Source organism: Ranitomeya imitator, chromosome 5 (assembly GCF_032444005.1).
Source record: "Ranitomeya imitator isolate aRanImi1 chromosome 5, aRanImi1.pri, whole genome shotgun sequence".
Taxonomy (NCBI): domain Eukaryota; kingdom Metazoa; phylum Chordata; class Amphibia; order Anura; family Dendrobatidae; genus Ranitomeya; species Ranitomeya imitator.
In genome coordinates this window covers 550,125,175-550,269,353 of record NC_091286.1, presented here as the reverse complement: position 1 = coordinate 550,269,353, position 144,179 = coordinate 550,125,175, and positions in this window count along the sequence as shown.

Here is a 144,179-nt window from a genome sequence, read left to right as displayed (position 1 = left end):
TCTTAGAGCCTGGAAGGTACGAAACCACAAAATCAAAACGGGAGAAAAATAACGACCATCGAGCCTGTCTCGGATTCAACCATTTGGCAGACTCAAGATAAGTCAAATTCTTGTGATCTGTCAAGACCCCCACGCGATGCTTGGCTCCTTCAAGCCAATGACGCCACTCCTCGAATGCCCACTTCATGGCCAACAACTCTCGATTACCAACATCATAATTGCGCTCAGCAGGCGAAAACTTTCTAGAAAAGAAAGCACATGGCTTCATCACCGAGCCATCAGAACTTCTTTGCGACAAAACAGCCCCTGCTCCAATCTCAGAAGCATCAACCTCTACCTGAAACGGGAGCGAAACATCTGGCTGGCACAACACAGGGGCAGAAGACAAACGACGCTTCAACTCCTGAAAAGCCTCTACAGCTGCAGAAGACCAATTGACCACATCAGCACCCTTCTTGGTCAAATCAGTCAACGGTTTAGCAACACTAGAAAAATTAGCGATGAAGCACAGATAAAAATTAGCAAAGCCCAGGAACTTTTGAAGGCTCTTCACAGATGTTGGCTGAGTCCAATCGTAAATGGCCTGGACTTTAACAGGGTCCATCTCGATAGTAGAAGGGGAAAAAATGAACCCCAAAAATGAAACCTTCTGAACTCCAAAGAGACACTTTGACCCCTTCACAAACAAGGAATTCGCACGAAGGACCTGGAACACCATTCTGACCTGCTTCACATGAGACTCCCAATCATCCGAAAAGACCAAAATATCATCCAAATACACAATCAGGAATTTATCCAGGTACTCTCGGAAGATGTCATGCATAAAGGACTGAAATACTGATGGAGCATTAGAAAGCCCGAATGGCATAACCAGGTACTCAAAATGGCCCTCGGGCGTATTAAATGCTGTTTTCCATTCATCGCCTTGTTTAATACGCACAAGATTATACGCCCCCTCGAAGATCTATCTTGGTGAACCAACTAGCCCCTTTAATACGAGCAAACAAATCAGACAGCAACGGCAAAGGATACTGAAATTTGACTGTAATTTTATTAAGAAGGCAGTAATCAATACAAGGTCTCAAAGAACCATCCTTCTTGGCCACTAAAAAGAACCCTGCTCCTAACGGTGATGACGACGGGCGAATATGGCCTTCCTCCAAGGATTCCTTTATATAACTCTGCATAGCGGCTTGTTCTGGCACAGATAAATTGAACAATCGGCCCTTAGGAAACTTACTACCAGGAATCAAATTAATTGCACAATCGCAATCCCTATGAGGAGGTAGGGCACTGGCTTTGGGCTCATCAAATACGTCCCGATAATCCGCCAAAAACTCTGGAACTTCAGAAGGAGTGGAAGACGAAATAGACAAAAATGGAACATCACCATGTACCCCCTGGCAACCCCAGCTGGACACAGACATAGATTTCCAGTCCAATACTGGATTATGAACCTGTAGCCATGGAAACCCCAAAACGACCACATCATGCAGATTATGCTACACCAGAAAGCGGAAAGCAGGAGCCATGCACATGGTCAATTGGGTCCAGTACTGAGGCTTATTCTTGGCCAAAGGTGTAGCATCAATTCCTCTCAATGGAATAGGATACTGCAAGGGCTCCAAGAAAAAACCACAGCGCCTAGCGTACTCCAAGTCCATCAAATTCAGGGCAGCACCTGAATCCACAAATGCCATAACAGAATAGGATGACAAAGAGCAAATCAGAGTAACGGACAATAGAAATTTAGACTGTACAGTACCAATGGTGGCAGACCTAGCGAACCGCTTAGTGCGCTTAGGACAATCGGAGATAGCATGAGTGGAATCACCACAGTAAAAACATAGCCCATTCCGACGTCTGTGTTCTTGCCGTTCAGCTCTGGTCAAAGTCCTATCACATTGCATAGGCTCAGGCCCATGCTCAGATAGTACCGCCAAATGGTGCACAAGATTTTCTCTGCCTGATCCACTGAATTAGGTTCTTCATAAAGCAATCCAAGCGCCAGGAAAAACGCATCAACATCACGCAATGCCGGATCTCCTGGCGCAAGGGAAAATGCCCAGTCTTGAGGGTCACCACGTAACAAAGAAATAATGATCTTTACTTGTTGAACAGGGTCACCTGAGGAGCGAGGTTTCAAGGCAAGAAACAATTTACAATTATTTTTGAAATTCAAGAACTTAGATCTATCACCAAAAAACAAATCAGGAATTTAAATCCTAGGCTCTGACATCGGATTCTGAACCACAAAATCTTGAATGTTTTGTACCCTTGTAGTGAGATTATCCATCCAAAAGGACAGACCTTGAATGTCCATGTTTACACCTGTGTCCTGAACCACCCAGAGGTAAAGGGGAAAAGAGAGACAAAACACACTGGAAAGAAAAAAAAATGGTCTCAGAACTTCTCTTATCCCTCTATTGAGATGCATTAGTACTTTGGGCCACCTGTACTGTTATGACCTGGTGGTCAGGACAATAATGGACCTGGTGGTTAAGAGCACACGGAAGACGTTATATTATACTCACCCAGGGGCGGTCCCGCTGCTGGTCAGGTCAAACGGGCGTCTCCGGTCCGATGCGGCGCCTCCCATCTTCATTACAAGACGTCCTCTTCTGATCTTCAGCCACGGCTCCGGCGCAGGCGTACTTTGCTCTGCCCTGTTGAGGGCAGACAAAGTACTGCAGTGCGCAGGCGCCGGGCCTCTGACCTTTCCGGCGCCTGCGCACTGCAGTACTATCCTCTGCCCTCAACAGGGCAGAGCAAAGTACGCCTGCGCCGGAGCTATGGCTGAAGATCAGAAGAGGACATCTTGTAATGAAGATGGGAGGCGCCGCAGCGGACTGGAGACTGTTATGACCTGGTGGTCAGGACAATAATGGACCTGGTGGTTAAGAGCACACGGAATGACCTGATAGTTACTGATAATAAAGGACGAGCTCTGGGACGTGGGAACTCTGCTGACCGCAATCCCTAATCCTATCACACACACTAGAAATAGCCGTGGATTGCTCCTAATGCTCCCTATGCAACTCGGCACAGCCTAAGGAACTAGCTAGCCCTGAAGATAGAAAAATAAAGCCTACCTTGCCTCACAGAAATTCCCCAAAGGAAAAGGCAGCCCCCCACATATAATGACTGTGAGTAAAGATGAAAATACAAACACAGAGATGAAATAGATATAGCAAAGCGAGGCCCGACTTACTGAACAGACTGAGGATAGGAAAGGTTGCTTTGCAGTCAGCACAAAAATCTACAAAAAGACCATGCAGAGGGCGCAAAAAGACCCTGCGCACCGACTCACGGTGCGGAGGCGCTCCCTCTGCGTCCCAGAGCTTCCAGCAAGCAAGACAACAATCACAATAGCAAGCTGGACAGAAAAATAGCAAACCAAAGAAAAACAAGCAGGAACTTAGCTTCTGCTGGGAAGACTGGTCACAAGAACGATCCAGGAGTGAACTAGACCAATAGTGGAACATTGACAGGTGGCATGGAGCAAAGATCTAAGTGGAGTTAAATAGAGCAGCCAGCTAACGAATTAACCTCATCACCTGTGGAAGGAAACTCAGAAACACTCACAGCCACCAGAGGAAGACCATGGATAGAACCAACCGAAGTACCATTCATGACCACAGGAGGGAGCCCGACAACAGAATTCACAACACCCACCCCCTACAAAATTATCCCACAAAGCCGATGGCTGTCTCTTTCTCATATGTCTTTTCCATCTGTACCTCTGCCTCAACCTCTTCCTCAACCTCTTCCTCTACTTGGGCCTGCGCCTCCTCGTTATAGATTGTTACTTTATTTTAAATCTATATTCTTTTAAGTCAGTTCCCTAATAGTGATGAGTGAATATACTCGTTACTCGAGATTTCTCGAGCACACTCGGGGTCCTCCGAGTATTTTTAAGTTCTCGGAGATTTAGTTTTTATTGCCGCAACTGAATGATTTACATTTGATAGCCAGCATAAGTAAATGTGGGGATTCCCTAGCAACCAGGCAACCCCCACATGTACTTATGCTGGCTAACAGATGTAAATTATTCAGCTGCAGCAAGAAAAACTAAATCTCCGAGCACTAAAAAATACTCGGAGAACCCCCGAGCGTGCTCAGGAAATCTCGATTAATGAGTATATTCGCTCATCACTATTCCCTAATAAAAACAAAAAAACCCCACAAAAATAGTGTTGGATACCTCCTCTCCTGCCTCTTCCGCTTACACTATCATGTCCAGTTCATACATCCCTTCCACCTCCTCCTCCACTTGAACCTCCACATCCTGGTTCAAGATTATAATTTTTTGCTTTTTTTAATACTATATAAGTATGTACTAAGTAATTTCCCTATCAACATTTGTTTACAGGGCACTTGTCCTGCTCTTACTCCCATTTTGCTTCTTTTTGCAGCCCCCTAGCACTGAATATAACTGTTACAGCCATTTTAAAGCACCGAAGTTTGGGTCCCCATTGACTTCAATTGGATTCGGGTCCTGAGCCAACTTCAAGATCAAGTTCGGACCAAAACCAAACTTTTTATTCTATATTTGGCAAACCCATTGAAGCCGAAAATCCACAGGTTTGCTTATCACTAGTCTGTACTAAGCCGTGCAGTTCTGGTCAAGGGATTTATTTTAAGTGAAGGGGTTATGGTGGCATGTGTGAATGAAGAGGGAAAAATACCTGAAGGACAAGTGAGGTTAACCCATTACTTGCCAAATTAGCAATTTTCATTTATTTTTTTAATGACAGATTTTTAATGATTTGGGACCTAATGAATCAGAAACATAATTTGCTAAATTTTTACAAGTACAGATTTTTCAGAAAAGGGTCGTCCCAATATTCAATTAAAAATGACAATGACATGATTTTCTATTTTGAAAACATTCATTTTACAAACACAACACAAAAAATTGGACCTTATTATAAAAATTACAAAATCTTAGTTGCTAGTTAAATATTTTGGTAAGGCAGAATGTGACAACTTGTCAGAGAGATACTTGAGGAGCTGTGAGGGAATAGGCTAATGCAGTTTGTGGGGCAGGAATAAGTAAGCACCTTGGTAAATTTCTTCTGTGACAAGCTTGAAAGTGGAAAGTGAACTTGAGGTGCAGAAATGAAAGGGATCAAGGCTCTAGTGGAATTGTGTAAAAGTGTCCTGGTGGATATAGTGTACATAGATCATCAGCGCAGAGGTTGGTTCTTTAGTGCTCATGAGGGAGTGGAAAGTTTAGAAGAGTTGTTTTGGATTGTTGGTAGAGGTGAGCAATCCTTTCAAGGTTCCGTTCAGTTAGGATTTGGCGAACATCCTATGTTCAGTTTGCTGAACATATCCAAACCCCATTAAATTCAATGGGAGGCAAAGCCAAAGTGGCATTAATTTTCACAGAGTAGAAACAGTATAATAGGCATCTGACACACTTTCCATTACAGGCTAGTGTGGGAAATAGTCATCTTACTGTATTCCAGGCACCTGTAAAGGAATAAAGTCCACGCTCGGAGCCGCCCTGCTCCTGAGCTTTTCTTGGAGCAGAAATGGAAGAAAAAATAATAGCACAGAGAAGGTAAAACTTCACATTTATATGGTGCTTATTAAAAAGGATAAATGTTGGGTACACCAGTGGATATCCTAGAGGACCAACATGTTTCAACTAGATAGTCTTAGTTATAGTCATGAGTCTCCTTTTTAATAAGTACCGAATAAAGTTTTACCTCTGCGCTGAAGAATATTTTTTTTCCATTTCTGTTCCACTACAGGCAACCCACCAGATGGAGACACAGCTTGGAGTTTCCATATTTCAATAAATTATTGTCACACATCAGTAAAGTGGCATCAATTTCCACAGCATAGAAACAGTTTAATAGGCTTCTGACACACCTTACACTACAGACAACCTACCAGATGGAGGCACAACTTGGATTCTCCACATTTCAAAAAACATTTATCACACACCACTAAAGTGACATCAATTTCAACAGAGTAGAAGCGATACAATGGGCCTCTGACACACCTTACACTACAGGCAACAGACCAGATGGGGGCACAACTTGGAGTTTGTAACATCGGCAGCAGTAGCAACAGCAAGCACAGAAGTAACGACAAAGGTGGCACAGATTGCAATAACACAAGATCAATGCATGACATTAAATATGACACCGTTGCCTAGTCTGCCCAGTCTGCGACTGGGGTGCAAAAGTCATTGAAGATCCATGATTTGTACACATTGATTAAAGTTAGGCAGTCTACACTTTCAGGGCACAGCCGGGTATGCTTATACATCGGGACACCACCAGGTGCACTGAAGACACGTTCTGAAAGAATTGTGGCTACCGGCATGACTGAACCTCCATGGCGGGACAGGCAAGCTCAGGCTACTCTTTCATTTTTGAAGACCAAAATGCAAAATGGTCCTGCTGATAGCATTTATATTGAGCTCAAGATACTCCTGTGCCATACTTTCCAGTCGTTCACAATGTGTCAGACTTGTTCTCTTTTCTGCTAGTGCACTGGCTGGTCTAAAAAAAATTGAAATGACTCACAGAAATTGCTTTTACCACTTACACTGCTGCTGCTGCTAAAGTTTTTGCGATGACTCCTTGATGTTCCCTGGGTTGGAAGTCTTGAACTGCAATGCACACTGTGTGCCGGAATGCTGTCTTGGGGAAAAACACTCTTAAGATTGTCTACAAGTGTGTTTCGATACTCCAGCATGCGCGTGTCCCTTTCCAGGGGGGGGCACCTGACTAAATTTACTCTTGTACAATTGATCTAACAGAGTGTCAACCAAGTAGTCAGCACTATTTCTAACCCTAAGAATATGGGCATCATGATAAAGATAGTGCAGCAAGAAGGCACTCATTTGTCAGACGACTTCATGAGGGCTAAGTCCATGGTGTAATGATGACAGGGTATCACTCAAAGCTTGCTTTCCCCATCCCCTACTGCCAGCTATGGGCAACAGAGAGGGGGTATCATTATCCTCTTCAATTTGTTCCTCAGCTCCTGCACATTCACTAACAGTTTGTCTGGTACCATGAGTCCCCCTCGATCGCTTTAATCCACCCTCCCATGGCACCTGTCTATGAGAAGACATTCCGGAATTTACAGATATTGCTTTCCCTTTAGCATTCTCTTCTGCTTCCACCTTTTCCTCTGATCACCACCTCCTCATGCAGACTATTCAAAGTGTGCTCTAGCATGTAGATGACCGGAATACTGATGCTGATGATGGCATCATCAGCACTAACCATCTTAGTTGGCATTTCGAAACTTTGCAGAAGAGTGCAGAGGTCCTTCATCTGTGCCCAATCCGTAAATGTGATTTGCAACACGGGCTCATCGCTGCTGCCACAGTCACTGTAGCATCTGCGGAGTGGAATTCCACCATGTAGGCACATCGCATATCAACCAGTTAACCGGAAAGATGAAAGACCTCTGTAGTTATGCAAGCCGATGACCTGCGGGGTGTGAACGGCAGAAGTGAGCACACAGTGACCATGCTTTCTGCAGCAATACATACAGGTCGGGATAGTGGCAGAGAAATTGCTGTACCACCAGGATGAGGATGTGAGCCATGCAAGGCACATGTGCAAGGTTGCCCCAATGTAGGACCGCCACCAGGTTCGCACAGTTATCGCACACAAACTTCCCTGGATCTAGGTTCAGTGGAGGCAACCATTGCTCAAACTAAACCTGGATAGCTGTCCACAACTTTTCAGCTGTGTGACTGGTATCTTTAAAGCATATTAAGTTAAACACTGCCTGATTGCGGTGAACTACGGCTGAGAAGTACGGAGGTGGTGCAGATTCTCTCTGCACTGTTGGAATGCATGCCTCATTAAGGGAGAGGTTGAGGGCACAGGTTGAGGAGGCAGAAGCAGTGGAGGAAGTGTTAGATACAGAGCATTGAGGATTCCAAGACTGGTGGAGTAGCCCCTTGACCGCGTAACCCACAGCTACCAGAGTCATCAGTGACCAGTTAGCGACATGTATTGCCCTTACCAATGTATGTGTAGCGCAGGCACAGCTTTCTTAGAGAAGTAATGATGACTGAGCAACTGGTACTGGGGGACTGTGATGGCCATCAACCTTCATAATCCATCAGTTTCCACAAACCGTAAAGACAGGATTCCATTGCCAAAAGATTGGAGATGGTAGAGTAGGGTGAACAGGACAAACTGCTGGACAGCGAGTGAGGTGCAGGCATAGATATTATGGTGGATTGTGAAAGATGTGTTGTGCTAGGTGACACAAAAATAGCAGGCATCTCCACTTCCATAACAACTAATGAGATCTCACTCACCCCGTCTGTTGATGGTAAACAAGTGGATTTTCTGCTGCCAGAGACCTGAGTGAGAACATTTGGAACAGTGACGGAGGGGGAAGAAGGAGCAGATGTGGTTGATGGGACGGCGGGTGGTTGGTGACCTCCATTAGTCGGCATGTTAGAGCAGTGATATTTCGAGACTAAGGCATTTGATTGCGTATGTGTCAGTTCATGCATGTAGTTGATAAATTATTGCAATGTTTGCCTCTACTGATTTTTTTGTTTTCAATTTCGGCAAAAAAACACGAGTTGGGTCATCCTTTGCTGTCTCAAAAAATTCCAAGGCTAGGCAACCCCAGTGAATTGCACACTCGTGACTGGTGCTTGCCACAGCCAGAGTTGTAGCTGCCGATGCAGTGCTTTTCATGGTTTCATCACTCCGTATCTGTGCGGGATGCTGCAACATCAACTCCTCGTCTTCCTCCTCCTCCAACTTTCTGCTGAGCTGCTCAGCTGCATACCTCTGGGTTCACAAGTGGAATTCACCTTCCTTCTCTTCCTGTCCTGACACCACAGTACATTCTGTGTGCATTTATGGTATCTGAGTCTCATAAGGATCAACTCCACCCCCAGTAGTTAACATCCGGTGATGAGTGTATGTATTCTGTTCGGACCCTACTAGCGTTCCTCTGGATTCTGTGAATCGTTGGAGCAGACCTCTGATGCCCATGGAAAAGGATGTGCGAACAGCTCTGCAGAATAGCCCATCTGTCATTCCCCACAGTCAGTTTGGCATTTGAAAATTTGTGACACGAGGGCAATCAAGACTGATTGCGGTTCCACCTCTGAGGATTGTGCTGTGTGTCTGTGTGTGATCTTAAGGAGCAGGATGAGGAGGCGAGACCAATTGATGCAGCGCTTACAACCCACTGGAGCGCATACTCTTTCTGAGCCTCATCTAAAAGGCATACAGCTGTATTGTGCTGCCAAACAAAGGGAATTGAGTAGCCCATCCATTAAAGGGAATCTGTCACCTACTTTTTTGTATATAAGCTTCGCCAACTGGGATCAGTAGCTTATGCACAGCATTCTGTAATGCTGCAGATAAGCCCCCGATGTAACCTGAAAGATAAGAAAAACAAGTGATATTATTCTCACCTAGGGGGCGGTCCGGTGCGGTCCGGTCCGATGGGCGTCACGGTCTGGGTCCGGCGTCTCCCATCTTCATGCAATGATGTCCTCTTCCTTGCTTCCTGTCGCGGCTCCTGCGCAGAAGCACTTTATCTGCCCTGTTGAGGGCAGACCAAAGTACTGCAGTACGCAGGCACCAGGAAACGTCCGAAAAGCCAGGCGCCTGGGCACTGCAGTACTTTATGCTGCCCTCTACAGGGCAGATAAAGTATTCCTGCGTAGGAGCCGCAACAGAAGCAAGGAAGAGGACTTCATCACATGAAGATGGGAGGCGCCGGACCCGGACCGTGACGCCCATTGGTCCCGGACCGCACTGGACTGCCCCTTGGTGAGTATAATCTAACTTGTTTTTCTTATCTTTCAGGTTACATCGGGGGCTTATCTGAACCTGTTGAGGCTATGTGCACCTGTTGTGTATGCATTCCGCTGCGAAAACGCATACACAACACAACCTAGGTTAAAACTAATAAAAATAAATAAATAAAAAATCACAATATTCTTGCCTTCCGGGGTCCTGCGCAGCGTTACCGATGCTCGCAATGTTCCCGGCAGCTGACGTTCCCAGTAATGCCTTGCATGCAATGACCTCTGATGACATAGGGGTCTCGTGAGACTGCGACATCATCAGGTCATTTCGCAATGCATTACTGGGAACGCTAGCTTCCGGGAGCATCGGTAACGCTGCGTGGGGCGCCGCAAGGTAAGAATTTCACAATTTTTTTTTTTATTTTTTTAACATATCCTGTTACTATTGATGCTGCATAGGCAGCATTAATAGTAAAAAGAGTGAAAGAGCGAGTGAGAGAGAGAGAATTTCCCTCACAGGAAATTCTTCCATGCATGGTCAGTTTCAAAAGAGGGAACCCGTCACTGGATTCCTGCTTTTGACAGCCAGCGACGGATCCTGTGTCCATAGGCTTCCATAATAGCCAACGATGGGCAGCGCAGGATCCATCGCTGAGCGATTTTCCAACGTACAGAAAAAACGTTCCTCTGTGAGTCGTCCCTGCCTGACGGACAGCAATTTTCCGATGGATGAAACAGAAGGCCATCCATCACAATCTGTCGCTAATAGAAGTCTATGAGAAAAAACAGGATCCAGCAGAAAAAATTTGCTGGATCCTGTTTTTTCAAAAATCGACCAATTTCGATGGGAGCTCAAAGACGGAAGTGTGAAAGAGGCCTTAGGCCCACACCTGTCAGTCACCTGTCACTAAATGAACAATGAACTATTTATTTCCGTAGAGAGTGTGCTTGAAAAACACTCTTATACCTAACGATTTTGATGTTCAAATGTGGTCTTCTGATTCATCACTGCAACTCAGTTTTATCCCAAATGATTTGAATTAGTAAATACTGCCTCCTAGCTGAACTCCTATATTAGGCCTAACGATTTTTAAGAGAAAATATGGCCTTCTGATTCCTCACTGCAACGCAGTATTATCTCAAACGATTTGGATTAGCAAATTGTGTCTCCTGAGACTGCAACACAGTTTTAGCACAATCTAGATAGACGCTGGAAGATCAATTTCACACAGGACAGGATTCTGTCTCACTAACTGACAAGTTCACTTACAGCAGCAGCAGCACTAGCAGGAGTGGCTTCTCTGCACTGTGACACTGAGAAAATGGCGAGAGCAAAACAAGATGTCTGCTTTTTATATGGAGAGGGACACGTGACTTTGGCAGCCAATCTCAGAATACCTTATGCCATGATGTAGTGGATGGTTTCTGCCCCTTGTTTGGCTGCCGATATGTACTCACATTAAGTTAAGCAAAAAAATAAAGCTAAAAAAAAATAGTCCGCTTTTCCTCTAAACTTTCCACACGATTTTGAGTAAAAATTTCCCATGGCGCTGGAGCTGGCACTGACGTAAGAAAGATGAAGTGAGTTTATTGGCTGTGAACTCTCAGGACCTGTCTGACAGCACTGCAAGCAGGAAAACAGAAGGTAATAGCAGGCAATAGAAGTTCACAGGGAGATGCTGGGCACATGCTGCTTAGTGTCTCTGCTGGAAGGCAGGCGGTATGGTTGCATCATGCAACCATGCAGCCTGCCATCTAGATGTAATAGAGCGAGATCCGTCATGGGACAAATGGATTATCATCTCTGCTGAAAGGTGAGGATTATGGTTGTTTTTTTAACTCTTTTTCAGAAGACGATGACATCGATGGAATGGGCGAGGTCATAAGCATGGTTTAACCCCTTTACCCCAAGGGTGGTTTGCACGTCAATGACCAGGCCAATTTTTACAATTCTGACCACTGTTCCTTTATGAGGTTATAACTCTGGAACGCTTCAACGGATCCTGGTGATTTTGACACTGTTTTCTTGTGACATATTGTGCTTCATGATAGTGGTAAAATTTCTTTGAAAATACCTGCGTTTATTTGTGGAAAAAAATGGAAATTTGGCAAAAATTTAGAAAATTTTGCAATTTTCCAACTTTGAATTTTTATGCAATTAAATCACAGAGATATGTCACACAAAATACTTAATAAGTAACATTTCCCACATGTCTACTTTACATCAGCACAATTTTGTAACCAAATTTTTTTTTGTTAGGGAGTTATAAGGGTTAAAATTGACCAGCAATTTCTCATTTTTAAAACACCATTTTTATTTAGGGACCACATCTCATTTGAAGTCATTTTGAGGGGTCTATATGATAGAAAATACCCTTCATGTGTTTCACAGGAATTTTTTGAATGTTTAAATACAAATGAACATTTAACTTTTTTTCACAAAAAATTTACTTCAGCTCCAATTTGTTTTATTTTACCAAGGGTAACAGGAGAAAATGGACCCCAAAAGTTGTTGTAAAATTTGTCCAGAGTACGCCGATACCCCATATGTGGGGGTAAACCACTTTTTGGGCGCATGACAGAGCTCGGAAGCGAAGGAGGGCAATTTGACTTTTCAATGCAAAATTGACAGGAATTGAGATGGGACGCCATGTTGAGTTTGGAGAGCCACTGATGTGCCTAAATATTGAAACCCCCACAAGTGACACCATTTTGGAAAGTAGACCCCCTAAGGAACTTATCTAGAGGTGTGGTGAGCACTTTGACACACCAAGTGCTTCACAGAAGTTTATAATGCAGAACCGTAAAAATAAAATATCATATTTTTTCACAAAAATTATCTTCTCGCCCCCAATTTTTTAATTTTCCAAAGGATAAGAGAAGAAATAGGACCCCAAAAGTTGTTGTACAATTTGTCCTGAGTACGCTGATACCCCATATGTGGCGGTAAACCACTGTTTGGGCACATGGGAGAGCTCGGAAGGGAAGGAGCGCCGTTTGACTTTTCAATGCAAAATTGACAGGAATTGAGATGGGACGCCATGTTGCATTTGGAGAGCCACTGATGTGCCTAAACATTGAAACCCCCCACAAGTGACACCATTTTGGAAAGTAGACCCCCTAAGGAACTTATCTGGATGTGTGGTGAGCACTTTGACCCACCAATGGCTTCAGAGAAGTTTATAATGCAGAGCCATAAAAATAAAACAAAATTTTTTTCCCACAAAAATTATTTTTAGCCCCCAGTTTTGTATTTTCCCTAGGGTAACAGGAGAAACTGGACCCCAAAAGTTGTTGTCCAATTTGTCCTGAGTACGCTGATACCCCATATGTGGGGGGGAACCACCGTTTGGGAGCATGGGAGGGCTCGGAACGGAAAGAGCGCCATTTGGAATGCAGACTTAGATGGAATGGTCTGCAGGCATCACATTGCGTTTGCAGAGCCCCTAATGTACCTAAACAGTAGAAACCCCCCACAAGTGACACCATTTTGGAAAGTAGACCCCCTAAGGAACTCATCTAGATGTGTTGTGAGAGCTTTGAACCCCCAAGTATTTCACTAAAGTTTATAACGCAGAGCCGTGCAAATAAAAAATATTTTTTCCACAAAAATTATATTTTAGCCCCCAGTTTTGTATTTTTCCAAGGGTAACAGGAGAAATTGGACCCTAAATGTTGTTGTCCAATTTGTCCTGAGTACGCTGATACCCGATATGTGGGGGGAACCACCGTTTGGGCGCATGGGAGGGCTCGGAAGGGAAGGAGCATCATTTGGAATGCAGACTTACATGGATTGGTCTGCAGGCGTCACATTGCATTTGCAGAGCCCCTAATGTACCTAAACAGTAGAAACCCCCCACAAGTGACCCCATATTGGAAACTAGACCCCTCAAGGAACTTATCTAGATGTGTTGTGAGAACTTTGAACCCCCAAGTGTTTCACTACAGTTTATAACGCAGAGCCGTGAAAATAAAAAATCCTTTTTTTCCCACAAAAATTATTGTTTAGCCCCCAGTTTTGTATTTTCCCAAGGGTAACAGGAGAAATTGGACCCCAAAATGTATTTTCCCATTTGTCCTGAGTACGCTGATGCCCGATATGTTGGGGTAAACCCCTGTTTGGGCACATGGGAGAGCTCGGAAGGGAAGGAGCACTGTTTTACTTTTTCAACGCAGAATTGGCTGGAATTGAGATCGGACGCCATGTCGTGTTTGGAGAGCCCCTGATGTGCCTAAACAGTGGAAACCCCCCAATTATAACTGAAACCCTAATGCAAACCCACTATAAAAGTAAATCAACCCCCCTTTCATCACCCCCTTAGTTAGGGAAAAATAAAAAATGTATTTATTTCCATGTTCCCATTAGGGCTAGGGTTAGGGTTAGGGCTAGGGTTAGGGCTATGGTTAGGGCTAGGGTTGGGGCTAGGGTTAGGGTTAGGGCTAGGGTTAGGGTTAGGGCTAGGGTTACGGGTTAGGGCTATACTGTAGCCTTAACCCTAACCCTAACCCTAGCCCATGTTTGATCGCAGTGTGCCTGGGGTTAATGTGCCGGGGGCGGTCCGTGACCACTCCTGGCACATTGTGCCGGATGTCAGCTGCGATAGGCAGCTGACACCCGGCCGCGATCGGCCGCACTCCCCCCGTGAGCGCGGCCGATCGCTATGACGTACTATCCCATCGAGGGTCAGATAGGGCCAGGGCACCTCGATGGGATAGTACGTCTAAGGTCAGAGAGGGGTTAATTAAGATTTATTAAAGGTGTTTGTGTCATTCTTTCAATTAAAAGACTTTTTTCTGAGTGTCTGTGTTTTTTGTATGATATGACTATGGGGCTAGTAATGGGGGTGTCTTATTGACACTTCTCCATTACTAACCTCAGGGCTTGATGTCACCTGACAATACATAGGTGACATCAATCCCCTCAACTATCATCCCACTTGCCACCCTTACAGGGCAAATGAGAAGAGTGAGGCTAAGTACCAGAATTTGCACATCTTAGAGATGCGCATTTTCTGGGGTGGCTGAGAGCTGATGTTTTTAGCTTGGGGGCATTATCTATAGCCCCTTTCTAGGCTATTAACATCAGCCCACAGCAGTCTACATAGCCTTTGCTGGTTATCAATTATAGGGGGACCCTATGTCATTTTTTTAGGGTCTTTTATTTTAATGGCCAGTAAAGGCTAGGTATACAGCTGTGCTCTGATATTAATAGCCTGGGAAAATCCATGGGTATTACCCCCTTCCCAGGCTATAAACATCACCTCCCCAGCCATCGGCCTTCCCTCTGCTGGTTAAGAAAATTACACTGGCGCCCATGCCATTTTTCTCAGAAAAAAAATGTTTTATTAATTAAATACATGTACAGTAAGCTGCACACACACTGTACTAATTGTATATGTCACTGACATCTATATATCTACTAGATGGTGGCCCGATTCTAGCGCATCGGGTATTCTAGAATATTCATGTCCATGTAGTATATTGCACAGCCCACGTAGTATATTGCCCAACCATGTAGCATATTGCCCAGCCACGTGGTATATTGCCCAGCCACGTGGTATATTGCCCAGCCACGTAGTATATTGCCCAGTCACATAGTATATTGCCCAGCCACATAGTATATTGCCCAGCCACGTAGTATATTGCCCAGTCACATAGTATATTGCCCAGTCACGTAGTATATTTCCGAGCCACGTAGTATATTGCCCAGCCACGTAGTATATTGCACAGCGACGTAGTATACAGCACAGAGCCACATAGTATACAGCACAGACACTTAGTATACTGCCCAGTCACGTAGTATATTGGCCAGTCATGTAGTATATTGCCCAGCTACGTAGTATATTGCCCAACCATATATGTAACAGGTTAAAAAATAAAAAAGAAACATATACTCACCCTCCGAGGGCCCCTTGTAGTCCTGTCTGACCAGTGGAGTCGGCTACGGCATTGTTAAGTGCAAACTCTGCCCATGGTAGCAAGGATGCCCAGTCATCCTGCCTGGCAGAAACAAAATGTCGCAGATATGTGACCAAGGTCTGGTTGGCCCTTTCAACCAACCCATTCGTCTCTGGATGATATGCCAAAGAGAGATTTAACTCAATACTGAGTAGACGACAAAGCTCTCTCCAGAATCGAGACGCAAACTGGGGACCCCGGTCACTAACAATTTTGTCTGGCATACCGTGTAGGCGAAAGATATGCTTGATAAACAAGACAGCCAACGCCCGTGCAGATGGTAGCCGTGGAAGAGGCACCAAATGCACCATTTTGGAAAAATGGTCGGTGATCACCCAGATAATGGTGCAGTCACGAGACTTGGGCAAGCCCACCACAAAGTCCATCCCAACCATCTCCCAGGGCCTGTCCGCCACGGGCAGAGGATAAAGCAAACCAGCTGGCCGTTGCCGAGAAGTCTTGTTCCTGGCGCAAGAGACACACGCCCGAACATACTCCGCGACATCACGGGCCATATGCGGCCACCAGTATGTCCTCGCCAGTAACTCAGATGTCCTTTTAGTACCAAAATGTCCACCCATCCTGGACGAGTGCGCCCAAGAAAGAACCTCCGGTCGCAAATTGGATGGAACAAAAGTCTTGCCCGGGGGCACAGACTCCAGTGAAACCGGAGCCACAGTTCTCAAGCTCTCGGTGGGGACAATAAGCCGAGGCTCCTCCTCCGCAGATGACACAACGGAGCGAGAGAGAGCGTCGGCCCGAATGTTCCTCTCCCCAGAAAGGAAATGGAGGGTGAAATGAAACCGGGAGAAGAACAAGGACCATCTGGCCTGGCGAGAATTCAACCACTGAGCTGTCTGCAGGTACACCAAAATTTTATGGTCTGTGAAGACTTGGAAGGGAAAACGTGCTCCCTCCAAGAGATGTCTCCACTCCGAGAAAGCCAACTTCATGGCTAGCAACTCCCTGTCCCCGATGGAATAATTCCTCTCTGCTGGTGCGAAGGTCTTGGAGAAAAAGAAGCAAGGATGCTTCCGACCTTGAGCATCCTTTTGGAAGAGGACTGCTCCAGTACCAACAGAAGAGGCATCCACCTCCATGATAAATGGCTTATCAACATTGGGGCGATGTAGAATGGGAGCGCTAGCGAAGTGTGACTTTATAGAGATAAAGGCCTTGGAGACCTCTTCAGACCACAATTTGGGATTCACCCCCTTCTTGGTGAGGGCAACCAAGGGAGCTACCAAAGTTGAGAAGTGCGGGATGAACTGGCGATAATAATTGATGAATCCCATAAAGCGCTGCACCACTTTAAGAGAATGGGGTTCCTGCCAGTCCATCACAGCCTGTAGTTTGGCAGGATCCATAGCCAATCCCTGGGCAGAGATGATGTAGCCCAGGAAATTTAAGGACTCCTGCTCAAACATACACTTCTCCAACTTGGCATAGAGGGAGTTTGCCCGTAGGAGGTCGAAGACTTTGCTAACATCTCTCCGGTGGGAGTCAATATCTGGAGAGTAGATGAGAATATCATCCAGATAGACTACGACGGAGGTGGAAAGCATATCCCGGAAGATATCGTTCACAAAGTCTTGGAAAACGGCTGGGGCATTACAGAGCCCGAAGGGCATCACCAGATATTCATAGTGCCCATCACTGGTGTTAAACGCCGTCTTCCATTCGTCCCCCTCACGGATGCGAATCAGGTTGTAAGCACCCCGCAGATCTAATTTAGTAAATACCCTTGCTCCCCGAAGCCTATCGAATAGCTCGGTTATCAAAGGCAAAGGGTACTTATTCTTAACGGTGATGGCGTTAAGACCCCTGTAGTCTATGCATGGACGCAATTCCCCATTCTTCTTCTGCACGAAGAAGAATCCTGCCCCAGCAGGTGACACTGACTTCCTGATGAACCCTCGTGCCAGATTTTCCTGGATGTACTGTGACATTGCCTCCATCTCCGGGAGAGATAGCGGATAGACTCTACCCCGGGGAGGCTCAGCACCAGGCAAGAGGTCAATAGGACAGTCATAGGGGCGATGGGGCGGAAGGGTCTCCGCCGCCTTTTTGGAGAACACGTCTGCATAAGACAAATACTGCTTGGGGAGAGAGGATAGATCTGCGGGTACCTCTGTTGTAGCAACCTGAACACACTCCCTCTGACACCTACCCCCACAAGATTCACCCCATCCCAGAATTCTGCCTGAGGACCACTCGATATGAGGAGAGTGGTACCGTAGCCAAGGTATTCCCAACAGGACCTCATCAATTCCCTCAGGAATGACGAGCAGAGAAATAATCTCCTGATGAGATGGGGACATGGACAGAGTAAAAGGGATGGTCTGGTGTGTTATCTGTGAGGGCAGTGTCGACCCATTCACCACTCGTACCGTTACAGGTTGAGCTAGCATAACCAGGGGTATTGCGTGACGTTGGGCGAAGGCAGAAGACATAAAATTGCCCTCTGCCCCAGAATCCACGCAGAGCTCTACCGAGTGGGAGAATGAGCCTATAGTAATTGTCCCCTTAAAGGACAATTTAGAGGCAAACGTCGCCGTGTCTAGTGTACCTCCACCTACGACCACTAGACGCTGACGATTCCTCGACCGCTGAGGACATCTGGTGGCTAGATGTCCTGACTGCTGGCAAACATGACAGACCCTGAGTGCACAAGCGGTCCGGGACTTAGATCCCGCTTGTGACACTTCTCTGGCCTCATGTGACTCAGGAACCAGGACCGGAGATTCCAGAGGTTTGGCGAAAGTAGGAGCCAGCCGAAACCTCTGCCTACACTGGGCTCGCTCTAACCTCCGCTCGTTAAAACGGAGATCAATTCGAGTGGAGACTGTTATTAACTCCTCCAGTGTGGCAGGAATCTCCCTAGTGGCCAGAGCGTCCTTTACGTGGTCAGCCAAGCCCCTCCAAAATATGGGGATAAGAGCTTTATCCGACCATTCCAGCTCAGATGCTAAAGTGCGGAATTGGACGGCAAAATGACTGACCAAGGACTCACCCTGAGTTAATGCCAGCAGTTGGAGCGCAGTATCATGGGTGACTTGAGGTCCTAAAAAGACCTGTTTCAGAGTGCTTAAAAACAGCGGAGCACTCTGCACCACATGATCGCCACGCTCCCACAGCGGCGTAGCCCATTCCAACGCCCTGTCCGACAATAGAGATACAATAAATCCTACCTTAGCCCGCTCTGTGGGGAAGCGTGCAGCCAGGAGCTCAAGATGAATAGAGCACTGACTCACAAATCCCCTACAAAATTTGCTATCACCAGAAAATTTTTCTGGCAGCGGGAGGCGAGAAAATGTCGGAACAGGGGTGGCAATGGATAAAGTTGCTGCAGCCACGCTGGCAGCCTGTACAGCAACTGCGGTAACATCCACAGCTGAGGTTGCGCTCTCGAGAGCCGCCAACCTACCCTCCAGCTGCTGGATATACCGGAGGGATTGCTGTTTGTCTGTCATCACTAGCCAGACCCTGGCGCTAGTGTAATGTTAGGACTGGCGGAACGCACCAAGAAAGATGATATAGATGCGTTCGCAGTCCGTGGTCCACCGTGCAGGCGAAACCCGCTGCTAGTAAATGACAGACTATATGGCGGTACCAAAAGTATTAACACGTGGGTTAAACCTCACCCAACGTGAAGAAAGCGATCCTGTTAAGTCACAGGACCGCGGTACCGCACATAAAGCGCGAGCAAGTAGTCAGCGAACTTAACCCCAGAAGGGATTGAAGTCCGATTAGACCCTTGCTGGCACAACACCGCAACTGGGTGTGAAAAGAACCTTAACAGTAATGTAAGAGCACAAGAGTGCGTGCGATGCCACACTGACGGACGCCACTAACCACCCAGGCTTGGGTATAGAAAAGCGCAAGGCAAGCGCACGGCGCCGTACTGGCAGGCACAGCTAAAGGACGCTGTGATGTGTGTAACATACAGATGGATAGTCGGGCGCTAGAGAGCTACCATCATCCGCGAGCAATCAACAACTCTAGGGAGGGATACTTAGGAGATTTCATCCTTTGACATACATCCATCTACACACACACACATAATAATTGTACACTAGCGCATGGCCGTGCGGTCATGCACAGTTTATATAGTTGCAGGACAGGAAGTGGCCACAGAAACTTTGCCCTTCCAAGACCTGCCAAGAGGACCAATGGAATGCGCTGCAGATCCTGAGCACATGACCCTCGATCTCCAACGGGAGATCTTGCCCTGGGCATGCTCAGTGTGCGCAAATAAGGACTTAGTCCCAGAGAAGTCCGCTCGCTGCTGACCAGCACAGACTTTAATGGCAGGAGCTGAAGAAGCAGCAGTAACTCTCTGTACAGAGCGAGACCGAGCAAGACGCTGGGACCGACGTACCTGCTGAGCAGACTCCACTGCGGCTGGACAGGAATGGGAGACCGCAGCGGAGACGGCCCGAGATTCCCCCTGTGCAGGAGCGGGAACTCGAGACCTAACAAACTGCACTGCGGATTTGCCTCGCATTTACCACAGCTTTTGTGCGGATTCCACCTGCGGATTCCTATTGAGGCGCAGGTGTAAACCGCTGCGGAATTCGCCCAAAGAATTGACATGCTGCGGAAAAAATAATGCTGTGATTCCGCGTGTTTTTTTCCGCAGCATGTGCACTGCAGATTTTGTTTTCCATACGTTTACATGGTACTGTACAACACATGGAAAACTGCTTCAGATCCGCAGCATCAAATCCGCTGCGGATGTGCAGCAAAATCCGCATTGTGTGCACATAGCCTAAAATGGTTCACTGCTCTCTACCTGCTCACCAGCTTGTGTTCTCGCATTCAATTATGTTTGCAGCTTTAATATGCAAATTCAATTGAAGATATGACTAACAAGTGGGGATTACAAAAAGAGGTTCAGTCAAACTGCTGACAAAAGTTATAACCTAAAAATGAATATTTACTGTTGCATATCAAAAAGCAAACAAAATAGTAAAAAAAAAACAGCAGCGCAGATACAGGGAAAACATGGTTTATCTGCATAAGATCACGACCATCCCATGTTATGAAATACATAATCACTAGATACTGTAACGGGACCTGTTATGATCTGGTGGCCTTGGAGCAGCATGAGACATACTCTGGAGAAGGTGGTCCCTGTACTGACCGCAAACCCTGAACCTAGCAGCGCAACTAAAAGTAGCCGTGGGGGGTACCTAACACTCCCTAGACCCCTCAGCACAACCTAAGATCTAACTACCCCTAAAGACAGAAACAGGAAACCTATCTTGCCTCAGAGAAAATCCCCAAAGGATAGATAGCCCCCCACAAATATTGACTGTGAGAGGAGAGGGAAAAAACATACGCAGATATGAAATCAGATTTTAGCATAGGAGGCCATACTAGCTAAAAAGAAAGAATAGAACAGAGTACTATGCGGTCAGTATAAAAACACTAGAAAATATCCACCGCAGAAAATACGGATCACCACATCTGACTAAAGACATGGGGGGTATATCTGCATCTCCAGAGAAATAGCTAGGCTGCAAAAAATCCTTCACAGACCAAGCTGGACAAGACAAAAACATGAAAATGCACAGAACTATAAGGTCCACTGCAGGTGGACAGCAAAAACAAAGCCAGGACTTATCTTTGTAGAAAAGCACGGCAAACTGGAGAGACCAGCAGGGAAGTGAATCCTTCAAGAACAATGGACTACTGGCACTGACTAAAGGATCCTGAAAAGCTGTATACCCCAGTCAGTCCTGCAATTAGTAGATACACATGTCCACTCCTGCAATCCAGGCACAATTGCATTACCCTCTACAACCACTGGAGGGTGCCCAAAAGCTGAATTCACAACAGTACCCCCCATTGAGGAGGGGTCACCGAACCCTCACCAGAGCCCCCAGGCCGATCAGGATGAGCCCGATGAAAGGCACGAACCAAATCAACGGCATGGACATCAGAGGCAGAAACCCAAGAATTATCCTCCTGGCCATAACCCTTCCACTTGACAAGGTACTGAAGCTTCCGCCTCGAAAAACGAGAATCCAAAATCTTCTCAACAACATATTCCAACTCCCCATCGACCAATACAGGGGCCGGAGGATCAACAGAGGGAACAACGGGCTCCACATATTTCCGCAACAATGATCTATGGAAGACATTATGAATAGCAAACGGGGCCGGAAGCGCCAGGCGAAAGGACACCTGATTAATAATCTCAGAAATCCTATAAGGACCAATAAATCAAGGCTTAAACTTAGGGGAAGAAACCTTCATAGGAACATGACGGGAAGATAACCAAACCGGATCACCAACCCGAAGTCGGGAACCAACACACTGACGACGGTTAGCAAAACGCTAAGCCTCCTCCTGAGACAGCACCAAATTGTCCACCACATAAGCCCAAATCTGCTGCAACCTATCGACCACAGAATCCACACCAGGAAGGTCAGAAGGCTCAACCTGCCCAGAAGAAAAACGAGGATGAAACCAAAATTACAAAAAAAAGGCGAAACCAAAGTAGCCGAACTAGCCCGATTATTAAGGGCAAACTCGGCCAAAGGCAAAAAAGCCACCCAATCATCCTGATCAGCAGACACAAAGCATCTCAAATAGGTCTCCAAGGTCTGATTAGTTCGCTCAGTCTGGCCATTTGCCTGAGGATGAAATGCAGAGGAAAAAGACAAATCAATGCCCAGCTTGGCACAAAAGGCCCGCCAAAACCTAGAAAAAAACTGGGAACCTCTGTCGGACACAATATTCTCCGGAATACCATGCAAACGTACCACATGCTGAAAAAACAACGGAACCAAATCAGAAGAAGAAGGCAATTTAGGCAAAGGCACCAAATGAACCATCTTAGAAAATCGGTCACAGACAACCCAGATAACCGACATTCTTTGGGAAACAGGAAGATCGGAAATAAAATCCATAGAAATATACGTCCAAGGTCTCTCAGGGACCGACAATGGCAAAAGCAACCCACTAGCGCGGGAACAGCAAGGCTTAGCCCGCGCACAAATCCCACAGGACTGCACAAAAGAATGCACATCCCGTGACAAAGAAGGCCACCAAAAGGACCTACCAACCAAATCTCTGGAACCAAAAATCCCAGGATGGCCAGCCAACACAGAACAATGAACCTCAGAAATCACTTTACTAGTCCATCTATCAGGAACAAACAGTTTCCCCACAGGACAGCGGTCAGGCTTATCAGCCTGAAATTCCTGAAGAACCCGTCGCAAATCAGGGGAGATGGCAGAAAGAATCACCCCTTCCTTCAAAATGCCGACCGGCTCAAGAACCCCAGGGGAATCAGGAAAAAAACTCCTAGAGAGGGCATCCGCCTTAACATTCTTAGTACCAGGAATGTACGAGACCACAAAATCAAAACGGGAGAAAAACAGGGACCATCGAGCCTGTCTAGGATTCAGCCGTTTGGCAGACTCGAGGTAAATCAGATTCTTATGATCGGTCAGGACCACAATACGGTGCTTGGCCCCCTCAAGCCAATGTCGCCACTCCTCAAATGCTTACTTCATAGCCAAGAACTCCCGATTGCCGACATCATAATTGCGTTCCGCAGGCGAAAACTTCCGAGAAAAGAAGGCACATGGTTTCATCAAGGAACCATCAGAATTCCTCTGAGACAAAACGGCCCCGGCCCCAATCTCAGACGCGTCGACCTCAACCTGAAATGGAAGAGAAACATCAAGCTGATGCAACACAGGGGCAGGCGTTTAAGCTCCTGAAAGGCAGAAAGAGCCGCGGAGGACCAATTCGTCACATCAGCGCCTTTCTTGGTCAAATCGGTCAGAGGTTTAACCACACTGGAGAAGTTGGCAATGAAACGACGATAAAAATTAGCAAAGCCCAAGAATTTCTGAAGGCTCTTCACAGATGTGGGCTGAATCTAATCATGCATGGCCTGAACCTTAACCGGATCCATTTGTATAGATGAGGGAGAAAAAATGAAACCCAAAAAAGAAACCTTCTGCACTCCAAAAAGGCATTTTGACCCCTTCACAAATAAAGCATTATTACGGAGGATCTGAAATACCATCCTGACCTGTTTCACATGAGACTTCCAATCATTGGAAAAGATCAAAATATCATCCAAATATACAACCATGAATTTATCAAGATAACTCCGAAAGATATCATGCATAAAGGATTGGAACACAGATGGGGCATTAGAGAGTCAGAATGGCATCACAAGGTATTCAAAATGGCCTTCAGGCGTATTAAATGCAGTTTTCCATTCGTCACCCTGCTTGATACGAATAAGATTATATGTGTTATGACACGGTGGTCTAGGAGCAACATGGAACGAGCTCTGAAGGAAGTGGTAACTGTACTGACCGCAGTCCCTAAGCTCAACACAACACTAGAAGTAGCCGTGGAATGCTCCTAACTCTCCCTAGGCTTCTCGCCACAGCCTAAGAGCTAACTACCCCTAAAGAAAGAAGCAGGAAAGCTTTCTTGCCTCAGAGAAAATCCCCAAAGGATAGATTAGCCCCCCACAAATAATGTCTGTGAGTGGAGAGGGAAAAGACATACACAGAATGAAACCAGGATGAGCACAGGAGGCCAGTCTAGCTAAATAGATAGGACAGGATGGAATACTGTGCGGTCAGTATAAAACAGTACAAAAATCTACGCAGAGTTTACAAAAAATCTCCACACCTTACTAAAGGTGTGGAGGGCAAATCTGCCTCCCAGAGCTTCCAGCAAGACAGAATTAATTCACACTGATAAGCTGGACAAACATAGAAAGCACAGAATGGATAAGTCCACAATCTATGGACAGAAAAGAGCAACCAAAAACTTAGCTTTGCTAAACTGGTCAGGATAACAGGGAACTCCAAAGAGATGTGAATCCAACCAGGAACCATTTACAAGTGGCACTGGCTGAAGAAAGAGCCAGGCCTAAATAGCCAAGCAGAAGAGACGATAAGTGGAGGCAGCTGATGACAGCTAACTCCAAGGAGCAGCCATACCACTAGAAACCACAAGAGGGAGCCCAAGAGCAGAACCCACAAAAGTGCCACTTACAACCACCGGAGGGAGCCCAAGAGCGGAATTCACAACAGTACCCCCCCCCCCTCGAGGAGGGGTCACCGAACCCTGACCAGAGTCCCCAGGCCGATCAGGACGAGCCAAGTGAAAAGTACAAACCAAATCGGTGGCATGGACATCGGGGGCAAAAACCCAAGAATTATCCTCCTGGCCATAACCCTTTCACTTGACAAGATACTGAAGCCTCCGCCTCGAAAAACGAGAATCCAAAATCTTCTCAACCTCATATTCCAACTCTCCCTCAACCAACACTGGGGCAGGAGGGTCAACCGAGGGAACAACGGGCACCACATATCTCCGCAACAAAGATCTATGGAAAACATTATGAATGGCAAAAGAGGCTGGAAGAGCCAAATGAAAAGACACCGGATTAATCATTTCAGAAATTTTATAAGGACCAATAAACCGAGGCTTAAACTTAGGAGAAGAAACCTTCATATGAATATGACGAATAGACAACCAAACCAAATCCCCCACACGAAGCCGGGGACCAACACACCGACGGCGGTTAGCAAAACGTTGAGCCCTTTCCTGAGACAACGTCAAATTGTCCACCACATGAGTCCAAATCTGCTGCAGCCTGTCCACCCCAGAACCAACACCAGGACAATCAGAAGGCTCAACCTGCCCAAAAGAAAAACGAGGATGAAAACCAAAATTACAAAAGAAAGGTGAAACCAATGTAGCCGAACTAGCCCGATTATTAAGGGCAAACTCGGCCAACGGCAAGAAAGACACCCAATCATCCTGATCAGCAGACACAAAGCATCTCAATTAGGTCTCCAAGGTCTGATTAGTTCGATCAGTTTGGCCATTAGTCTGAGGATGAAACGCCGAAGAAAAAGACAAATCAATGCCCATCCTAGCACAAAAGGCCCGCCAAAATCTAGAGACAAACTGAGAACCTCTGTCAGACACAATATTCTCCGGAATGCCATGCAAACGAACCACATGCTGAAAAAATAATGGAACCAGATCTGAGGAGGAAGGCAACTTAGGCAAAGGTACCAGATGGACCATTTTAGAGAACCGGTCACAAACAACCCAGATAACAGACATCTTCTGGGAAACAGGAAGATCTGAAATAAAATCCATGGAAATATGCGTCCGGGGCCTCTCAGGGACCGGCAAAGGCAAAAGCAACCCACTGGCGCGGGAACAGCAAGGCTTGGCCCAGGCGCAAGTCCCACAGGACTGCACAAAAGCACGCACGTCGCGCGACAAGGAAGGCCACCAAAAGGACGTAGCCACTAAATCTCTGGTACCAAAAATCCCAGGATGACCAGCCAACACTGAACAATGAACCTCAGAAATTACCTTACTTGTCCATCTATCAGGAACAAACAGCTTCCCCACTGGACAGCGGTCAGGCCTATCAGCCTGAAATTCCTGAAGCACCCGCCGCAAATCAGGGGAGATAGCAGAAAGAATCACCCCCTCCTTAAGAATGCCAACCGGCTCAAGGACTCCAGGAGAATCAGGCAAAAAACTCCTAGAGAGGGCATCAGCCTTAACATTGTTAGATCGTAGAAGATACGAGACCACAAAATCAAAACAGGAGAAAAACAGGGACCATCGAGCCTGTCTAGGATTCAGCCGTTTGGCCGATTTGAGGTAAATCAGATTCTTATGATCGGTCAGGACCACAACACGGTGTTTAGCTCCCTCAAGCCAATGTCACTACTCCTCAAACGCCCACTTCATAGCCAACAACTCCCGATTGCCGACATCATAATTGCGTTCCGCAGGCGAAAACTTTCTGGAAAAAAAAAGCACACGGTTTCATCAAAGAACCATCAGACTCCCTCTGAGACAAAACGGCCCCTGCCCCAATCTCAGAAGCATCGACCTCAACCTGAAAAGGAAGAGAAACATCCGGCTGATGCAACACAGGGGCAGAAGTAAATCGGCGTTTAAGCTCCTGAAAGGCCTCAACAGCCTCAGAGGACCAATTCGTCACATCAGCGCCTTTCTTCATCAAATCAGTAAGGGGCTTAACCACACTGGAAAAGTTGGCAATGAAACGGCGATAGAAATTAGCAAAGCCCAAAAATTTTTGAAGACCCTTCACAGATGTGGGTTGGATCCAGTCATGAATAGCTTGGACCTTAACAGGATCCATTTCTATAGACGAGGGAGAAAAAATAAAACCCAAAAAAGAGACCTTCTGAACTCCGAATAGGCACTTAGACCCCTTCACAAATAAAGCATTATCACGAAGGATTTGGAACACCATCCTGACCTGCTTCGCATGAGACTCCCAATCATCGGAAAAAATCAAAATATCATCCAAATATACGACCATGAATTTATCAAGATAATTGCGGAAAATATCATGCATAAAAGACTGTAACACAGATGGAGCATTAGAGAGCCCAAATGGCATCACAAGGTATTCAAAATGGCCTTCGGGCGTATTAAATGCAGTTTTCCATTCGTCACCCTGTTTAATACAAACAAGATTATATGCCCCTTGGAGGTCAATCTTAGTAAACCAACTAGCCCCCTTAATCTGAGCAAACAAATCAGTAAGCAAAGGCAAGGGGTATTGGAATTTGACCGTGATCTTATTAAGAAGACGATAATCAACACAGGGTCTCAAGGAGCCATCCTTCTTAGCAACAAAAAAGAAACCCGTTCCAATGGTGACGAAGAGGGCCGAATATGCCCCTTCTCCAAAGACTCCTTAACATAACTCCGCATGGCGGCATGCTCTGGCACAGACAGATTGAAAGTCGGCCCTTAGGGAACTTGCAACCAGGAATCAAGTTAATAGCACAATCACAGTCCCTGTGCGGAGGAAGGGAACTGGACTTGGGCTCATCAAATACATCCTGGTAATCAGACAAAAACTTAGGGACCTCAGAAGAGGGGGAAGAGGAAATTGACATCAAAGGAACGTCACTATGTACTCCTCGACAACCCCAACTAGTCACCGACATAGTTTTCCAATCCAGCACCGGATTATGTTCCTGTAACCATGGAAATCCCAGTACAACAACATCATGCAGGTTATGCAACACCAGAAAACAGCAATCTTCCTGATGTGCAGGAGCCATGTCCATAGTCATCTGTGTCCAGTACTGAGGTTTATCCTTGGCCAAGGGTGTAGCATCAATAGGAATAGGGCTCTGCAAAGGCTGCAAGGAAAAACCACAGCGCCTGGCGAATTCTAAGTCCAATAAGTTCAGGGCAGCGCCTGAATCCACAAATGCCATGACAGAAAAGGACAACAATGAGCAAATCAGGGTCACATATAAGAGAAATTTAGGCTGTATAGTACTAATGGTAACAGACCTAGCGACTCTCTTAGTACGCTTATGGCAATCAGAGATAACATGAGCCGAATCACCACAGTAAAAACACAGCCTATTCTGATGTCTGAATTCCTGCCATTCTATTCTAGTCAAAATCCTATCACATTGCATAGGTTCAGGACTTTGCTCAGAGGATACTGCCATATGGTGCACAGCTTTGCGCTCGCGCAGACGCCGATCAATCTGAATGGCTAGAGACATAGATTCGCTCAAACCGGCAGGCATAGGAAAGCCCACCATAACATCTTTAAGGGTTTCAGAAAGACCTTTTCTGAAAATAGAAGCCAGAGCCTCTTCATTCCATTTAGTGAGCACAGACCATTTTCTAAATTTCTGGCAGTATAACTCTGCCGCTTCCTGACCTTGACTCAAGGCCAACAGGGTTTTTTCCGCATGATCCACAGAATTAGGTTCGTCATACAATAATCCGAGCGCTTGAAAAAATGCATCTACATTCAATAATGCCGGATCCCCTGTTTCAAAATAAAAAGTCCAGTTTTGAGGGTCACCACGCTGCAAGGATATGATGATTTTTACTTGCTGAATGGGATCACCAGAAGAACGGGGTTTCAAAGCAAAAAACAATTTGCAGTTATTTTTAAAGTTCAAAAACTTGGATCTGTCCCCAAAAAACAAATCAGGAGTAGGAATTCTAGGCTCTAAAGCCAGAGTCTGGACAACATAGTCCTGGATACTCTGTACTCTTGCAGCAAGTTGATCCACACGAGAAAACAAACCCTGAACATCCATGCCAAAGCATATATCCCGAACCACCCAGATATCACGACGAAAAAAAAAGACAAACCAGAGCACAGAACAAAAAATGGTTCAGAACTTTCTTTTCCTTCTTTTGAGATGCATTTAATTCATTTTTGGCCACTTGTACTGTTATGATACGGTGGTCTAGGAGCAACATGGAACGAGCTCTGAAGGAAGTGGTAACTGTACTGACCGCAGTCCCTAAGCTCAACACAACACTTTAAGTAGCCGTGGAATGCTCCTAACTCTCCCTAGGCATCTCGTCACAGCCTAAGAGCTAACTACCCCTAAAGAAAGAAGCAGGAAAGCTATCTTGCCTCAGAGAAAATCCCCAAAGGATAGATTAGCCCCCCACAAATAATGACTGTGAGTGGAGAGGGAAAAGACATACACAGAATGAAACCAGGATGAGCACAGGAGGCAAGTCTAGCTAAATAGATAGGACAGGATGGAATACTGTGCGATCAGTATAAAACACTACAAACATCCATGCAGAGTTTACAAAAAATCTCCACACCTGACTAAAGGTGTGGAGGGCAAATCTGCCTCCCAGAGCTTCCAGCAAGACAGAATTAATTCACACTGATAAGCTGGACAAACATAGAAAGCACAGAATGGATAAGTCCACAATCTATGGACAGAAAAGAGCAACCAAAAACTTAGCTTTGCTGAACTGGTCAGGATAACAGGGAACTCCAAAGAGATCTGAATCCAACCAGGAACCATTTACAAGTGGCACTGGCTGAAGAAAGAGCCAGGCCTAAATAGCCGAGCAGAAGAGACGATAAGTGGAGGCAGCTGATGACAGCTAACTCCAAGGAGCAGCCATACCACTAGAAACCACAAGAGGGAGCCCAAGAGCAGAACCCACAAAAGTGCCACTTACAACCACCGGAGGGAGCCCAAGAGCGGAATTCACAACATATATGCCCCTCAAAGGTCAATCTTTGTAATCCAGCTAGCCCCCTTAATCCTAGCAAACAAATCAGTAAGCAAAGGCAAGGGGTATTGAAATTTGACCGTGATCTTATTCAAGAGGCGATAATCAAAACAGGGTCTCAAGGAGCCATCCTTCTTGGCAACAAAAAAGAACCCCGTTCCCAACGGTGAAGAAGATGGCCGAATATGCCCTTTCTCCAAAGACTCCTTAATATAGCTCTGCATGGCGGTATGTTCAGGCACAGACAGGTTGAAAAGTCGGCCCTTAGGGAACTTACAACCTGGAATCAAATCTATAGCACAATCACAGTCCCTATGCGGTGGAAGGGAACTGGATTTGGGCTCATCGAATACATCCTGGAAGTCAGACAAAAGCTCAGGAACTTCAGAAGAGTGGGAAGAGGAGATTGACATCAAAGGAACCTGATCATGAACCCCCTGACAACCCCAACTAGTCACAGACATGGATTTCCAATCTAACACTGGATTATGTAGCTGCAACCATGGAAAACCCAGCACAATATCATCATGCAAATTATGCAACACCAGAAAACGACAATCTTCCTGATGGGCTGGCGCCATGCGCATGGTCAGCTGTGTCCAAAACTGAGGTTTATTTTTAGCCAACGGTGTAGCATCAATGCCCCTCAAAGGAATAGTGTTCTGCAAAGGCTGCAAGGGAAAACCACAACATCTGGCAAATTCTAAGTCCATTAAGGTCAGAGCGGCGCCTGAATCCACAAATGCCATGACAGAAAATGATGATAATGAGCAGATCAAGGTCACAGATAACAGAAATTTAGGTTGTATAGTACTGATGGCAACAGAACTAGCGATTCTCTTAGTACGCTTAGGGCAATCAGAAATAACATGAGCAGAATCGCTGCAGTAAAAACACAACCTATTCTGACGTCTGAATGTTTGACGTTCAGCTCTAGACAAAATCCTATCACACTGCATAGGCTCAGGGCTCCGTTCAGAGGACAACGCCACAGTGTGCACAATTCTGCGCTCGCGCAAGCGCCGATCAATCTGAATGGCCAGAGACATAGAATCACTCAGACCAGCAGGCGTGGGAAACCCCACCATAACATCTTTAACGGATTCAGAAAGACCCTTTCTGAAAATTGCCGCCAAGGCATCCTTATTCCATTTAGTCAGTACAGACCATTTTCTAAATTTCTGGCAATACAATTCTGCCGCTTCTTGACCTTGACACAGGGCTAACAAGATTTTCTCAGCCTGATCCACAGAATTAGGCTCATCATACAACAACCCCAATGCCTGAAAGAATGAATCAACATTAAGCAAAGCAGGATTGCCAGATTCCAGGGAAAATGCCCAATCCTGTGGGTCACCACGCAGCAGAGATATGATGATTTTAACCTGCTGAATAGGATCACCAGAAGACCGGGGTCTTAATGCAAAAAACAGTTTACAGTTATTTTTGAAACTCAAAAATTTGGATCTGTCACCAAAGAATAAATCAGGAGTGGGAATCTTAGGTTCTAAGGCAGGAGTTTGAACAATGAAATCTGAAATACCCTGTACCCTAGCAGCAAGCTGATCCACCCGAGAAACTAACTCCTGAACATTCATGTTAATACTAGACTTCGCAGCCACCCAGAGGTAAAGAGGGAGGAACAGACCAAACAGGCTAAGGAAAAAAAATGGTTCAAAATCTTTCCACCCTTCTTCTGAGATGCAATTAACTTATTGTAAGCCAGTTGTACTGTTATGATCTGGTGGCCTTGGAGCAGTATGAGACGTACTCTGGAGAAGGTGGTCCCTGTACTGACCGCAAACCCTGAACCTAGCAGCGCAACTAAAAGTAGCCGTGGGGGATACCTAACACTCCCTAGACCCCTCGGCACAACCTAAGATCTAACTACCCCTAAAGACAGAAACAGGAAACCTATCTTGCCTCAGAGAAAATTCCCAAAGGATAGATAGCCCGCCACAAATATTGACTGTGAGAGGAGAGGGAAAAAACATACGCAGATATGAAATCAGATTTTAGCATAGGAGGCCATACTAGCTAAAAAGAAAGAATAGAACAGAGTACTATGCGGTCAGTATAAAACACAAGAAAATATCCACCGCAGAAAATACGGATCACCACATCTGACTAAAGACATGGGGGGTATATCTGCATCTCCAGAGAAATAGCTAGGCTGCAAAAAATCCTTCACAGACCAAGCTGGACAAGACAAAAACATGAAAATGCACAGAACTATAAGGTCCACTGCAGGTGGACAGCAAAAACAAAGCCAGGACTTATCTTTGTAGAAAAACACAGCAAGCTGGAGAGACCAGCAATGAAGTGAATCCTTCAAGAACAATGGACTACTGGCACTGACTAAAGGATCCTGCAAAGCTGTATACCCCAGTCAGTCCTGCAATTAGTAGATACACATGTCCACTCCTGCAATCCAGGCACAACTGCATTACCCTCTACAACCACCGGAGGGAGCCCAAAAGCTGAATTCACAACAGGGACCACCGTGCCATGGTCAGAGGAGAGCTTTTAGGGGTGTAACTACGTGAAGACCTGACCCTTCACTAGAGCACCTGTCGGTGGGGTTAGACTTTGCTACAGATGGACACCAGGTGCTAAACCAAGATGGACCTCGGACACACAGCAGCTAACCCCCAAGGGGCAGGAAGCTGGAACTGTCCAAACGAAAGTTAAAATGGTACAGCAGGCATGGCAGGAACATTGGAATGGCAGGTACTGGTGGGAATGGCAAGTATGCAGACAGGCACTTGCAGGTGCAGGCAGGTAGGGATGGTATATAGGCAGGCACTGGCAGGTACAGGTAGGTATAGCTGGAATACAGGTAGACACTGGCATGCACAGGCAGGTACAGCTGGTATACAGGTGGGTTTGGCAAGTGTGGATGGTATACAGGTATGCACTGGCAAGTTCAGGCAGGAACAGCTGGTATGCAGGCAGGCACTAGAATGTTCAAGCAGGTACGGCTGGTATACAGGTGGGCAAGGCTGGTGCAGGCACATACAGGCCGGTACTAGTAGGTACAGGCTGGTATTGGCGGTGGTGCCTTAAATAATAAGTGTCTCACAGCCCTTGACTAAGGAGACTTTAGAATGATGCACACTTTCCCTTTAAGAAGGAGGGAGCATGCACATGCTAAGCACAGTACTTGGAGATCTGAAAGCCATGTGCAGTCCACATGCAGCAGCACGAGGAGGAAGTGCGGGACGGGTGCCACGGCGATGAGTGAGTCGGTGTCCCTGTCAAGGGAGGAGGGAAGCATGTAAGTATGTCAGTGATACAGATACACCCTGGTTGTCTTTATCTTTGATACTGCCTGAGGTTAGCACCCCAAAGATAAGTACAAAATGGCCCTTCCTTTGACTGTCGTCTGATCATGTACAAGACCCTAGAGCATGATGCACTAACACATAAAAGTTAATGCACCTCTAGACAAAGGATTATTGGAGTCAGATACTAAATATACTAGACCAAAGGCATCCAATATTGATAAATCATTAGAGGCTTAGTTTTGCAATAATTAAATATGTATATTACATATACTTAGGCTACATAACACAAAGTATCAAACTTCATCATGAAATTATAGATATAAATCAATCAATATGTGCCTGCAATACTTATCGGTCAATGTACTAGCCCTCATACAGCTCTATGCAAAAAAATAAAAATAAAGCTCTCACAATATGGCGACAATAACAGCCTACTTTTTCTAAGGAAACATTTTTACTGTGTAATAGCAGCAAAACTTAAAAAGAAACAATCCGAAGACTAAAAACGCTTTATAACTTCTACTGCACAATGAACGGCACAAAAATAAAATAATATCCATTCTTGTACTGCTATTTGCTCATTCTACCTCCCAAAAATCTGAATAAGACTTGGCTCACATTTATCCTGCTCTCTTCCCTGAGCGCTTGCATCGGAGTTTCCATGTAAATCCCCCAAAACCATGATTTAGACAAAACCCCGGAGGAATCCACTCACTTATGAGGCAGATGGAGTCACTTTGGACTGGTCTCTGTTACGTCAGTGTCCCATAAGGCACAAATGTGGATGACTACAAATATGTACATGCCTAAAGAGATGGATACCACCAGAACAGATGCCAAACAAAGTATGAAGTGTCTTCATCTACCTCATGGTGGGTGGTTCCATAGGAGGTTTCATCAGAATCGCATTCTTGTGGGATTTACATGGAAACCCCAACATAAGTGCTCAGCGTAGGACAGAAGAATGTAATCCAGCTTTACACTGGAAGCGATCCAAAAATATTATGCACCCGAAAATGTTACTGATAAAAACCCTAACTCATCCCACACAAAACCAGCCCCAACTCAGGCCCGTCATCTGTCACATTAACTATAGGGGCTTTCCACATTACTGCTAGAACAAAGATTCTAGAAAAGTGACATGTCTCAAATAAAATGGAGTAAATTCTGAGCTCCCCAATCCAGATGCCCCCCTCCTGAGCCCTGCTGTGCCTAAACCACAGTAATGTTCAGCAGTTGTTTCAGTCTTAGAACTCTGCCATGCAGGCCATTTTTGCCATGCCTCTTTTTTATGGTGGAGTCATGAACACTGACCTTACCTGAGACAAGTGAGGACTGCAGTTCTAGGGATATTGTTGTGGGACCTCTTGTGACCTCTTGAATGAATCATTGCAGTGCTGTTGGCATAATTTTGGTTGACTGTCCATTCCTGGGAAGGTTCACCACTGTTTCATGCTTTTGCCATTTGTGGATAATGGTTTTTAGTGTGATTTGCTCTTGTCCAAAAGATTTACAAATGGCTTTATAACCTTTTCCAGACTGATAGATCTCAAATACTTTGTTTCTCTTTGGTTCTGGGATTTCTTTGGATTGCAGCATGATGCCTAGCTACTTCATTTTAGGCAGGTCATAATAATTAAGTGATTTCTTGATTAAAAAAAGGTGTGGGAGTAATCATGGGTGTGGTTAGGGAATTTGAACTCAGCTTCCCAAAGATGTGATAAACCTTAATTAAAGGTGCTGTCCACTACTTTCAAGTAACCCCCCAATGTATCCCCCGGGGGCCCCTAATGAATTTCGTAAATATATTCTGTTGAAGTTTCAGCCTGTGAGCGGCGCTTTCCTGGCAGCTGAGTCTGGGTCACGTGACCCCCAGGCTGCATCCTCCGCTCATTTCCGCCAACGTCACGTCAATTTCCAGACTCTGGAAATTGACGTGACGTCATCAGTAAGAGTGACCCAGCCTCCATAGACAGCGGTCACTCATCAAGAGTGACTGGGCTGTGGACGGTGCTGGTGTTTGCCGGTGGGGTTGTGCTGGGATGTGTAGGCTGGGATGTGCGGGCAGAACTGGGCTGGGATGGGTGGAGCTGTGCTGGGATGGGCGGGGCTGCGCCGGAATGGGCGGGTGCTGAGCGGTGCAGGGGGGCTGTGCTGGGATGTGCGGGCACCAGGATGTGCGGGCGCCAGGTGGTGCGGGGGGGTCTGCGCTGGTATGTGCGGGCGCCGGGCAGTGGTGGGGTCTGCGGGTGTTTGCAGTGGGTCTGCTGGCTGTGCTGGAGCCTGCTTAGGGCGGGGGGGGTCACTGGTGTGTGTCTGTGTGCAGGTATCATCCGATGGGACTACAAGTGCCATTTGGCAATGCCTGTTACAGTGACAGTGAGTCACACATTAGCCAATGATAGGAAAGTAGTAGTCCCATCATCCGGCTAATGTGTTGAATGTAAAAAAAAAACACATACACACATATACAGATATACAACATACAGACAGACATACAACATACATACACCATACGACATACACCACGCGACATAACACATGCGGCATGAGACATACGACATGCAGCATGTGACATGCGACATGCAAAAAACGACATGCAACATGCAACATGCGACATGAGACATGCAACATGCAACATACGACATGCGGCATGCGACATACGACATGCAACATGCAACACAAGACATGAAACATGCAACATACTGTTAGGGTTGGTGGAATGCACCGAGTATAAATATATGTAATAATAGGTGCGTTCGCAACCTGGGGTCCACCGTGCAGGAGAGGAACCTGCTGCTACCAATTAGTGGCGCTATATGGCGGTATTAGCGAACTCTGTTACTTCACAGAATCGCTAGGATAGGGAAACGCTGTGCCCTGTTAACCTCACAGACATACACAGCTACCAAACTGGGCAAAACTGTGGTCATGCAGTCAGCATAGCATACAAACAACTCCTCACCAGAGGTGCTGATATTCTAGGGGCTTATTTCAGCAACACCTGAATCCAAACACACAAAACTCCTCACTGGAGGTTTCAGTATTCTAGGGGCTAATTTCAGCCAACCCTGACCTCATGCAAACATGACTACACAGCAGCAAGGCTCAAAACATAGGTTGATACTAGCGCATGGCCGTGCGGCCATGCAAACCTTTCATAGCTGTAGCAGACAAGGACCTCCTGGTGGTCCAATAGGAGCTGTTACAGGACCTGAGCATGTGACTTCAGACCTCCAATGGGAGGTCGTCCTGAGGGCATGCTCAGTATGGGAAAAGCGGGACTTAGTCCCAGAAAGACCTGCTTGCTGCTGAACACATACGACATGCAACATGCGACATATGACATGCAACTTGCAACATGAAACATGCAACATACGACATGCAACATACGACATGTGGCATGCAACATACAATATGTGGCATGCAACATACCACATGCAACATGCGGCATGCGACTTGCAACAAACGACATGTGGCATGCGATATACGACATGTGACATGCATTATGCAATATGAAACATACGACATGCGGCATGCGACATATGACATGTGGCATGCAACATACGACATACAACATGTGGCATGCAACATGCAACATGTGACATGCGACATGCAACATACAACATACGGCATGCAAAATGCAACATACAAAATGCAATATGCAACATGCAACATACGACATGCAACATACGACATGCAACATACGACATGCCACATACAGTACATACATACAATACATACATATAGACATACATTACATACAACATAGAGTACATGCTCACAATCACCTTGTCACCTTGATCCCCGAAGCCAGTGTCACCTATAACAAATATTAAAACAATAAACAAACACTATACTCCCTGATATGCAGATATCCTATTAAAACGAGTGTCCCAGGATGACCTCCAGTGGAGAGCAGCAGCATCAGCTGATGCGACTGCTCTCCAGGGGCTCCAGGAATACAATGATGGAAGGTATCCTTCCGCACTGTATTCCTCTGCCTCCCCTGTGAGAAATAGTCCCTAGGCTCACTTGTGGCACTGCTGTGTGGAAAAATTCCCATGCAGCAATGCCATAAAGTGAGACCCTGAACTAAGGTAACCTCTCAGTGATGCACTGCAGGAGCCATTGTCTCCTGTCAGTGTGTCACTGAAGATCTATAGAGCAGTGACCTCACCTGATGTCACTGTTCTACATGGGAGATCGTCGTGGGCACTCGTTATTAATTGGACTATGGCAGACAGGTAGTATATGGTTGGTTTATTATTTTGAATTTTTTGCAGGCGATCGAGTATGGTAAGTATGGTGAAATTAAGAATAGTAAAATACTTTTTTCTGTGACTTTTTTTTAACCCTTTCACTACTCTAGGATTAATAGTGGATAGGCGTCTTATTGACGCCTCTCCATTATTAACCCGGCTTAATGTCACCTTACAATAGCAAGGTGACATTAACCCCTTATTACCCCATATCCCACCGCTACAGGGGAGTAGTAAGAGAGGGGCTAAGTGCCAGATGCGCCATTTCTTGGGCAGCTGCGGGCTGGTATTTGTACCCAGGGGGCAATATCCATGGCCCCTCTCTAGGCTATGAATATAAGTCCGCAGCTGTCTGCATAGACTTTCTGGCTATAAAATATAGGGGGACCTCACGTCATTTTTTGGGGGTCCCCCTATTTTACTAGCCAGTAAAAGCTACGAAGACAGCTGTGGGCTGATATTCATAGCCTGGGAGGGGGTCATGGGTATTACCTCCTTCTCAGGCTACAAATATTAGCCCCTGGCCATCAGCATTCCCCCTCTGGTGCAGAAAATTGCGCAGGAGCCCACGCCATTATTTTTCCTTTTTTTTTTAACTGAAACATATTGTTCATTAACCTCACCGCTTTGAGGTGGGCTCCGGCGGTGAGCCCACTTCAAAGTTGCAACATGTTAGCTGTTTATCAATAAAAAAAAAAGAACCTGATCTCAAAACGGCATAGAGAGAAAAAAAAATCAAAAGCCAAAATTATGGGGTTTTTTGGTCGCCGCGACATTGCGTTAAAATGCAATAACGGGGGATCAAAAGTACGTATCTGCACAAAAGTTGTATCATTAGAAACTTCAGCTCAGTGCGCAAAATATTAGCCCTCACCCGACCCCAAATCAGGAAAAATGGAGATGCTGCAGGTATCAGAAAATGGCACAATTATTTTATTTTTTTTAGCAAAGTTTGGAATTTTTTTTCACCACTTACATAAAGTAGAACCTAGACATACTTGGTGTCTATGAACTTGAAAAGACCTGGAGAATCATAATGGCATGTCAGTTTTAGCATTTAGTGAACTTAGCAAAAAGCCAAACAAAAACAAGTGTGGGATTGCACTTTTTTTGCAATTTCATTGCAGTTTGAATTTTTTCCCGTTTTCTGTTACACAACATGGAAAAACCAATGGGATCGTTCAAAAATACAACCTGTCCCACAAAAAATAAGCTGCCACATGTCCATATTGACAGAAAAAGTATGGCTCTGGAAAGAAGGGGAGCGAAAAATGAAATCGAAAAATGCTCAAGGGATGAATGGGTTAAGAATAGTGTTGAGCGATACCGTCCGATACTTGAAAGTATCGGTATCGGATAGTATTGGCCTGGGATCCATAGGGATGTGTAAAATAAATAATTAAAATAAAAAATATTGATATATTCACCTCTCCGGCGGCCCCTGGACATCACGCTGGTAACCGGCAGGCTTCTTTGTTTAAAATGAGCGCCTTTAGGACCTGCGAATGACGTCACGGCTTCTGATTGGTCGCGTGGCGGTCACATGAGCGGCACGCGACCAATCAGAAGCCGCATCAGCTTCCCTGCACTGACTGTCAGTGCCGGCCATCCGTAAAGCAGAGCACAGCGGTGATGTCACCGCTGTGCTCTGCTTTACGGCCGGCCGGCGCTGACACGGTGCAGTGAAGCTGACGCCGGGGGACGTGACAGACACTGGAATGTAAGTATGTACTGTTTGTTTTTTTTAACTTTTACAATGGTAACCAGGGTAAACATCGGGTTACTAAGCGCGGCCCTGCGCTTAGTAACCCGATGTTTACCCTGGTTACCCGGGGACTTCGGCATCGTTGGTCGCTGGAGAGCTGTCTGTGTGACAGCTCTCCAGCGATCACACAACGACCAAAATAGCGACGCTGCAGCGATCAGCATCGTTGTCTATATCACTGCAGCGTCGCTAAATTTGACAGTACCTTTAGATGGATTGGTCTGCAGGCGTCACATTGCATTTACAGAGCCCCTGATGTACCTAAACAGTAGAAACCCCCCACAAGTGACCACATATTGGAAACTAGACCCCCCAAGGAGCTTTTTCTAGATTTGTTGTGGGAACTTTGAATCCAAAAGTGTTTCACTACAGTTTATAACACAGAGCTGTGAAAATAAAAAATCTTTTTTTTTCACAAAATTTTTTTTTTAGCCCCCAGTTTTGTATTTTTCCAAGGGTAACAGGAGAAATTGGACCCCAAAAGTTGTTGTTCAATTTGTACCCCATATGTTTGGGTAAACCCCTGTTTGGGCACACGGGAGAGCTCGGAAGGGAAGGAGCACTGTTTTACTTTTTTAACGCAGAATTGGCTGGAATTGACATCGGTCGCAATGTCGCATTTGAAGAGCCCCTGATGTGCCTAAACAGTGGAAAGCCCCAAATTCTATCTGAAGCCCTAACCCAAACACACCCCTAACCCTAATCCCAACCCTAACCATAATCCTAACTACACCCCTAACCCTATTCCCAACCCTAATCCCAACCATAAATGTAATCCAAACACTAACTTTAGCCCCAACCCTAACCCTAACTTTAGCCCCAATCCTAACTTTAGCCCCAACCCTAACCCTAACATTAACCTTAAGCCCCAATCTTAGCCCTAACTTTAACCCCAACCCTAACCCTAACTTTAGCCGCAACCCTAACCCTAACTTTAGCCCTAACCCTAACCTTAGCCCCAACCCTAACCCTAACACTAAGCCCCAACCTAACTTTAGCCCCAACTCTAACCCCAACCCTAACCCCAACTTTAAATGTAACCTTAACCCTAACTTTAGCTCCAAATCTAACCCTAACTTTAGACCCAACACTAACTTTAGCCCCAACCCTAAACCTAACCTTAACTTTAGCCCCAACCCTAACCCTAACTTTAGCTCCAACCCTAACCTTAGCCCAAACCCTAACCCTAAGCCCCAACCCTAACCCAAACTTTAGCCCAAACTCAAACCCCTAAACCCTAGCCCCATCCCTAACTCCAACTCTAACTGTAACCTTAACGCTTACTTTAGCCCAAACTCTAACCCTAACTTTAGCCCCAGCCCTAACTTTAGCCCCAACCCTAACCCTAACTTTAGTCCCATCCCTAACCCTAACTGTAGCCCCAACCCTAACCCTAACTGTAGCCCCAACCCTAACCCTAACTTTAGCTCCAACCCTAACTGTAGCCCCAACCCTAACTGTAGCCCTAACCCTAACTTTAGCTCCAACCCTAACCCTAAATTTAGCCCCAACCATAACTTTATCCCCAACCCTAACCTTAATAGGAAATTGGAAATAAATGCATTTTTTAATGTGATGAAGGGGGTTTGACTTATTTTTATAGCGGGTTTTTTAGAGGATTTTTATGATTGGCAGCCGTCACACAGTAAAAGACACTTTTTATTGGAAAAAATAGTTTTTGCGTCTCCACATTTTGAGAGCTATAATTTTTCTATATTTTGGTCCACAGAGTCATGTGAGGTCTTGTTTTTTGCGTGACGAGTTGTCGTTATTATTGGTACCATTTTCGGGAACGTGACATTTTTTGATCACTTTATTCTGATTTTTGTAAGACAGAATGGACAAAAACCAGCAATTTGCTAATTTCTTTTGTGGGGGGATGGGAGGGGGGGTGTTTATACCGTTCCCTGTTTTGATAAAGCAGTTTTATTCTTCAGGTCAGAACGATTACAGCAATACCTTATTTATATTTTTTTATGTTTTGGTGCTTTTATACGATAAAAACTATTTTATATAAAAAATAATCATTTTTGCCTCGCTTTATTCTGAGGACTACAACTTTTATATTTTTTTGCTGATGATGCTGTTTGGCAGCTCTTTTTTTTGCAGAACAAGATGACATTTTCAGCGGTATCATGTTTATTTATATCCATCTTTTTGATCGCGTGTTATTCCACTTTTTGTTCGGCGGTATGATAATAAAGTGTTGTTTTTTGCCTCGTTTTTTTTTTTTTACGGTGATCACAGAAGGGGTTAACTAGTGGACAGTTTTATAGGTCGGGTCATTGTGACATCAGTGGTTAAGGCCAGTGACTGAAAATCAAAGCTAATTTGGTTTAATTGCCCATAGCAACCAGAAGCATCATAGCTTTTATTTTTGAAAAAAAATAAATAAATAAAATGATCTTCCATAGGGAGACATGACATAAGTCGGTGACATCGAAGCAGGAGAAAGCTGTTTGCAAGTTGGAATTTTCAATAACCGGGTCTGCTCTGACAGTACAACAAAACTTTCTAAACAAAGTTGGAAAATTGCTTGCATATAAACTGAATTTCATATTGGGTTAAATAATTAAAAACCACTGGGTGTTTATGTCATGGGAAAAGTCTGGGCCTCCCGATGTCACTTGAGAAGTCAGTGAACATTATTTTTTCCTTGCTCCATCCAACCTTTTTGAATTACGTTGCATATATGATACGCAGTTGTGAAATTTACCTTGATTAAAGCAGACAAATAGTACAATATATTAATTTATGGAGTCATAACTGATCCATATCTGATAAATAATAAAACTTTTCATGCAGTTGTGCTAGACTCTGTCTATGAAATATAGGAAAAGAATGGCCATTAGATGGCAGTAATAAGTTGACATTCCTACACACGTAAAATGAGACTGTAGAAATCATATATGTGTAAAGCAAGGCTTAATGTTATTGTTAGATACACAATCAATAAAATACAGTTGAAATTTGTAGGGAGATTTCAACTAATTATGTGTTTTTATTTCTCTTTGCTTTCGGACCTATTATAACACCAAGCAGACGCACTTAAGCACAGTGTCATATTGTTTTCACGTGACATCAGTTTCAAAATGTTAGAATTGATTTACTTCTATCAATCTTTTAACCTAATGGAAACATAAAATCAGTAAACTCTACGATGCTAATTAACAGATGCTTTAAAAATGTATATGAGATGACAAATGAACAATGTGTAGGAGCCTGCATGAGATGAAAACTTTAATCAGGTTTCCTCTGATGGAAAAATGAATGACTGGATTGATGATAAACACAATATTCTGTTTCTTAGGCTAGGGTCACACAAGCGAATAAAAAAACAGGTCCCGTTTTCTTCCAGAAAAGCGGGACGATTTTTTTCCGCTGATCCGTACAGCATCTGATTTTTGCATCCTGCAAATTTTGTCCTCGTGTCAAACACAGCTGAAAAAAAAATGTAGATCGGCACTGCCTCATTGAATAACAATGGTCCCCGTGCAATCCTTTTTTATCGGATTGCACTCATCCAATTTATACCCTCGTGAGCAAGCCCTTATAGTGCAACTATAAAGTGAAGCAAATTGCACATATTAATAATAAGATCTCTAAGGCTTCATGAGACTGGTGTAGTAATTAAATATTTTGGGGAATTTTTTAAAATTCCTTTTACTTCTTTGTCTATGTTTTTGAATTTTCATAATTCATTTTATCATATAATGCAATGAAAAGTTAGAATAAATTGCCTAGTGGGGTGAATTTGTAGCAAAACTACATATCCACCATTGTTTTTTGGGTATTGTTTTTATGGCACTTTCTGTGCAATAAAAGTCACAAAATAGCATTGTGTAAAAATGACCTGCAATATTATTCTCAAGGTCAGTGCAGTTACGATGATACAAAATTGTTATACTTTTATAAATATTTAAATATTGAAAAAAATTCTAAAAGTTGAAAAAATCTAAACTAAACTTAAGCTGTCATATTTTGAGACGCTTAAACTTTTTGTAGCCAGCCAAGAGTCTGTCAGTTCTTGTTTGAGGGATTTTTAAATAGTCTTTCTTGGTAAATTCTTCCAGTTCTGTGATATTCCTGGGTTGTCTTGCATGCACTGCTATTTTAAGCTCTAGCCACAGATTTTCAATTATGTTCAGATTACGGAACTGTGAGGGCCATTTTAAAACCTTCAGCTTGCACCTTTTGTGCGCCTTTCTATTGTGAATTTTGACATGTGTTTAAGGCTGCCGTCACACTAGCAGCATTTGGTCAGTATTTTTCATCAGTATTTGTAAGCCAAAACCAGGAGTGGGTGATAAATGCAGAAGTGGTGTATATGTTTCTGTTATACTTTTCCTCTATTTCTTCCACTCCTAGTTTTGGCTTACAAATACTGATATAAAATACTGACCAAATACTGCTAGTGTGACAGCAGCCTAAGACCATTATCCATTTATAGAAGCCAATCTCTTTTCAACTACATCTTTTTCACAGATGGTGTTATGTTTGCATCCAGAATGTTTGAAATTTAATTGCATCCATTCTTTACTCTATGTACCTTGTGCCATTGGGTGTGACACAAAACATGATATATCTACCTCCATGCTCAATTATTGATGAGATGTTCTCTTCCTGAAAGTTTGGAAACACAAATCTTCATGGGTGCCCAAATTTTGCATAGGCCCGTTTTCCTTTTTTGTAATTTTTAAAATGTAAAAAGTTACTATATATTTTTTTCCTAAAATACAAAGGAAATGTGTAATCTTTAACTATAGCCCTTTTAGAGATTATTTCATCTTCAACTTTTTTACCTGTTCACAATAACAGTAATCTTGACAAGGGCACCCAAACTTTTACATGCCACTGTGGTTACCTGTTTTGCTATATGACACGGTGCTCCATCATGCAGGACAAAGAATTGCTCCTTGATGGTTGGGAGAAGTTGCCCATGTAGGATGTCGAGATACCGTTCTTTATTTATGGCAGTGTTCTTAGACAAAGTTGTGGGTGAGTCCACTCGAATGAAAAGCAATCAAAAACACAAATGTCCTCAGGATTAGTGTTGAGCATTCCAATACTGCAAATATCGGGTATCAGCCGATATTCGCTATATCGGAATTCTGATACTGAGTTCTGATATTTTTGCGATATCAGATACCGGAATCGGAAGTTTCCATAGTGCAAAGATGCACTATAATGGAGTGTGGGCGGTGTGTGGGAAGAGACTGCGTGTGTGTGTGGGCGGGGTCTGTGCGTTACCGTGGGGGGTTAGTGCATGCCTGCTGGAGCTCTGTGCGGCCTGCCCGGGCTCTGTGCATGCCTGCCGGGGGTCTGTGCGTGCCTGCCGGGGCTCTGTGTGGGCTGACAGGGTTCTGTGCGGCGTGCCGGGGCTCTGTGTGGGTTGCCGGGGGTCTGTACGGTCCTGCCGGGGCTCTGAGCGGCGTGCCGGTGCTCTGTGCAGCGTGCCAGGGCTCTGTGTGGGCTGCCGGGGCTCTGTGCGGGCTGCCAGGGGTCTGTGCGTGTGTGCAGGCATCGTCCGATGGAACTACAAGTCCCATCGGACGATGCCTGCAACAGTGACAGTGATTGACACATCAGCCAATGATGGGACAGTAGTAGTCCCATCATCCGGCTAATGTGTTGAATGTAAATAAAAAAAAATACTATGTACATACTACATACATACCACATACAAATATACCACATACATACCACATACATACATACTACATACATACTACATACATAGATACTACATACATACTACATACATACATAAACATACATACTACATACATACTATACATACTACACACATACTACATACAATACATTCATACATTACATACAATATATACATACAGAGATACAGTACATTAAACATTGAGTTCATACTCACCATTACTTGTCACTTTGTTCCAAAGCCAGTGTCATCTGTAAAAAAGATTAAAATGACAAACAACCAATATACTCCCTGTTTGCAGAAATCCACGCGTGTCCCACGACGATCTCCCATGGAGAACGGCAGCATCAGCTGATGTGACCGCTCTCTAGGGGCTCCAGGAACACATTGACGGGAGAAAGGTAACCTTCCGCACTGTATTCCTCCGCCGCTGTAAAAAAATAGTCCTTATTCTCACTTTGGTATTGCTGTGTGAGAAATTTTCCCACGCAGCAATTGCCATAAGGTGAGACTTTGAACTATAGTAACCTCAGTGATGCACTGCAGGAGCGATTGTCTCCTGTCAGTGTGTCACTGGAGGTCCTATAGAGCAGTGACATCACCCAATATCACTGTTCTATAGGGGAGATCGTCGTGGGACACTCGTTATTAATTGGACTACGGCGGACAGATAGTATACGGTTTATTATTTTACATTTTTTGCAGGCGTTGAAGTATGGCAAGTATGGTTAAATGAAGAATATTAAAATACATTTTTCCTAATGTGTGTGTTTTATTAACCCTTTATTACTATTGGATTAACAATGGATAAGCGTCTTATTGACGCCTCTCAGTTATTAACCCGGCTTAATGTCACCTTACAATAGCAAGGTGACATTAACCCCTTATTACCCCATATCCCACCGCTACACAGGAGTGGGAAGAGAGGGGCTAAGTGCCGGAATTGGTGCATCTCACAGATGCACCATTTCTGGGGAAGCTGCAGACTGGTATTTGTAGCCGGGGGGGGGGGGCCCATTCTGAAGTCCGGGGAGTTTCGGCCGCGCATGCACGGTAGAAAATGGTGGACCCGATGGACAAAAAAAATGTTCACTTGAATGTTTTTTCGTGCCAATAGTCCACCAAAACACGATGGATCCATTGCATGATGGATGCGACGTGTGGCCATCCATCACGATCCATCGCTAATACAAGTCTATGGGGAAAAAACGCATCCTGCGAGCACATTTGCAGGATCCATTTTTTCTGCCGGATCCATTTTTTTCCGCCAGATCCGTTTTTTTCCACCAAATCAGTTTTTTCCAGGAGGATACGTTTTTCCACAGAATCCGTTTTTTTCCGCTGATTCCGTTTTTCCACTGGATCTGTATTTTTCTGCAGGATCCGTTTTTGTTCGCAGGATCCGTCTTTCCACCGGAAAAACCACACCAAAAACCTGCATCAAAAACTGCACCAAAACCTGCATCAGAACAGCATCAAAAACCACCCCAAAAACCTGCATCAAAAACTGCACCAAAAACTGCATCAAAAAGTGCATCAAAAACAACACCAAAACCCTGCATCAGAAACTGAACCAAAACCTGCATCAAAAACATCACCAAAAACAGCATCAAAAACCGCATAAAAAACCACACCAAAAACCTGCATCAAAAACTGCACCAAAAACTGCATAAAAAAAGGCATAACAAACCACACCAAAAACCTGCATCAAAAACTGCTCCAAAAACTGCATCAAAAACCACATCAAAAACTGCAACAAAAACTGCACCAAAACCTGCATCAAAAACTGCACCAAAACTGCATCAAAACTGCACCAAAAAATGCACCAAAACTGCACCAAAAACTGCACCAAAAACAGCATCAAAAATCACATAAAAACCACACAAAAACCTGCATCAAAAACTGCACCAAAAACTGCATCAAAAACCACACCAAAAACCTGTATCAAAAACTGCACCAAAAACTGCATCAGAACAGCATCAAAAACCACCCCAAAAACCTGCATCAAAAACTGCACCAAAAACTGCATCAAAAAGTGCATCAAAAACAACACCAAAACCCTGCATCAGAAACTGCACCAAAAACTGAACCAAAACCTGCATCAAAAACATCACCAAAAACAGCATCAAAAAACGCATAAAAAACCACACCAAAACCTGCATCAAAAACTGCACCAAAAACAGCATAAAAAACGCATAACAAACGACACCAAAAACCTGCATCAAAACTGCTCCAAAAACTGAATCAAAAACAGCATCAAAAACCACACCAAAAACCTGCATCAAAAACTGCATCAAAAACTGCACCAAAACCTGCATCAAAAACTGCACCAAAACTGCACCAAAAACTGCACCAAAAACAGCATCAAAAACCACATCAAAAACCACACAAAAACCTGCATCAAAAACTGCACCAAAAACTGCATCAAAACTGCATCAAAAACATCACCAAAAACAGCATCAAAAAACGCATAAAAAACCACACCAAAACCTGCATCAAAAACTGCACCAAAGACAGCATAAAAAACGCATAACAAACCACACCAAAAACCTGCATCAAAAACTGCTCCAAAAACTGAATCAAAAACAGCATCAAAAACCACACCAAAAACCTGCATCAAAAACTGCATCAAAAACTGCACCAAACCCTGCATCAAAAACTGCACCAAAACTGCACCAAAAACAGCATCAAAAACCACACAAAAACCTGCATCAAAAACTGCACCAAAAACTGCATCAAAACTGCATCAAAAACCACACCAAAAACCTGCATCAAAAACTGCACCAAAAACTGCATAAAAAACAGCATCAAAAACCAGATGAAAAACCTGCATCAAAAACTGCACCAAAACCTGCATCAAAAACTGCACCAGAAACAGCATCAAAAGCTGCATCAAAACCACAACAAAAACCTTCATCAAAAACTGCATCAAAGACAGCATCACAAACCACACCAAAAACCTAGATAAAAAACTGCACCAAAACCTGCATCAAAAACTGCACCAAAACAGCATCAAAAACTGCACCAAAACCAGCATCAAAAACTGCACCAAAACAGCATCAAAAAACGCATCAAAAACTACACCAAAAACCTGCATCAAAAACCTGCATCAAAAAACTGCACCAAAACAGCATCAAAAACTGCATCAAATACTACACCAAAAACTGCATCAAAACTGCGTCAAAAACCTCACCAAAAACCCACATCAAAAACTGTACCAAAAACTGCATCAAAAACCGCACCAAAACCCTGCATCAAAAACTGCATCAAAACTGCACCAAAACCTGCATCAAAACTGCACCAAAAACTGCATCAAAACTGCACCAAAAACTGCATCAAAAACGCATCAAAAACGGCACCAAAAACTGCATCAAAACTGCACCAAAAACTGCATCAAAAACCGCACCAAAAACTGCACCAAAACTGCACCAGTTTGCCATTTTTATGCAGTTTTTCGTGCAGTTTTTGATGCATGCTTTGGTGCCATTTTTGATGCAGTATTTGATGCAGTTTTTGGTGCAGTTTCATCCATTTTTCGCTGGACAGAAAAAACGTTCCTCTGTATGTGGTTTACGTCTGGCAGAAACAGCTTTTTTGACGGATCCGGCAAAAAACGGATGAAACATGTGGCCATCAGGCGCAGTCCGGTGCTAATACAACTCTATGAGAAAAAAACATCCGGCAGAAAAAACGGATCCTGCAAATGTGCCCGCAGGATGCGTTTTTTACCCATAGACTTGTATTAGCGACAGATCGCGGTGGATGGCCACACGTCGCGTCCATCGTGCAACGGAACTGTCGTGTTTTGGCGGACCGTCGGCATGAAAAAACGTTCAAGTGAACTTTTTTTGTCCATCGCGTCAGCCATTTTCTACCGCGCATGCGCGGACGAAACTCCGCCCCCTCCTACCCAGACTTCAGAATGGGCAGCTGATGCGTTGAAAAACTGCATCTGCTGCCCACGTCGTGCACAAATTTCACAACGTGCATCGGTACGTCGGCCCGACACATAGCGACGGACCCGTACCGACGCAAGTGTGAAAGAGGCCTTAATGAGCATTGAATTTAAAAAAAAGGAAAAAAACGGCGTTGGCTCCTGCACAATTTTATGCGCCAGAGGGGGAAAGCCGACGGCTGGGGGTCAATATTTGCAGCCTGCTATGAATATCAGCCCACAGCTGTCTGCGTAGCCTTTACTGGCTATTAAAATAGGGGGACCCCCCAAAAAATGACCTGGGGTCCACCTATATTTTATTGCCAGAAAGGGTACGCAGAAAGCTGCGGGCTGATATTCATAGCCTAGAGAGGGGCCATAGATATTGTCCCCTCCCAGCTACAAATACCAGTCCGCAGCCACCCCGGAAAAGGTGCATCTGTAAGATGCGCCAATTCCGGCACTTAGCCCCTCTCTTCCCACTCCTGAGTGTCCCACAACGATCTACGCTATAGAACAGTGACATTGGGCGATGTCACTGCTCTATAGGACCCTCAGTGACACACTGACAGGAGACAATGGCCCCTGCAGTGCATCACTGAGGATACTATAGTTCAAAGTCTCACTTTATGGCACTTGCTGCATGGGAAAATTTCTCATACAGCAATGCCAAAAGTGAGACTAGGGACTATTTTGATTTTTTTTACAGCGGCGGAGGAATACAGTGCGAAAGGATACCTTCCTCCCGTCATTGTGTTCCTGGAGCCCCTGGAGAGCGGTCGCATCAGCTGATGCTGCCGTTCTCCACGGTAGATCGTCGTGGGACACTCGTGGATTTCTGCGGACAGGGAGTATATTGGTTGTTTGTTATTTTCATATTTTTTTTACAGATGACACTGGCTTCGGGGAACAAAGTGACAAGTAATGGTGAGTAGGGTTGAGCGACTTTTACTTTTATAGGATCGGGTCGGGTCTCACGAAACCCGACTTTTTCAAAAGTCGGGTCGAGTGAAATCGGCCGATCCTATAAAAAAGTCGGGGTCGGCCGAAACACGAAACCCAATGCAGTGCATTGGGTTTCCAATGGTTCCCAGGATCTGAAGGAGAGGAAACTCTCCTTCAGGCCCTGGGATCCATATTTAAGTGTAAGGTCCTTCAAGCGCTGATTCTTAGGAAGGAAGGCTGCCGGAAAGAAGCAGGGCGCGTCCGAGGGTGAGTATATACCTAATAGGAATATACTCACCTTCGGACGCGCCCTGCTTCTTTCCGGCAGCCTTCCTTCCTAAGAATCAGCACTTGAAGGAGCTTTGGTGACGTCGCGGCTTGTGATTGGTCGCGTGAGCGGTCACATGGGCGGTCGCGCGACCAATCACAAGCCGCGACGTCATCTAAGGTCCTTCACGCGCTGATTCTAAGGAAGGAAGGCTGCCGGTTAGTACCAGGGCGCGTCAGAGGTTAAGTGTAGCAATATTTTTTATTTTAATTCTTTATTTTACACTTAAATATGGATTCCGATACCGATTTCCGATATTGCAAACATATCAGAACTCGGTATCGGAATTCCGACACCAGATTCAGAAGATCGCCGACCTCATGGCCGACCCCACACAGGGGTCGGGTCGGGTTTCATGAAACCCGACTTTTCCAAAAGTCGGCGACTTCTGAAAATGGCCGACCTGTTTCGCTCAACCCTAATGGTGAGTATGAACTCTATGTTTAATGTACTGTATGTCTGTATGTATTGTATGTAATGTATGAATGTACTGTATGTAGTATGCATGTAGTATGTATGTACTATGTATGTAGTATGTATGTTTTTTTTTTTTTCATTCAACACATTAGACGGATGATGGGACTACTACTGTCCCATCATTGGCTAATGTGTTAATCACTGTCACTGTAGCAGGCATCATCTGATGGGACTTGTAGTCCCATTGGATGATGCCTGCACACACGCACAGAGCCCCGGCACGCCGCACAGAGCCCCGGCAGCCCGCACAGAGAGCCCCAGCAGCCCGCTCAGAGCCCCGGCAGGCATGCACAGACTCCCGACAGGCCACACAGAGCCCCGGCAGGCCCGTACAGACCCCCGGCAGGCCACACAGAGCCCCAAGAGGCCCATACAGATCCCGGCAGGCCCACACAGACCCCGCCCACACACACAGACATGCACAGTGTCCACCCACGCACCACCCACACACTTCTCCCCTCCGGAACAGGATGTAGAAGGACAGAAAGGGCTTATTTACATTCCGATATTTGTGTCCCATTGACTTTCATTGGTATCGGGTATCGGTATCGGTGATAGCCGGTATTTTTTGGATATCGGCCAATCCAATCCGATACCGATACTTCTGGATATCAGAAGGTATCACTCAACACTACTCAGGATGCTTTAGTATTGATGTCACACAGGAGCCATGCAGCTCTCTGCTTTTCTCCTCCGAACAATCATTCTTTCACATGTCCCTTAGGTCGGCATCACACTAGCGAGTTTTACGGATGTATGAGGGGTGCAGAAAATACGGATTGCATATGGTACAATGATTCTCTATGGCCCAGCTCCTATCTGCCGTATTTTACTGATCCGTATTATACGGTCTTCTACGGCCCTAGAAAATCGCAGCATGCTGCGTTTGTCACCGTATTGCGCAAAAAAAATCACCAATGAAAGTCTATGGGGTGAGAAAATTACGGATTACACACGGACCAGCAGTGTGACTTGCGAGAAATACGCAGCGATGTTCTATAGAAAAGCCGGCAATTCAGTGCGATGTACAGTAAAATCACACTGACAGGTTAGAATAGAATAGCAAAGATAAATGTCTACACATAGTATAGGGGTATATATATATATATATATATATATATATATATACAGTTAGGTCCATATATATTTGGACAGAGACAACATTTTTCTAATTTTGCTTATAGACATTACCGCAATGAATTTTAAACAAAACAATTCAGATGCAGTTGAAGATCAGAGTTTCAGCTTTCATTTGAGGGTATCCACATTAAAATTGGATGAAGGGTTTAGGAATTTCAGCTCCTTAACATGTACCGCCCTGTTTTTAAAGGGACCAAAAGTAATTGGACAATTGACTCCAAGGCTATTTCATGGACAGGTGTGGGCAATCCCTTCGCTATGTCATTCTCAATTAAGCAGATAAAAGGCCTGGAGTTGATTTGAGGTGTGGTGCTTGCATTTGGAAGGTTTTGCTGTGAAGTAAACATGCGGTCAAAGGAGCTCTCCATGCAGGTGAAACAAGCCATCCTTAAGCTGGGTTCACATTGCGCTAGGTGTGTCCGTCTAACGGACTCGTTTTTAAGTAGTAAAAACGCAATGTAACGCACATACTAACGCGCCCATAGGCTTGCATTGTCTGACGCATCGTGACGCATCCCTAAATTGGTATGCGTTTGTCACATAATGTTTTTTTTCTGACGGACCTTCAACGCGGCTTGCAGCGTTTTCGGGTCCGGCCAAGATAACGCACTACTAACGGAAGCGTTCATTCTGCCATAGAAGGCTATGGCAAACGCAGTCAGACGCAAATCATGAAAAATTTCCAAATAGGACCACACGTTTTAATAGCGTTTGAGGGTGGTCACATGTGGTCATGTGACAGGAAATGTGATTTCGGCCATTAAAGGAGGAATATCCCACTCACATCTCCTGCACGTGACAGAGTGTTTTGCCGTAGCTCTTATAAAATGTAAGTACATTTCTATATATTATATATCTCTGTATACATCATGGGAGTCTGTAATGTCCTTCGGATGTGTGTGTACTAAACATGTATTGCTTTGTTGCACGCAGATGTCGGATACAGATGTCAGCAGCAGCAGCAGCGTGTCTGCGATTTTTTCTTCTGAGTCGGTAGGCTTGCACTTTAAAAAACCATGTTGTGTGAAACTCCATTGTATTGAGCTAGGCATAACAATCCTGTTTATTGTTTTATTGTGAATAGGAGTCTTCTGAGCCCGAGGCTGCTAGACCTCCCCCCAAAAAACACGCAAAAACAACAAAGGTACATAGCACACATGTTGAATTTTTCAGGCATAAATTTATTGATCCAATGAATGTTAACATTATTTAATGTTAAAATATTTTTTTTACATTTTACATACACAATAGGTTGTGGCACAAGGAGGACAAAAAAGAAAAAAGGTCCCTAGACGTCTGTCGTCGCCACAACTGCCAGTGGTAAATATAAAACTAGAAATATTCTATCCAATATTTACCAACAATCTATTTATTCACTTTCTATCTACTATATCTATAAACTATCTATCAACTATCTATCGCTCCATCTATTTGTCTATCTATATCTATGTATCTATCTATCTATATCTATGTATCTATCTATCTATCTATCTATCTATCTATCTATCTATCTATCTATCTATATCTATATCTATCTATCTATCTATCTATCTATATATCTATATATTGCTATTTCTATGTATCTATCTATCTCTGTATATATGAATATGGCCATCCAGTGAAATTGACACTATCAACATAACGTTTTGTGTTTACATAGTCCAAGTCAGCGACAAAAAAAAAAAGGATTGTCATTGACGAAGAGCCATTGACTATCCACAATGAGACACTTATTAACCTTGTGGAAGCCAACCCCTCCATATGGGACCAGAGCGACAGCTCCCACCATGACATCGTGAAGAACCGGAAGTTGTGGGATCAAATAATCTGTCACTTTGATCCCCGATACATGGAGAAGTCGACAACCTCAAAGAAAAAAATTGGTAAATATTGGTGACGTAACATCGGAAAATGTTTAAAAAAAAAAAAATTTCTATCCTATCAACCTATCCACTTGTTGTCTGCTATCTATCTCTCAATTATCAACTATCTGTACACTATATATCTATCTATCTATACACTATTTCTACACTATTTCTTATCTAACAACTATCTATCTACTATTTATATATCAACTATCGTAGCAAACTATGAACAATTTTTCCTATATCTTAAAACAATCTATCTACTATTTTTATTTATTTTATTTATTTTTTAATTTAAAGCCGATGCTGTCCATACCCGTTGGAAGTCCATCCGCGATCGCTTTGTCCGTGACTACCGGAACAGTCAGAATGCACTAAGCGGATCAAGTGGCAAACGGTGACACCGTATGTGCATTATGACCAACTACTCTTTCTTCAGAAAACAGTGTCTCAGCGCTCGTAAGTACAAGAAGGTCTGTGTGCGAGACTAAATTGTTTAAAGGAAAATAATTAATTTTTGTTTTTGGGTTACAGCACGATATGCAGTACCACTGCTCCTAGACCAGCAGAGGAACTTGAGCCTTCTTCAGTGGAACCAACGCAACCTGAAGATGTGTCTGGCATCAGCGAGCCACGATCTGCGGATAGAAGCACTGTTGCTGCAGGTGTGAGTGCCCGGTTGCAATCACAGCGTGGACCCAAGCGAGCATCTCAAAAAGATGAAGCTGATGCAATTATCGTGGATGGACTCCAACGGGTAGAGGACATGTGTCGCAGTGAGCTCAAAGACCTAAGCGGGAAATTACCGAGCTGCAAGCCCGCGAGTCTGTATACTCTGCTAATGAGTGGAAGCTACTTTTCTTATCCTATGTGCCTGTAGCACAAAATATCCCGGCACATAGAAACCTTATGTTTCGACAAAGACTTAACGAGCTTGTAGAGGAATTTGTGGGCACCGAGGAACCCGCTCCATCGGGAAGAAGAAGACTGGACATGCTGCCCTACAACCCTCAATATAGAGGCCGGGGTGAAACGAGCGTGGAACCTCAAAGACAATGTAGCAGTCCATCATATAGTTGGGCAGACAATACTCCCGTGCAGTACCAAAGTCTTTAGTACAGTTCACTGTCCACAGCCAGGTGCAATTACCGCGTTGCAATTTTTTTTGGGGGGGGGGTTTTGTTGTTAATTTCTATTTTCCTTTTTTTTTCATCCCTATGGGATATCATATGTTACACCTGTGTACCAACAGTTTGTTGGAAAAATACAAAAACATTTAGTAAACTGTTTCAAAGTTCAGATTCTTGTATGACTTTAACTTTAACTTTTTACACGACATCAGGTTAAACAACATAACTTTTTACACTACGTAACTTTTTACACGACTTCAGGTTAAACAACATAACTTTTTACACTATGTAACTTTTTACACGACATCAGGAAGACTTTAAATTATTTTCACACGTGTCTGTCTTGCCATGGAACCTGGCCTTCATGTGTGAAGTAGTGTGCAAATTGATCACGAATCCTCATTATTTGTGATGCAGAACGAACTGTAGTCGATTCAATGCTACTGAGGTTCGACTCACAATCATTGTGGTCTACCAACTGGGGTTCATGTCTCGCCACAAAATTGTGCAGACAGATGCACGCCTTCACAACACGGTCCACATTGTCTGGTTGCAGTTGCATGCAGGTTAGTAAAATCCGCCATTTTAATGTCAAAATCCCAAAGGCACACTCCACATAACGTCTAGCCCGGCTCAAGCGATAATTAAAAATGCGCCTGCTGGAGTCTAAACTACGGCTTGAGTAGGGCTTGAGGAGATTTTGTCCTAGTTGGAAGGCCTCATCACCAACTAAAACATAGGGCAAACTTGGGCCTTCGGTCCCCGGAAGAGGTCGTGATGACAGTATGTTTAAACTTTGGCTGTACAAACATTGACCCATGTTGGAGTCTCTGAATTGTCATGATCCCAATGGCAGGGAATCACCAAAGGACAAGCACAGATACAAACAAGCTCTAGGGCGATGGAACCTGAGCTGACCACGACCCTGAACCTAACACACAAATAAAAGTAGCCGGGGAACGTGCCTACGATGATCCTAGACGTCTCGCTCCAGCCGAAGATCTAACTTCCCCTATTAGTAGAAACACAGACCTCTCTTGCCTCCAGAGAAATCCCCCACAGAAATAGCAGCCCCCCACATATAATGACGGTGAAATGAGAGGAAAGCACATACGCAGTATGAAAACAGTTTCAGCAAAATGAGGCCCGCTAAAGCTAGATAGCAGAGGATACAAAAGTGAACTGCGCTGTCAGCGAAAAACCCTTCAAAAAACCATCCTGAAATTACTTGAACTCATGTGCCAACTCATGGTACATGAGGAGCAATTTCAGCCCACTAGAGCAACCAGCAGCAAGAATCACATATCTGCAGGCTGGACTAAAAACCAAATAAAGCAAAACACCAAAACAGGAAAATCCAAACTTAGCTTGACCAGAAGGTTCTAGGAGCAGGGAGCAGAGGTAACAAGACACACTGGATACATTGATAACCGGCGAGGAAATGCCAGCAAAGCCAGGTTAAATAGGAAACTCCCATATGCTGATGGATCAGGTGGAACCCAGAAACCCAGGAAAGACAAGTCACCCAGTACCATCAGTAACCACCAGAGGGAGCCCAAAAACAGAACTCACAACAGTACCCCCCCCTTGAGGAGGGGTCACCGAACCCTCACGAGAACCACCAGGGCGACCAGGATGAGCCCTATGAAAAGCGCGAACCAAATCATCAGCATGAACATCCGAGGCAACCACCCAAGAATTATCCTCCTGACCATAACCCTTCCACTTGACCAAATACTGGAGTTTCCGTCTGGAAACACGAGAATCCAAGATCTTTTCCACAACATACTCCAATTCTCCCTCCACCAGCACTGGAGCAGGAGGCTCAAGCGAAGGAACAACAGGTACCTCATACTTCCGCAACAACGACCGATGGAACACATTATGAATAGCAAACGATGCCGGGAGATCCAAACGAAACGACACAGGGTTAAGAATTTCCAAGATCCTATAGGGACCGATGAACCGAGGCTTGAACTTAGGAGAAGAGACCTTCATAGGAACAAAACGAGAAGACAACCACACCAAGTCACCAACAAGAAGTCGAGGACCCACGCGGCGATGGCGATTAGCAAACTGCTGAGCCTTCTCCTGGGACAACTTCAAATTGTCCACCACATGACTCCAAATCCGGTGCAACCTATCCACCACCATGTCCACTCCAGGACAATCAGAAGGTTCCACCTGACCAGAGGAAAAACGAGGATGAAACCCCGAATTACAAAAGAAAGGAGAAACCAAGGTAGCAGAACTAGCCCGATTATTAAGGGCAAACTCGGCCAGCGGCAAAAAGGTAACCCAGTCATCCTGATCAGCAGAAACAAAACACCTTAAATAAGTTTCCAAGGTCTGATTAGTTCGTTCAGTCTGGCCATTCGTCTGAGGATGGAATGCAGACGAAAAGGACAAATCAATGCCCATCTTAGCACAGAACGTCCGCCAAAATCTAGACACAAACTGGGATCCCCTGTCAGAAACGATGTTCTCAGGAATCCCATGCAAACGAACCACATTCTGAAAAAACAGAGGGACCAACTCAGAGGAGGAAGGCAACTTAGGCAAGGGTACCAGATGAACCATTTTAGAAAAGCGATCACACACAACCCAGATGACGGACATTTTTTGAGAGACAGGGAGATCCGAAATAAAGTCCATGGAAATGTGCGTCCAAGGCCTCTTCGGGATAGGCAAAGGTGACAACAATCCACTGGCTTGAGAACAGCAAGGCTTAGCCCGAGCACAAACCTCACAAGACTGCACAAAAGAACGCACATCCCTCGACAAGGAAGGCCACCAAAAAGACCTGGCCACCAAGTCTCTAGTACCAAATATTCCAGGATGACCTGCCAACGCAGAAGAATGGACCTCGGAGATGACTCTACTGGTCCAATTATCCGGAACAAACAGTCTCTCAGGCGGACAACGATCAGGTTTACCCGCCTGAAACTCCTGCAAAGCACGTCGCAAGTCTGGGGAGACAGCAGACATAATCACCCCATCCCTAAGGATACCAGAGGGCTCAGAATTTCCAAGGGAGTCAGGCACAAAACTCCTAGAAAGAGCATCCGCCTTCACATTCTTTGAACCTGGCAGGTATGAAACCACAAAATTGAAACGAGAGAAAAACAGTGACCAACGAGCCTGTCTAGGATTCAGACGCCTGGCAGACTCAAGGTAAATCAAATTTTTGTGATCAGTCAAGACCACCACACGATGTCTAGCACCCTCTAGCCAATGACGCCACTCCTCAAATGCCCACTTCATGGCCAAAAGTTCCCGATTACCAACATCATAATTCCGCTCAGCCGGCGAAAACTTTCTAGAAAAAAACGCGCATGGCTTCATCACTGAGCCATCGGAGCTTCTCTGTGACAAAACCGCCCCCGCTCCAATCTCGGAAGCATCAACCTCAACCTGAAAAGGGAGCGAAACATCTGGCTGACGCAACACAGGAGCAGAAGAAAACCGGCGCTTAAGTTCCTAAAAGGCCTCCACAGCCGCAGGAGACCAATTAGCAACATCAGCACCCTTCTTAGTCAAATCCGTCAAAGGCTTAACAACACTAGAAAAATTAGTTATAAAACGACGATAGAAATTAGCAAAGCCCAAGAACTTCTGTAGACTCTTAAGAGATGTAGGCTGCGTCCAGTCACAAATAGCCTGAACCTTGACGGGATCCATCTCAATAGTAGAAGGGGAAAAAATATACCCCAAGAAAGAAATCTTCTGGACTCCAAAGAGACACTTTGAGCCTTTTACAAACAAGGAATTGGCCCGCAGGACCTGAAACACCTTCCTGACCTGCTGAACATGAGACTCCCAGTCATCAGAAAAAACCAAAATATCATCCAAATACACAATCATAAATTTATCCAGATATTCACGGAAAATATCGTGCATAAAGGCCTGGAAGACTGAAGGAGCATTAGAAAGTCCAAAAGGCATTACCAAATACTCAAAATGGCCCTCAGGCGTATTAAATGCGGTTTTCCACTCATCACCTTGCTTTATTCGTATAAGATTATACGCACCCCGAAGATCAATCTTAGTGAACCATTTAGCCCCCTTAATGCGAGCAAACAAATCAGTCAACAATGGCAAAGGATACTGATATTTTACGGTAATCTTATTCAAAAGACGATAATCTATACAAGGCCTCAAGGAACCATCTTTTTTGGCCACGAAAAAAAAACCTGCTCCCAAAGGGGACAAAGATGGACGAATATGTCCCTTTTCCAAGGACTCCTTAACATAATCCCGCATAGCAGTATGCTCTGGCACTGACAGATTGAACAAACGACCTTTAGGAAATTTACTGCCTGGAATTAAATTTATAGCACAATCGCAATCCCTGTGAGGAGGAAGCGAACTGAGCTTAGGCTCCTCAAAAACATCCCGATAGTCAGACAAAAACACAGGAATCTCAGAAGGAGTAGATGAAGCGATAGAAATCGGAGGTGCATCATCATGAACTCCCTGACAACCCCAGCTTAACACAGACATTTTTTTCCAGTCAAGGACTGGATTATGAGTTTGTAACCATGGCAGACCAAGTACTAGAACATCATGCAAATTATACAGTACCAGGAAGCGAATCACCTCCTGATGAACGGGAGTCATACGCATGGTCACTTGTGTCCAGTACTGAGGTTTATTCATAGCCAAAGGTGTAGAGTCAATTCCCTTCAAAGGAATAGGGACTTCCAGAGGCTCCAGACTAAACCCACAGCGATTGGCAAATGACCAATCCATAAGACTCAGGGCAGCGCCTGAATCCACATAGGCATCGACGGAAATGGATGATAATGAACAAATCAGAGTCACAGACAGAATGAACTTAGACTGTAAAGTACTAATGGCAACAGACTTATCAACCTTTTTTGTGCGTTTAGAGCATGCTGATATAACATGAGCTGAATCACCACAATAAAAGCACAACCCTTTTTTCCGCCTATACTTTTGCCGTTCACTTCTGGACTGAATTCTATCACATTGCATTATCTCAGGTGACGGTTCAGACGACACCGCCAGATGATGCACAGGTTTGCGCTCCCGTAAACGCCGATCAATCTGAACAGCCATAGTCATAGACTCATTCAGACCAGCAGGCGCAGGGAACCCCACCATAACATCTTTAATGGCCTCAGAAAGGCCATCTCTGAACTTTGCAGCCAGAGCGCACTCATTCCACTGAGTAAGCACCGACCACTTCCGAAATTTTTGACAATAAATTTCTGCTTCATCTTGCCCCTGAGAGAGGGCCAACAAAGCTTTTTCAGCCTGAATCTCTTGGTTAGGTTCCTCATAGAGCAAACCCAATGCCAGAAAAAACGCATCCGCATTAAGCAACGCAGGGTCCCCTGGTGCCAATGCAAATGCCCAATCCTGAGGGTCACCCCGCAGGAAAGATATAATTATCTTGACTTGCTGAGCAGGGTCTCCAGAGGAGCGAGATTTCAGAGAAAGAAACAACTTGCAATTGTTCCTAAAATTCAGAAAACGAGATCTATCTCCAGAAAAAAACTCTGGGACAGGAATTCTAGGTTCAGACATAGGAGCATGTACAACAAAATCCTGTATATTTTGAACCTTAGTGGCAAGATTATTCAGGCTGGAAGCCAAACTCTGGACGTCCATGATAAACAGCTGGGATCAGAGCCATTCAAAGATTAAGAGGAGGAGGAAGTAGCCAGGCTGCAATAAGGCTAGGAAGCAAACTCTGAGGGAAAGAGAAGGAAAAAAAAAAAAAAAACTTCCTCAGACTACTTATCCTCCTACTTCAGCCAATACAATTAACACTTTGTGGGCCGGTTATACTGTCATGATCCCAATGGCAGGGAATCACCAAAGGACAAGCACAGATACAAACAAGCTCTAGGGCGATGGAACCTGAGCTGACCGCGACCCTGAACCTAACACACAAATAAAAGTAGCCGGGGAACGTGCCTACGATGATCCTAGACGTCTCGCTCCAGCCGAAGATCTAACTTCCCCTATTAGTAGAAACACAGACCTCTCTTGCCTCCAGAGAAATCCCCCACAGAAATAGCAGCCCCCCACATATAATGACGGTGAAATGAGAGGAAAGCACATACGCAGTATGAAAACAGTTTCAGCAAAATGAGGCCCGCTAAAGCTAGATAGCAGAGGATACAAAAGTGAACTGCGCGGTCAGCGAAAAACCCTTCAAAAAACCATCCTGAAATTACTTGAACTCATGTGCCAACTCATGGTACATGAGGAGCAATTTCAGCCCACTAGAGCAACCAGCAGCAAGAATCACATATCTGCAGGCTGGACTAAAAACCAAATAAAGCAAAACACCAAAACAGGAAAATCCAAACTTAGCTTGACCAGAAGGTTCTAGGAGCAGGGAGCAGAGGTAACAAGACACACTGGATACATTGATAACCGGCGAGGAAATGCCAGCAAAGCCAGGTTAAATAGGAAACTCCCATATGCTGATGGATCAGGTGGAACCCAGAAACCCAGGAAAGACAAGTCACCCAGTACCATCAGTAACCACCAGAGGGAGCCCAAAAACAGAACTCACAACACTGAATACTCTGGAATCGTTAGTCCGGCCATAAGCTCCAATATCCACAGCAACAAAACGGTACCTGGTATCCGCAATCGCCATCAATACTATAGAAAAGTATTTCTTATAGTTATAGTAGAGGGAACCACTATGCGCAGGTTTCTGAATCCGAATGTGCTTTCCGTCCACGGCACCAATACAATTGGGGAAATTAGCCACATCCTCAAACTGTTGGGAAATCGCTAGCCACATTTCTGATGTTGGTGTTGGTAGCACAAGTGGTTGCAAGTTGTTCCAAATGGCATCACAAGTTTCCCGAACCAGTTGACAAATTGTTGACTTCCCAAGTCGAAACTGGTAATGCAGTGACGCAAAAGTTTCTCCGGTAGCCAGATATCTGTTGACATTCAAAAACAAAAAAAAAAAAATTAGGATTTTAATGATCATCTAAAGGCTAGTTTACAATATAATATACAATTGCAAAATGAACATTAGGCCACACGATACCGAGATCTAGTCTTTGTCAATAGAATGATAAAAAAAATGTATAATTACCTCACAGTCACTACTAAACGTTGCTCCGCACTGATGCTTTCACGAAAAGTGCTGCGATGATGATGTATCTCATCCTTCACATGTGAGAGCAGAACATCAAAGGTCTCAATGGACATCCGTAGAGAGCGTTGGAATTTGAAGGGATGATCCCGAAGCTGCACATACAGGGTGTGAAAGGCACCATATGTACTCCGCAAGAAATTCACTTCGTGGATCCAATATCTCCTTTGCGAACTACGCTTTCTCTGCCGAAGTCGCAACCGCATCAAGCGAAATCTGACGAGCTCAGACACAAACATCTTGCTAGCAGAAGTTCACTCAATGCTTTCAAAATGGAGAATGAGTCTGTGCCCACACGCGACAATGACAAAAGGGAAAAAAAAAAAAAGAACAACTTTATTGACAGTGACAAACGCAGACAAACGGATACTTCGTAAACGGACATCAAAATGAAAAAACGCGATCACATGCGTTAACGCTAGCGTTACCGTGACGACGAATTTCACATATTTTTGCTCCGTTTCTGTACATGCGTTTAACGCATCCGTTTAACGCCATGTACTTGACGCAATGTGAACCTAGCCTTACGCTGCGAAAACAAAAAAAAACCTTCCGAGAAATTGCTACAATATTAGGAGTGGCAAAATCTACAGTTTGGTACATCCTGAGAAAGAAAGAAAGCACTGGTGAACTCATCAATGCAAAAAGACCTTGGCGCCCACGGAAGACAACAGTGGTGGATGATCGCAGAATTATCTCCATGGTGAAGAGAAACCCCTTCACAACAGCCAACCAAGTGAACAACACTCTCCAGGAGGTAGGCGTATCAATATCCAAATCTACTATAAAGAGAAGACGGCATGAAAGTAAATACAGAGGGTTCACTGCACGGTGCAAGCCACTCATAAGCATCAAGAATAAAAAGGCTAGACTGGACTCTGCTAAAAAAAATCTAAAAAAGCTAGCACCGTTCTGGAAGAACATTCTTTGGACAGATGAAACCAAGATCAACTTCTACCAGAATGATGGAAAGAGAAAAGTATGGCGAAGGCGTGGTACAGCCCATGATCCAAAGCATACCACATCATCTGTAAAACACGGCGGAGGCAGTGTGATGGCTTGGGCATGCATGGCTGCCAGTGCCACTGGGTCACTAGTGTTTATTGATGATGTGACACAGGACAGAAGCAGCCGAATGAATTCTGAGGTATTCAGAGCCATACTGTGTGCTCAGATCCAGCCAAATGCAGCCAAACTGATTGGTCGTCGTTTCATACTACAGATGGACAATGACCCAAAACATAAAGCCAAAGCAACCCAGGAGTTTATCAAAGCAAAGAAGTGGAATATTTTTGAATGGCCAAGTCAGTCATCTGATCTCAACCCAATTGAGCATGCATTTCAATTGTTAAAGACTAAACTTCAGACAGGAAGGCCCACAAACAAACAGCAGCTGAAAACCACTGTAGTGTAGGTCTGGCAGAGCATCAAAAAGGAGGAAACACAGCGTCTGGTGATGTCCATGAGTTCAAGACTTCAGGCATTCATTGCCAACAAAGGGTTTTTAACCAAGTACTAAAAATGATCATTTTATTTAAAAATTATTGAATCTGTCCAATTACTTTTGGTCCTTTTAAAAACAGGGTGGCACATGCTAAGGAGCTGAAACTCCTAAACCCTTCATCCAATTTTATTGTGGATACCCTCAAATGAAAGCTGAAAGTCTGAACTTCAACTGCATTGGAATTGTTTTGTTTAAAATTCATTGTGGTAATGTCTACAGTATAAAAAAATTAGAAAAATGTTGTCTCTGTCCAAATATATATGGACCTAACTGTATATATATATATATATATATATATATATATGTCAGTGAGACACACATAAGTGTATATATTAATATTTCATACAGCGCTAGATAGGAGAAAAGCCGGTAATTCAATTGCCGGCTTTTGCTATCTCCTTCACAAACCCGACATGATATGAGACATGGTTTACATTCAGTAAACCATCTCATATCCCTTTTCTTTTTGCATATTCCACTCTACTAATGTTAGTAGTGTGCATGTGCAAAATTTGGGCGCTCTAGCTATTAAATTAAAGGGTTAAATCACGGAAAAAATTGGCGTGGCAATTTTCTCCGCCAGAGTGGTAAAGCCAGTGACTGAGGGCGATCGCAAAAAAAAAAAAAAAAATGCGATCTCTTTTTAATTTCTCTGTCCTCCGATGTGATCGCACATCGGAGGACAGAGAAAAGGGGTCCCAGGTGGCCCCCAAATACTCACCTAGCTCCCCCGATGCTCCTCGTGTCTCCCGGTGGGCGCCGCCATCTTCAAAATGGCGGGCGCATGTGCAGTGCGCCCGCCGGCCGGCACCGGGAGAATCTTTGGGGTCTCGGCTGCCGAGGATAGCTGACACCCCAAAGAGCATGATCGGGGTCGGTATTACCGACCCCTGTTTTGCGATCGCCGGTAATTAACTGTTTACCGGCGACCGCAAAAAAAAAAAGTAAAATGTAATTCTCTGTCCTCTGATGTGATCGCACATCAGAGGACAGAGAAATAGGGGGATTCAGGGACCCTAGCATACTCACCTAGGTCCCTGGATCCTCTTGCTGCTCCTCCTGGCCGCCGGCAGAAGAACATGGCAGACGCATGCCCAGTGCGCCCGCCATCTGTCTCCATCTGCCGGCCGGCAGGAGAACAGCAGTTGGGGCTAAAATTAGGGTTAGGGTTAGGGGTAGGGTTAGGGGTAGGGTTAGGGTTAGGGTTAGGGTTAGGGGTAGGGTTAGGGGTAGGGTTAGGGTTAGGGTTAGGGGTAGGGTTAGGGGTAGGGTTAGGGTTAGGGGTAGGGTTAGGGCTAGGGTTAGGGCTAGGGGTAGGGTTAGGGGTAGGGTTAGGGCTAGGGTTAGGGCTAGGGTTGGGGCTAAATTTAGGGTTAGGGTTGGGGCTAAATTTAGGGTTAGGGTTGGGGCTAAATTTAGGGTTAGGCTTCTTTCACACTTACGTCGGTACGGGGCCGTCGCAATGCGTCGGCCCGACATACCGACGCACGTTGTGAAAATTGTGCACAACGTGGGCAGCAGCTGTAGTTTTTCAACGCATCCGCTGCCCAATCTATGTCCTGGGGAGGAGGGGGCGGAGTTACGGCCACGCATGCGCGGTCAGAAATGGCGGATGCGACGTACAAAAAAACGTTTCATTGAACGTTTTTTTGTGCCGACGCTCCCCCAAAACACAACTGATCCAGTGCACGACGGACGCGACGTGTGGCCATCCGTCACGATCCGTCGGCAATACAAGTCTATGGGCAAAAAACGCATCCTGCGGGCACATTTGCTGGATCCGTTTCCTGTCCAAAACGACGGATTGCGACGGAATGCCAAACAACGCAAGTGTGAAAGTAGCCTTAGGGCTAGGGTTAGGGTTGGGGCTAAAGTTAGGGCTAGGGTTGGGGCTAAAGTTAGGGTTAGAGCTGGGATTAGGGTTAGGGTTTAGATTAGGGTTGGTATTAGGGTTAGGGTTGGCATTAGGGTTACGCTTGGGATTAGGGTTAGGTTTGGGATTAGGGTTAAGGTTAGGGTTGTGATTAGGGGTGTATTGGGATTAGGGTTAGGTTTGAGGTTAGGGTTGAGATTAGGATTAGGGGTGTGTTGGATTTAGGGTTTTGATTAGGGTTATGGTTAGGGTTGATATTAGGGTTGTTTTGGGGTAAGGGTTGTGATTATGGTTAGGGTTAGTGATTAGGATTATGGATCAGGTTGGGATTAGGGTTAGGGGTGTGTTGGGGTTAGGGTTGGTGCTAGAATTGGGGGGTTTCCACTGTTTAGGTACATCAGGGGGTCTCCAAACACGACAGCCAATTTTGCGCTCAAAAAGTCAAATGGTGCTCCCTCCCTTCTGAGCTCTGCCGTGCGCCCAAACAGTGGGTTACCCCCACATATGGGGCATCAGCATACTCGGGATAAATTGGACAACAACTTCTGGGGTCCAATTTCTCTTGTTACCCTTGTGAAAATAAAAACTTGGGGACTACAAAATCTTTTTTGTGAAAAAAAAAATATTTTTTATTTTCACGACTCTGCATTCTAAACTTCTGTGAAGCAGTTGGGCATTCAAAGTTCTCACCACACATCTAGATAAGTTCCGTGGGGGGTCTAGTTTCCAAAATGGGGTCACTTGTGGGGGTTACTACAGTTTAGGTACATCAGGGGCTCTGCAATCGCAACATAATGCCCACAGACCATTCTATCAAAGTCTGCATTCCAAAAAGGCGCTCCTTCCCTTCCGAGCTCTGCCGTGCGCCCAAACAGTGGTTTACCCCCACATATGGCATATCAGCGTACTCGGGATAAATTGGACAACAACTATTGCAGTCCAATTTCTCCTGTTACCCTTGTGAAAATAAAAACTTGGGGGCTACAATATCTTTTTTGTGGAAAAAAAAATATTTTTTATTTTCACGACTCTGCATTCTAAACTTCTGTGAAGCACTTGGGCATTCAAAGTTCTCACCACACATCTAGATAAGTTCCTTGGGGGGTCTAGTTTCCAAAATGGGGTCACTTGTGGGGGGTTACTACAGTTTAGGTACATCAGGGGCTCTGCAATCGCAACATAATGCCCACAGACCATTCTATCAAAGTCTGCATTCCAAAAAGGCGCTCCTTCCCTTCCGAGCTCTGCCGTGCGCCCAAACAGTGGTTTACCCCCACATATGGCGCATCAGCGTACTCGGGATAAATTGGGCAACAACTATTGCAGTCCAATTTCTCCTGTTACCCTTGTGAAAATAAAAACTTGGGGGCTACAATATCTTTTTTGTGGAAAAAAAAAATATTTTTTATTTTCACGACTCTGCATTCTAAACTTCTGTGAAGCACTTGGGCATTCAAAGTTCTCACCACACATCTAGATAAGTTCCTTGGGGGTCTAGTTTCCAAAATGGGGTCATTTGTGGAGGGTTTCTACTGGTTAGGTACATCAGGGGCTCTGCAAACGCAACATAATACCCGCAGACCATTCTATCAAAGTCTGCATTCCAAAACGGCGCTCCTTCCTTCCGAGCTCTGCCGTGCGCCCAAACAGTGGTTTACCCCCACATATTGGGTACCAGCATACTCAGGACAAATTGGACAACAACTTTTGGGGTCCAATTTCTCTTGTTACCCTTGTGAAAATAAAAACTTGGGGGCTAAAAAATCTTTTTTGTGGAAAAAAAAAATATTTTTTATTTTCACGGCTCTGCATTATAAACTTCTGTGAAGCACTTGGGAATTCAAGGTTCTCACCACACGTCTAGATAAGTTCCATGGGGGGGTCTAGTTTCCAAAATGGGGTCACTTGTGGGGGATTTCTACTGTTTAGGCACATCAGGGGCTCTCCAAACGCGACATGGCGTCCGATCTCAATTCCAGCCAATTCTACATTGAAAAAGTAAAACGGCACTCTTTCTCTTCCAAGCTCTGCGGTGCGCCCAAACAGTGGTTTACCCCCCACATATTGGGTATCAACGTACTCAGGAGAAATTGCACAACAACTTTTGTGGTCTAATTTCTCCTGTTACCCTTGTGAAAATAAAAATTTGTGGGCAAAAATATCATTTTTGTAGAAAAAATGCGATTTTTTTTTTTCACGGCTCTACGTTATAAACTTCTGTGAAGCACATGGGGGTTCAAAGTGCTCGCCACACATCTAGATAAGTTCCTTAAGGGGTCTAGTTTCCAAAATGGTGTCACTTGTGGGGGGTTTCTACTGTTTAGGCACATCAGGGGCTCTCCAAACGCGACATGGCGTCCAATCTCAATTCCAGCCAATTCAACATTGAAAAAGTAAAACGGCGCTCCTTCACTTCCAAGCTCTGCGGTGCGCCCAAACAGTGGTTTACCCTCACATATGGGGTATTGACATATTCAGGAGAAATCGCACAACAACTTTTGTGGTCTAATTTCTCCTGTTACCCTTGTGAAAATAAGAATTTGTGGGCGAAAAGATCATTTTTGTGTAAACAAAAGCGATTTTTTATTTTCACGGCTCTACGTTTTAAACTTCTGTGAAGCACTTGGGGGTTCAAAGTGCTCACCACACATCTAGATAAGTTCCTTAAGGGGTCTAGTTTCCAAAATGGTGTCACTTGTGGGGAGTTTCCACTGTTTAGGCACATCAGGGGCTCTCTAAACGTGACATGGCATCCGATCTCAATTCCAGCCAATTCTGCATTGAAAAAGTCTAACGGCGCTCCTTCACTTCTAAGTTCTGCGGTGCGCCCTAACAGTGGTTTACCGCCACATATGGGGTATTGGCATATTCAGGAGAAATTGCATAACAAAATTTATAGTTACATTTCTGTTTTTACACTTGTGAAAATAAAAAAAATGGTTCTGAATTAAGATGTTTGCAAAAAAAAGTTAAATGTTCATTTTTTCCTTCCACATTGTTTCAGTTCCTGTGAAGCACGTAAAGGGTTAATAAACTTCTTGAATGTGGTTTTGAGAACCTTGAGGGGTGTAGTTTTTAGAATGGTGTCACACTTCATTATTTTCTATCATATCAAAATGACTTCAAATGTGATGTGGTCCCTAAAAAAAATGGTGTTGTAAAAATGAGAAATTGCTGGTCAACTTTTAACCCTTATAACTCCCTAACAAAAAAAATTTTGTTTCCAAAATTGTGCTGATGTAAAGTAGACATGTGGGAAATGTTATTTATTAACTATTTTTCGTGACATATCTCTCTGATTTAAGGGCATAAAAATACAAAGTTTGAAAATTGCAAAATTTTAAAAATTTTCGCCATATTTCCGTTTTTTACATAAATAATGGCAAGTAATATCGAAGAAATGTTACCACTAACATGAAGTACAATATGTCACGAAAAAACAATCTCAGAATCAGCGGGATCCGTTGAAGCGTTCCAGAGTTATAACCTCATAAAGTGACAGTGGTCAGAATTGCAAAAATTGGCCTGGTCATTCAGTACCAAATTGGCTCTGTCACTAAGGGGTTAAAGCTTCACCATAAAAATACTTGTGGGAATTACAGTGATTGGACTGCAGAGACTGTAGTAAAGTAGTGATTAAAGGATACAAATGGGTAAACATAAGGCTGCAGTCACACTATCAGCATTTGGTCAGTATTTTACATCAGTATTTGTAAGCCAAAACCAGGAGTGGGTGATAAATACAGAAGTGGTGCTAATGTTTCTATTATACTTTTCCTCTATTTGTTCCACTCCTGGTTTTGACTTACAAATACTGATGTAAAATACTGACCAAATACTGATAGTGTGACGGCATCCTAAGGGGCTGAGTAAAATTATGATCGCTAGCTCTGATCACCTCCCAAAAAAATCTCAAATTTTGTGGGTTGTGCCTATTATGTTGTTTATATCTACCATAAGTTCATAAATGTGCATAGGTGAGCAAAGGTTTGTTTACTGCAATAACCCCAAAAAGGTACTGTACTGTGGAACAAATTGCTGAAAACTAGTGTTGAGCGATACCTTCCGATATCGGAAAGTATCGGTATCGGTTTGGATCGGCCGATATTCAAAAAATATCGGATATCGCCGATACCGATACCCGATCCCAATGCAAGTCAATGGGACCAAAATATCGGAATTAAAATAAACCCTTTCTTTCCTTGTAGGTTCATTCTACATGAAGGAAAACAACTAAGAATAATGTAGGATGTATGGGGGAGGTGGCGGAGACATTAAAGGCAATGAGGATTAGTCCAATCAAATAGAATAGCATGATTTTTTTTTTTTTAAAGACGTTCGGATTGAAAAAGATATTGACTATGTAAATTTTTTTTATTTTGTCAGATATTGATGTTTCACTATTCCACGACCTTCCCCTTCTTTTTTTTCCTTTTCCCACACTTTCATCTTCATCATCATCAGCATCTTTGACATCAACTTCTTCACCTTATTCATCTTCTTCTTCATCTTCTACCTATATTTTTTTTTTTATTACATTCTTCATATTCATTTTCTTCAACTATTATTATTCTTCCTATTCTACATATTCTTTTTATTCCACTGTTATTATTCTTCCTATTCTACTTCTTCATCATATTCTCATTTGTGACAGGCATTCCCGTAGTTGTTATCTATAAAAGTTGGAAGATTACACCTTCCGTTCTGCCAGTCACAAAAGTTACATTTGTCCGCGTTCAGTTTGGCCTGCAGCATCAGGCTTTATCCAGGGGCACCACGAGGAGGAACGGACTCACCCCCATACACTGCTTAGTCTTCTTCTGCATATAATTGAGATAATATCTTTTGCTCTGATATTAAGTCTTATGCTTAATGTTCTTCTGCTCTTTGTTCTGCAGCCTCTTGTTCTTCTGCTTCTCGGTCTTCCATGTTGTCGTCTCCAGGGTCGTCGTCTCCAGTGTCGTCATCTCCGCCGTCGTCATCTCAGCCGTCGTCGTCTCCGCTGTCGTCGTCTCCGCCGTCGTCGTCGTCGTCATCGGGGTGGTCTTCCGGGTCGTCGTCATCGGGGTGGTCTTCCGGGTCGTCGACGTTAGGGTCTTCAACTTGGAAATGTAGCAGAAGGTACAAGAAGGCTGAGAAAATGCCAAGAACCAGCTGATGGAACTGGAACTCGGATGGCTACCCGAAGGTTCAAGAGCCTATGGAACTACCGAGGACCAGCTGACGTTACTGGAACCCGGTTACTAAGCAGGAGGTACCCGTGCTAAAAAGCACTACCAAGGACCGCCTGACGTTGGCGGAACTCGGATACCCAGAAGGAGGCACCTAAGCCAAAGGCTCTGCCCGGAACCAGCTGACGTTACTGGAACCAGGATGGGGAGCAGAAGGTACAAGAGCAAAAGACACTGCCGAGAACCAGCTGACGGTACTGGAACCCGGATGGGTAGCCGAAGGTCCAAGAGCCAATGGAACTACCAAGGACCAGCTGACGTTACTGGAACCCGGTTACTAAGCAGGAGGTACCCGTGCCTGAAAGCACTACCAAGGACCACCTGACGTTGGTGGAACTTGGATACCCAGAAGGAGGCACCTAAGCCAAAGGCTCTGCCCGGAACCAGCTGACGGTACTGGAACCAGGATGGGGAGCAGAAGGTACAAGAGCAAAAGACACTGCCGAGAACCAGCTGACGGTGCTGGAACCAGGTGGTGGACCCGAAGGCCCACAGGAGAGGAGAGAACAGCTAGGCCGCGAGGCAGCCGCAGTTACCGAACCCCAACAGTCCTACAGGGGGAGCTGGGCCTACTGGCACTACAGAACCAGCCTTGACTACCAGTTCACGCAGCCCACATAGGAAGCTCCTAAACTGGAGGCACCCTGGAGTTGGCTAACTCGACCGCACCACGACGGGGCAAGCATAGGCGTCTCAGTGAAGTTGACACAACCCGGAAACAGCTGACGGTGCTGAAACCAGGCTTGGCACGAGGGAGTACCTGTGACAAGAACACTGCCGAGAACCAGCTGGCGGTGCTGGAACCCGGATGCGTTGCCCCAGTGTGCAAGAGCCAATGGCACGACCGAGGACCAGCTGACTGTGCTGGAACCCGGTTACTAAGCTGTAGGTGCCCGCGCTTAAAAGCACTACCAAGGACCGCCTGGCGTTGGCGGAACTCGGATACCCAGGAGGAGGCACCTAAGCCAAAGGCTCGGCCCGGAACCAGCTGACGGTGCTGGAACCAGGTGGTGGACCCCAAGGCCCACAGGAGAGGAGAGAACAGCTAGGCCGCGAGGCAGCCGCAGTTACCGAACCCCAACAGTCCTACAGGGGGAGCTGGGCCTACTGGCACTACAGAACCAGCCTTGACTACCAGTTCACGCAGCCCACATAGGAAGCTCCTAAACTGGAGGCACCCTGGAGTTGGCTAACCCGACCGCACCACGACGAGGCAAGCATAGGTGTCTCAGTGAGCTTGACACAACCCGGAAACAGCTGACGGTGCTGAAACCAGGTTTGGCACGAGGGAGTACCTGTGACAAAAACACTGCCGAGAACCAGCTGGCGGTGCTGGAACCCGGATGCGTTGCCCCAGTGTGCAAGAGCCAATGGCACGACCGAGGACTAGCTGACGGTGCTGGAACCCGGTTACTAAGCTGTAGGTGCCCGCGCTTAAAAGCACTACCAAGGACCGCCTGGCGTTGGCGGAACTCGGATACCCAGGAGGAGGCACCTAAGCCAAAGGCTCGGCCCGGAACCAGCTGACGGTGCTAGAACCAGGTGGTGGACCCCAAGGCCCACAGGAGAGGAGAGAACAGCTAGGCCGCGAGGCAGCCGCAGTTACCGAACCCCAACAGTCCTACAGGGGGAGCTGGGCCTACTGGCACTACAGAACCAGCCTTGACTACCAGTTCACGCAGCCCACATAGGAAGCTCCTAAACTGGAGGCACCCTGGAGTTGGCTAACCCGACCGCACCACGACGAGGCAAGCATAGGTGTCTCAGTGAGCTTGACACAACCCGGAAACAGCTGACGGTGCTGAAACCAGGTTTGGCACGAGGGAGTACCTGTGACAAAAACACTGCCGAGAACCAGCTGGCGGTGCTGGAACCCGGATGCGTTGCCCCAGTGTGCAAGAGCCAATGGCACGACCGAGGACTAGCTGACGGTGCTGGAACCCGGTTACTAAGCTGTAGGTGCCCGCGCTTAAAAGCACTACCAAGGACCGCCTGGCGTTGGCGGAACTCGGATACCCAGGAGGAGGCACCTAAGCCAAAGGCTCGGCCCGGAACCAGCTGACGGTGCTGGAGCCAGGTGGTGGACCCCAAGGCCCACAGGAGAGGAGAGAACAGCTAGGCCGCGAGGCAGCCGCAGTTACCGAACCCCAACAGTCCTAGAGGGGGAGCTGGGCCTACTGGCACTACAGAACCAGCCTTGACTACCAGTTCACGCAGCCCACATAGGAAGCTCCTAAACTGGAGGCACCCTGGAGTTGGCTAACCCGACCGCACCACGACGAGGCAAGCATAGGTGTCTCAGTGAGCTTGACACAACCCGGAAACAGCTGACGGTGCTGAAACCAGGTTTGGCACGAGGGAGTACCTGTGACAAAAACACTGCCGAGAACCAGCTGGAGGTGCTGGAACCCGGATGCGTTGCCCCAGTGTGCAAGAGCCAATGGCACGACCGAGGACTAGCTGACGGTGCTGGAACCCGGTTACTAAGCTGTAGGTGCCCGCGCTTAAAAGCACTACCAAGGACCGCCTGGCGTTGGCGGAACTCGGATACCCAGGAGGAGGCACCTAAGCCAAAGGCTCGGCCCGGAACCAGCTGACGGTGCTGGAGCCAGGTGGTGGACCCCAAGGCCCACAGGAGAGGAGAGAACAGCTAGGCCGCGAGGCAGCCGCAGTTACCGAACCCCAACAGTCCTACAGGGGGAGCTGGGCCTACTGGCACTACAGAACCAGCCTTGACTACCAGTTCACGCAGCCGACATAGGAAGCTCCTAAACTGGAGGCACCCTGGAGTTGGCTAACCCGACCGCACCACGACGAGGCAAGCATAGGTGTCTCAGTGAGCTTGACACAACCCGGAAACAGCTGACGGTGCTGAAACCAGGTTTGGCACGAGGGAGTACCTGTGACAAAAACACTGCCGAGAACCAGCTGGCGGTGCTGGAACCCGGATGCGTTGCCCCAGTGTGCAAGAGCCAATGGCACGACCGAGGACTAGCTGACGGTGCTGGAACCCGGTTACTAAGCTGTAGGTGCCCGCGCTTAAAAGCACTACCAAGGACCGCCTGGCGTTGGCGGAACTCGGATACCCAGGAGGAGGCACCTAAGCCAAAGGCTCGGCCCGGAACCAGCTGACGGTGCTAGAACCAGGTGGTGGACCCCAAGGCCCACAGGAGAGGAGAGAACAGCTAGGCCGCGAGGCAGCCGCAGTTACCGAACCCCAACAGTCCTACAGGGGGAGCTGGGCCTACTGGCACTACAGAACCAGCCTTGACTACCAGTTCACGCAGCCCACATAGGAAGCTCCTAAACTGGAGGCACCCTGGAGTTGGCTAACCCGACCGCACCACGACGAGGCAAGCATAGGTGTCTCAGTGAGCTTGACACAACCCGGAAACAGCTGACGGTGCTGAAACCAGGTTTGGCACGAGGGAGTACCTGTGACAAAAACACTGCCGAGAACCAGCTGGCGGTGCTGGAACCCGGATGCGTTGCCCCAGTGTGCAAGAGCCAATGGCACGACCGAGGACTAGCTGACGGTGCTGGAACCCGGTTACTAAGCTGTAGGTGCCCGCGCTTAAAAGCACTACCAAGGACCGCCTGGCGTTGGCGGAACTCGGATACCCAGGAGGAGGCACCTAAGCCAAAGGCTCGGCCCGGAACCAGCTGACGGTGCTGGAACCAGGTGGTGGACCCCAAGGCCCACAGGAGAGGAGAGAACAGCTAGGCCGCGAGGCAGCCGCAGTTACCGAACCCCAACAGTCCTACAGGGGGAGCTGGGCCTACTGGCACTACAGAACCAGCCTTGACTACCAGTTCACGCAGCCCACATAGGAAGCTCCTAAACTGGAGGCACCCTGGAGTTGGCTAACCCGACCGCACCACGACGAGGCAAGCATAGGTGTCTCAGTGAGCTTGACACAACCCGGAAACAGCTGACGGTGCTGAAACCAGGCTTGGCACGAGGGAGTACCTGTGACAAGAACACTGCCGAGAACCAGCTGGCGGTGCTGGAACCCGGATGCGTTGCCCCAGTGTGCAAGAGCCAATGGCACGACCGAGGACCAGCTGACGGTGCTGGAACCCGGTTACTAAGCTGTAGGTGCCCGCGCTTAAAAGCACTACCAAGGACCGCCTGGCGTTGGCGGAACTCGGATACCCAGGAGGAGGCACCTAAGCCAAAGGCTCGGCCCGGAACCAGCTGACGGTGCTGGAACCAGGTGGTGGACCCCAAGGCCCACAGGAGAGGAGAGAACAGCTAGGCCGCGAGGCAGCCGCAGTTACCGAACCCCAACAGTCCTACAGGGGGAGCTGGGCCTACTGGCACTACAGAACCAGCCTTGACTACCAGTTCACGCAGCCCACATAGGAAGCTCCTAAACTGGAGGCACCCTGGAGTTGGCTAACCCGACCGCACCATGACGAGTCAAGCATAGGTGTCTCAGTGAGCTTGACACAACCCGGAAACAGCTGACGGTGCTGAAACCAGGTTTGGCACGAGGGAGTACCTGTGACAAAAACACTGCCGAGAACCAGCTGGCGGTGCTGGAACCCGGATGCGTTGCCCCAGTGTGCAAGAGCCAATGGCACGACCGAGGACTAGCTGACGGTGCTGGAACCCGGTTACTAAGCTGTAGGTGCCCGCGCTTAAAAGCACTACCAAGGATCGCCTGGCGTTGGCGGAACTCGGATACCCAGGAGGAGGCACCTAAGCCAAAGGCTCGGCCCAGAACCAGCTGACGGTGCTGGAACCAGGTGGTGGACCCCAAGGCCCACAGGAGAGGAGAGAACAGCTAGGCCGCGAGGCAGCCGCAGTTACCGAACCCCAACAGTCCTACAGGGGGAGCTGGGCCTACTGGCACTACAGAACCAGCCTTGACTACCAGTTCACGCAGCCCACATAGGAAGCTCCTAAACTGGAGGCACCCTGGAGTTGGCTAACCCGACCGCACCACGACGAGGCAAGCATAGGTGTCTCAGTGAGCTTGACACAACCCGGAAACAGCTGACGGTGCTGAAACCAGGTTTGGCACGAGGGAGTACCTGTGACAAAAACACTGCCGAGAACCAGCTGGCGGTGCTGGAACCCGGATGCGTTGCCCCAGTGTGCAAGAGCCAATGGCACGACCGAGGACTAGCTGACGGTGCTGGAACCCGGTTACTAAGCTGTAGGTGCCCGCGCTTAAAAGCACTACCAAGGACCGCCTGGCGTTGGCGGAACTCGGATACCCAGGAGGAGGCACCTAAGCCAAAGGCTCGGCCCAGAACCAGCTGACGGTGCTGGAACCAGGTGGTGGACCCCAAGGCCCACAGGAGAGGAGAGAACAGCTAGGCCGCGAGGCAGCCGCAGTTACCGAACCCCAACAGTCCTACAGGGGGAGCTGGGCCTACTGGCACTACAGAACCAGCCTTGACTACCAGTTCACGCAGCCCACATAGGAAGCTCCTAAACTGGAGGCACCCTGGAGTTGGCTAACCCGACCGCACCACGACGAGGCAAGCATAGGTGTCTCAGTGAGCTTGACACAACCCGGAAACAGCTGACGGTGCTGAAACCAGGTTTGGCACGAGGGAGTACCTGTGACAAAAACACTGCCGAGAACCAGCTGGCGGTGCTGGAACCCGGATGCGTTGCCCCAGTGTGCAAGAGCCAATGGCACGACCGAGGACTAGCTGACGGTGCTGGAACCCGGTTACTAAGCTGTAGGTGCCCGCGCTTAAAAGCACTACCAAGGACCGCCTGGCGTTGGCGGAACTCGGATACCCAGGAGGAAGCACCTAAGCCAAAGGCTCGGCCCGGAACCAGCTGGCGGTGCTGGAGCCCAGATGCTTTGCCTTGCCTATTAAAGATTGTCTTCCTAGAGCCCCAACTAGCGGTGTTGGAGCAAAGGGTAAGCAGGGGGAGATGAGTGTAGGCCGAAGCCTGCACTGGAGGCAGCTTTGTGTCTGCGTTGCGTTTGCAGGACACTTTGCCGGCTACACACTGGGGGAACAGCTGGCGTTGCTGAACCCCACTAACACAATGGCGTGTGTTTTTCTCTGTGCAGCTAGCACTTGCGGGCAAAAACTAGCGATGTTAGAGCCCGTGTTGAAGCAGGAGGAGGAGGAGAGGAGCAGAGTGTAGGCCGAAGCCTAGTTGAACCAATTTCAAAGGAAACTTTTAACCCCCCCCTCAGGTGTTACAAAGTACAAGAGACACACCTTGTGCAGTATTAATGCTGCACAAGTGAAAGGTTGCTCTATTAATTTGTCTACTTGCACACGCTGAATGAAAGACATACACAATTTACCCCATTCTACAGTCAAACTGTAGTGGATGCGTGACTTGGTTTTTTGATGAGACGCAGCACAGGTGTCCAAAATAACGCCTTGGTGCTTGGCGCAGCTTCCTGAGCGTTGTTATTTGCTGTACAGGAGTCTGCGCTCTTGTGTTATCCCTTGGCAATGCCCTGTTAGCGCTGCCCATCTTATGACATCATTTCATGTTGGCCGGTGCGGTTAACGATGGCCATAAATCCCAGACCCACAGTGTCTTTTCATAAAGCCACACTGCGGTGCTGGGATTCATGGCCTTGAGCAGTAAATATTTTGGCCGCTCACACACGTCCTTACACCTGCTTCAGACTGGGCGGCCTCTGCTGATCCCTTCTCGCATGCCGCGGCCATGAGGCTGCACAGTCTGAAGAAGGCGGAAGGAGATGAGTTAAGACAGGCGAAGATATGCACTGCTCGTGCCCATCAATCACACCCTCGCAGTCAAAATAATTAAGACAACGAGGAGCATTTTATTCAGGCAGGGCGGACGAACAGGCGCAAGTAGCCAACCAATGGTGTCAGAAGACGGGAAGCGCTACCAAGGGGGGTGCTGCGTATCATTAGAAAGGAAAGTCACACCTCAGGGACAGTGGAATGGTCTCAAAGAGACACATTTTGTACGTGTTGAGTTCCACGTGGGCAAGGAGAAAACATCAGCCACCTTGTACAAATGCAGCAGTACTGCTGTACAAGGTGGCTGTTATACATAGAAACACCTGGGGGTGGGGGCCAGGCTCCCTTCAATTTCAGTTCATGTGCCTGCGTGGCGTTTGCAGGTCACGTTGCAAGCTGCACAGCAGGGGAACAGCTGGCGGTGCTGAACCCCACTAACACATTGGCTGGTGTTTTTCTCTGTGCAGCTAGCATTTCCGGGCAAAAACTAGCGGTGTTTGAGCCCAAGGTCAGCAGGAGGAGGAGGAGAGGAGCAAAGTGTAGGCCGAAGCCTGCACTGGTGGCAGCTTTTGGTCGGTTGTGCCAGCGTGGCTTGTGCTGGACACGATGCCGGCTACACAGCGGGGGAACAGCTGGCGGTGCTGAACCCCACTAACACATTGGCTGGTGTTTTTCTCTGTGCAGCTAGCATTTCCGGGCAAAAACTAGCGTTGTTAGAGCCCAGGGTCAGCAGGAGGAGGAGAGGAGCAGAGTGTAGGCCGAAGCCTAGTTGAACCAATTTCAAAGGTTACCTTTAACCCCCCCTCAGGTGTTACAAAGTACAAGAGCCACTCCTTCTGCAGCATTAATGCTGCACAAGTAAAAGGTTGCTCTATTAATTTTTCTACTTGCACAAGCTGAATGCAACACGTAGACTATTTAGCCCATTATACTGTTAATCAGTAGTGGAGGCGTGACTTGTCTTTTTAAAGAAAAGCAGCACAGGTGTCGAAAACAACACCTTTTTGCATGGGCGCAGCTTCCTGAGCGTTGTTAGTTGCTGTACAGGAGTCTGCGCTCTTGTGATCCTTTGGCCATGCGCTGTGAGCGCTTCCTGTCTTATGACCTCATTTCATGTTGGCCGTTGCGGTTAGCGATGGACATGAATCCCAGACCCACAGTGTGTTTTTAAAAAATCACACTGCGGTGCTGGGATTCGTGCCCTGGTGCACTAAATATGTTTGCCGCTCACACATGTCCTTACACCTGCTTCAGACTGGGCGGCCTCATCTGATCCCTTATCGCCTGCCGCGGCCATGAGGACACCCAGTCTGAAGAAGGCGGAAGGAGATGAGTGAACACAGGCAAACATATCCACTGCACATGCCCATCAATCACACCCTCGCTGTCCAAAAAAATAAGACACCGTGGGGCATTGTTTCGAGCAGGGGAGATGCACAGGCGCAGCCAGCTAACCAATGATGTCAAAAGACGGGCAGCGCTAACAAGGGTGGTGCTGCGTGTCATTACAAAGGAAAGTCACACCTCAGGGACATTGTAATGGTCTCTAATGAGACACATTTTGTACGTGTTGAGTTCCACGTGGGCAAGGAGAAAAAGTCAGCCACCTTGTACAAATGCAGCAGTACTGCTGTACAAGGTGGCTGTTATACATAGAAACACCTGTGGGTGGGGGGCAGGCTCCCTTCAATTTCAGTTCATGTGCCTGCGTGGCGTTTGCAGGTCACGTTGAAAGCTACACAGCAGGGGAACAGCTGGCGTTGCTGAACCCCACTGACACATTGACTAGTGTTTTTCTCTGTGCAGATTGCATGTCCGGGCAAAAACTAGCGGTGTTAGAGCCCAGGGTCAGCAGGAGGAGGAGGAGAGGAGCAAAGTGTAGGCCGAAGCCTGCACTGGTGGCAGCTTTTGGTCGGTTGTGCCAGCGTGGCTTGTGCTGGACACGATGCCAGCTACACAGCGGGGGAACAGCTGGCGGTGCTGAACCCCACTAACACATTGGCTGGTGTTTTTCTCTGTGCAGCTAGCACTTCCGGGCAAAAACTAGCGGTGTTTGAGCCCAGGGTCAGCAGGAGGAGGAGGAGAGGAGCAAAGTGTAGGCCGAAGCCTGCACTGGTGGCAGCTTTTGTTCTGTTGTGCCAGCGTGGCTTGTGCTGGACACGTTGCCGACTACACAGCAGGGGAACAGCTGGCGGTGCTGAACCCCACTGACACATCACCTAGTGTTTTTTCTGTGTAGACAACACTTCCAGGTGGCAACTGACAGTGTTGAAACCCAGGGAATCAAAGAGGAGCAGAGTGTAGGCCGAAGCCTGCAGTGGAGCAAGTTGAAAGGGAACCTTTAACCCCCCCCCCCCAGGCATTTGTTGCTGAAAGAGCCATCTTGTACAGCAGTAATACTGCACATGGAAAATGGTTGTTCCGAAAATTATGCTCCTTGCAAACGCTGAAGTACACACTCATATAATGTGTCCCCTCACACCGTCAAACCATCCCGGAAGTGGGACTTTCCTTTGTAATGTGACACAGCACAGCCGTCATTCCAACCCCCTTGGTGCCGGGCGCCACCTCCTCAACGTTGTTTGGTTCTGTCACGGAGCCCGCGCTGTAATGTTATCCCTTGGCCATGCACAGTTAGCGGTGCCCGTCTTCTGACATCATGTAGGTGTCAGGCTGGCAGTGCCTGTGCGTCCAAGCTGCCCGAGATCCAACCTTGCAGTGTCATCTAATGTAGTCCCACTGCGGGCCAGGGATCCATGGGCATGCGCAGTGCATATCATCGCCTCTCACTCACCTCCTTCCTGCTTCTTCAGACTGTGCGGCGTCACGGCCGTGGCATGCTATTAGGGATCAGCTGACGCCGCCTAGTCTGAAGAAGCGTGAAGAAGGGGAGTGAGAGGCTAGTATATGCACTGCGCATGGCCATGGATACCAGGCCCACTGTGGGATCACATTAGACGACACTGCGAGGTGTGATTTCGGGCAGCGTGGACGCACAGGCGCAGCCAGGACGACAACAAATGATGTCAGAGGACGGGCAGCGCAAACTGTGCATGGCCAAGGGATAACATAACAGCGCAGGGTCCATGACGGAATCAAACAACGCTAAGGAGGCAGCGCACGGTGCCAAGGGGGTAGCAATGACGGCTGTGCTGCGTCACATTACAAAGGAAAGTCCCACCTCCGGGACGGTTGGACGGTGTGAGGGGACACATTACATGAGTGTGTAGTTCAGCGTTTGCAAGGAGCATAATTTCAAGAGCGACCTTTCCCTTGTGCAGTATTAGTGCTGCACATGGTGGCTCTTTCAGTAACAAACGCCTAGGGGGGGGGGGGGACAGGTCCCCTTACATTTTAGTTGTGCCAGCGTGGCGGTCGCATGACACGTTGCCGGATACACAGCTGGGGATCAGCTGACGTTACTGAACCCCAATAACAGAGGAGCGACTGTTGACTGTGCACACAGCACTTCCAGGCACCAACTGGCGGTGTTAGAGCCCAGGGACAGCAGGAGGAGCAGATTGGAGGTATTGCCGCACACACAGCTGGGGATCAGCTGACGTTACTGAACCCCAATAACAGAGGAGCGACTGTTGACTGTGCACACAGCACTTCCAGGCACCAACTGGCGGTGTTAGAGCCCAGGGACAGCAGGAGGAGCAGATTGGAGGTATTGCCGCACACACAGCTGGGGATCAGCTGACGTTACTGAACCCCAATAACAGAGGAGCGACTGTTGACTGTGCACACAGCACTTCCAGGCACCAACTGGCGGTGTTAGAGCCCAGGGACAGCAGGAGGAGCAGAGGAACAGAGTGTAGGCCGAAGCCTGATTGGAGCAAGTTGAAAGGAAACCTTTAACCCCCCCCCCAAGACGTTTGTAGCTGAAAGAGCCATCTTGTGCAGCACTAAGGATGCAAAAGGAAAAGGTTGCTCTTTTAATTATGCTCCTTGCAAACACCGAAGTAAACACTAAAAATGTGTCCCTTTATACCGTTAAACCGTTCCGGAGGTGCGAATTTCCTTCGTAATGGGACACAGCACAGCTGTCATTCCTATCCCCTTGATGCCGTGCGCTGCCTCCTCAGCGTTGTTTTAAGCTGTCACGGAGCCTGCGCTGTTCTGTTAGCCCTTGGCCATGCCCAATTAGCGCTGCCTGTCTTCTGACATAATTTGGTGTCAGGCTGTCAGTGCCTGTGCGTCCACGCTGCTCCAGATCCCACCTCGCAGTCTCATCTAACGTAATCCCACTGCGGGCCTTGGAACCATGGGCATGCACAGTGCATAACCTCGACTCTCACTCCCCTCCTTCCCTCTTCTTCAGACTGTGCGGTGTCACGGCCGTGGCATGCTAGGGATCAGCTGATGGCGCACAGTCTAAAGAAGGCGGAGGGAAATGAGCGAGAGCCCGAGGGGAAGATATGCACTGCGCATGCCCATGGATCCCAGACCCGCAGTGTGACTCAATCAGAAGACACTGCGAGGCGGGATCTCGGGCACCGCGGCCGCACAGGCGCAGCCAGCCTGACACCAAATTATGTCAGAAGACAGGCAGCGCAAATAGGGCATGCCCAAGGGATAACAGAACAGCGCAGGCTCCGTGACAGCTTAAAACAACGCTGAGGAGGCAGCGCATGGCACCAAGGGGGTAGGAATGACGGCTGTGCTGCGTCACATTACGAAGGAAAGTCCCAGCTCCGGGACGGTATAACGGTATCAGTGAACACATTTTATAAGTGTTAAGTTCTGCGTGTGCAAAGAGCTAAAAAAAAAAAGCTACCTTTTCCTTGTGCAGCATTACTGCTGCACAAGATGGCTCTTTCAGTAACAAACGACGGGGGGGGGGGGGACAGGTTCCCTTACATTTAGGTTGTTGTGCCAGCGTGGCGGTCGCAGGACACATTGCCGGCTACACAGCTGGGGATCAGCTGACGTTACTGAAACCCAATAACACTGGGTCGTATGTTTTTACTGTGCAGCCTGCACTTCTGAGCCGCAACTGGCGGTGTTGGAGCCCAGGAATAGCAGTTCAGGTGGTAGAAAGATGAACACAGCAGGAGACCTGGATGACACCCAATTACTTAATCAGGCAGAGGAGTGGCAAATTCCTGCGAGATCCAGGCCTGGTTCATTTTCAGGAAAGTAAGCCGGTCAACGTTATCGGAGGATAGTCGCATGCGACGGTCTGTTAGTACACCATCTGCGGCACTAAAGACACGTTCCGATAAGACACTAGCCGCAGGGCAAGCCAGCACCTCCAATGCATACTGGCTTAGCTCTGGCCATGTATCCAGCTTAGAGACCCAAAACTTGAACGGGGAAGAGCCGTCTGGGAGTACAGTAAGAGGGCAAGCCATGTAGTCTGTCACCATCTGACGGAACCGTTGCCTCCTGCTGACTGGAGCCGCCGGTGATGGTGTAGACATTTGGGGCGGGCACACAAAAGTGTGCCAGAGTTGTGCCATACTGGGCTTGCCTTGGGCAGAGGCACTGCTTCTGCTCCCTCTTTGGGCAGAGCCTCCCCCACTGCCTCGACGCACTGAGCTGCTTTGTAAAGCACTAGCAGCACTCCTCTCAGTTGGACAGGAGAAGATGATGGAATTCACCAGTGTGTCGTGGTACTCCCGCAATTTACGCTCCCGGGTCAACGCAGGGATGAGGTTTTGGACGTTGTCCCGGTAGCGAGGATCGAGGAGGGTGAACACCCAATAATCAGGCATGTTGAGAATGTGGTCGATGCGGCGGTCGTTTCTCAGGCACTGCAGCATGAAATCCACCATGTGCTGCAGAGTGCCAACTGGCCCAGAAACGCTGTCCCCTGCTTGAGACATGATCTCTGCCCGCTCGTCATCACCCCACCCTCGCTGTACACACTGACCACTGGACAATTGTGTCGCTCCCTCCTCTGGACGGAGCTCTTCCTCCTCCATTGACTCCTCCTCATCCTCCTCACAAATTGGCCCCTGCGTACCCCTTTGTGAGGAACCACGTGGCGCTGACTCTCCAGAAGCTGATGGAAAAGGTGACTCCTCATCCTCCACCTCTTCCACCACATCATCCCTTAACCCTTGCAAAGTTTGCTGAAGCAGGCAGATAAGGGGGACAGTCATGCTGACTAGTGCATCATCTGCACTTGCCATCCGCGTGGAATAATCAAAAGGACGCAAAACCTGGCAGACGTCCTTCATAGTGGCCCACTCTGTGGTTGTGAAGTCTGATCGGCGCTGACTGCGACTTCTTTGCGCCTGATGCAGCTGGTACTCCATAACTGCTTGCTGCTGCTCACACAACCGCTCCAACATATGTAACGTGGAATTCCACCGGGTAGGTAGGTCACATATGATGCGGTGTTCCGGAAGGCGGAATCGGCGCTGCAGAGCAGCAATGCGGGATCTGGCCAAGCTGGAACGCCGCAAGTGAGCACACTCTAGGCGGACCTTGTGCAGCAGGGCATCAAGATCCGGATAGTCCCTCAGAAAACTCTGCACAACCAAATTGAGCACATGTGCCAGACATGGGATGTGAGTGAGGTTGCCAAGGGCCAAAGCTGCCACCAGATTCCGGCCATTGTCACACACTACCATGCCTGGCTGGAGATTCGCTGGCAGTAACCACACATCGCTCTCCTGCTTTATGGCATTCCAGAGCTCCTGCGCTGTGTGGCTTCGATGCCCCAATGAAACTAGTTTCAAGACGGCCTGCTGACGTTTGGCCACGGCTGTGCTCATGTCGGTCATAGGTAAACCTTCACTGGTCCATGTGGGGGTGGACTGTGACGGATCCTGCAGAGAGGAATCAGAGGAACTGGTGTAAGAGGAGGAGTCGATGCGTACAGACTGGATTCCTGCAATCCTTGGAGTGGGCAGGACACGTCCTGCGCCACTCGCACGATCTGTACCTGGCTCAACAACATTAACCCAATGGGCAGTGAGGGAAACATATCGCCCCTGTCCATGCTGACTGGTCCACGCATCGGTGGTGAGGTGGACCTTGCTACTGACGGCGTTCAGTAGCGCATGTTTTATGTTTGCCTCAACATGCCTGTGCAGGGCAGGGACAGCCTGCCTGCTGAAGTAAAAGCGGCTGGGCACCTTGTACTGTGGGACTGCCAATGCCATCAAGTCACGGAAGCTGTCAGTCTCCACCAGCCTGAACGAGAGCATTTCCAGGGACAACAGTTTGGCAATGCCTGCATTCAGAGCCTGTGCTCGGGGGTGGTTGGCCGAGAATGCCCGCCTTTTCTCCCATGCCTGTACTACCGATGGCTGTAGAGTAGACTGGGAGTGTGAGGATGACTGGGAAGGTGGTGCTGTGGGTGGAATTACGCAAGGTCTCTGGGAGGAAGCCAAACCAGCTGTGCGTGAGCTGGAGGAAGAGGCAACACGAGCTGAAGAGGTGGTAGCTGCCGCTGTTGGTTGGCCTACATCTTCAGTGTGTTTCTGTAACTCCACCGCGTGCCTGGTCCGCACATGTTTCCACATATTTGTGGTATTGAGGTTGCTGACATTTTTCCCTCTTTTTACTTTATGATGACACAGCTTGCATTTGACAAAACAAATGTCATCTGCAACTGTGTCAAAAAAGGACCAGGCACTGCAAGTCTTGGGAGCGCCCTTTTTGGCTTTGGAAAGAGACAGGCTCCTAACGGGTGCCAAAGTGGAGGCTACAGGCTCCGCAGTCTTCCCCCTCCCTCTCCCTCTTTGGCCCGTAAGAGGAAGCTCTTCCTCTGAGCTGCTCCCACCACCTTCCTGTTCCTCACGCCACGATGGGTCAAGGACCTCATCATCTCCACTACCCTCTGCCACCAACTGCTCCTCCTGGGTAGTCTCAGCAGCACAGTACGCACGAGAAAGCGGCACCTGAGTTTCATCATCAGATGCGTACTGCGCTGTGGTCACCGGAGGCACTGGCCCACCTGCCTCTTCAGAGTCAGAGAGAAAAAGGTGTTGGGCATCACTGCACACTGCCTCTTCTTCCATTTCTCCAATGCTGCTTGGCTGGCCCCCTGTTTCCAAGCCAAGAGATTCAGAGAACAGAAGTAGAGACGGCTCCTGTCCTGGGCTCTCTGACTGCCTGGCCAATTTGGCAGGTGGTGAAGAGACAGATGGCTGCTCTCCAGTGCTCTGTGCCTGAGAGGATGTGGCACTAACTGAAGTCGATGCCGAGGCGTTAGCTGCCATCCACCCGACAACGGCTTCAATTTGGTCTTCACGCAGCAGCGGTGCACGCCGCTCTCCGACAAAGCTGCGCATGAAGGACTGTTCCCTGCTGAAACTGAGTGACGACGAGTCACCGGCGCCCGCAGCAGGCACAGAATCACCACGTCCTCAACCTGCTCCTCTCCCTGCTCCGCGCCCACGCCCACGTGCCTTACTCCCTGCCCTCTTCATCTTGGTTGACAGATAAAGATAAGCAGAAAAGTACTAAGGCCTTAGTGTGCTTATTCCTGTAATGCTCCTCCTAACAGGTGTAAGAAACACTAATGTTGTAAATTGTGGACTAAACTTTATTATTTTTCAAATGTGGCCTACACAAGTGTTAAGTTGTGTTTGGTGAACTTAACTTTTTTTTTGGTGCAGATCGGGCTACAGAGCTAGTTTAAATCACACGGAGACCGTGCAGACAGCCGTAAACGGCGCTGCAAGGCCAAAAAACCCTCCTCTAGGTTATCCTATATAGTGTTTTTCCACTATTTAACTGGATACAAGTGGAAAGACACTAATAGGAATTTTTTTTTTCAAATTTTAAACTGGCTGCACTATTTGAAAAAAAGGAAATTGTTTTTCAAGGTATGAGGCAGTAACGCACCCTGAGCTGAATCCAACCGGCTATGGCTGCACACAGACTACAGGGCGAGCTGCGCTCACACAGAGACCGTGCAGACAGCCGTAAACGGCGCTGCAAGGCCCCAAAAAAACCCTCTAGGTTATCCTATGTAGTGTTTTTCCACAATTGAGCTGGAGACTGGTGGAAAGACACTAATAGGAATTTTTTTTTTTTCAAATTTTAAACAGGCTGCACTATTTCAAAAAAAGGAAAATTTTTCTCAAGGTATGAGCCAGTAACGAACCCTGAGCTGAATCCAACCGGCTATGGCTGCACACAGACTACAGGGCGAGCTGGGCTCACACGGAGACCGTGCAGACAGCCGTAAACGGCGCTGCAAGGCCAAAAAACCCTCCTCTAGGTTATCCTATATAGTGTTTTTCCACTATTTAGCTGGATACGAGTGGAAAGACACTTATAGGATTTTTTTTTGTCAAATTTTAAACAGGCTGCACTATTTGAAAAAAAAGGAAAATTTTTCGCAAGGTATGAGCCAGTAACGAACCCTGAGCTGAATCCAACCGGCTATAGCTGCACACAGACTACAGGGCGAGCTGGGCTCACACGGAGACCGTGCAGACAGCCGTAAACGGCGCTGCAAGGCCAAAAAACCCTCCTCTAGGTTATCCTATATAGTGTTTTTCCACTATTTAGCTGGATACGAGTGGAAAGACACTAATAGGAATTTTTTTTTTCAAATTTTAAACAGGCTGCACTATTTGAAAAAAAGGAAAATTTTTCTCAAGGTATGAGCCAGTAACGAACCCTGAGCTGAATCCAACCGGCTATGGCTGCACACAGACTACAGGGCGAGCTGGGCTCACACGGAGACCGTGCAGACAGCCGTAAACGGCGCTGCAAGGCCCAAAAACCCCCCTCTAGGTTATCCTATGTAGTGTTTTTCCACAATAGAGCTGGAGACTGGTGGAAAAACACTAATAGGAAATTTGAGAAAAAATGTGCAGCAGGCTGCACTAAGAGCAAAAAAGAACAACTGTGTGAGGCAGTGTGAACCCCCCCTGAGCTGAATACAACCGGGTATATGGCTGCACACAGACTACAGAGTGAGCTGCACACACACACACACACAGAGACCTTGCAGAACGCTGTTAAAACAGCGCTGCAAGGCAAGAGCAAGGTGAACAGTGAAGAACACACAGCGTTTTGCTAAATTAGCCTTTGGAAAGGAAAATAAAGCAATTAGCAAGCTCAACTGGCCCTCAGTTAGAACACAGCGTCCTGTCCCTAACTGAAATCACAGCAGAGTGAGCGCAAAATGGCGGCAGCGCTTTTTTATAGTGCAGAGTGACATCATTTCAGCAGCCAATCCCAGCCTTGCCAGTACTTACATGCCCACCATGCTAAACAGGATGTGCCCACACTTTCATTCATTCCTCATTGGCTGCTGTGTTCAATTTGAATTCTGGGAACTTCCGATTCCGGTATCCGATACGCGGGAAGTATCGGAATTCAGTATCGGAATTCCGATACCGCAAATATCGGCCGATACCCGATACTTGCGGTATCGGAATGCTCAACACTACTGAAAACACTATTACTGGAAATTATATAAACATGTAAAAATACACAGTCCATCACAATTCACTGGGAATGGGCTGCATAACCTCAGATCTATCATAATGCCCATGCTGACAGCTTTCCACTGTCTGCACCACCTAAAATGTGCATGTGAGCATCAGAACAATTTTTGCAGCTTGAAAAAAGTAAAACATATTTATTTGGCCTAGATCCTAATCTAATCAAGCAACAGTGAGATGAATGGAAAAAGAGGTCTGATAAATAGAAGCTGCACTTCATAATTTACATGACTTTAAGGCCATGTTCACACGTTCCTGATTTCCCTGCTGTTTTTTCTGCACTAAAAACCGCAGCTCTTGGCAGAAAACGCAGGTCCTTTTTTTGGTGCTTTTTTGGTGCGTTTTTTGATGCGTTTTTTGATGCGTTTTTTAGTGCGTTTTTTTATGCAGTTTTCTATGCAGAGTCTGTGTTTTTTCTAGGAAGTTTTTTAGGGTTAAAATGGCTGAAAATACCCTAACCCTACCCCTACCCCTAACCCTACCCCTAACCCTAACCCTACCCCTACCCCTAACCCTACCCCTAACCCTATTCTAACCTTAGTGGAAAAAAAAAAAATTCTTTATTTTTTTATTGTCCCTACCTATGGGGGTGACAAAGGGGGGGGGGGGGGTCATTTACTATTTTTTTTATTTTGATCACTGAGATAGGTTATATCTCAGTGATCAAGATGCACTTTGGAACGAATCTGCCTGCCGGCAGATTCGGCGGGCGCACTGCGCATGCGCCCGCCATTTTGCAAGATGGCGGCGCCCAGGGAGAAGACGGACGGATGGACACCGGGAGGCCGGGTAAGTATAAGGGGGGAGATGAGGGCACGGGGGGGCGTCGGAGCACGGGGAGTGGCATCGGAGCATGGGGGGGTGGGATTGGGGCACGGGGGGGCAGCCACACTGCAGCGGTTCTGCACCACAAACCGCAGAAAACCCGCAGATATTTTTTTCATCTGCGGGTTTTACTGCGGGTTTGAGCTCACAATGGAGGTCTATGGGTGCAGAACCGCTGCAGTTCCGCAAAAAGAAGTGACATGGTACTTCTTTTTTACCGCGGCTATTCAGCGCGACTTTTTTCGTGATTTTCCGCAAAGTGGGCACAGCAGTTCCTGTTTTCCATAGGGTACATTGTAATGTACCCTGCATGGAAAACAGATGCGGACCTGCAGCGGGAAAATCGCGGCGGTTCCGCATTAAAAAAAGGATGGTGTGAACATGGCCTAAGAATTTCATGTTATATTCTTAGTGCCAGAAACTGTCAGAAGTCTTGTGGAGTCAGAGCTATTTGACAACACGAGGGGCCACCTAAACAATGCTGGACTGGATGCTTTCATGTAATTCATAACTGGTGCATTTATTAAAGGGAACCTGTCACCCCGAAAATCGCGGGTGAGGTAAGCCCACCGGCATCAGGGGCTTTCTGTAATGTTGTAGATAAGCCCCCGATGTTACCTGAAAAAGGAGAAAAAGACGTTATATTATACTCACCCAGGGGCGGTCCCGCTGCTGGTCAGGTCAGATGGGCGTCTCTGCTCTGCTGCGGCGCCTCCTATCTTCTTTCCATGACGTCCTCTTCTGATCTTCAGCCACGGCTCCGGCGCAGGCGTACTTTGCTCTGCCCTGTTGAGGGCAGACAAAGTACTGCAGTGCGCAGGCGCCGGGCCTTTGACCTTTCCGGCGCCTGCGCACTGCAGTACTATCCTCTGCCCTCAAGAGGGCAGAGCAAAGTACGCCTGCGCCGGAGCCGTGGCTGAAGATCAGAAGAGGACGTCATGGAAAGAAGATAGGAGGCGCCGCAGCGGAGCAGAGACGCCCATCTGACCTGACCAGCAGCGGGACCGCCCCTGGGTGAGTATAATATAACGTCTTTTTCTTCTTTTTCAGGTAACATCGGGGGCTTATCTACAGCATTACAGAATGCTGTAGATAAGCCCCTGATGCCGGTGGGCTTACCTCACCCGCAATTTTCGGGGTGACAGGTGCCCTTTAAGGAAAACAACAGGAGGCGTTGCCCGAAATTAGAGCAGAATTGTATCAGTATATTAGACACCTCTCACTATTAGGCCGGCGTCACACTAGCGAGTTTTACGGACGTATGAGTGCAGAAAATACATCCGTAAAACACGCCTAACAAACGTCCCAATTATTCTCTATGCCCCTGCTCCTATCTGCCGTATTTTACTGATCAGTATTATACGGCTTTCTACGGCCGTAGAAAATCGCAGCATGCTGCGTTTGTCACCGTATTGCGCACAAAAAATGCCAATAAAAGTCTATGGAAGCCAGAAAAATACGGATTACACATGGACCAGCAGTGTGACTTGCGAGAAATACGCAGCGGTGTTAGAGAGAAAAGCCGGCAATTCAGCGCGGTGTACAGTAAAATCACACTGACAGCTTACAGTAGAATAGGTAGGATAAATGTGTACACATAGAATAGGTATATATATATATATATATATATATATATATATATATGTCAGTGAGACATATATATATATATTAATATTTCATAACGCGCTAGATAGCTTTAAAGCCGGTAATTCAATTGCCGGCTTTTGCTATCTCCTTCCTAAACCCGACATGATATGAGACATGGTTTACATACAGCAAACCATCTCATATCCCCATTTTTTTTGCATATTCCACACTACTAAAGTTAGTAGTGTGTATATGCAAAATTTGGCCATTCTAGCTCTTAAATTAAAGGGTTAAATGGCGGAAAAAATTGGCGTGGGCTCCCGCGCAATTTTCTCTGCCAGAGTAGTAAAGCCAGTGACTGAGGGCAGATATTAATAGCCTGGAGAGGGTTCATGGTAATTGCCCCCCCCCCTGGCTAAAAACACCTGCCCCTAGCCACCCCAGAACAGGCACATTTGGAAGATGCACCTATTCTGGCTGTTCTGCCCATCTTAATGTGCAGAAAGTTAATTATCATGTTATTCAAGTTGTGGCCACTGGAGGTCATCAGTTGCCTACTTTTCATGTTGTTTACCAACCTTTCCCTCCTAAGAGCAATGTCTTATGGGTTAGTTCCGCCCACATTCTTCTTGTGAAGACAAGCTTCAGTAGCCATTTTTCCTCAGATCTGAACAAAGGCACACGTGCTCCTGTCTCGCTTACTTCCTTACCCCTGTCCTAACGGATCTCGGTACGTTTATAAAGGTTTAATGCATCTTATGTTTTGTGTTAGTATTTAAGCCTTATGCAGCTCCTATAGTCAGATATAGTTAGGCAGATGTGCTTTGCAGCTTGCAGTTAGGTTCAGGTGTACTCTGCATGTAGATAGATGCATTCTTGTATAGAATAGGGCAGTGCTGTTAGAATTACAGTGTAATGCTCTCTGTATAATTCTTGCTGTAATGTCCCAGTTATTTATGTGATTGCACCCTGTATGTGCATATACTGAAATGCTGTTATTCTTTACAGTTTTTCACCAGTCATCCACTATGATCAGTCATCCACTATGATCAGTCATCCACTATGATCAGTCATCCACTATGATTATTCACTGAACATCCACCTTGTACATCAACATCATTCACTATTCGATCATCTACTATGAATACTGTCCACCATTGTTGTTCAACGTTATAGTTTTGGTTATCATCACCCTAATAAATAAGACTTAAGCATCAACACAGTCTGTTTACTGGGATGTGGATGAAGGTTTAGCCGTATGTTGGAATCCACACAGCATCCTACGTGGAGGAAGACAGAACAGTGAAAAACGAGACCGCCAGTCGCAGGCGGTGATTGTAAAGTAAGAACAGATTAGCTGCCTTCAGTGAAACTGATAGCCGGTCGCAGGCTGTAGTTGATCAGACTGTACGGAACCGCTAACACCCACACTGCTCCGCATTCGGGTATCACAGGAGCCGCCATACAGCCGCAGGACTATACTGCAGCCCGCCAAGAGGAGCTACATCATTCCCGCCATGCGGAAGCTCACCGCACATAGACTCAGTTTCCCGCCAAAACACTCAGCAGTACGCAGCTAAGCGCACAATGTCTCAGAACAGCACATCCCCACTCAAGACAAGGTCACGAGCAAGCTCGAGCAGGTCATCATTAGCAGAGCTGGCTGCTGTCGCTCGTGCTGAAGCTGAAGCAGCCAAAGCGAGGTCTTCCTTCACCGAGAAAGAAATGCATCTAAAGCTGAGACAAGCAGAGCATGAATCAGAAAATGCACGTTTGCGGGCAGAGCATGAAGCAGAAAATGCACGTTTGCGGGCAGAGCATGAAGCAGAAAATTCACGTTTGCAAGCTGAAACCGCACGTTTGCAGGCAGAGCAAGAAGTAGAAGGTGCGCGCCTGCAAGTGTCTCTGGAAAGACTTATGGTAGACAAAGAGGCAGCAGCTGCAATAGCTAAGGCAGAGTACTTGGAAGCCATGAAGGATCCTGATTATGAGGGACGCAGCAACGTTCTTGGAACAGATCTAGAGCAGCAAGATCTGTTATGAAAGGCAATTCAGTACCACAATGGACATAGCAGTCAGAGCACATACAGTGATCTGAAAATAACCCAAAATCATAGAACGAGCTCTGAGACGTGGGAACTTTGCAGACCGCAATCCCTAATCCTCTCCAAACAACACTAGAGGCAGCCGTGGATTGCGCCTAACTCTGCCTATGCAACTCGGCACAGCCTGAGAAACTAACTAGCCTGAAGATAGAAAATAAGCCTACCTTGCCTCAGAGAAATACCCCAAAGGAAAAGGCAGCCCCCCACATATAATGACTGTGAGTAAGATGAAAAGACAAACGTAGGGATGAAATAGATTCAGCAAAGTGAGGCCCGACTTTCTTAACAGAGCGAGGATAGGAAAGATAACTTTGCAGTCTACACAAAACCCTAAAGAAAACCACGCAAAGGGGGCAAAAAGACCCTCCGTACCGAACTAACGGCACGGAGGTACACCCTTTGTGTCCCAGAGCTTCCAGCAAAACAAATAGACAAGCTGGACAGAAAAAATAGCGAACAAATAGCAAAGAAGCACTTAGCTATGCAGAGCAGCAGGCCACAGGAATGATCCAGGGAAAAACAAGTCCAACACTGGAACATTGACAGGAAGCCAGGATCAAAGCATTAGGTGGAGTTAAGTAGAGAAGCACCTAACGACCTCACCAGATCACCTGAGGGAGGAAACTCAGAAGCCGCAGTACCACTTTCCTCCACAAACGGAAGCTCCCAGAGAGAATCAGCCGAAGTACCACTTGTGACCACAGGAGGGAGCTCTGCCACAGAATTCACAACAGTACCCCCCCCTTGAGGAGGGGTCACCGAACCCTCACCAGAACCCCCAGGCCGACCAGGATGAGCCACATGAAAAGCACGAACAAGATCGGGAGCATGGACATCAGAGGCAAAAACCCAGGAATTATCTTCCTGAGCATAACCCTTCCATTTAACCAGATACTGGAGTTTCCGTCTTGAAACACGAGAATCCAAAATCTTCTCCACAATATACTCCAATTCCCCCTCCACCAAAACCGGGGCAGGAGGGTCAACAGATGGAGCCATAGGTGCCACGTATCTCCGCAACAATGACCTATGGAATACGTTATGTATGGAAAAAGAATCTGGGAGGGTCAGACGAAAAGACACAGGATTAAGAACCTCAGAAATCCTATACGGACCAATGAAACGAGGTTTAAACTTAGGAGAGGAAACCTTCATAGGAATATGACAAGAAGATAACCAAACCAGATCCCCAACACGAAGTCGGGGACCCACACGGCGTCTACGATTAGCGAAACGTTGAGCCTTCTCCTGGGACAAGGTCAAATTGTCCACTACATGAGTCCAAATCTGCTGCAACCTGTCCACCACAGTATCCACACCAGGACAGTCCGAAGACTCAACCTGTCCTGAAGAGAAACGAGGATGGAACCCAGAATTGCAGAAAAATGGCAAAACCAAGGTAGCCGAGCTGGTCCGATTATTAAGGGCGAACTCAGCCAAACGCAAAAAGGACACCCAGTCATCCTGATCGGCATAAACAAAGCATCTCAGATATGTTTCCAAGGTCTGATTGGTTCGTTCGGTCTGGCCATTAGTCTGAGGATGGAAAGCCGAGGAAAAAGACAAGTCAATGCCCATCCTACCACAAAAGGCTCGCCAAAACCTCGAAACAAACTGGGAACCTCTGTCAGAAACGATATTCTCCGGAATGCCATGTAAACGAACCACATGCTGGAAGAACAATGGCACGAAATCAGAGGAGGAAGGCAATTTAGACAAGGGTACCAGATGGACCATCTTAGAAAAGCGATCACAGACCATCCAAATGACTGACATCTTTTGAGAAACGGGAAGATCTGAAATAAAATCCATAGAGATATGAGCCCGGAAGGTACGAAATCACAAAGTCAAAACGGGCAAAAAACAGCGACCAACGAGCCTGTCTAGGATTCAAACGCTTAGCAGACTCGAGATAAGTCAAGTTCTTATGATCAGTCAATACCACCACGCGATGCTTAGCTCCTTCAAGCCAATGACGCCACTCCTCGAATGCCCACTTCATGGCCAGCAACTCTCGATTGCCCACATCATAATTTCACTCAGCAGGCGAAAACTTCCTGGAAAAAAAAACGCATGGTTTCATCACTGAGCAATCAGAACCTCTCTGCGACAAAACAGCCCCTGCTCCAATCTCAGAAGCATCAACCTCGACCTGGAACGGAAGAGAAACATCTGGTTGACACAACACAGGGGCAGAAGAAAAACGACGCTTCAACTCTTGAAAAGCTTCCACAGCAGCAGAAGACCAATTGACCACATCAGCACCCTTCTTGGTCAAATCGGTCAATGGTTTGGCAATACTAGAAAAATTGCAGATGAAGCGACGATAAAAATTAGCAAAGCCCAGGAACTTTTGCAGACTTTTCAGAGATGTCGGCTGAGTCCAATCATGGATGGCTTGGACCTTAACAGGATCCATCTCGATAGTAGAAGGGGAAAAGATGAACCCCAAAAATAAAACCTTCTGCACACCAAAGAGACACTTTGATCCCTTCACAAACAAAGAATTAGCACGCAGGACCTGAAAAACCGTTCTGACCTGCTTCACATGAGACTCCCAGTCATCCGAGAAGATCAAAATGTCATCCAAGTACACAATCAGGAATTTATCCAGGTACTCTCGGAAGATGTCATGCATAAAGGACTGAAACACTGATGGAGCATTGGCAAGTCCGAATGGCATCACTAGATACTCAAAATGACCCTCGGGCGTATTAAATGCAGTTTTCCATTCATCACCTCGCCTGATTCGCACCAGATTATACGCACCACGAAGATCTATCTTGGTGAACCAACTAGCCCCCTTAATCCGAGCAAACAAATCAGATAACAATGGCAAGGGGTACTGAAATTTAACCGTGATCTTATTTAGAAGGCGGTAATCTATACAAGGTCTCAGCGAACCATCCTTCTTGGCTACAAAAAAGAACCCTGCTCCTAATTGTCACGATGACGGGCGAATATGCCCCTTCTCCAGGGATTCCTTCACATAACTGCGCATAGCGGCGTGCTCAGGCACGGATAAATTAAACAGTCGACCTTTTGGGAATTTACTACCAGGAATCAAATTGATAGCACAATCACAATCCCTATGCGGAGGTAGGGCATCGGACTTGGGCTCATCAAATACATCCCGGTAATCAGACAAGAACTCTGGAACCTCAGAAGGGGTGGATGACGAAATTGACAGAAATGGAACATCACCATGTACCCCCTGACAACCCCAGCTGGACACTGACATGGATTTCCAATCTAATACTGGATTATGGGCTTGTAGCCATGGCAACCCCAACACGACCACATCATTCAGATTATGCAACACCAGAAAGCGAATAACCTCCTGATGTGCAGGAGCCATGCACATGGTCAGCTGGGTCCAGTATTGAGGCTTATTCTTGGCCAAAGGCGTGGCATCAATTCCTCTCAATGGAATAGGACACTGCAAGGGCTCCAAGAGAAACCCACAACGCTTAGCATACTCCAAGTCCATCAAATTCAGGGCAGCGCCTGAATCCACAAATGCCATGACAGAATACGATGACAAAGAGCAGATCAAGGTAACGGACAGAAGAAATTTTGACTGTACCGTACCAATGGTGGCAGACCTAGCGAACCGCTTAGTGCGCTTAGGACAATCAGAGATAGCATGAGTGGAATCACCATTCAGACGTCTGTGTTCTTGCCGTTTAACTCTGGTCAAAGTCCTATCGCACTGCATAGGCTCAGGTTTAAGCTCAGGTAATACCGCCAAATGGTGCACAGATTTACGCTCACGCAAGCGTCGACCGATCTGAATGGCCAAAGACATAGACTCATTCAAACCAGCAGGCATAGGAAATCCCACCATGACATCCTTAAGGGCTTCAGAGACACCCTTTCTGAACATAGCTGCCAGCGCAGATTCATTCCATTGAGTGAGCACTGACCACTTTCTAAATTTCTGACAATATACCTCTATCTCATCCTGACCCTGACAAAGAGCCAGCAAATTCTTTTCTGCCTGATCCACTGAATTAGGCTCATCGTACAGCAATCCGAGCGCCAGGAAAAACGCATCGATATTACTCAATGCAGGATCTCCTGGTGCAAGAGAAAATGCCCAGTCCTGAGGGTCGCCGCGCAAAAAAGAAATAATAATCAAAACCTGTTGAACTGGATCACCAGAGGAGCGAGGTTTCAAGGCCAGAAATAGCTTACAATTATTTTTGAAACTCAGAAACTTAGTTCTATCTCCAAAAAACAAATCAGGAATAGGAATTCTTGGTTCTAACATAGATTTCTGATCAATAGTGTCTTGAATCTTTTGTACTCTTGCCGAGAGCTGATCCACAAATGAAGACAGACTTCTAATGTCCATCGCTACACCTGTGTACTGAACCACCCAAATGTCTAGGGGAAAAAAAAAGGCAAAACACAGTGCAAAGAAAAAAAATGGTCTCAGAACTTCTTTTTTCCCTCTATTGAGAATCATTAGTACTTTAGGCTTCCTGTACTGTTATGAAAGGCAATTCAGTACCACAATGGACATAGCAGTCAGAGCACATACAGTGATCTGAAAATAACCCAAAATCATAGAACGAGCTCTGAGACGTGGGAACTCTGCAGACCGCAATCCCTAATCCTCTCCAAACAACACTAGAGGCAGCCGTGGATTGCGCCTTACTCTGCCTATGCAACTCGGCACAGCCTGAGAAACTAACTAGCCTGAAGATAGAAAATAAACCTACCTTGCCTCAGAGAAATACCCCAAAGGAAAAGGCAGCCCCCCACATATAATGACTGTGAGTAAGATGAAAAGACAAACGTAGGGATGAAATAGATTCAGCAAAGTGAGGCCCGACTTTCTTAACAGAGCGAGGATAGGAAAGATAACTTTGCAGTCTACACAAAACCCTAAAGAAAACCACGCAAAGGGGGCAAAAAGACCCTCCGTACCGAACTAACGGCACGGAGGTACACCCAGGATGCTTCAATAGCGGCCTTAAGCTCATCCAGAGTGTTGGGTCTTGCGTCTCTCAACTTTCTCTTCACAATATCCCACAGATTCTCTATGGGGTTCCGGTCAGGAGAGTTGGCAGGCCAATTGAGCACAATAATACCATGGTCAGTAAACCATTTACCAGTGGTTTTGGCACTGTGAGCAGGTGCCAGGTCGTGCTGAAAAATGAAATCTTCATCTCCATAAAGCATTTCAGCCGATGGAAGCATGAAGTGCTCCAAAATCTCCTGATAGCTAGCTGCATTGACCCTGCCCTTGATGAAACACAGTGGACCAACACCAGCAGCTGACATGGCCCCCCACACCATCACTGACTGTGGGTACTTGACACTGGACTTCAGGCATTTTGGCATTTCCTTCTAGCCAGTCTTCCTCCAGACTCTGGCACCTTGATTTCCGAATGACATGCAAAATTTGCTTTCATCAGAAAAAAGTACTTGGGACCACTTAGCAACAGTCCAGTGCTGCTTCTCTGTAGCCCAGGTCAGGCGCCTCTGCCGCTGTTTATGGTTCAAAAGTGGCTTTACCTGGGGAATGCGGCACCTGTAGCCCATTTCCTGCACACGCCTGTGCACGGTGGCTCTGGATGTTTCCACACCAGACTCAGTCCACTGCTTCCTCAGGTTCCCCAAGGTCTGGAATCGGTCCTTCTCCACAATCTTCCTCAGGGTCCGGTCTCCTCTTCTCGTTGTACAGCGTTTTCTGCCACATTGTTTCCTTCCAACAGACTTACCATTGAGGTGCCTTGATACAGCACTCTGGGAACAGCCTATTTGTTGAGAAATTTCTTTCTGGGTCTTACCCTCTTGCTTGAGGGTGTCAATGATGGCCTTCTTGACATCTGTCAGGTCGCTAGTCTTACCCATGATGGGGGTTTTGAGTAATGAACCAGGCAGGGAGTTTATAAAAGCCTCAGGTATCTTTTGCATGTGTTTAGAGTTAATTAGTTGATTCAGAAGATTAGGGTAATAGGTCGTTTAGAGAACCTTTTCTTGATATGCTAATTTATTGAGACAGGTTTTTTGGGTTATCAGGAGTTGTATGCCAAAATCATCAGTATTAAAACAATAAAAGACCTGACAAATTTCAGTTGGTGGATAATGAATCTATAATATATGAAAGTTTAATTGTAATCATTACATTATGGTAAATAATGAAATTTAACACTATATGCTAATTTTTTGAGAAGGACCTGTATAATCCACCTTTCTTGAAGATTGTAAGGAAGTTTTTGTACTATTGGATTGACACCCCTAGCAGTGTCTAAGAATGCCAATCCAGCCAAATGACCTTCCTTCTGGGCGACCCGTTACAGGTCGCCCAGAAGGAAGGTCACTTGGCTGGATTGGCATTCTTATCAATAAATCACTCAATTCTCTAAATCTTTGATAACCCTTGGGCCTTATCTTAGGGAAATCATCAATTCTTTTGAATAAAGCATTCTCTATTACTTCTACGGACCCATAGCATTCGTCAAGTCTTTCCCACACTTTATGTAAACCTATGTGTGGGTATTCTATGTTAATTCTCTTAGTCTTTTAGCATGCTCGACCGATTCAGTTCCAAGCCACTTTACCAGGAGATCTAACTCCTCACTACTAGAAAGGTCCAGTCCCTGAATGGCGTTCTGGAACGAAGCTCGCCACGACCTGTAGTTTTCAGCTTTGTCAGTGAACTTTACAAGTCCTTTTGTTACCAGTTCTCGGCGGGCAAAGAACTTTGCCAAGTCTATGGTGGCTTGATCAGTGTTGGTACGAGCCGGTATGTTATAGCCATGTCTAGTGTGTGGTGCATCACCATAACTGTGAGACGCTCTTGGCTTCGGACAGTCTGCATAGTACCTTTCTGGTGAAGAAGATGTCTCTTTAAGGTGAGGTGGGAGCTGTACCTTCTTCTCAGTGGAATGGTAGCTGTGGTCGACTCCTCTTTGTTGGACGTCTTCTTGTTTGTAGTAGTGAAGTTCGGGGTTGGATCGATGATAATCGGTGTAGGCTGATCGTTGTAGTCTATCTAGGGTGTTGTCCATGCTGGAGTGTCGATGAACGTACTCTGCGACGCGCTGAGCTGGATCTTTGTTGTGAATTCTGTGGCAGAGCTCCCTCCTGTGGTCACAAGTGGTACTTCGGCTGATTCTCTCTGGGAGCTTCCGTTTGTGGAGGAAAGTGGTACTGCGGCTTCTGAGTTTCCTCCCTCAGGTGATCTGATGAGGTCGTTAGGTGCTTCTCTACTTAACTCCACCTAATGCTTTGATCCTGGCTTCCTGTCAATGTTCCAGTGTTGGACTTGTTTTTCCCTGGATCATTCCTGTGGCCTGCTGCTCTGCATAGCTAAGTGCTTCTTTGCTATTTGTTCGCAATTTTTTCTGTCCAGCTTGTCTATTTGTTTTGCTGTTTCTGCCAAAGGATTCCCGACCAAGTATTGAGTGCATAACTGAACATTATTATTTGATGGTTTTTTTGTTTGTTATTAAAAAACACTTTTATTTGATTGGATGGGTGAAATATGCTAATTTATTGAGACAGGTTTTTTGGGTTATCAGGAGTTGTATGCCAAAATCATCAGTATTAAAACAATAAAAGACCTGACAAATTTCAGTTGGTGGATAATGAATCTATAATATATGAAAGTTTAATTGTAATCATTACATTATGGTAAATAATGAAATTTAACACTATATGCTAATTTTTTGAGAAGGACCTGTACATGGTTCACGGTATAAACAAATTCATAACGTACCATTCCCTCCTTTTACTGTATTTGTTGAGTTTGTCACCCAGCAAGCCAAGATCAGAAATGACCCTAGTTTTGATTTCACTCTGTCATGTTCCACTACCCCTGGTGTCAAACCCAGTAAGACACCCGTGGCAGTCCATAAAACTGATATTGATTCCACAGGTCCTCCACACAAGACAACTAAGCCCCCTATGGAAGAGAGCAAACCTCCGGATGTCAGTAAGCAGTGTCCTCTACACAGGAAACCACATCCTCTACTAAAGTGCAGAGCCTTCAGGGAGAAGACTTTAGAGGATCGCAAAGGTTTCCTCAAGGAAAACAACATCTGCTTCAAATGCTGTGCTACAACCTCTCACTGTGCAGAATGCAGCAGCACGGATCACAATACAGCCTTGCATCCTGGACCACCTTCAGGAGTGTTGTCAAAAGCAGAGGAGCACGATGAGAAACAGAAGAACACCGACGAAGACACCCCTGCGGTCACCTCTCAATGTACAGAGATCTGTAAGGGACTCAAGGGAGGAAGATCCTGCTCAAAAATCTGCCTTGTCCGAGTCTATCCAACAGGCCACAGAGACAAAGCGCTAAAGATATATGCAATCCTAGATGACCAAAGTAACAGGTCTTTAGCCAGGTCCATCTTCTTTGACAACTTCAACATTGTAGGCCCCGGTTCTCCCTACTCCCTTAGGACATGTTCAGGTACCATCGTGTTATGACCTGGTGGTCAGGACAATAATGGACCTTGTGGTTAAGAGCACACGGAATGACCTGATAGTTACTGAAAATAAAGGACGAGCTCTGGGACGTGGGAACTCTGCTGACCGCAATCCCTAATCCTATCAAACACACTAGAAATAGCCGTGGATTGCGCCTAACGCTCCCTATGCAACTCGGCACAGCCTAAGAAACTAGCTAGCCCTGAAGATAGAAAAATAAAGCCTACCTTGCCTCCGAGAAATTCCCCAAAGGAAAAGGCAGCCCCCCACATATAATGACTGTGAGTAAAGATGAAAATACAAACACAGAGATGAAATAGATTTAGCAAAGTGAGGCCCAACTTACTGAACAGACCGAGGATAGGAAAGGTTACTTTGCGGTCAGCACAAAAAATTAAAAAAAGACCACGCAGAGGGCGCAAAAAGACACTCCGCACCGACTCAAGGTGCGGAGGCGCTCCCTCTGCGTCCCAGAGCTTCCAGCAAGCAAGACAACAAATAAAATAGCAAGCTGGACAGAAAAATAGCAAACCAAAGAAATACAAGATGGAACTTAGCTTCTGATGGGAAGACAGGTCACAAGAACGATCCAGGAGTGAACTAGACCAATACTGGAAAATTGACAGGTGGCATGGAGCAAAGATCTAAGTGGAGTTAAATAGAGCAGCAGCTAACGAATTAACCTCGTCACCTGTGGAAGGAAACTCAGAAACACCCACCAGAGGAAGTCCATGGACAGAACCAGCCAAAGTACCATTCATAACCACAGGAGGGAGCCCGACAACAGAAATCACAACAGTACCCCCCCTTTGAGGAGGGGTCACCGAACCCTCAACAGAGCCCCCAGGCCGACCAGGATGAGCCAAATGAAAGGCACGAACCAGATCGGCAGCATGAACATCAGAGGCAAAAACCCAGGAATTATCTTCCTGACCATAACCCTTCTACTTGACCAGGTACTGGAGTTTCCGTCTCGAAACACGAGAATCCAAAATCTTCTCCACCACATACTCCAACTCCCCCTCAACTAACACCGGGGCAGGAGGATCAACGGATGGAACCACAGGCGCCACTTATCTCCGCAATAACGACCTATGGAACACATTATGGATGGCAAAAGAAGCAGGAAGGGCCAAACGAAATGACACAGGATTGATAACCTCAGAAATCTTATACGGACCAATGAAAAGAGGCTTAAACTTAGGAGAGGAAACCTTCATAGGAACATAACGAGACGACAACCAAACCAAATCCCCAACACGAAGTCGGGGACCCACACAGCGCCGGCGGTTAGCGAAACATTGAGCCTTCTCCTGGGACAATGTCAAATTGTCCACCACATGAGTCCAAATCTGCTGCAACCTATCCACCACAGTATCTACACCAGGACCGTCTGAAGACTCAACCTGCCCTGAAGAGAAACGAGGATGGAAACCAGAATTGCAGAAAAACGGCGAAACCAAAGTAGCCGAGCTGGCCCGATTATTAAGGGCGAACTCAGCCAACGGCAAAAAGGACACCCAATCATCCTGATCAGCAGAAACAAAGCATCTCAGATATGTTTCCAAAGTTTGATTAGTTCGTTCGGCTTGGCCATTTGTCTGAGGATGGAAAGCCGAGGAAAAAGACAAATCAATGCCCATCCTAGCACAAAAGGATCGCCAAAACCTTGAAACAAACTGGGAACCTCTGTCAGAAACGATGTTCTCCGGGATACCATGTAAACGAACCACATGCTGGAAAAATAATGGCACCAAATCAGAGGAGGAAGGCAATTTAGACAAAGGTACCAAATGGACCATCTTAGAAAAGCGATCACAAACCACCCAAATGACCGACATCTTTTGAGAGACGGGGAGATCCGAAATAAAATCCATAGAAATATGCGTCCAGGGCCTCTTCGGGACCGGCAAGGGCAAAAGCAACCCACTGGCACGAGAACAGCAGGGCTTAGCCCGGGCACAAGTCCCACAGGACTGCACAAAAGAACGCACATCCTGCGACAAAGACAGCCAACAGAAGGATCTAGCCACCAAATCTCTGGTACCAAAGATTCCAGGATGCCCAGCCAACACTGAACAATGAATCTCAGAGATAACTCTACTAGTCCATCTATCAGGGACAAACAGTTTCTCCGCTGGGCAACGGTCAGGTCTATCAGCCTTAAATTTTTGCAGCACCCGCCGCAAATCAGGGGAGATGGCAGACAAAATTACCCCCTCTTTGAGAATACCCGCCGGCTCAGGAACACCCGGAGAGTCAGGCACAAAACTCCTTGACAGGGCATCAGCCTTCACATTCTTAGAGCCCGGAAGGTACGAAACCACAAAATCAAAACGGGAGAAAAATAATGACCATCGAGCCTGTCTCGGATTCAACCGTTTGGCAGACTCAAGATAAGTCAAATTCTTGTGATCTGTCAAGACCACCACGCGATGCTTGGCTCCTTCCAGCCAATGACACCACTCCTCGAATGCCCACTTCATGGCCAACAATTCACGATTACCAACATCATAGTTACGCTCAGCAGGCGAAAACTTTCTAGAAAAGAAAGCACATGGCTTCATCACCGAGCCATCAGAACTTCTTTGCGACAAAACAGCCCCTGCTCCAATCTCAGAAGCATCAACCTCAACCTGAAACGGAAGCGAAACATCTGGCTGGCACAACACAGGGGCAGAAGAAAAACGACGCTTCAACTCCTGAAAAGCCTCTACAGCCGCAGAAGACCAATTGACCACATCAGCACCCTTCTTGGTCAAATCAGTCAACGGTTTAGCAACAGTAGAAAAATTAGCGATGAAGCGCCAATAAAAATTTGCAAAGCCCAGGAACTTTTGCAGGCTCTTCACAGATGTCGGCTGAGTCCAATCGTAAATGGCCTGGACTTTAACAGGGTCCATCTCGATAGTAGAAGGGGAAAAAATGAACCCCAAAAATGAAACCTTCTGAACTCCAAAGAGACACTTTGACCCCTTCACAAACAAGGAATTCGCACGAAGGACCTGGAACACCATTCTCACCTGCTTCACATGAGACTCCCAATCATCCGAAAAGACCAAAATATCATCCAAATACACAATCAGGAATTTATCCAGGTACTCTCGGAAGATGTCATGCATAAAGGACTGAAATACTGATGGAGCATTGGAAAGCCCGAATGGCATAACCAGGTACTCAAAATGGCCCTTGGGCGTATTAAATGCTGTTTTCCATTCATCGCCTTGTTTAATACGCACAAGATTATACGCCCCTCGAAGATCTATCTTGGTGAACCAACTAGCCCCTTTAATACGAGCAAACAAATCAGACAGCAACGGCAAAGGATACTGAAATTTGACTGTAATTTTATTAAGAAGTCGGTAATCAATACAAGGTCTCAAAGGACCATCCTTCTTGGCCACAAAAAAGAACCCTGCTCCTAACGGTGATGACGACGGGCGAATATGGCCTTTCTCCAAGGATTCCTTTATATAACTCCGCATAGTGGCGTGTTCTGGCACAGATAAATTGAACAATCGTCCCTTAGGAAACTTACTACCAGGAATCAAATTAATTGCACAATCGCAATCCCTATGAGGAGGTAGGGCACTGGCTTTGGGCTCATCAAATACATCCCGATAATCCGACAAAAACTCTGGAACTTCAGAAGGAGTGGAAGACGAAATAGACAAAAATGGAACATCACCATGTACCCCCTGGCAACCCCAGCTGGACACAGACATAGATTTCCAGTCCAATACTGGATTATGAACCTTGTTCACTGTGCAAGTAGCCCATGTGTTCCTGTTTCCATAATTGTTCTCTTGTGTCTACAAGACTGGGGAGTTCCACCACTCCTCTTGGGCTATCTGCACAAAAGCTGTTCTACCCTGTATGCACACATGGATTTTTCCTCTCTGAACCCTGTTCACACAGGTTATATACAGATGATCAGGTTTTTAAATACATCAGATAGGGATTGCATACATTAGTTAGGACTGCTCTGATAAGGGTATACCGTGAAGATTGGTAGAGCAGCTTAGTATACATTTTTTGCAAAAAACGTATCAACCAAATACCCTGTTTTTTACATCTTTTACTAGCACTTGCGGATTACTGCAACATTTTTTCAAACTGAGTGTTTTTGGTTTCACTATTCTCTTTTGTGTCTTCAGGTTTCTTGGTGGTGTGTGAACATGATCATACAGACTTGTTCACTGTGCAAGTAGCCCATGTGTTCCTGTTTCCATAATTGTTCTCTTGTGTCTACAAGACTGGGGAGTTCCACCACTCCCCTTGGGCTATCTGCACAAAAGCTGTTCTACCCTGTATGCACACATGGATTTTTCCTCTCTGAACCCTGTTCACACAGGTTATATACAGATGATCAGGTTTTTAAATACATCAGATAGGGATTGCATACATTAGTTAGGACTGCTCTGATAAGGGTATACCGTGAAGATTGGTAGAGCAGCTTAGTATACATTTTTTGCAAAAAACGTATCAACCAAATACCCTGTTTTTTACATCTTTTACTAGCACTTGCGGATTACTGCAACATTTTTTCAAACTGAGTGTTTTTGGTTTCACTATTCTCTTTTGTGTCTTCAGGTTTCTTGGTGGTGTGTGAACATGATCATACAGACTTGTTCACTGTGCAAGTAGCCCATGTGTTCCTGTTTCCATAATTGTTCTCTTGTGTCTACAAGACTGGGGAGTTCCACCACTCCTCTTGGGCTATCTGCACAAAAGCTGTTCTACCCTGTATGCACACATGGATTTTTCCTCTCTGAACCCTGTTCACACAGGTTATATACAGATGATCAGGTTTTTAAATACATCAGATAGGGATTGCATACATTAGTTAGGACTGCTCTGATAAGGGTATACCGTGAAGATTGGTAGAGCAGCTTAGTATACATTTTTTGCAAAAAACGTATCAACCAAATACCCTGTTTTTTACATCTTTTACTAGCACTTGCGGATTACTGCAACATTTTTTCAAACTGAGTGTTTTTGGTTTCACTATTCTCTTTTGTGTCTTCAGGTTTCTTGGTGGTGTGTGAACATGATCATACAGACTTGTTCACTGTGCAAGTAGCCCATGTGTTCCTGTTTCCATAATTGTTCTCTTTTGTCTACAAGACTGGGGAGTTCCACCACTCCTCTTGGGCTATCTGCACAAAAGCTGTTCTACCCTGTATGCACACATGGATTTTTCCTCTCTGAACCCTGTTCACACAGGTTATATACAGATGATCAGGTTTTTAAATACATCAGATAGGGATTGCATACATTAGTTAGGACTGCTCTGATAAGGGTATACCGTGAAGATTGGTAGAGCAGCTTAGTATACATTTTTTGCAAAAAACGTATCAACCAAATACCCTGTTTTTTACATCTTTTACTAGCACTTGCGGATTACTGCAACATTTTTTCAAACTGAGTGTTTTTGGTTTCACTATTCTCTTTTGTGTCTTCTGGATTATGAACCTGTAGCCATGGCAACCCCAAAACGACCACATCATGCAGATTATGCAACACCAGAAAGAGGATATCCTCCTGATGTGCAGGAGCCATGCACATGGTCAATTGGGTCCAATACTGAGGCTTATTCTTGGCCAAAGGCGTAGCATCAATTCCTCTCAATGGAAAAGGATACTGCAAGGACTCCAAGAAACCACAGCGCCTAGCATACTCCAAGTCCATCAAATTCAGGGCAGCGCCTGAATCCACAAATGCCATAACAGAATAGGATGACAAAGAGCAAATCAGAGTAACAGACAATAGAAATTTAGACTGTACCGTACCAATGGTGGCAGACCTAGCGAACCGCTTAGTGCGCTTAGGACAATCGGAGATAGCATGAGTGGAATCACCACAGTAAAAACATAGCCCATTCCGACGTCTGTGTTCTTGCCGTTCAGCTCTGGTCAAAGTCCTATCACATTGCATAGGCTCAGGCCCATGCTCAGATAGTACCGCCAAATGGTGTACAGCTTTATGCTCACGCAAGCGTCGATCGATCTGAATGGCCAAGGACATAGACTCATTCAGACCAGCAGGCATGGGAAAACCCACCATGACATCCCTAAGGGCTTCAGAGAGACCCTTTCTGAAGATTGCTGCCAGGGCACATTCATTCCACTGAGTGAGCACAGACCACTTTCTAAACTTCTGACAATATATCTCCGCTTCATCCTGACCCTGACACAGAGCCAGCAAGATTTTCTCTGCCTGATCCACTGAATTAGGTTTGTCATAAAGCAATCCAAGCGCCAGGAAAAACGCATCAACATCACGCAATGCCGGATCTCCTGGTGCAAGGGAAAATGCCCAGTCTTGAGGGTCACCACGTAACAAAGAAATAACGATCTTTACTTGTTGAACAGGGTCACCTGAGGAGCGAGGTTTCAAGGCAAGAAACAATTTACAATTATTTTTGAAATTCAAGAACTTAGATCTATCACCAAAAAACAAATCAGGAATTGGAATCCTAGGCTCTGACATCGAATTCTGAACCACAAAATCTTGAATGTTTTGTATCCTTGTAGTGAGATTATCCATCCAAGAGGACAGACCTTGAATGTCCATGTTTACACCAGTGTCCTGAACCACCCAGAGGTAAAGGGGAAAAGAGAGACAAAACACAGTGCAAAGAAAAAAAAATGGTCTCAGAACTTCTCTTATCCCTCTATTGAGATGCATTAGTACTTTGGGCCACCTGTACTGTTATGACCTGGTGGTCAGGACAATAATGGACCTGGTGGTTAAGAGCACACGGAATGACCTGATAGTTACTGATAATAAAGGACGAGCTCTGGGACGTGGGAACTCTGCTGACCGCAAACCCTAAACCTATCAAACACACTAGAAATAGCCATGGATTACGCCTAACGCTCCCTATGCAACTCGGCACAGCCTAAGAAACTAGCTAGCCCTGAAGATAGAAAAATAAAGCCTACCTTGCCTCAGAGAAATTCCCCAAAGGAAAAGGCAGCCCCCCACATATAATGACTGTGAGTAAAGATGAAAATACAAACACAGAGATGAAATAGATTTAGCAAAGTGAGGCCCGACTTACTGAACAGACCGAGGATAGGAAAGGTTACTATGCGGTGAGCACAAAAACCTACAAAAAGACCACGCAGAGGGCGCAAAAAGACCCTCCGCACCGACTCACGGTGCGGAGGCGCTCCCTCTGCATCCCAGAGCTTCCAGCAAGCAAGACAACAAATTAAATAGCAAGCTGGACAGAAAAATAGCAAACCAAAGAAATACAAGCTGTAACTTAGCTTCTGACGGGAAGACAGGTCACAAGAACGATCCAGGAGTGAACTAGACCAATACTGGAACATTGACAGGTGGCATGGAGCAAAGATCTAAGTGGAGTTAAATAGAGCAGCAGCTAACGAATTAACCTCGTCACCTGTGGAAGGAAACTCAGAAACACCCACCAGAGGAAGTCCACGGACAGAACCAGCCGAAGTACCATTCATGACCACAGGAGGGAGCCCGACAACAGAATTCACAACACCGTCGAGACGGCGGGGAGGAAAGCAACCGGATACAAAGTGGAGTCCATGGATGGCCAGACCTGTCTGTCACTACCGACCATCCTGGAGTGCAACCAGATTCCTGACAACAGGTATGAGATACCTTCACCAGAGGTGACAACGTATCACCCCCACCTGAAGCGTATAGCCCACCTGATACCTGAGTTGGAACCAGAAGCGCCAATAGCTTTACTTCTGGGAAGAGATATACTACGAGTCCACAAGACCAGAGAATACAACAACGGCTCACGGAATGCTCCATACGCGCACAGGCAAGACCTTGGATGGGTCATTGTAGGAGATGTCTGTCTAGGAGGAGCACACAAGCCGGTCTCAGTCAACAGTATGCTTACCAGCACACTAGAAAATGGACGTCCATCTCTCTTCCAGCCGTGTCACAATAGTCTGCTGGTAAAGGAACTACTGATAAGCACTCCCCTACCTTGCCCTTTCTCAGTTCCTATCAACGAAGACCACGCCTGTGAAGGTGAACAAGACCACATAGGATGTACAGTCTTCCACAGGACGAAGGAAGACAACAAGGTAGCGATGTCTATAGAAGACAAGATATTCCTGGACATCATGGACGAACAAATAGTCAAGGATACGTCGAATAGTTGGGTCGCACCTCTACCATTTCGACCTCAGAGGAGACACCTACCCAACAACAAGGAATTGGTCTACAGCAGATTCATCTCCCTAAGACACAAGCTTCAGAAGTCACCTGAGACGAAGGAACATTTCTTTACCTTCATGGGAAAGATATTCCAGAACAACCACGCAGAGATTGCACCTGCACTTCCACACGGAGAGGAGTGCTGGTACCTGCCCATCTTCGGAGTGTACCATCCTAAGAAGCCAGGTCAAATTAGAGTGGTATTCGACTCAAGAGCCAAATGCGAAGACGTGTCATTGAATGATGTCTTACTGTCGGGCCCAGACCTCAACAACAGACTTCTGGAAGTATTACTCTGTTTCCGTAGAGATTCAGTGGCATTTATGGCTGACATACAACAGATGTTCCACTGTTTTCTCGTCAAAGAGGAACACAGAAACTACTTGAGGTTCTTCTGGTACCGTGACAACGACCCGGACGAAGACATCGCAGAGTACCGGATGCAGGTACACATCTTTGGGAACAGTCCTTCCCCAGCGGTCGCAATCTACGGCCTCCGACATTCTGCCAAAAAGGGTGAAGAAGAGTATGGCTCGGACGTCAGGTCCTTTGTGGAAGAGGATTTTTACGTGGATGACTGTTTGAAGTCCACACCGACAAGTGAGGCCGCAATCAGTCTACTAAAGAGGACTCGTGACATGCTCGCTCAGTCTAACCTAAGGTTACACAAGATTTCTTCCAACAGCCGAGAGTTGATGGAAGCCTTTCCCTCTGAAGACTATTCCAGCGATCTAAAGGATTTAGACCTCAGCATCGACCCCCTTCCCATGCAGCGGAGCCTTGGATTGCTGTGGGACCTGAAGACAGATACCTTCACCTTTCAGATCAGCAAGGATGAGAAACCCTTCACGCACAGAGGAGTTCTTTCCTTCGTGAATAGTTTATACGACCCCTTGGGGTTCGTAGCTCCAGTAACCGTCCAAGGGAAGCTGATGCTCAGGGACTTCACCCAAGACACTACTGATTGGGATGATCTACTTACAGCGGGAAAGGCTGACCTGTGGGCAGAGTGGAGGAAGTCTCTTGAAGCCCTGACCAACCTTCGTGTGAAACGACCGTATGCTCCTGTGCCATCCACAGCGGTCAAAACGCAAACACTTTGTGTTTTCTGTGATGCATCAGTCAAAGCGATTGCAGCAGTAGCGTACCTCAAATCCACAGACGTAAGCGGACAATGCCATATCGGGTTCGTTATGAGCCGGACAAAATTGGCGCCACTTCGTGAACACACGATACCCAGACTGGAACTCTGTGCTGCTGTCCTCGCAGTTGAGTTGGCCGAACTGATCTCGGATGCGATGAGCCTGAAGATCAAGGATGCAGAGTTCTACACCGATAGCAAGGTTGTACTGGGGTACATCTGTAACGAGACACAACGCTTCTACGTCTACGTCAGCAACCGGGTACTTCGGGTAAGAAGATCCACCGACCCTAATCAGTGGCACTACGTACCTACTCACCACAATCCTGTGGACCACGCGACTAGATCGGTTGCACCCAGTCATCTGAAGGACACTTCATGGTTCACAGGTCCTACCTCTTTGTACCGTTCGATGTCCCACATTAGCAGGCCTGAAACTTTCGAACTAGTGGGTCCAGACACAGACGAAGAGATCCGACCTCAAGTGTCTGCTCTACATACAGAGATTTCAAGCTGCCACCTCGAATCTCACCGGTTCAGCAGGTTCTCCACCTGGAAGTCACTCGTTCGAGCTATAGCTTGTCTATTTCATGTAACCCAGTCCTACAAGACAGCACTTTCTAGTGATTCTGGAGATCCATCCATCCTTACTCCTGCAATGTTACTCACACAGAAAACCTGTGTCCCGAAAGCTCCACTCGGAGAATTCAATGACAAAAACCTCTACAGACGACAATGGAGGCAAGTACAAAGCGTGTCCAACGTCTTCTGGAATAGATGGAGGAAACAGTATCTCTCCACTCGGCAAACCAGGACAAAGTGGCAGAAAGACCGCCCAAACATTCAATCTGGCGATGTTGTACTCGTCAAAGACAGTCAGTCACATCGGAACGAGTGGCCACTCGGCCTAGTCATTAAGACCCTTCCCAGTAAAGATGGGAAAGTGCGGAAAGTAGAGGTCAGAGTATGCAAGCTTGGAGAAAACAAACTGTTCCTCAGGCCCGTTACCGAGCTTGTATTATTATTTTCCCCAAAAGAACCTAATTGTGGCATCTGTTGACGCCAAGCGGGGAGTGTTCTGCCCATCTTAATGTGCAGAAAGTTAATTATCATGTTATTCAAGTTGTGGCCACTGGAGGTCATCAGTTGCCTACTTTTCATGTTGTTTACCAACCTTTCCCTCCTAAGAGCAATGTCTTATGGGTTAGTTCCGCCCACATTCTTCTTGTGAAGACCAGCTTCAGTAGCCATTTTTCCTCAGATGTGAACAAAGGCACACGTGCTTCTGTCTCGCTTACTTCCTTACCCCTGTCCTAACGGATCTCGGTACGTTTATAAAGGTTTAATGCATCTTATGTTTTGTGTTAGTATTTAAGCCTTATGCAGCTCCTATAGTCAGATATAGTTAGGCAGATGTGCTTTGCAGCTTGCAGATAGGTTCAGGTGTACTCTGCATGTAGATAGATGCATTCTTGTATAGAATAGGACAGTGCTGTTAGAATTACTGTGTAATGCTCTCTGTATAATTCTTGCTGTAATGTCCCAGTTATTTATGTGATTGCACCCTGTATGTGCATATTCTGAAATGCTGTTATTCTTTACAGTTTTTCACCAGTCATCCACTATGATCAGTCATCCACTATGATCAGTCATCCACTATGATCAGTCATCCACTATGATTATTCACTGAACATCCACCTTGTACATCAACATCATTCACTATTCGATCATCTACTATGAATACTGTCCACCATTGTTGTTCAACGTTATAGTTTTGGTTATCATCACCCTAATAAATAAGACTTAAGCATCAACACAGTCTGTTTACTGGGATGTGGATGAAGGTTTAGCCGTATGTTGGAATCCACACAGCATCCTACGTGGAGGAAGACAGAACACTGGCACTTGGCTACTCTCTTCCCATTCCCGTGTAGCGGTGGGATATGGGGTAATGAAGGGTTAATGTCACCTTGCTATTGTAAGGTGACATTAAGCCAAAATAATAATGGAGAGGCATCAATTATGACACCTATCCATTATTAATCCAATACTAGTAAAGGGTTAAAAAAACCACAAACACATTATTAAAAATTATTTTAATGAAATAAAAACAAAGGTTGTTGGAATAATTTATTCTACGCTCAATCCACTCACTGAAGACCCTTGCTCTGTAACAAAAAAAAATAATAAACCAACAATATACATACCTTCCGAAGATCTGTAAGGTCCCACGATGTAAATCCATCTGAAGGGGTTAAAATATTTTGCAGCCAAGAGCTCTGTTAATGCAGCGCTGCTCCTGGCTGCAAAACCCCGGGGAATGAAGGTAAAGTAGGTCAATGACCTATATTTACCTTCATTTGCGGTGAGGCGCCCTTTGCTGGTTGTTCCTGGAGCGTGGGAACTTTCCTAGAAAGCTCCCAGGCTCTTTATATGAGGACAGCGGTGAGGCACCCTCTGCTGGTTGTCCTCATATGAACTTGAGCCTGGGAGCTTTCTAGGAAAGTTCCCACGCTCCAGGAACAACCAGCAGAGGGCGCCTCACCGCAAATGAAGGTAAATATAGGTCATTAACCTACTTTACCTTCATTCCCCGGGGTTTTGCAGCCAGGAGCAGCGCTGCATTAACAGAGCTCCTGGCTGCAAAATATTTTAACCTCTTCAGATGGATTTACATCGTGGGACCTTACAGATCTTTGGAAGGTATGTATATTGTTGGTTTATTATTTTTTTTTTTGTTACAGAGCGAGGGTCTTCAGTGAGTGGATTGAGCGTAGAACAAATTGTTCCAACAACCTTTGTTTTTATTTCATTAAAATAATTTTTAATATTGTGTTTGTGTCTTTTTTTAACCCTTTACTAGTATTGGATTAATAATGGATAGGTGTCATAATAGTCGCCTCTCCATTATTAATTTGGCTTAATGTCACCTTACAATAGCAAGGTGACATTAACCCTTCATTACCCCATATCCCACCGCTACACGGGAATGGGAAGAGAGTGGCCAAGTGCCAGAATAGTGCATGTTCTGGGGTGGCTGGGGGCAGGTGTTTTTAGCCAGGGGGGGGGCAATAACCATGGACCCTCTCCAGGCTATTAATATCTGCCCTCAGTCACTGGCTTTACTACTCTGGCGGAGAAAATTGCGCGGGAGCCCACGCCAATTTTTTCCGCCATTAACCCTTTAATTTAAGAGCTAGAACGGCCAAATTTTGCATATACACACTACTAACATTAGTAGTGTGGAATATGCAAAAAAAAATGGGGATATGAGATGGTTTACTGTATGTAAACCATGTCTCATATCATGTCGGGTTTTGGAAGGAGATAACAAAAGCCGGCAATTGAATTACCGGCTTTAAAGCTATCTAGCGCTGTATGAAGTAATAATATATATACATATATGTGTCTACTGACACATATATATATATATATATATATATAGACAGTATATATGTTTTTTATTTTTTTAACATATGGATCCCTTGTATAGCCGTATGTCGGTTTTGCAAGCCTGCGAGAAAAACACGCAGTACGGATGCCATACGGATTACATACGGAGGATGCCATGCGCAAAATACGCTGATACACCCTGCCTACGGAGGAGCTACGGACCACTATTTTGGGGACTTTTCAGCGTATTACGGACGTATAATACGTTCCGTATTGTCTTACGCCGAGTGTGACTCCAGCCTTAGTGATGAGCGAGCTTGCTCGCCACTACTCGGTACTCGCCCTAGCATCTCACTGCTCGAGATGCTTGGAGTTCGCCGAATATTTTCGGGGGTTGATCGACGTGAGCTCGGGTCCATGCCCTGCACGTTTGGCGCTCTTTAGATAACCAAAGAACATGCAGGTATTGTCTGCCACGCACTGTAATGCCGCAGCCATGTTGGTTGTGGCATTAGAGTGATTGGCTGGCTGCACAGCGTCATCAGGTCTATATCAGACGTGGCACTGCCGTGCTCCTCACAGTCTACTCCGGAATCAGGTAGTGTAAGGAGAGTTGCTGCTGAGCTAGGGAGAGATTTGCTTGTGTCTTAGTTAGTGTAGGTATACCACAATATATTAGACACATATGCATCTTAACTAACAGTCCTTCTGAGGACTTATCCAGTTGCATAGATATCAGTGCCAGGCAGGCAGGCAGTGTATGTGGCAGACTGCAATGCATATAGTAAGAGGGTCCATTCCGGTTTTGTCTGCTGCTGCTTTGACAGATATTTCTAGCCATAGCCCCAGGTATCATGGGCCAGGAATAATTTTTTTAGGATCTTAATCCTGATTATTCGCTTAACCCCTTTACTACATGCACCGTATTAGTACAGTTCATGTCGTGTCTCCTCCTTTGATGTGGGCTCTGGCGCACATCAAAGTTGCGACATGTCAGCTATTTTGTACAGCTGACATGTACGCGCAATAATGGCAGGTGGAATCGAGATCCATCTGCCGCAATTAACTAGTTAAATGCCGCTGTCAAACGCTGACAGCGGCATTTAATTACCGCTTCTGGCCATCGGGTCGGAAATGCGTGCATCACCGACCCCCCGTCATGTGATCGGGGGTCAGCGATGCATCGGCATGACAACCTGAGCTCTCTTTGAGACCTCTATGGTTGTTGATGCCGGCATGCTATGAGCACCACCCTGTGGTCAACTCTCATAGCAATTCTGTAATTCAGCTGCAAAGGAGCGATCTGATGATCGGTCCTATGTAGCAGAGCCGATCCAGTTGTGCCATCTTCTAGCCTCCCATGGAGGCTATTGAAGCATGGTAAAAGTAAAAAAAAATGTTTTAAAAAATATGAAAAAAATATAAAAGTTTAAATCACCTCCCTTTCACCCCATTCAAAATAAAACAATAAAAAAATCAAACATACACATATTTGGTATTGCCGCATTCAGAATCACCCTATCAATCAATTAAAAATAAGGATTAACCTGATTGTTAAACGGTGTAGCGAGAAAAAAATTCAAAACGCCAGAATTACGCTTTTTTGGTCGCTGCGACATTTCATTGAAATGCAATAACGGGCGATCAAAACAATGTATCTGCACCAAAATGGTATCACTAAAAACGTCAGCTCGCAAACAATAAGCCCTCACCCGACCTGAGATCCCAAAAAATGGAAACGCTACGGGTATCGGAAAATAGTACAAAAAGGAGAGCAAAAGAAACATGCATATCAGCAGGGATCAACAAGTCACAAAATTTTATTAATGTCAATTAACCACACAACACGTTATTTAAAAACATTTAAAACCACAAAAATACAAACGTTACACCCAAAATAAGGGGGGGGGGGGGCATGGGTCCGGTTAGCTACTTAAAGCCTCCAAATCACATTTCCTAGACCATTATAAAGTACTACAGTCATGGACAAAAATTTTGAGAATGAGACAAATATTAATTTTTCCAAAGTCTACTACTTCATTTTTTCTAATGGCAATTTGCATATACTCCTGAATGTCAGAGTGATCAGTTTAACAGCAATTACTGTACTTGCAAAGTCAATATTTGCCCAGAAAATTAACTTTAACCCCCAAAACACATTTCAACATCATTGCAGTCCTGCCTTAAAAGGAGCAGCTAACATCGTTTTAGTGATTGATCCATTAACACAGGTGTGGGTGTTGATGAGGACAGGGCTGGCGATCAATTAGTCATGATTAAGTAAGAAAGACATCACTGGACACTTTATAAGGAGGTTGGTGCTTGGTATCATTGTTTCTCTTCAGTTAACCATGGTTATCTCTAAAGAAACACGTGCAGCCATCATTGCACTGCACAAAAATGGCCCAACAGGGAAGAGTATCGCAGCTACAAAGATTGCACCTCAGTCAACAATCTATCCCATCATAAAGAACTTCAAGGAGAGAGCTTCCATTGTTGTCAAAAAGGCTCCAGGGCGCCCAAGAAAGACCAGCAAGCGGCAGGACCGTATCTTAAAACTGTTTCAGCTGCAGGATCGGACTACCAGCAGTGCCGACCTTGCTCAGGAATGGCAGCAGGCTGGTGTGAGTGCTTCTGCACGCACTGTGAGGCGGAGACTCTTTGAGCAAGGCCTGGTTTCAAGGAGGGAAGCAAAGAAACCACTTCTCTCCAGAAGACCGGGACCGACTGATATTCTGCAAAAGGTACAGGGAATAGACTGCTGAGGACTGGGGCAAAGTCATTTTCTCTGATGAATCCCCTTTTCGATTGTTTGGGACATCTGGAAAACAGCTTATTTGGAGAAGAAGAGGTGAGCGCTACCACCAGTCTTGTCTCATGCCAACTGTAAAGCATCCTGAAACCATTCATGTGTGGGGTTGCTTCTCAGCCAAGGGAATCGGCTCACTCACAGTCTTGCCTAAAAACACAGCCATGAATAAAGAATGGTACCAGAATGTCCTCCAAGAGCAACTTCTCCCAACCGTCCAAGAGCAGTTTGGTGCCCAACAATGCCTTTTCCAGCATGATGGAGCACCTTACCATAAAGCAAAGGTGATAACTAAATGGCTCATTAAACAAAACATAGAGATTTTGGGTCCGTGGCCTGGAAACTCCCCAGATCTTAATCCCATTGAGAACTTGTGGTCAATCATCAAGAGACGGGTAGACAAACAAAAACCAACAAATTCTGGCAAAATGCCAGCATTGATTATGCAAGAATGGACTGCTATCAGTCAGGATTTGGTCCAGAAGTTGATTGAGAGCATGCCAGGGAGAATTGCAGAGGTCTTGAAGAAGAAGGGTCAACACTGCAAATATTGACATGCTGCATTAACTCATTCTCACTGTCAATATAACCTATTGGTACTCATAATATGATTGCAATTATATTTCTGTATGTGATATAAACATCAGACAAACACTAATAAAAACCAGAGGGCAGCAGATCATGTGAAAATATAATTTTGGTGTCATTCTCAAAAATTTTGGCCATGACTGTAGATGCAAATGCATCGGGTATTCTAGAGTATGCATGTCCACGTAATATATTGCCCAGCCACATAGTATATTGCCCAGCCACATAGTATATTGCCCAGCCACGTAGTATATTGCCCTGCCACGTAGTATATTGCTCAGCCACGTAGTATATTGCCCTGCCACGTAGTATATTGCCCAGCCACGTACTATATTGCCCAGCCACGTAGTATATTGCTCAGCCACGTAGTATATTGCCCAGGCATGTAGTATATTGCCCAGCTACGTAGTATACAGCACAGCGACATAGGATATTGCGCAGAGCCACGTAGTATATTGCCCAGCCTTGTAGTATATTGCACAAGTTTGTAGTATATTGCACAGCTTTGTAGTATACAGCACAGAGCCACGTAGGATATTGCCCAGTGACGTACGATATTACCGAGCCACGTATGTCACAGGTTAAAAAAACAAAAAATAAACATACTCACCTAACGATCCGAGGGCCCCTTGTAGTGTAACATACTCACCAGTCTTGTCGCTGCTCCTCAGCGTCCCGTCTGTCCTCTTCCTGGGATCCTGTGCAGATGGGCGCACGGCTTCCCGGGGCTTCAGGAAAATGGCTGCGGGATGATGCGCGTGCGCAGATGGAGATCGCGGCGGCCATTTTCCTGAAGGTGAATCCCAGGGCCGGTGTGAGCAGGACCTACGAAGACGTCGCGGTCACATGACCGTGACGTCACGGCAGGTCCTTGCCGCACACCAGCCCTGGGACGGGACCTCACCGCAAACTGCCGCTTGCAATGGAGCGGTCCCGGGAGCGTGGCGAAGAGCGAGAAAGGCGGCGGAGGGTGAGTATAGCAGGTTTTTTTAAAAATTATTTTTAACATGCATATTTTTACTATTGATGCCGCATAGGCAACATCAATAGTAAATAGTTGGGGGACACACAGGGTTAATAGCAGTGGTAAAGGAGTCCGTTACACCGCGGGCCGTTACTGCTGCCAATAACCCTGTGTGAAGAGGATTATGGAGCGGGCGCCGGGCAGTGAGTGCAGGGGAGTAGGGGAGGGACTAATCGGCCTGTGGCCATCGCTGATTGGTCGCGGCAGCCATGACAGGCAGCTGCCGAGACCAATCATGAACGAATAACCGTGACAGAAGGACAGAAAGACAGACGGAAGTACCCCTTAGACAATTATGTATATAGAAGTGCTCCAAATAATATACCAGTGAACATTGCCTCAAATAGTCCAATTTCACTGGGAAGAAAGTTGTTACCTTAATCCCAGACAACATATGATTGGTACCAAATATAAATGAAAATGATGTGAGATACACCAAGGGAAAAACCTGATGCAACCCTATGTATATTAAGTCAGATACAATAAATGCCTTAACAATAAATATATCTAGCAAAGGTAATTGTAAGCTAAATTAGCAGGCACATAAATCATTCTCATCAACACTCAATTGGGACACAAAATATAGATGCTCACAGAGTACACTCGTAAGTATTTCTTGGGGGTATAGAATCAAGAACCGGCTCCCATCCAACCCACCCAATCGGGTATCGGAAAATGGTGCAATTCTTTTTTTTTTAGCAAAGTTTGGAATTTTTTTTTTTTCACCACTTAGATAAAAAATAACCTAAACATGTTTGGTGGCTATGAACTCGTAATGATGTGGAGAATCACAGTGGCAGGTCAGTTTTAGCATTTAGTGAACCTAGCAAAAAAGCAAAGCAAAAAACAAGTGTGGGATTGACTCAGCCTGTTTTGACCTTAATGACCTGGCCGTTTTTTGCAATTCTTACCAGTGTCTCTGTATGAGGTAATAACTCTGGAACGCTACAACAGATCCTAGCGGTTCTGAGATTGTTTTTTCGTGACATATTGGGCTTCATGATAGTGGTAAATTTAGGTCAATAAATTCTGCGCTTATTTGTGATAAAAATGGAAATTTGGCGAAAATTTTGAAAATTTTGCAATTTTCACAATTTTAATTTATTATTCTGTTAAACCAGAGAGTTATCTGACACAAAATAGTTAATAAATAACATTTCGCACATGTCTACTTTACATTAGCACAATTTTGGAAACAAAATTTTTTTTTGCTAGGAAGTTATAAGGGTTCAAATTTGACCAGCGATTTCTCATTTTTACAACGAAATTTACAAAACCATTTTTTTAGGGACCACTTCACATTTGAAGTCAGTTTGAGGGGTCTATATGGCTGAAAATACCCAAACGTGATACCATTCTAAAAACTGCACCCCTCAAGGTGCACAAAACCACATTCAAGAAGTTTATTAACCCTTCAGGTGCTTCACAGCGGCAAAAGCAACATGGAAGGAAAAAATGAACATTTTACATTTTAGTCACAAAAATGATCTTTTAGCAACAATTTTTTTATTTTCCCAATGGTAAAAGGAGAAACTGAACCACGAAATTTGTTGTGCAATTTGTCCTGAGTACGCTAATGCCTCATATGTGGGGGTAAACCACTGTTTGGGCGCACGGCAGGGCTTGAAAGGGAAGGAGCGCCATTTGACTTTTTGACTGAAAAATTGGCTCCACTCTTTAGCGGACACCATATCACGTTTGGAGAGCCCGCGTGTGCCTAAAAATTGGAACTCTCCCACAAGTGACCCGATTTTGGAAACTAGACTCCCCAAGGAACTTATCTAGATGCATAGTGAGCACTTTAAACCCACAGGTGCTTCAGAAATTGATCTGTAAAAATGAAAAAGTACTTTTTTTTCACAAAAAAATTTTTTTAGCCTCAATTTTTTCATTTTCACATGGGCAACAGGATAAAATGGATCCTATAGTTTGTTGGGCAATTTCTTCTGAGTACACCGATACCTCACATGTGGGGGTAAACCACTGTTTGGGCACATGGTAAGGCTCGGAAGGGAGGGAGCGCCATTTGACTTTTTGAATGAAAAATTATCTCCATCATTAGCGGACACCATGTCGCGTTTGGAGAGACCCTGTTTGCCTAAACATTGGAGCTCCCCCACAAGTGACCCCATTTTGGAAACTGGACCCCCCAAGCAACTTATCTAGATGCCTAGTGAGCACTTTAAACCCTCAGGTGCTTCACAAATTGATCCGTAAAAATGAAAAAGTACTTTTTTTTCACAAAAAAATTATTTTCACCTCAATTTTTTCATTTTCACATGGGCAATAGGATAAAATGGATCCTAAAATTTGTTGGGCAATTTCTCCCGAGTACGCCGATACCTCTCATGTGGGGGTAAACCACTGTTTGGGCACACGGCAGGGCTCGGAAGGGAAGGCGCGCCATTTGACTTTTTGAATGGAAAATTAGCTCCAATTGTTAGCGGACACCATGTCGCGTTCGGAGAGCCCCTGTGTGCCTAAACATTGGAGCTCCCCCACAAGTGACCCCATTTTGGAAACTTGACCCCCCAAGGAACTTATCTAGATGCAAATTGAGCACTTTAAACCCCCACGTGCTTCACAGAAGTTTATAACGCAGAGCCATGAAAATAGAAAATAATTTTTCTTTCCTCAAAAATGATTTTTTAGCCTGGAATTTCCTATTTTGCCAAGGGTAATAGGAGAAATTGGACCACAAATGTTATTGTCCAGTTTGTCCTGAGTACGTGGATACCCCATATGTGGGGGTAAATTACTGTTTGGGCGCACAGCAGGGCTCGGAAGGGAAGGCACGCCATTTGGCTTTTTAAATGGAAAATTAGCTCCAATCATTAGCAGACACCATGTCGCGTTTGGAGAGCCCATGTGTGCCTAAACATTAGAGATCCCCCACAAATGACCCCATTTTGGAATCTAGACCCCCAAAGGAACTAATATAGATGTGTGGTGAGCACTTTGAACTCCCAAGTGTTTCACAGAAGTTTATAACGCAGAGCCATGAAAATAAAAAAAATGTTTTCTTTTCTCAAAAATGATTTTTTAGCCCGCAATTTTTATTTTCCCAAGGGTAACAGGAGAAATTTGACCCCAAAAGTTGTTGTCCAGTTTCTCTTGAGTACCCTGATACCCCATATGTGGGGGTATACCACTGTTTGGGCATATGCCAGGGCTCAAAGTGAAGTAGTGATGTTTTGAAATGCAGACTTTGATGGAATGCTCTGCGGGTGTCACGTTGCGTTTGCAGAGCCCCTTATGTGGCTAAACAGTAGAAACCCCCACAAATGACCCCATTTTGGAAACTAGACCCCGAATGGAATTTATCTAGATGTGTGGTGAGCACTTTGAACCTCCAAGTGCTTCACAGAAGTTTATAACGCAGAGCCGTGAAAATAATAAATACGTTTTCTTTCCTCAAAAATAAATTTTTAGCCCAAAATTTTTTAATTTTCCCAAGGCTAACAGGAGAAATTTGACCACAATATTTGTTGCCCAGTTTCTCCTGAGTATGGTGATACCCCATATGTGGGGGTAAACTACTGTTTGGGCACATGCCGGGGCTCGGAAGTGAAGTAGTGACGTTTTGAAATGCAGACTTTGATGGAATGCTCTGCGGGCGTCACGTTGCGTTTGCAGAGACCCTGATGTGGCTAAACAGTAGAAACCTCCCACAAGTGACCCCATTTTGGAAACTAGACCCCGAAAGGAACTTATCTAGATATGTGGTGAGCACTTTGAACCCCCAAGTGCTTCACAGTAGTTTATAACACAGAGCCGTGAAAATAATAAATACGTTTTCTTTCCTCAAAAATAATTTTTAGCCCAGAATTTTTTATTTTCCCAAGGGTTACAGGAGAAATTGGACCCCAAAAGTTGTTGTCCAGTTTCTCCTGAGTACGCTGATACCCCATGTGTGGGGGTAAACCGCTGTTTGGGCGCACGTCGGGGCTCAGAAGAGAAGTTGTGACTTTTGAAATGCAGACTTAGATGGATTGGTCTGCGGGCGTCACGTTGCGTTTGCAGAGCCCCTGGTGTACCTAAACAGTAGAAACCCCCCACAAGTGACCCCATTTTGGAAACTAAACCCCCCAAAAAACTTATCTACGTATGTGGTGAGCACTTTGAACCCCCAAGTGTTTCACAGACGTTTACAACGCAGAGCCGTGAAAATAAAAAATCATTTTTCTTTCCGCAAAAATGATGTTTTAGCAAGCAATTTTTTATTTTCCCAAGGGTAACAGGAGAAATTGGACCCCAGTTATTGTTGCGCAGTTTGTCCTGAGTATGCTGGTACCCCATATGTGGGGGTAAACCACTGTTTGGGAACACGTCGGGGCTCGGAAGTGAGGGAGCACCATTTGACTTTTCGAATACAAGATTGGCTGGAATCAATGATGGCGCCATGTTGCGTTTGGAGACCCCCTGATGTGCCGTAACAGTGGAAACCCCTCAATTCTACCTCCAACACTAACCCCAACACACCCCTAATCCCAACTGTGGCCATAACCCTAATCACAGCCCTAAGCCCAACACACCCGTAACCCTAATCACACCCCTAACCACAACCCTAATTCCAACCCTAACCCTAAGGCTAAGTGCCCACGTTGCGGATTCGTGTGAGATTTTTCAGCACCATTTTTGAAAAATCCGCAGGTAAAAGGCACTGCGTTACCGCGGATTTCAAGTGCTTTTTGTGCGGATTTCACCTGCGGATTTCTATTGAGGAACAGGTGTAAAACGCTGCGGAATCCGCACAAAGAATTGACATGCTGCGGAAAATACAACGCAGAATTTCCGCGCGGTATTTTCCGCACCATGGGCACAGCGGATTTGGTTTTCCAAAGGTTTACATGGTACTGTAAACCTGATGGAACACTGCTGTGAATCCGCAGCGGCCAATCCACTGTGGATCCACAGCCAAATCCGCACCGTGTGCACATAGCCTAATTCTAAAGGTATGTGCACACGCTGCGGAAAACGCTGCGGATCCGCAGCAGTTTCCCATGAGTTTACATTTCAATATAAACCTATGGGAAACAAAAATCGCTGTACACATGCTGCAGAAAAACTGCATGGAAACGCAGCGGTTTACATTCCGCAGCATGTCACTTCTTTCTGCGGATTCCGCAGCAGTTTTACAACTGCTCCAATAGAAAATCGCAGTTGTAAAACCGCAGTGAAATGCGCAGAAAAACCGCGGTAAATCTGCAATAAATCCTCAGCGGTTTAGCACTGCGGATTTATCAAATCCGCTGCGGAAAAATCTGCAGAGGACCAGAATACGTGTGCACATACCGAAACCCTAGCCCTAACCCTAACCCTAGTTCTTACCCCAACCTTAGTGGAAAAAAAAATTCTTTATGTTATTATTGTCCCTACCTATGGGCGTGACAAAGGGGGGGGGGGGGCATTTACTATTTTTTTTATTTTGATTACTGTGATAGGTTTTATCACAGTGATCAAAATGCACATTGGAACGAATCTGCCGGCCGGCAGATTCGGCGGGCGCACTGCGCATGCTCCCGCCATTTTGGAAGATGGCGGCGCCCATGGGGAAGACGGACGGACTGCGGGAGGCTCGGTAAGTATGATGGGGTGGGGGGAGCACGGGGGGTGTGTGGATCGGAGCATGGGGGTGGATCGGAGCATGGGGGGGTGGATCGGAGCATGGGGGGGTGGATCGGAGCGCGGGGGGTGGATTGGAGCACGGGGGGTGGATCGGAGCATGGAGGGGGTGGATCGGAGTGCAGGGGGTTGGATTGGAGCACGGGGGGTGGGATTGGAGCACGGGGGGAGTGGACACGAGCACGGGGAGAGCGGACAGGAGGACGGAGGGGAGCGGAGCAGTGTGCAGGACTGATCGGAGGACTGGGGGGGGATCGGTGGCGGTGGGGGGGCAGACCAGTGTTTTCAGCCATGGCCGATGATATTGCAGCAGCGGCCATGGCTGGATTGTAATATTTCACCAGTTTTAATAGGTGAAATATTACAAATCGCTCTGATTGGCAGTTTCACTTTCAACAGCCAATCAGAGCGATCGTAGCCACGGGGGGGTGAAGCCACCCCCCCTGGGCTGTACTACCACTCCCCCTGTCCCTGCAGATCGGGTGAAATGGGAGTTAACCCATCGGCAGGGACGCGATCATTCTGTGACACAACACATGCGTCACAGGTCGGATTGGCACCGACTTTCATGACGCATACGCTGTGTCACAGGTCGGGAAGGGGTTATGTATATAGAAGTGCTCCAAATAATATACCAGTGAACATTGCCTCAAATAGTCCAATTTCCCTGGGAAGAGAGTTGTTACCTTAATCCCAGACAACATATGATTGGTACCAAATATAAATGGAAATGATGTGAGATACACCAAGGGAAAAACCTTATGCAACCCTATGTATATTAAGTCAGATACAATAAATGCCTTACCAATAAATATATCTAGCAAAGGTAATTGTAAGCTAAATTAGCAGGCACATAAATCATTCTCCTCAACACTCAATTGGGACACAAAATATAGATGCTCACAGAGCACACTCGTGTTTCTTGGGGGTATAGAATCAAGAAACGGCTCCCATCCAACCCACCCAATCGGGTATCGGAAAATGGTGCAATTCTTTTTTTTTTTAGCAAAGTTTGGAATTTTTTTTTTTCACCACTTAGATAAAAAATAACCTAAACATGTTTGGTGGCTATAAACTCGTAATGATGTGGAGAATCACAGTGGCAGGTCAGTTTTAGCATTTAGTGAACCTAGCAAAAAAGCAAAGCAAAAAACAAGTGTGGGATTTTTTTGCAATTACACCACACTTGGAATTTTTTTCCCGTTTTCTAGTACAAGTGAACATAGAAAATAATGTCCTCCATTTAAAATGGGCAAGGCGCTTTGCAAGGGATGGGGAAATGGACGTGATTGTGATGGTGATGGTGCATGCAGAGGCCGAGGCCTTGGGCAAGCTGAAATTGGGCCACAACAAACACCCACATCTTCTCGCCTGACCTTTCTATCCCAAATAGTAAGGGATCACAGCACACCACTATTAAACTCATATCAGTGTCAAAAGGTTGTTGGTTGGATAGCGGATAATGCTTCCAGTCACTTTGCCACCACCACCCTGTCTTCCACACAGTCAAGTCTCAGTAGTCGTGAGTTTGGACTGCATATTTCTCACCCTGATCGTCCTTCCTCCCATCATGCTGAGTACCCAGAGACAACTGATTTCACACTTGGACACTCCGAAGAGCTGTTCACTTTTCCATTTATAGATTTGGGCCTCTCCTCGCATTCTGCACTTGAAGAAGGGCAAGAGGGGATCGCATGTAGCGATGCCCATGTTCACATAAAGGCGACTGTACGAAAGTGTCACAAGATGGATGATGATGAGACACAATTGCCAGAAAGTCAGGAGGAGGACCAGGCTGTGGAAGTAGAAGACGAGGTGGTGGATGATATAGCAACTGACCCAATCTGGCAGGAGGACATGCAGAGCAAGGACAGCAGCACAAAGGGGGAGGTAGGCGTAGGACCCCAACAGGCAGGAAGAAGCAGTGTGATGGCCGCAGAAAGACGGTGGGCAACCGTTCCCCGTAACACCAACATGACGGAAGTTGCCAGTACAACATTAGGTCTTCCTAAGTGTGGTTGCTTTTTAAAATCTCCGACGATAACCCCAAAAAGGCCATTTGCAGCACATGCCAGGCCAACATCAGCAGGGGTAGCAAAACTACCAGCCTGGGCACCACCAGCATGATCATGCACATGGCAGAAAAGCACCTGACTTTGTGGGTCAAACTTCATGGTCCAGGAACAGTTTCTGCGGGTGACACCACTGCTTCTTCCGCTATTGTGCGTGCAAACCAATCTGCTGTCCATTGTACATGCAAAGATGCCTCCTGCACTGCACTTGTCATTCCACACACTCAACTAGCACTATCAGCCAGCATGTCCACATCCTTGTCCCAGCGCAGCGTTCAGTTGTCCATACCCCAGTCCTTGGAATGCATGTGTAAATGCGTAGCTAATGCCCCACAGGACACACTACTAAATTCACACATTTTGCGACTGCTTGCGATCAAAATGTTGCCTTTTAGGCTCATGGAGACAGAAGCTTTCTGCAACTTGATGGCGGCAGCCATCCCTCAGTACTCGCTCCCCAGCTGCCACTATTTCTCCCGGTGTGCTGTCCCCGACCTGCATTACACAAGCACGTGTTGCATAATATTAGCTGTGACCTCAACAATGCAATTACTGGTAAAGTCCACCTACCCACGACACATGGAGAAGTGCTTGTGGGCTTATGGGTAGGGACGGTACATCTTTTTGACTGCACACTGGGTTAAGATAGTGGAAGCTGAGACCTAGTCACACCTTGGGATGGAACGTGTCCTCCCGATGCCAAGGATTGGGGGCCCTAGGTCAATCAGTGTTGCCCCCACAGTCTACAGCTCCTGCACCTCATCTTCCTCCTCTGAAGCCTCCATCTCTGAAATGACCTGCTGCACTGAAAAAGCAGGCAGATCTGTGGCTGACACTGCCGAACCTACAGCCAGGCATGGTCATGTGTGAAAATGGCATGACTTTTGGATAGGGAATGGACCCCACTCCATCTTAAAACCACCATAGCTACTGTAAACCTAGGTACTAAAATAAATACACAAACACATTATTTTGGTTGTCAAAATGGCCACAGCTTTTATTCAAATGACAGTATTAAATAATCTACTGCGATATCCCCAGCTGTCTGACATACAGCACCAGGATAGACAGCCATAAACGAGCGGCACGCACTGGCTTGCCATTCAAGCAGAGCCAGTAAACTTTCAGGGCACCAATGACCCTATTATCATCACTCCTGTGCTTAACCACTGTGCCCGCCCCTGATTGATGTTACCATTACAACGTCCTTGAGGCTGGCCACCAAAGCCAAGCCTGCTCAACACCATTAGGTTTTACATCCTCTATTAGTTAAAATGAGTCCACGTTAACAGCTGACGTTACTGAACCCCAGTAACACAGGAGCGAGTGCTTTTCTCTGTGCAGACAGCACTTCCGAGCACCAACTGGCAGTGTTTGAGCCCAGGGTCAATCAGGGTGTAGGCCGAGGCCTAATTGGAACGAGTATAATATCTGAAGTAGTGTGAGTGTGGAGATAGCAGGAACTATTGCCGGATACACAGTAGGGGTGCAGCTGACGTTACTGAACCCCACTAACAAAGGAGTAAGTGTTTTTCTCTGTGCAGACAGCACTTCCGAGCACCAACTGGCGGTGTTGGAGCCCAGGGTCAATCAGGGTGTAGGCCGAGGCCTAATTGGAGCGAGTTTAATATCTGAAGTAGTGTGAGTGTGCAGATAGCAGGAGCAATTGCCGGATACACAGCAGGGGAGCAGCTGACGTTACTGAACCCCACTAACACAGGAGTGAGTGTTTTTCTCTGTGCAGACAGCACTTCCGAGCACCAACTGGCGGTGTTGGAGCCCAGGGTCAATCAGGATGTAGGCCGAGGCCTAATTGGAGCGAGTATAATATCTGAAGTAGTGTGAGTGTGGAGATAGCAGGAGCTATTGCCGGATACACAGCAGGGGAGCAGCTGACGTTACTGAACCCCAATAACATGGCAGCAAGTGTTGACTGTGCAGATGGCACTTCCGAGCAGCAACTGGTGGTGTTGGAGCCCAGGGAATACAGGAGAAGCAGAGTGCAGGCTGATGCCTGTACTCTAAGCAATAAACCTACAAAAAGGGGCACCGGAGGTAAATGCTCCGCCATAATACATATGATAGACAACCAAAAGAGAAATGGACACTAGAGCTTAAAATTTAACAATTTTATTAAAGAATCATATAAAAAGTACAAATAATACGAATAGAAACATACAAATTATTGCACTAGGCACTTTATGTGATATTCTCCTGCATGCCTTGTACCTCCCTGCATTAGCACTTTACCTGTGAGCATTTATTATTATATTCATTGCTTTTGGTTACCACTTGTTCGGCCATTCATTTATTATACATCAGTCCGGTTCCCATTGTCTGCACTATGCATTATGTATTACCCTATTGACTGACGTATGTTACTTGTGTGCATACTTATACTCGTGGTATCAGTACAATTGACTATTTTTTGCTCTTTAGTGTAACATCACGTCCGTGTGTGGCACTAGTGTCGCCTTTTCATTTTTTTCATTGCATCTTCTTACTTGGTTTCTATTCGTATTTTTTGTACTTTTTATATGGTTCTTTAATAAAATTGTTAAATTTTAAGCTCTAGTGTCCATTTCTCTTTCGGTTGTCTGTACTCTAAGCAGTTTAATATCTGTAGTTGTGTCAGCGAGGAGGTAGCAGGAGCAATTGCCGGACACACAACAGGGGAGCAGCTGACGTTACTGAACCCCACTAACACAGGAGCGAGTGTTTTTCACTGTGCAAATGGCACTTCCGAGCAGCAACAGGCGGTGTTGGAGCCCAGGGATTACAGGAGAAGCAGAGTGTAGGCTGAGGCCTAATTGGAGCAAGTTGAAAGGGAACCTTTAACTCCCCCAGGCATTAATAATTGAAAGAGCAACTTTGTGCAGCCCTAATGCTGCAGAAGGAAAAGGTGGCTCTTTTAGTTATGCTCCTTGCATACGCTGAACTAAACACTTATTATATGTTTCCCCTCATACCGTGAAACCGTCCCGGAGGTGGGACTTTCCTTCGTAATGAGACGCAGCACAGCCGGCATTCATACCTCCTTGGCACCGGGCGCCGCCTCCTCAGCGTTGTTTGAATCTGTCCCAGAGCCTGCGCTATTATGATAAACCTTGAGCATGCGCAGTTAGGGATGCCCGTCTTCTGACATCATTTGGTGTCAGGCTGGTGGCGCCTGTACGGCTGCCCAGCCCGAGATCATGACCCGCAGTGTCTTCTGATTTATTCACACTGCGGGGCTGGGATTCATGGGCATGTGCAGGGCATATCTTCACCTCTCACTCATCTCCTTCTGCCTTCTTCAGACTGTGCGGGTCATGTGTTGACTGTGCAGACGGCACTTCTGAGCAGCAACTGGCGGTGTGGGAGCCCAGTGATTATAGTTCAGGTGGTAGAAACATGAACACAACAGGAGACCTGGATACTTTTGCCAACCAAGTATTTAATCTGGAAGAGGAGTGGCAAATTTCTGCGAGATCCAGGCCTTGTTCATTTTCAGAAAAGTAAGCCGGTCAACATTATCGGAGGATAGTCGCATGCGACGGTCTGTTAGTAGACTACCTGCGACACTAAAGACGCCTTCCGATAATACATTAGTAGCAGGGCAAGCCAGCACCTCCAATGCATACTGGCTAAGCTCTGGCCGTGTATCCAGCTTTGAGACCCAAAACGTCAAGGGGGAAGAGCTGTGTGGGAGTACACTGAGAGGGCAAGACATGTAGTTTGTCACCATCTGACGGAAACGTTGCCTCCTGGTGACTGGAGCCATCTGTGATGGTGTAGACATTTGTGGCGGGCACACAAAAGTTTGCCACAGTTGGGCCGTACTGGTCTTGCCTTGTGCTGAGGCACTGCTTCTGCTCCCTGTTCTTGCTGAACTTCCTCCACTGCCTCAACGCACTGAGCTGCTTTGTAAAGCACTAGCAGCACTGCTCTCAGTTGGACTGGAGAAGATGATGGAATGCACCAGTGTGTCTTGGTACTCCTGCATTTTACGCTCCCGGTTCAATGGCATTATGAGGCTTTGTAAGATGTCCCGGTAGCGCGGATCTAGGAGGGTGTACACCCAATACAACCTCATCCCTTAGCGCTTGCAGTGTTCTTTCAAGCAGGCAGATAAGGGGGACAGTCATGCTGAATAGTGCATCATCTGCACTCGCCATCCGCATGGAATCATCGAAGGCACACAAAACTTTGCAGATGTCTTTCATAGAGGCTCACTCAGTGATTGTGAAGTCTGAACAGCGTACAGTGCGACTTCTTTGTGCGACTTCTGCTGCTCACACAACCGCTTCAACATATGTAACATTGATTTCCACCTGGTGGGTAGGTCACATATGATGCGATGTTCCGGAAGGCAGAATGGGCACTGCAGAGCTGCAAGGCGTGATCTTGCCATGCTGGAATGCCACAAGTGAGCGCACTCTAGGCGGACCTCGTGCAGCAGTGCATCAAGATCCGGACAGTCCCTCAAAAGACTCTGCACGACCAAGTTGAGCACATGTTCCAGACATGGGATGTGAGTGGTGAAGTTGCCTAGACCCAAAGTTGCCACCAGATTTTGGCCATTGTCACACCCTAGCATGCCTGACTGGAGATTTGCTGGCACAAACCACACGACGCTCTCCTGCTTGATGGCATTCCAGACCTCCTGCGCTGTGTGGCTTTGATTCCCCAAGAAATTAATTTCTGTACGGCCTGTTGACGTTTGGCCACAGTTGTGCTCATATCGGTCGTAACAGGTAAGCGTTCACGGGTCAAGGTGGAGGTAGACCGTGACGGCTCCTGCAGCGATGATTCAGAGGAACTGGAGTGTGAGGTGGAGGCAACGTGTACAGACTGGATTCCTGCAATCCTTGGAGTTGGAAGAACACGTACAGCGCCACTCGCAAGATCTGTAGCCGGCTCCACAACATTCACCCAATGGGCAGTGAGGGAAAGTTATCATCCCTGTCCATGGTGACTGGTCCACGCATCGGTGGTGAGGTGGACCTTGCTACTGACGGCGTTTAGTAGAGCATGTTTAATGTTTCCCTCCACATGCTTTTGCAGGGCAGGGATTGCTTGCCTGCTGAAATAATAGCGGCTGGGAACGTTGTATTGTGGGACTGCCAATGCCATCAAATTACGGAAGGTGTCAGTCTCCACCAGTCTGAATGACAGCATTTCAAGGGACAGTAGTTTTGCAATGGCAGCATTCAGAGCCTGTGCTCGGGGGTGGTTTGCCGAGAATGGCCACCTTTTCACCCATGCCTGTTCTACCGATGGCTGTAGACTGGGCTGGGTGTGTGAGGATGACTGGGAACGTGGTGCTGTGTGTGAAATTACACTGGGTCTCTGGACAACAGTGCCAGAGGTTCTTCCATGGAGATCTTGTGAGTAAGCCGAACCAGCTGTGTGTGAGCTGGAGGAAGAGGCTACAACACGAGCTCAAGAGGTAATAGGTGCCGCTGTTGGTTGGCCTAGGTCTTTAGTGTGTTTTTGTAACTCCACCACATGCTTGGTCCGCACATGTTTCCACATATTTGTGGTATTGAGGTTGCTGACACTTTTTCCTCTTTTGACTTTCTGATGACACAGCTTGCATTTGACAAAGCAAATGTCATCTGTAACTGTGTCCAAAAAGGACCAGGCACTGCAAGTCTTGGGAGCACCAATTTTGGCTTTTGGAAGAGGCATGCTCCTACTGGGTGCCGAAGTGGAGGCTACAGGCTCCGCAGTCTTCCCCCTCCCTCTCCCTCTTTGGGCCGTTCGGGGAATCTCTTCCTCAGAGCTGCTCCCACCAAATTCCTGTACCTCACGCCATGATGGGTCAAGGACCTCATCATCTACACTACCCTCTTCCAACAACTACTTCTCCTGGGTAGTCTTGGCAGCACAGTATGCACCAGAAAGTGGCACCTGAGTCTCATCATCAGATGAGTACTGAGGTGTGCTGACCGGAGGCACTGGCCCACCCACCTCTTCAGATTCAGAGAGACAAAGCTGTTGGGCATTACTGCATACTGCCTCTTCTTCCATTTCTCGAATACTGCTTGGCTGGCCCTCTCTTTCCAAGCCAAGAGATTCAGAGAACAGAAGCAGAGATGGCTCCTGTCCTGGGCTCTCTGACTGCCTGGGCAATTTGGCAGGTGGCACTAATTGAAGTGGATGTGTAAGCTGCCATCCATCCAACAACGGCTTCAATTTGTTTATCCCGCCGCAGCGGGGTACGGCGATCTCCTACAAAGCTGTGCATGAAGGACTGTTACCTGCTGAAACTGGGGGATGATGAGTCACCGATGCCCGCAGCAGGCACAGAATCCCCACGTCCTCTCCCTGCTCCACGCCCACGACCACGTGCCTTACTCCATGCCTTCTTCATCTTGGTAGACTGATAAAGATAGGCAGAAAAGAACTAAGGGCTTAGTGTGCTTATTGCTGAACAGCTCCTAACAGATAAAAGAAACACTAATTTTCTAAAGTGTGGACTAGACTTTAATATGAGCTAATGTGGCCAACACAACTGAAAAGTGGAGTATTTGGTGAACTTTATTAACTTTTTGTTTTTTTCGCAGAACATACTACAGAGTGAGCTGCACTCACACACAGACCGTGCAGACAGCCGTGAACGGTGCTGCAAGGCCAAAAAAAGCTCCTCTATGTACTCCTATATAGTGTTTTTCCACAATCTAGCAGGATACGGATGGAAGCCCACTAATAGGATAAATTTGAAAAAATGTGCAGCAGGCAGCACAAATTGAAAAAAGGACAAAGGAACAGTATGAGGCAGTGACGCACCCTGAGCTGACTACAACCAGCTGTGGTGGCAGAACAGACTACAGAGTGAGCTGCACTCACACACAGACCATGCAGACAGCCGTCAACAGCGCTGCGAGGCCAAAAATGCTCCTCTATGTTCTCCTATATAGTGTTTTTCCACAATCTAGCAGGATACGGATGGAAACCCACTAATAGGAGAAAAACAGGAAAAATGTGCTGCAGGCAGCACTAATGCAAAAAAGGACAATTAAACAGTATGAGGCAGTGACGCACGCTGAGCTGACTACAACCATATGTGGCTGCAGAACAGACCACAGCGTGAACTACACTCACACACAGAGACCTTGCAGACAGCTGTGAACAGTGCTGCAAGGCAAAAACAAGGTTCTCACACAGCGGTTGCTAAATTAGCCAGGGTAAAGCACAATGAAGCAAATCGCTATCTCAAAACTGGCCCTCAGTCACAACGCAGTGTCCTGTCCCTAACTGAATTCACAGCAGAGTGAACCCAAACAGGCGGCGGCGATTTTTATAGTGCATCATGACATAATTTCAGCAGCCAATCACAGCCATGCCAGTAGTTACATGCCTACCATGCAGAGCAGGATGTGCCCACACTTCTAATCATTCCTCATTGGCTGAATTAAATGAAACTGGCTCTTTGCATTATGGGAACCTCCAATTCCGGTATCCGATATTTCTAAAGTATCGGAACTCGGTATCGAAATTCGTATAGCGCAAATATTGTCAGATACCCTATATTTGCAGTATCGGAATGCTCAACACTATCCATGGCTTGTCCTTCTTAATGAAAGTTAGGTGGTCTACACTTTCAGGGGACAGTCGCATGTGCTTAACAGTCGGGAGACCACCAGCAGCGCTGAATACACGTTTTGAGAGAATGCTGGATGCCAGGCATGACAAGACCTCCAAGGCATGACAGGAAAGCTCAGGCCACTCTTGCATTCTAAAATGCAAAATGGTTCTAACCCCACCCCCTGATGGCAGTGATGTTGAGCTTGAAATTCACCATTGTCTCCAGTTATTCACTATGTGTCAGACTTGTACTCTGTTCTTCTAGTGCATTGGCTGGTCTAAAAAAGGTGTGAAATGACTCACAGAAATTGTTTCTACCACTTATACTGCTGCTGCTAATGTTTTTGATGACTCGAGGTTCATAGAGTTGGAAGTCTATAACTGCGATTCGCACTATGTGCCTCACTGCTGTTTTGAGTTTAAAAACTCTTAAGATTGTGTACAAGCATGTTTTGATATCTCCAGCATGCGCAGATCCCTTTCCAGCTCGAAGAAACATCTGGCAAACTTACTCTTGCACCATGGATCTAACAGAGTGGCAACCCAGTGGTCAGTACTATTTCTAATCCTAACTATACGGGCATCATGTTGCAGATAGTGCAGCAAGGAGGTGCTCATTTGTCGAGTGCTTACATGAGGTCCAAATTCATGGTGTGTTATTGGCGATGTAACACTCAAGCTTGCTTCATCCATCCCCTCCCGCCAACCACGGACGACAGAGAAGGGATCATTATTCTCTTCATCTCCTGACAATTGCGAGCCCATCACTTCTTCTTACTTGTCCTCCTCAATTTTTTCCTTTGCTCCTGGATGTTCACAAACAGTATGTATGGTACCATGAGCTCCCTAGATCGCTGTAATCCCCTCTCCCATGGCATCCACCTGTGTGACAACAGTCTAGCGCTTATAGATATTGTTGTCACTTCTGCATTTTTCTCTGCTTTCTCCTCTTCCTCTGGGAACACTACCTCCTCACGCAAACTATTCAAAGTTTGCTGCAGCATGTAGATGACCAGAATAGTGATGTTGATGATGGCACCATCAGTGCTAACCATCTTAGTAGCCATTTTGAAACTGTACAGAAGTGTGCAGAGGTTCTTCCTCTGTGTCCACTCCGCAAGCGTGATTTGCTTCACATTCATACTGCATTGGCCCAGTCTATACAGAAGGACATACTGCACCAGGACTTGTCGCTGCTGCCACAGGAACTGCTAAACACAGAGGTTTGTCCCACAAGCCTTGGGGATTCCAATACATGCTATCCAGAGACACCTTGGTGTCTAGTGGTTAAGTTCACCATCCCTTAGTGTGTTGTGGTTTAGTTTTTAATCCTAGGTGTTTAGTAGTTGGAGATGGTGTGGTTCAAGCTCTTAGCTTTGGCATGTGTAAGAGGAAACATTTTTTTATGTGACCACAATTGTGGGACTGAGGGCTGGCTCCTGTGCTGAGAGAGGGTAGAGTAGGGTGAACACAACAAACTGCTGGACTGTGAGTGAGGATGGTGGATTGAGAAAGATGTGATGTGTTCAGTGTCTTACATTGGTTAAAAACAGCAGGCATGTTCACTTCCATAACAGCTGACAGGCTCTCACTCACCCCGACTGTAGCGGGTAAACAATTTGAGGTTCTGCGGCTGGAGACTTGTATCAGAACACTTGCCACAGTGACAGAGGAGGAAGAAGCAGCATATGTTATCAATAGGGTGGACGTTGGTTGTTGAGGCCTCCTTGGCCACATTTTAGCACGGTGAGATTCCCAGACTAACGCATTTTGATCACACATGTGCTGGTTCATGCACGTAGCAGTCAAATTATTGGAATTTTTGCCTCTACTGAGTTTTTATAAAATTCGCAGATAAAGTGACTTGTATCATCCTTTTTGGTCTCAAAAATGAACCAGGCTAGGCAACGCTTGCTACCCAAGTGACTTACAGACCCATGACCGCTGATGGCAACAGCCATAGTTGTGGCTGAGGATGCAATGCTTGTTGTGGTTCCACTACTCTGTGTCTGTGCAGCAAACCACAACATAACCTCCTCATCTTCCTCCTCCTAAACCCCTTCTGAGCTACTCAGCCACGTGCTTCTAGGTTCACACCAAGTTGGATTTACTAACTCATCATCATCCTCTCTATTCTCCCACTCCTTGCCCTGAGAGTCATATAAATCCTTTTCCTGCCCTGGCAGCACAGTACAGGAGTAGCTCCGCCCTTCCGGGTTAACTTTTGTTGTCAAGGGTTTGGATTCGGCTTAGACCCTACTTCGTCCGGTCCTGGATGAAACTGAAAAAATTTTTGGGCATCGGTGCAGATTATTTCCTCCTCTTGACTCCCCATACCCACTCCTCATAAGTATTCAATTCTTCTCCTCCAAAGCCAACTTCACGATCATAGATGATCAACTTTCCTCTTAACTCTTCAAATCACGTTCCACAACCTGTGAACTTGACCCAAAATCATCCCACCTCATTTCAAAGCTTACCACAGTCTTCATCCAAAGCCTAACCCACCTCTTCAACCTGTCACTAACAACTGGTGTCTTCCCCTCATGATTTAAACATCTATCACACCCATCCTCAAAAAGCACTACCTTGACCAATCCTCTGTGTCCAGCTATCGCCCCATCTCACTTCTCCCCTATGATTCCAAACTACTGGAACAACACATCTATTTTGAACTGTCCTTCCACCTCTCCTCTTGCTTCATCTTTATCCGCTTACAATCTGGCTTCCCACCTTCCAACCGCAAAATCCAAGCGACGCTAGTTTATCATCCTCCTCCTGGATTTGACATCTGCCTTTGACACAATGGATCATTCCACCTTACTACAGACTGTTCAACACCTGGTCTAGCCTGCACATGCCAGTGCGTATCTGTCTAAACCCCGGTCCAGTTCACACCTTCCAGTACCCATCTGTTCAACACCCTCTCCAGCCTGCACCTGCCAGTGCTCCTCTGTCTAAAACCCAGTCCATGCCGCTCCTACCAGTGCCCATCTGTTCAACATCCAGTCCAGCCTGCACCTGCCAGTGTCCATCTATCTAACTGCTGGTCCAGCCTACATCTGCCAGAACTCATCTGTTTAACACATGGTCCAGCTTGCACCTGCCAATGCTCCTTTCCTTATAACCAAATCCAGCCTGCACTTGCCAATGCCAATCTGTTCAACACCTGGTCCAGCCTGCACCTGCCAGTGCTTCTCTGTCTAAAACCAAATCCAGACTGCACTTGCCAATGCCCATCTGTTGAACACACGGTCCAGCTCGCACCTGCCAGTGCCCAAATGTGAAGCACCTGGTCCAGTCCACACCTGCCAGTGCTCTCCTATTCCTCTGCAGACTTAGCAAGGCACCTGCCAGTGCCTATCTGCCTAACAACCGGTCTAGTCCTCATCTGCCAATATTCATCTCTCTAACATCCGGTCCAGTCTGCACCTACCAGTGCAAACTGTTCATCATCCTGTCTAGCTCGCACCTACCAGCGTCCATATGTTTAACATCTGGTCCAGTATGCACATGCCAGCGTGCTCCTGTTTCTCAACTGGTCCAGTTTGCACCTGCCTGTGCTCATTTGTCTAACTCTTGGTCCAGAACGCAACTGCCAGTATTCATCTGTTCAACACCTGGTCCAGTCAGCATCTGCCAGTGCTCGCTTGACTAAAACCGGGTCCAGCTTGCACCTGGCAGTTCCCATCTGTTCAACACCCTGTCCAGCCTACATCTGCCAGGATCAGTCTGTCTATCACCAGGTCCTGTCTGTACCTGCCAGCGCTCTCCTTCTTCTTAGCCAGTCCAGTCTGCACCTGCCAGTGCTCATCTATCTAACTGTCATTCCAGCCTGCACCTGCCAGTGCCCATCTGTCCAACACCTTATCCTGTCCACACTTGACATCACTCATCTGTACAACACCCCGTACAGCATGCATATGGCAGTGCCCCTCTGTCTAAAACATGGTCTAGCTCACACCTGCTAGTTTCCATCTATCTAACACCTGGTCCTGTCTGCTCCTGCAAGTGCTTTACTGTTCCTCTGCCAGTCAAGCTCGCACCTGCCGGTGCTCATCTGTCTAACAGCTGGTCCAGTCCGCACCTGCCAGCACTTTTCTGTTCCTAAGTCGGTCCCATCTGTACCCGTGGTTCCAGTGTCTTTACAGTTCTTGCCTGCATTTTTCATCCCTCCTTCGGGCCGTACAAGCCTTCCAGCTCAAGGGGGTAAGCTGCAACCCTCTGTTAGTCAGCCCTGAAAAAGCATCTGGTGCCATCTCCTTGTCCTTTCTTGGGTCGCGATTAGTGTTGAGCATTCCGATACTGCAATAACGGGTATCAGCTGATATTCACGGTATCGGAGTTCCGATACTGAGTTCCGATACTTTTACAATATCGAACACCGGAATCGGAAGTTCCCATAATGCAATGAGCCAGTTTGTTTTAATTCAGCCAATGAGGAATCCTAAGAAGTGTGGGCACATCCTGTTATGCATGTTAGGCATGTAACTAATGGCATGGCTGTGATTGGCTGCTGAAATGATGTCATGATGCACTATAAAAGCCACCGCCGCCATTTTGGGTTCACTCTGCTGTGAACTCGGTTAGGGACAGAATGCTGCTGTTCTTACTGAGGGACAGTTTGAGATAGCGATTTGCTTAATTGTGCTTTACCCAGGCTACTTTAGCAACTGCTGTGTGAGAAGCTTTTTTTTGCCTTGCAGCACTTTTCACGGCTGTCTGCAAGGTCTCTGTGTGTGAGTGCAGTTCACGCTGTGGTCTGTTCTGCAGCCACATATGGTTGTAGTCCGCTCAGCGTGTGTCACTGCCTCATACTGTTACATTGTCCTTCTTTGTATTAGTGATGCTCACCTTTTTCCTGATTTCTCCTATTAGTGTGTTTCCATCCGTATCCAGCTAGATTGCATGTAAACACTATATAGGAGTAGATAGAGGAGCTTTTCTGCAGCCTTGTGCCCTACAGTCCCAGCCAGATTAGTATTAGCCTTTTTTTTTCGAGCCTCATCTATTGCATTGTAGGTTACCTTCCTGCATTGTAATAGCTACAAAAAGTTTGTGATACTATCAGTTTTACATCTTTGGGCACATCCATTGTCTTTTTGTGAGAAAAACAAAAAGTTATTAAAGTTCACCACATTAGCTCATATTAAAGTCTAGTCCACACTTTATAAAATTAGTGTTTCTTATACCTGTTAGCAGCTGTTCAGGAATAAGCACACTAAGCCCTTAGTACTTTTCTGCCTATCTTTATCAGTCTACGAAGATGAAGAAGGCAGGGAGTAAGGCACGTGGTCGTGGGCGTGGAGTTTCTGCAGAGAGAGGAAGTGGGGATTCTGTGCCTGCTGCGGGCACCAGTGACTCAGGATCCCCCAGATTTACCAGGGAACACTCCTTCATGTGCAGCTTTGTAGGCGCTCGCCTTACCCCACTGCTGCGGGACGAACAAATTGAAGCCGTTGTCGGATGGATGGCAGCTAACACATCGACTTCAATTAATGCCACATCCTCTCAGGTCCACAGTACTAAAGAGCACCCATCTGTCTCTTCACCACCTGCCAAATTGCCCAGGCAGTCAGAGAGCCCTGGACAGGAGCCATCTCTACTTCTGTTCTCTGAGTCTCTTGGCTTGGAAAGGGGGCCAGCCAAGCATCATTTAAGAAATTCAAGAAGAGGCAGTATACAGTGATGCCCAACTGCTTTGTTTCTCTGAATCTGAAGAGGCGGGTGGGCCAGTGCCTACGGTCAGCACACCTCACTACGCATCTGATGATGAGATTCAGGGGCCATGTTCTGGTGCGTACTGTGCTGCCAAAACTACCCATGATAAGCAGTTGTTGGAAGAGGGTAGTGTAGATGATGAGATCCTTGATTCATCATGGCGTGAGGCACAGGAAGGTGGTGGGAGCAGCTCTGAGGAAGAGATTCCCCGAATGGCCCAAAAAGGAGGCAGAGGGAGGGGGCATACTGGGTTGCCTGTAGCCTCCACTTCGGCACCCATTAGGAGCATGCCTCTTCCAAAACCCAAAACAGGCGCTCCCAAGACTTGCAGTGCCTGGTCCTTTTTTGACACAGTTGCAGATGACATTTGCTTTGTCAAATGCAAGCTGTGTAATCAGAAAGTCAAAAGAGAGAAAAGTGTCAGCAACCTCAATACCACAAATATGTGGAAACATGTGCGGACCAAGCACGTGGTGGAGTTACAAAGACACACTGACGACTTAGGCCAACCTGTAGTGCCACCTATCGCTTCTTCAGCTCGTGTTGTAGCTGCTTCTTCCAGCTCACACACAGCTGGTTCGGCTTCCTCACAGGATCGCCATGGAAGAACCTCTGGCACTTTTATAGAGCGACACAGTGTCATTCAACCCACAGCACCACGTTCCCTCTCATCCTCACTCCCAGACCAGTCTACAGCCATCAGTAGCACAGGCATGGGAGAAAAGATGCCCATATTCGGCAAACCACCCCCGAGCACAGGCTCTGAAACTACTGTCCCTTGAAATGCTCTCATTCAGGCTGGTGGAGACTGACACCTTCCGTAACTTCATGGTATTGACGGTCCCATCAAAAAATGTGCCCAGCTGCTTTTATTTCAACAGGCAAGCTGTCCCTGCCCTGCAAAAGCATGTGGAGGGAAAAATTAAACATGTGCTACTAAACACCGTCAGTAACAAGGTCCACCTGACTACCGATGCGTGGACCAGTAACCATGGACAGGGAGGATACCTTTTCCTCACTGCCCATTGGGTAAATGTTGTGGAGCCGGGTACAGATCTTGAGAGTGACACTGTACGTGTTCTTCCAACTCCAAGGATTGCAGGAATCCAATCTGTACATATTAACTTCTCCTCATAATCCAGTTCCTATGGATCATCGCTGCAGAAGCCGTCACAGTCTACCTCCACATGGACCCGCGAACGCTTACCTGTTACGACTGATTTTGAGCACAGCCATGGTCAAACGTCAACAGGCCGAATTAAAATTAATTTCTTTGGGGAATCGAAGCCACACAGTGCAGGAGCTCTGGAATGCCATCAAGCAGGAGAGCGACGTGTCGATTGTGCCAGCGAATCTCCAGCCAGGCATGGTAGTGTGTGACAATGGCCGAAATCTGGTGGCAGCTCTGGGCCTAGGCAATGTCACTTACATCCCATGTCTGGCGCATGTGCTCAACTTAGTCGTGCAGAGTTTTTTGAGGGACTATCCGGATCTTGGTGCACTGCTGCACGAGGTCCGCTGTTGTGAATTCTGTGGCAGAGCTCCCTCCTTTGGTCACAAGTGGTACTTCGGCTGGTTCTCTCTGTGAGCTTCCGTTGGTGGAGGAAAGTGGTACTGCGGCTTCTGAGTTTCCTTCCTCAGGTGATGTGGTGAAGTCGTTAGGTGCTGCTCTATTTAACTCCACCTAGTGCTTTGATCCTGGCCTCCAGTCAATGTTCTAGTATTGGACCTGTTTCCTCCTGGATCGTTCCTGTGGCCTGCTGCTCTGCATAGCTAAGTTGCTCTTTGCTATTTGTTTGCTGTTTTTTTCTGTCCAGCTTGTCAATTTGTTTTTTACTGCTTGCTGGAAGCTCTGGGACGCAGAGGGTGTACCTCCGTGCCGTTAGTTCGGTACGGAGGGTCTTTTTTGCCCTCTTTGCGTGGTTTTGTAGGGTTTTGTGTTGACCGCAAAGTTACCTTTCCTATCCTCGCTCTGTTCAGAAAGTTGGGCCTCACTTTGCTAAATCTATTTCATCTCTACGTTTGTCTTTTCATCTTAACTCACAGTCATTATATGTGGGGGCTGCCTTTTCCTTTGGGGTATTTCTCTGAGGCAAGGTAGGCTTATTTTCTATCTTCAGGCTAGTTAGTTTCTCAGGCCGTGCCGAGTTGCATAGGGAGCGTTAGGCGCAATCCACGGCTGCCTTTAGTGTGGTTGGAGAGGATTAGGGATTGCGGTCAACAGAGTTCCCACGTCTCAGAGCTCGTTCTTGTTTTTTGGGTTATTGCCAGGTCACTGTATGTGCGCTGACCTCTATGTCCATTGTGGTACTGAATTACCTTTCATAACAGTACTGGAGGCCAAAAGTACTAATGATTCTCAATAGAGGGAAAAAAGAAGTTCTGAGACCATTTTTTTTTCTTTGCACTGTGTTTTGCCTTTTTTTTCCCCTAGACATTTGGGTGGTTCAGGACACAGGTGTAGCAATGGACATTAAAGGTCTGTCTTCATGTGTGGATCAGCTCACGGCAAGAGTACAAAGTATTCAAGACTTTGTGGTTCAGAATTCTATGTTAGAACCGAGAATTCCTATTCCTGATTTGTTTTTTGGAGATAGAACTAAATTTCTTAGTTTCAAAAATAATTGTAAACTATTTCTGGCTTTGAAACCTCGCTCCTCTGGTGACCCAGTTCAACAAGTTAGGATCGTTATTTCTTTTTTGCGTGGCGACCCTCAGGACTGGGCATTTTCTCTTGCGTCAGGAGATCCTGCATTAAGTAATATCGATGCATTTTTCCTGGCGCTCGGATTGCTGTACGATGAGCCTAATTCTGTGGATCAGGCAGAGAAGAATTTGCTGGCTCTGTGTCAGGGTCAGGATGAAATAGAGGTATATTGTCAGAAATTTAGAAAGTGGTCCGTACTCACTCAGTGGAATGAAGGTGCGCTCGCAGCTATTTTCAGAAAAGGTCTCTCTGAAGCCCTTAAGGATGTCATGGTGGGATTTCCTATGCCTGCTTGTCTGAATGAGTCTATGTCTTTGGCCATTCAGATCGGCCGACGCTTGCGTGAGCGTAAATCTGTGCACCATTTGGCGGTATTACCTGAGCTTAAACCTGAGCCTATGCAGTGCGATAGGACTTTGACCAGAGTTGAACGGCAAGAACACAGACGTCTGAATGGGCTGTGTTTCTACTGTGGTGATTCCACTCATGCTATCTCTGAATGTCCTAAGCGCACTAAGCGGTTCGCTAGGTCTGCCACCATTGGTACGGTACAGTCAAAATTTCTTCTGTCTGTTACCTTGATCTGCTCTTTGTTCTCATATACTGTCATGACATTTGTGGACTCAGGCGCTGCTCAGAGTTTGATGGACTTGGAGTATGCTAGGCGTTGTGGGTTTTTCTTGGAGCCCTTGCAGTGTCCTATTCCATTGAGAGGAATTGATGCTACGCCTTTGGCCAAGAATAAGCCTCAGTACTGGACCCAGCTGACCATGTGCATGGCTCCTGCACATCAGGAGGTTATTCGCTTTCTGGTGTTGCATAATCTGCATGATGTGGTCGTGTTGGGGTTGCCATGGCTACAAGTCCATAATCCAGTATTAGATTGGAAATCCATGTCTGTGTCCAGCTGGGGTTGTCAGGGGGTACATGGTGATGTCCCATTTCTGACTATTTCGTCATCCACCCCTTCTGAGGTTCCTGAGTTCTTGTCTGATTACCGGGATTTATTTGATGAGCCCAAGTCCGATACCCTACCTCCGCATAGGGATTGTGATTGTGCTATCAATTTGATTCCTGGTAGTAAATTCCCAAAAGGTCGACTGTTTAATTTATCTGTGCCTGAGCACGCCGCTATGCGGAGTTATGTGAAGGAGTCGTTAGAGAAGGGGCATATTCGCCCGTCATCGTCGCCATTAGGAGCAGGGTTCTTTTTTGTAGCCAAGAAGGATGGTTCACTGAGACCTTGTATAGATTATCGCCTTCTAAATAAGATCACGGTTAAATTTCAGTACCCCTTGCCATTGTTATCTGATTTGTTTGCTCGGATTAAGGGGGCTAGTTGGTTCACCAAGATAGATCTTCGTGGTGCATATAATCTTGTGCGTATTAAGTGAGGCGATGAGTGGAAAACTGCATTTAATACGCCCGAGGGCCATTTTGAGTATCTGGTAATGCCGTTCGGACTTGCCAATGCTCCATCAGTGTTTCAGTCCTTTATGCATGACATCTTCCGAGAGTACCTGGATAAATTCCTGATTGTGTACTTAGATGACATTTTGATCTTCTCGGATGATTGGGAGTCTCATGTGAAGCAGGTCAGAACTGTGTTTCAGGTCCTGCGTGCTAATTCTTTGTTTGTGAAGTGATCAAAGTGTCTCTTTGGTGCTCAGAAGGTTTCATTTTTGGGGTTCATCTTTTCCCCTTCTACTATCGAGATGGACCCTGTTAAGGTCCAAGCCATCCATAATTGGACTCAGCCGACATCTCTGAAAAGTCTGCAAAAGTTCCTGGGCTTTGCTAATTTTTATCGTCGCTTCATCTGCAATTTTTCTAGTATTGCTAAACCATTGACCGATTTGACCAAGAAAGTTGCTGATGTGGTCAATTGGTCTTCTGCTGCGGTGGAAGCTTTTCAAGAGTTGAAGCGTCGTTTTTCTTCTGCCCCTGTGTTGTGTCAACTAGGGTTGAGCGAAACGGGTCGAACATTTTCAAAAGTCGCCGACTTTTGGCTAAGTCGGGGTTTCATGAAACCCGATCCGACCCCTGTGCGGGGTCGGCCATGCGGTACGCGACTTTCGCGCCAAAGTCGCGTTTCAATGACGCGAAAAGCGCCATTTCTCAGCCAATGAAGGTAAACGCAGAGTGTGGGCAGCGTGATGACATAGGTCCTGGTCCCCACCATCTTAGAGAAGGGCATTGCAGTGATTGGCTTGCTGTCTGCAACGTCACAGGGGCTATAAAGAGGCGTTCCCGCCGACCGCCATCTTACTGCTGCTGATCTGAGCTTAGGGAGAGGTTGCTGCCGCTTTGTCAGAAGCAGGGATAGCGTTAGGCAGGGTCCATTAACCACAAAACCGCTTGTGCTGCAGCGATTTGCACTGTCCAACACCACCCTCGGTGTGCAGGGACAGTGGAAGTTTTTTTTTTTTTTTTTTCCCCTCAGCGCTGTAGCTCATTGGGCTGCCCTAGAAGGCTCCCTGATAGCTGCATTGCTGTGTGTACGCCGCTGTGCAAACCAACTGCTTTTTTCAAAGCACAAATCCTCTTGTTCCTTCCTTTCTGCACAGCTATCTTTTTTGTTTGTCCACACTTTTTATTTCATTTGTGCATCAGTCCACTCCTTATTGCTGCCTGCCATACCTGGCTGAGATTACTGCAGGCAGGGAGATAGTAGCTGCCTGCCATACCTGGCTGAGATTACTGCAGGCAGGGAGATAGTAATTGTAGGACATTCCCTGTTTTTTTTTTTTTTTTTTTTTTGGTGGGAGATTAAGATTGGCAATTTGGCATTTCTGCTAGAGTGCCATCCCTGTGTGTGCCATCTCTCTCACATAGTGGG